The 121,896-nt window shown below is 38.3% G+C and overlaps 1 protein-coding gene across 4 annotated transcripts; it reads left to right on the top strand.

The window, feature by feature from the left end:
- The first annotated feature begins 19,477 nt into the window (after nt 1-19,477).
- Nucleotides 19,478-59,135, top strand: SLC35F5 (solute carrier family 35 member F5). 4 transcript variants are annotated; one of them, XM_019973712.2, is made up of 16 exons: nt 19,482-19,775; nt 20,631-20,721; nt 20,872-21,013; nt 25,544-25,687; nt 27,896-27,958; nt 30,709-30,790; nt 32,307-32,497; nt 38,096-38,177; nt 38,936-39,023; nt 41,306-41,370; nt 43,292-43,396; nt 46,796-46,955; nt 52,557-52,647; nt 55,293-55,447; nt 55,988-56,074; nt 58,828-59,135. In XM_019973712.2, exons 1-15 carry the CDS (start codon nt 19,736-19,738, stop codon nt 56,061-56,063), a joined length of 1,575 nt encoding a protein of 524 aa, XP_019829271.1. In that variant the 5' UTR covers nt 19,482-19,735; the 3' UTR covers nt 56,064-56,074; nt 58,828-59,135. The 4 variants fall into 4 exon arrangements, 3 of the variants coding, with proteins under 3 accessions (XP_019829271.1, XP_070624765.1, XP_070624767.1); XM_070768664.1 differs by lacking the exon at nt 19,482-19,775 and adding an exon at nt 20,357-20,390; XM_070768666.1 differs by lacking the exon at nt 19,482-19,775 and adding an exon at nt 20,372-20,395.
- The last annotated feature ends 62,761 nt before the right edge of the window (nt 59,136-121,896 follow it).

Below are 121,896 nucleotides of genomic sequence, written 5' to 3'. Positions count from 1 at the left end.
CCAAATACCTAAGTTCCTAGCTATAAAAGTAATTTATTTTGGTTTTCTCAATATTTAATATCAGTAAAGATACACCAAATGCATCATACAGAAATGTTTCTAGTGATGTTTTCTTTCTTTCGCTATTGCATAGCTTTCAGACAAAAGAAAACTTGAACTTTTAAAAATAACTTTTTTGTGAAATTCCCTGGCAGTCTAGTGGTTAGGACTATGTGCTTTCAATGCTGAGGACTCAGGTTTAATATCTGGCTGGGGAACTAAGATCCCACAAAGCCACAGGGTGTGGCCCAAAAAATAAAACAATTAAAAATCGGAGCTTCTCTGGTGGTCCAGTGGTTAAGATTCTGCTTTGCAATGCAAGGGACACCGGTTCAATCCCTGGTCCCAGAAGGTCCCACTTGTCTTGGAACAACTAAGCCCAGGCTCCTCACTACTGAGGCCTGCATGCCTAGAGCCCATGCTCCACAAGAGAAGCCACTGCAATGAGAAGCCTGCGCACTGCAACTAAGAGTAGCCTGGCAACTAGGGAAAGCCCTTGGGCAGCAATGAAAACCCACCACAGCCAAATAAATAAATAAATCTTTAAAATTTTTTATTTAAAAAATGCTGTTAAAAAACTTTTTATGGGAAATTTCAAACATATATGAAAATAAAATAATACAGTGAACCCCACATAGCTATCATCCAGCTCCAGTAATATTCATGACGTCCTGTTTCATCAACACCCTTATCCCCTCCTCACCCCAATCATTTTGAAGTAAAGCTCAGGCAGCATACTTTTCATCTGTAAACCCTTTGATATATATGTCTAAAAATAAAGCTTATTCTTTTGAAAACATAACTTCTATGGTAGATTATAGTTGACCCCACATTTTTACCACTCCCTCCATTGAGAGGTGGAATCTAACTCCCTGTACCTTGCATTTCAGCCATAGTGACTAGCTTGACCAGTAGAATATGGCAGAAATATCAGACTAGCATTTTCAAGGTTAGCCCTTATCTGGATCTCTTGGGGTTTGAGCTGCCAAGTAAAGTCTGACAACCTTGAAACCACCACACCGAACAGGTCACACGTAGGTGCTCTGGTCAGAAGTTTCAAGAATCCAGTCTTTCTTTCTTGAAAATTAAAGGAAAAAAAATTTGGCCCACCACACAGCATGCAGGATCTTAGTTCCTTGACCATGCTCCCTGCAGTGGACCACCTGAAAATTACCAACTTAATTTTTAATGTATCTAGACTTTGTTTATAATTGAGAGATTAAGTGCTTTTGTTACTAGAATGAGTTATGTAAAAAGCATGCTTTAAACATTTATATTACTTAATATGGGTTTCCCAGGTGGCGCAGTGGTAAAGTGGTTAAGAATTTGCCTACCAAGGCAGGAGAGGTAGGAGGCACGGGTTCCATCCCTGGATCGGGAAGATCCCCTGGAGGAGGAAATGGCAACCCACTCCAGTATTGCCTGGAGAATCCCATGGACAAAGGAGCCTGGTGGGCTACAGTCCACTGGGTCGCAAACAGGTGGACATGACTGAGCATGCATGCAATTACATAATACGGTGATGAGACTGTTTTCCTTATATTTCAGAAAAAGAAGCTAAGCTATATTTGGTGAGGACTGACTTCAGGAGAATAAGGTAGAAAGAGCACCATCATGTCTTATGTAGCTTCATCCTCTCTTCTGTCTTGCAACAGGGACCTAAGATGGGATGTCTTGCTTATTATTAATGCCAAGACCTGGAACTTATCTTTGGCTTTATCCAAACTGTTTTAGAGAGCAGGTATATTTCTCCGGTCACAAATGTATTTAATTCGTACTCCATGTAATTCAGCAAGTACTAATTGATCTCTGCTGCTGCTGCTGCTAACTTGCTTCAGTCATGTCTGACTCTGTGCGACCCCAGAGACAGCAGCCCACCAGGCTCTGCCGTCCCTGGGATTCTCCAGGCAAGAACACTGGAGCCATTTCCCTCTCCAATGCATGAAAGTGAAAAGTGAAAGTGAAGTCGCTCAGTCCCGTCCGACTCTTCTCGACCCCATTAACTGCAGCCCACCAGGCTCCTCTGCCCATGCGATTTTCCAGGCAAGAGTACTGGAGTGGGGTGCTATTGCCTTCTCCGAATTGATCTCTAGTATTATGCAAAAGCAACCAGCTGGGCTCTGTGTGAAATTTAGAGGAAATACAGAAGAAAAATAAAATATATATATTCCCTGCTCATACAATCAAACTGGAGAGACAAAATAAATTTCAGGAAGATTATGTTCCAGGGTAATATGTAATTTTATGTTCAAACAAGTGGTACCAACACTTATTATTATTAGATTTCAGAGGCAAGCTAGATTAATTAGTGTGGTCTGAGATGTTCTTTGATCCAAACCCTGAAGAATGAGTGTTATTTCCATGGGCTGAAGAAGGCAGGGGGTAGAGGAACAAATAAGCAGTTATAAAGGTGAGAATAAAAATGACACAGAGGACATGGGAAGGCCAGCCACCTCACTATGGAGGGAAGGTGGGCGGGCATTAATACATTTGGAACACATGGGCCAGAATAAGTTCTCTGGCAAGTCTGAGTGGGAGGCTGAAGAGATTAGATTTCAGAAAACTGTCTGTGCCCTTCATTTCAGATGCCAAGGTCTTTGCTGTTAACCAGCATATATATTTCTGGAAAAAATCCAGGTGTATAATTAAAGATGGAAAAGAACTATCAGAGTTTGAAGTGGTAGAGGAGAGACATGCATAATAGAGACTTAAGTGCATGGCAAGGAAAATGAGGTGGTAAACTCAAGGAGGAAAGTCTGTATTTATTCAACAAATATTTATTGAATATATACACATGCAAGTCATGCGTTAGGCACAGAGGAGAGAGAAGAACATTAGTCATTAAGAATTTGTTCGTTGTCTGAAAAATTGAAGAAGAATCAGCGCTTTGATGTTGATGACTTGATAATTTAATCCTTAACAGTAGAATTTCAGGGTATATAATAGTCCAGTAGAGAAGGTATTTTTTGTCACAGTTGCTATTCCTATCACCTCAGTAGATGGGCATCTATCTACTTTACCACCAATGTGTAATGTCAAACTTGAAAAGTAAATGGATCTTTTCCAAATTGTTACTCTCTTTTTTCCCTCTTCTTGAACCTGTGGCCTTTATGAGCTCCAAGGATTGTAAATCAATCATACTCCAATAAACAACAACAACCAGTTCCCAGGAGAACAAGTGAACAGTTAACAGCAAGAGTTCTGAGGACAGTGGTTCTGAAAACATTAACTGTAGGCTAACTACTCTGGAGTAGGGAGCTTTGTTTAGAAAATTTGTCGGAAAGTATTAGTCATGAATTAATTCCATCAGTCAATATTAATTTAGCTCCTTATAAGCTTTAGGCCCTCATCTAGAGGTGGGGCATGCAGTGGTGAACAAAACAGAAAAAGTTCCTGCACTCCTGGAGTTGATATTCTGATGGAAAACAAAAAAATGCATAAATATATACTGTATTTCCAGTTGGTGATAATTGCTACGAAAAAAAAAAAAAGTATATAACAGAGTAGGAAAATGAAAAGTGATGATGGTGTGGGATGGGGTGGGGGGGAATAACTGTAGATTGCGTGGGTTGTGGAAAATCTCTGAGGAGATGACCTGGAACACTTCAGGAGTGGTGTTGCAGGGGAAAGCAATGGCCAGTGCAAAGGCCCTGTGGCAGGAAGGGCTAGGGGTGATGGAAGAACAATCATCATAGAAGGTAGTGTGGTTGGAATCTTGTGAGCTAGGTGGTAAATGATAGGAGAGATAGTAGGAATGCCTTTGGTTGTCAAGGTGAGAGGTGATAGTGGGTTTGGATGAGGGTGTGAGAAGTAGCTGGACTTGCATTTTGAAAGTGGAACTGGTAGAACTTGATATCCTTGGGATGAAAAAAAAGAGGTGAACAAGATTAACACTGCTCCACAGAGAATGAGGCTGGGAGAGGAGGAGGTTTGGCACTCAAATATTTGTTGAATGATCCAATAACTCAATCAATGATGTTCCAAACTTACGGTGATGAGAAAGAGAAGTTGTTTACTTCTTTGCTGTTAGGAGATGTAAGAGTACATAATTGTCTGGAATCACTCTAGACTGTGATAGAGTTTTTGGAGTTTCAGGTATTGGTGGTATAGATATCTTTGAAGAAATACAGAGTATTTAGAAATGCCATGACAGAAAAAAATTAAACTAGTAGTCTAAAAGAATTAGCCCTGGACTGGAGTCAGAATATTTTCAGTGCTTGAGGTGAGGGATGGAAAAAAAAAAAAAAAGCAACAGGCCTCTAATTACTTTTACCATGCATGCATGCTAAGTCGCTTCAGTTGTGTCCGACTCTTTGCAACCCCATGGTGTAGCCTGTCAGCCTCCTCTGTCCATGGGATTCTCCAGGCAAGAATACTGGAGTGGGTTGCCATTTCCTCCTCCAGGGCACTTTGACCATGTTCTTCCACTAATCTACCATTTTAGAGGTTCAAGGAAGAATACAAAAACACATTTTTTTCTTGAGAGTATAGGAATAAGCATTTGGACACTGCCCTTTCAGCTGGAATAGGGAACTATAGAGTCTCTCCATCCAAATTTTATAGGCTCTCGTCCAGCTGTAGATTTGGCAGATGTTGCCTAATCAGAAAAGCATGACACTTCCTAATTGGCTAAATTCCATCTCACACTTGAACCTTGCTGTTTCCACTGTAGCCACATAAGTAATTCATGCTTATAGCAGATGGCAAAGGTATAACTTTCAGGAAAGTATCTTTCAATCTTCTTTGCTCTATGGCATTCAGGCAACTACCAAGCCGCAGTTAATATTTCTCAGAATATTATACATATGTAGATTGTAAGTCTTTATTTTGAAAACTTTATAGGAGAATTGCAAAGCAGAATACAATAAATAGTCAGACACTCTTCCTCTAGAGTCTCTAATTGTTAACATTCCACCATATTTGCTTTATCACCAACTTTTTATATCTATCCATACATACAAGTGCACATATATGTGTATTATTATTACTACTATTTGTGTTGTTGAATTTTTAATAGTAAGCTGCAGATATCTTAACCCTTTACCCTTTCCTAGTATATCTCCTATGAACAAGGACATTCTCATACATAACCACAGGATGATGACCAAACGTGGTCAGTTTAACTTTGACACCATAATACTATCTAATGGTCAATCTGTATTCAAATTGCACCAGCTGGCCCAATAATAGTCTTTCTAGGGTTTTCCCTTTCTGATCCACTGCATTGTGCTTAGTTGTCATCTTATGACATATTTGATACTCTCCTTCTCCTCCTATCTCTGTATTTGGAGCTTTTATGAGTCTTTCTTTCATCTATTTAAGTCATTAAGCACCAATTGTTTAGCACTTGTTAAATGGTTAGCATTACATTAGGCCAAAGGAGGACCAAAAGAAGATGAGATGAAATTTCATATTGTATCATCTCTTGGAAAGACAATATTTCCATTCATAAAATGATTAGACTATAGCTTCAAAGCTTTATGTAGTAAAGTGTGAAGTAGATTGTACTTAACTGCTCAAGGAATTTAGAGGAGAAAGACAGAAAGGAAAAGAAGGAAAGAAAGTTTAAATATCCCTATAAGGTTTACTGAACTGTCTCCACTACAGTTTTTCCCTGTGGGTAGGATCTGAGATAGCCCTCAACTCTGTGTTAGGTTTCACATTTCCCTACTGTATACCTAGTAGAGGTACAAACTGGTCACCAGAAGTTTCTAAAACTCTCTTTGGAATTCTACATCAGTCCTTAGGTTGAGAATCATTGTACTAGAATCGGAAAACATCACAGTGAGCAAAACCTCCTATATATTCTTATACTTTCTTCTGATGTAGGCTGGACTTATTTCTGTTTGTAAGTTTGAGATGTCTATATAAATCCCAAACACTTCATTCTAAGTGATGATTTCCTGCTGGGAATCCTCCACAGAGGATTTAGTTTACTGTTCAGTAAATCTGTAATATATTTCCATTCATTAGACCAAAGCGTCTCAACCTCAGCACTATTGACATTTGGGGCAGTGGCTATTTGGGGGCACCATTGGCATTATTATGGAGCTGTCCTGTGTATTAGAGGTGTTGAGAAGCCTTTCTTGCCTCTACCTACTAGAGGTTAGTAGTGCCTTTCTGTTGTAACAACCAAAAATTGTGTCTAGATGTTGCCAATTGTTCTTGGGTTGGGGGGGTGGGAGGGGAGGTAGATAAAATTAGCCCACTGAGAACAAGCACCTTAGATGGAGCTCTGCAAGAATGGGGGCCATTGCTGATTTATTTACTATTATGTGGCAAGCACCACACCTGGCACAAAGTAAGTACAGGATAAAGAGCAAGGTAATGAATCAAAGCACTAGATTCCTGCTAATTTGTTTAATTAATCCCACTTTGTTTGTACTGAATTGTCTCCACAATAGTTTTTTTTCCAAGGACTGTGTGAGAAAGGGTTGGGTCGAATCCAAGTAATCTTTCTCTTTTCATTTTACTAATTTTTTATTGGAGTATAGTTGCTTTACAATGTTTTGTTAGTTTTTGCTGTATGGCAAAGTGAATCAGCTGTAAGTATATCCACTTTTTAAATTTCCTTCCCATTTAGGTCACCACAGAGAACTGAGTAGGGTTCCCTGTGCTATACAGTAAGTTCTCATTAGTTATCTATTTTATACATAGTGTGTGTGTGTGTATATATATATATATTTGGAGAAGGAAATGGCAACCCACTCCAGTATTCTTGCCTGGAGAATCCCAGGGACGGGTGAGCCTGGTGGGCTGCCGTCTGGGGTCGCACAGAGGCGGACACTACTGAAGCGACTTAGCAGCAGCAGCAGCAGTATATATATGTCAATCCCAATCTCCTAAATCAGTCCACCCACCCCTTCTCCCCCTTGGTTTCCATACATTTATTCTCTACATCTGTGTCTCAGTTTCTGCTTTGCAAATAAATTAATCTGTACCATTTTTCTAGATTCCATATATAAATGATATCATACAATCTTTGTTTTTCTCTTTCTGAATTACTTTACCCTATGATGGTACATTTTGATTAAAGTTCAAGGCTTTAGTTGACCAATAAGGCACAGGCAGATACATCCAGCATGGTATGCGATTAGTTTCAGAAAATGTATTCCTTTCACTTATTTAAGGAAAAAAGACCATTGACAGTGTAAGTCTGGCTGGGAAGGTGGGGGAATGAAGGCAGCTGATATATCCTACTGATAACAGGAAAGTCTGTGAAATAGCATAGGAGCTGCTTTAGCGACCAAGGGGCAGTGATTGACTTGGTCTATGAGGAAAATCGAAGGGTAATCATGATGAAATATCAGAGACTTATCTTAGCTGCAATAAATGCATTTGTGAAAAACAAATCTTCACTTGTTTATCTTTGTCAGACAAGAAAGGCATGAAAAATTGTGTTCATGTAGAATTTAAAATACTGTTGATCTGTTTAGGGATGTTGGTAGAGGGGAGAAGTTGAGTTGGAAGGATTACAGAGAAATTCTTTGTATTTTCTACTTAATCTGATTGTGAAAATAAAACTGCTCTAAAAAAGAAAAAAATTAACCTTTGCTAAGATGTTAATGCTAAATGTAGTGGACGCTAACCACATTTTTCAAATTTTCCTAGTTTATGTGTCCTTCTCATACCTAATGACCTCAAAAGTCTATTTCAGTGACAACAGCTGCTTCAAGGAGCCATTAATGAGGCAAATTCCTGGCAGGGGGAGAATCTGAAGTTAAGGTCATTCTAAGATGAGGATTTTCTGAGAATTTTGGCTGCCTGGTCTTCTCACCACCCACAAATTCTTGATTTTAAAAGTAACTATTTTATATCTTAATGCATAACTGAACTGCAATTAACAATTCTGGAAATCACAATACAGAGGACTTGGGAAGGTGAAGCGGGACTGTGGGTAATTTAGATTTTGCAAGGTTTAACTTTTAAAATCTAACCTAACAATATCCATGAAAGCAAACTGCTCAGTGCATAAAAAATTTCAACCTAGAGATTCTTTTAGAAGGCAAATTAAGGACATCTTCTACAGGATTTACATTCCCTACCTCTTGCAAGGCATGTCTTGGTTGCTGTGTATGTGTGCCCTCAGTCACTCAGTTGTGTCCGACTCTTTGTGACCTGGAAGTTTTCCAGGCAAGAATGCTGGAGTGGGTTGCCACTTCCTCCTCCGTGGGATCTTCCAGACCCAGAGATCAAAACCGTGTCTCCTGTGTCTCTGCATTGCAGGAGGATTCTTTACCCGATGAGCCATAGGGACTCCTTATCAAATCCAAGACTGTCATCTTCCTCAGAACTCGGAAAATAATCTTTTAATTTCTCCCTTTTCCCTGTATCCACCCTCCTATTCATTCTTCATATGGCAGCCAGAGTTTTTTTTTTTTTTTTTTAATTTTGTGTTGGCCAGTGCTTACCAGTTAACCCATCTTATACCTCTTCTTGGGAGAAGGCAATGGTCCAGTACTCTTGCCTGGAAAATCCCATGGACGAAGGGGCCTGGTGGGCTGCCGTCTATGGGGTCGCACAGAGTCAGACACGACTGAAGCGACTTAGCAGCAGCAGCAGCAGCATACCTCATCTTGCCCACTGAGGCCTCAGCCACACCTGGTCTTACTTCTTAAACCACCTGTTATTTCCTCCATTGATTGCTCTCCCCACAGCTATTCACATTTATGGTTCAATCTCAGTCTTCTGAACACAAGTCACCTCTTTAGACAGGCCTTCCCTAACAGGTCCACTGGAAACTGGTCTCTTCTACTTACTATCACATCTCCATCTTTATTTTCTTCAGAGCACTTATCACGGTCTGTGTTTACTTGTTTTTGGTTTTGTTTATTTATTGTCTACTCCCCACCTTTAGAAAATAAATTCCAGAATATAAGGGCTTTATTTATTTATTTTTAAATATTTATTTATTTATTGCTTGACTGATTTGGCTGTGCTGGTCTTAGTAGGGCCATGTGGGATCTACTTTTCTGACCAGGGACTGAACTTGGGCCCTTGGTGTTGTAAGCACAGAGTCCTAGCCACTGTACTACCAGGGAAGTTCCCAGGGGTTTATTTTATTTACTGTTAGGTCTCCAGTGCTTTGAAGTTAAGGTCATTTTCAGATAGTCTATTGTCTTGAATAGAGGGTGGAATATAACAGGCTCTCAATAAATATTTGTGAGTCAATGAATATATTCCCCACATTGTCTAGCAATGGTCATAAAAGAGAGCATTAATAAATAATTTTTGATCAATGGCCATATGAGGACCTGTGGTAGGAAACAGTATCTTTTCAGACTTACAATATGTTTTAAATTATAATTCTAGAATATTTTCTTCCTTACCAAGAATTATAGTGTTATAAACTTATGGTGTAAAATATTTAGTATAGTAAATAATATATTTATACATACTTGTATTGCACACTTTCTAAAGGATATTCTGTGCATAAAAAGGTACTCTTAAATATTTAAAAATGTTAAAAATTTAAAAATCAAACCCCTTCTTGGATCACAGCCTTGTCATGGTGAAGAGGCCTGTGTATCTGAATGAAGCAATGAGCCATGCTGTGCAGGGCCACCCAAGATGGATGGATCATGGTGGAAAGTTCTGACAAAACATAGTCCACTGGAGGAGGGAATGGTAAACCACTTAAGTATTCTTGCTGCAAGAACTCCATGAACAGTATGAAAAGGCAAAAAGATATGACACCAGAAGATGAGGCCCTCAGGTCAGAAGGTGTCCAATATGCTACTGGAAAAGAGCATATTACTAATAGCAATTAGCTCCAGAGAGAATGGCAGCTGGGCCAAAGTAGAAACAGCCCTCAGTTGTGGATGCATCTGGTGGTGAAAGTCCAATGCTATAAAGAACAATATTGTCTATGAACCTGGAATGTTAGGTACATGAATCAAGGTAAACTGGATGTGGTCAAGCAGGAGATGGCAAGAGTGTAACATTGACATTTTAGGTATCAGTGACCTAAAATGGATGGGAACGGGCAAATTTAATTCAGATGACCATTATATCCTACTGTGAGCAAGAATCCCTTAATAAAAATGGAATAGCCCTCATAGTCAACAAAAGAGTCCTGCAATGCAGTACTTGGGTGCAATCTCAAAAACAATAGAATGATCTCGAATAACTGACCAGTTCCAAATTGGGAAAGGAGTACAGCAAGGCTGTATATTGTTATCCTGTTTCTGAAGCCTCCATGGATAAAGGATAAGGCAGAGCAAGGGTACCAGGGAAGGGACAGAAAAGGTCTTGGCTGTAATATGACATCTGTGACTTCTGAGAATAGTACAGTGACGCATGCTGAAGTTTGCCTATGTCATGTCTCAAGCACTAATTGTTCAGTTATTAGGAATTTTGTATGGTTGTTAAATCCAGTCATCATTAAAAACTAAATTATGGACTTCCCTGGTTTTTCAGTGGTTAAGAATCCACCTGCCAATGCAGGAGACGTGGGTTAGATCCTTGGTCCAGGAGGATTCCACATGCCATGGTGCAATTAAGCCCATGCACCACAGCTATTGAGCCTGCACTCTAGAGACTATAATCCACAACTACTGAAGCTGCTACAATGAGAAGCCTCTGCACAACAATTAGAGAGTAATCCCTGCTTGCTGCAACTAGAGAAAGCGTGTGTTCAGCATTGACGACTCATCACAGCCAACAATAAATAAAATGAAAGACTTTAAAAAAACTAAATTATACATAATGTGCTTAGCCGTTCAGTCATGTCCAACTCTTTGTGACCCCATGGACTGTAGCCTGTCAGGCTCCTCTGTCCATGGGATTTTCCAGTCAAGAATTCTAGAGTGGATTGCCATTTCCTACTCCATTTATATATATATATATATACTTACAGTTAAATAATTTTTTAAAAATCAGGGATAATATGCAATAACTCCTAGCTACTTGATTACATTTTTCTATTATGTCTGGGGCTTCCCCAGTGGCTTGGTGATAAAGAGTCTGCCTGCGATGCCGAAGATGCAAGTTCAATCCTTAGGTCAGGAAGATCCCTTGGAGGATGGCTTGGCAACCCACTCCAGTATTCTTGCCTGGACAATGCCATGGACAGAGGAGCCTGGCAGGCTACAGTTCATGTGGTCACAAAGAGCTAGCTGGACATGACTGAGCAACTGAGCACACACTTTATCTCTGTTCTTGTCTTGAGTTTATTTACATCTACTGTATCTGCATGGTAAAGACACTTTATAATGGTGTCCTACCATGCAACTTTCCCACATAAGTTGACTGTGGCAGGAGACAGGAGCCAACCAATCACACCATGGAAGGCAGAAATGCTACAAATCTGGACTCTTCCTGGAGATCAGGTGGTAAACCTTTACTGGAACACCACTGGCATGGTATACTCCAAATGCAGATCTTGATCTCATGGAATGCTTCTGCTGGGAAATATTTTCCTTTTGTTCCCTAGGCACAATCCTGTTTCATTTACACGACCGCTTACAATTCCCCCAACCCCCCAAGTAATTCTTTGTTACAGACCTCATCTCTCTAGGCAGACCTAGTTGGTAGAGTCACCCTTAAGAAGCCCAGTATGCAATAAAAACTCATTTCCTGCTGTTGATAATATATTAAAAAAATAAGTAATAGGGATGTGATGTAACAACATGATAAATACAATTAACATGGCTGAATGTTATATATGAAAATTGTTGAGAGCAAATCCTTAGTCCTCATCACAAGGAAGAAACTGTTTTTCTGTTTCTTTAATGTTCTTTCTATGTGAGACAACAGATGTTCACGAAACTTATTGTGGTAATAATTTTATGATGTATGTAAATCAAATCATTATGCTTAAACTTATACAGTGTCATATGTCAATTATACGCCAATAAAACTGAAAGAAAAAGAGAAGAAAAAGAAACCCAGTATGTTTCCTTCCTATGTGGTCCACTTTTGGCCCAGGAGAAGTTCATCTTAATTTTTGTGCCTGGAAATATAGGCCATTCCCATCAGAATTCTCTTTCCTTGTCCTGCAGACCAAGCAGCAAGGCTCCTACAGGCCCTAGTTACATCCTCTTGTCCCTGAACTTTGGCACCATACTTTGTGTTCCTTAAATTAAGAGAACGTGTGCCAAGACTCTGGAATACTCTCTTGAAGTGCCTGCCTCCTCCCTTGCTTTTCTTGAGATGGGGAGAAACACACCTCCCAAATCTATACAGGGATGCTGATGGGAATATTCAGATCATGTGGCAAACCTCTTGAAACAAATGCATATTTTCCCATCTTTAGATCCTTCTCATGGATTCATAGTGTACACATACAGCCTGGATACAAGCGGTGTGCTGACAGTAAAACTGGGTTAGGACACCCTCTTTGCAGTCTAATATCTCACCTTAGAACATGACTGTCTCTGCTACTTATTTTTATTCTGTGTTTTGGGGCCTCTGCTCAAAGCAGGAGACAATACAAAGAGTCACATCTAAGAACCTATTATATATATCACAGCCTTAGTTTGCTTTTTATAAATTTTCTCATTTGAACATTGACAGAACCTGGGCTATTCAGGGGCCACATGGGCTGTGAAAGTGTTCCAGGTACTGTGAGGCACAGGCTGTTTGGTTTGCTTATGGCCTGGCAGCAGATGGGAGTGCAGGTGTCGGTGAAATGATAAGAAAGACCCAAGGTTATACTGGTAGAGTGGTATCAGATATCAAGTTGTTGATATCAAGTATCAGAATCAGAGCATAAGACCAAAATGGGAGAAGAAGAGAGAAAAGCTGAGGAGGTCAGGATCATGTTGGGAAGTGGATGCAGCTGTCAACGAGCTCCTCATTACTATGCTCTAACCTGCTGCTGAGGCTTCCCTGGTGGCTCAGACGGTAAAGAATCTGCCTGCAGTGCTGGAGACTCAGGTTCAATCTCTGAGTTGGGAAGATCCCCTGGAGAAGGGAATGGCTACCCACTCCAGTATTCTTGGAATTCCACGGACCAAGGAGCCTGGTGGGCTACAGTCCATGGGGTCACAGAGTCAGGCATGACTGAGTGACTAACAACCACACCCACAACCTGCTGGCATGGGCGACTCAGTTGGCAGGAAGCTGATCAGCTGGCTGAAAGCACAGGGTGAGCATGCACAGTGCCACATTAGATTCCTCAGCACCAGTCAGACGGGGCCCTTATTTCCTTATCTACATCCTTACCAAGTATGCCTTCAACAGTAAGATATAAAATGAAGTCATACTCAAGTGAGACCGTTTTCAGAAAAAGAGCATCAGTGTCAATCTGGTGTCTGGCATGGTGCAGAGTGCTAAGAGGATACTAGACATATATGTTTAGATTCAGTATTTTCTAGCTTAGCAAATACCTGCCTTAATTTGATAATCAGTTTTGTCTATAACATGGTTTCCTCAAGTGTGATGTCTTATGTAGTGCTCTCTTATTTAAAAGCTCTTAGTTTCTCAAAGTCCAAACTCTCTGAATTAGTTTCTGCAGCTAGTAGAACCTTGCCATGATATCTGCAACCTTGACAAAATTTTAATTCCTATTGCTTCTCTACATACATGCTGTGTTCTGCCAAGTGTTTTAGTTTTTATTTGGCTGTGCCAGGTGTGTGTGTGTGTGTGTGTGTGTGTGTGTGCGCGCGCGTGCGCCAGGTCTTAATTGTGGCACATGAGATCCTTAGTTGCAACATGTGAACTTGCAGTTGTGGCATGTGGGATCTAGTTCCCTTCAGTTCAGTTCAGTTCAGTCACTCAGTCGTGTCCGACTCTTTGCGACCCCATGAATTGCAACACACCAGGCCTCCCTGTCCATCACCAACTCCCGGAGCTCACTCAAACTCACGTCCATCGAGTCGGTGATGCCATCCAGCCATTTTATCCTCTGTCGTCCCCTTTTCCTCCTGTCCCCAATCCCTCCCAGCATCAGAGTCTTTTCCAATGAGTCAACTCTTCACATAAGTTCCCTTACCACAGATCAAACTGGGGCCACCTGCATTGTGAGTGCAGAGTCTTAGCTACTGGCCCACCAGGCAAGTTCCCAGCCAAGTTTTATAAGTTGCCTCTGGACATGTCTTTTTCTCTTGCTCATGTTGAGGACCAGAATATGTCACTTTGATATAAGGAATATGTTAAGGGCTTCCCTGGTGGCTCAGATGGTAAAGCATCTGCCTGTAATGTGGGAGACCTGGGTTTGATCCCTGGGTCAGGAAGATCCCCTGGAGAAGGAAATGGCAACCCACTCCAGTACTCTTGCCTGGAAAATTCTATGGAGGGAGGAGCCTGGTACATGACAGTCCATGGGCTTGCAAAGAATCAGACACGACTGAGCAGCTTCACTGGTTCACTGCATTGTGAATGCAGAGTCTTAGCCACTGGCCCACCATGCAAGTTCCCTGCCAAGTGTTTTATAAGTTGCCTCTGGACACGTCTTTTTCTCTTGCTCATGTTGAGAACAAGACTACGTCACTTTGGCATAAGTAATATTTTAAGTGAAAGTGAAGTCTCTCAGTCGTGTCCGGCCCTCAGCGACCCCATGGACTGCAGCCTACCAGGCTCCTCCGCCCATGGGATTTTCCAGGCAAGAGTACTGGAGTGGGGTGCCATTGCCTTCTCCATTCATCTCCATAAGCAACCGCTTTTCCCAAAACTCGAGTCTTTGAGTCGGGAGTCAGCGTTTGTCCCGAGATATACATCACATCCTTCCAAGTGAGGTCATAAAGCAGAGTAACACCTTTAAAAGCTCTAATATATTTTTCTGGGTCCTCTAAATAGTCTCCCAGATCCTCCTTGATTCTTTGTATTTCTTGATAAGAAAAAGGCTTATTAACTCTCACAGACTGATTATTTCTCCGGGTGGGTGTTTCATAAAGAGGCAACAGCTTGTGTGGCTGTTCCTCAGTCTCTGGCTGCTCTGCGCATATGATCCCAGGGATAGATTGGAGAAACCTGTTTTTCTTCTTCTCTTTGTCTCCTGTCCTCCATCTCAGCTCTTACTTCAATGGTCTGAGTTTCTACTGAAACCAGAGTAGTCTGAGGTTGTACTGAGACAGGAGTTGTTTGGACCTCCACGTGGGCAGTTTGAATCTCAGTTTGGATTTCCACTGAGACCAAGGCAACCCTTCTGAGGGGGGTTCTCTGGCTTTCAGTTTGCTCAGCTTGGAGTCCCAGGTACGGGGGCAAAGTAAGAGGACAGGAGGGAGCTGAAGGTTTCACCCCCAAATCTACATCCTTAGGACATAAGTCTGGCATATTTCGCAGAGAGAAAAAGGGCAACACATATGCTACTTCTACCCATTTCCCTTGTTCCTTACGAAACCAGTCTAATTGTGGAACAGTATTATACTTAAGAGACCCTCCAACTGGCCACTGTTCGCCATCCTCCAGTGGGTACCGTGGCCATGCAGTAAGGAATATTTTAAGTTGGAGGCAAATTAAAATCAATAGATGCGGACTAAGTTCCTGACTAAAAGCAGAAACTTCTGAAAAGGACTGCCATACATACATTCCCTCTCCTTGGTAAGTTTAAAAAAAAAAATTAATTTTTTTGCTACGGTGGGTCTTCATCGCTGCTCAAGAGGGCTTTCTCTAGCTGCAGCGAGTGGGGGCTACTTTCTAGTTGAGGTACACGGGCTTCTCATTGTTGTGGTTTCTCTTGTTGCGGAGCACAGGCTCCGGGCATGCGGGCTTCAGTAGTTGTGGCTCATGGGCTCGAGTGCGAGCTCAGCAGTTGTGGCACATAGACTTAGTTGCTCCACAGCACGTGGGATCTTCCCAGACCAGGGATGGAATGGGGGAAGCCCTCCTTGGGAAGTTTTACAGCCATGAAGATGACAGAAAGCCAAGATGGAGCTGCACAAACAAACCTTATTCTATTAGCAGCCCCACATATTAATATTTACCTTCCCATGGTTTGCCACTCCTGAAAGTCTGAAACTCTTTTTCTTTATCACATCTCTACGAATTATTCTTGTTTTGTTAAAGATGCTGTATTAGCCCACCTTCTGACCACCAATTTGAGTTACTCTTCTTTTAGATTCCTCCCCAGTGATATGCCCGCTATGCGTTAATAAACTGCTTGTTTTTCCCTTGTTCACGTGGCTTTTGTCAGTCTAATTTTGTAGGACCCCAGCTGGAAAACCAGGAGGGTAAAAGGAAAAAAGAACTTTTCCTCCCCTACACTCATATTCTTTTATTCTTAGGAAAAAAAAAAATTCCTCTATTCCATCCCCATCAAAATTCTACCCATTATTAAAATGAAGTTCAGATCCACCTGTTTTCTAAAGCTTTCTTTATATTTACCTGAAGAGATTATGCCTGCAGAACTCTGGTCCATACCCTCAAGGGCATGGCAATGAGTGGCCATGAATCAAGCATTGTCTTAAGATGCCTATTTTATGGGTGTTTAGAACTTTTATTCAATTCTCTGTTGATATTTTGCTCTTCCAAACTGCCTGTAAACCCTTGAAAATGTAGGACTTGATTGTACACAATAAACCCTTAGGACCTTAGATTTAAATCTCAGAACCTCTCAAGGTTCTGACTTACCCCGTAAAATGCAGTAATTCAAATTCAAAAGCAGTCTCTTGTGTACAGTAATGAAAACTAAATCGTGAACGCCAATCCATTAGACCATGTGTTAGATACAAATCAAATCAATTATTTATTGAGCTTTTGTGCCCAGCATTCTAGTAGAAAATATGATGAAATATAAGAGACAAGAGTAGACTGTTGGTCAGCACTTGATCAATAACTGCCAGCTTCCTAAGTTTCTGTCTTGTTTCCAACTTAGAACCAGAGCAAGGTAAATATGTATCCCTCCAACCACAAAGGATGCCTTGTTTCTGGTTAGCTTTCCTTGTTTCCCCATGCCAACCGTCAGGGTATACCTGAAGCCTATCCCTGTTTCTACTGGAAAACTTTTACACTTCCCCGTCTTTGAATCTCTGCCAAATGCAAGTGATGTGGGCTGACTGCCTTGCTATAGCAAGCTCTGAATAAATGTTTTCTGCTTGTTCTCATTTGAGTGTTCTTTATTTCCAAGCTTGGAATTCACAGAACTATTATAAGTGGTTTCAACTATTAACTGGAAGCTCCAAAGACTCATGACATAGCCATTTGTGATTTTACTAAGGCTTGAATTTGAAATGTAATCTTTGATACTGGTGTACAGGAGTGAACTACTGACTGCCCTGTACACTCACACATGATCTTACCTTCATATTCATATTGTGACACATGTAATTACTGAGGAAATTATATTCTCTGTATTTCAGGTAACTTTTTTTTAAGATATCGGACTTAATAACATGAATTTTAAGGGTCTACTACTGAGAGATTTCAAAAGGACTTAAAGAGTGATCAACTTTGAAGAGTAAAAAGGAATTTAATAAAAATGAAAAATCAATCTTTTAAGACTGTGAGACTACAAAAATAGTGGTACCAACAAAAATGAAGATATGAGGAAGAAAATAGGCTTTAAAATGTCAAGAGACAGCGACATGTTCCAGTTCATTCAAGACATTGACCACTCTTCTGTGTTGGGCCCTAGTCTAGATGCTGAGGGTATAGTGGAGGATAATAAAGGCAAAAATTCTTGTGGAATTTATATTTGAAAATGTAGACAGTTGGGATTTTGTAGGGAGGGAAATGTAAAGTTCTTACATCTAAGAATTAATCACAGAAATAAGAGTGAAAGTTATACCAGAAAGCAGCTTTCTAAGACTTCGAAGTTACTAAGGGCTTGGCCTTGGATAAGATGTGGGGACACAAGAAAGAAATGCCTGAGTTCAGAATGCCACACCACAGAAATCACACCAGGGTCTGTTGACTCAGAGTAGTCCAGTGGAATTTTCCTCAGAGTGTGCTGGGAAAACATGTTAATGGAAGATTAACCTAGGACTAGAGGCACTGTCCTTTAACAGATGCTCTGGAAATAAGTGGTAATAATGGTAATTTATATACATTTACAAAGTACTTACATTTGCATTATTTATTTAAGAAATAGGTAACAGTATCAGCATATTTCTAATGAATTGAGGTAGAGAGAATAATAGTCCTCAAGATCACAGAATAAAGAGTGGTCAGACACGATACTGGATGCTTGGGGCTGGTGCACTGGGATGACCCAGAGGGATGGTATGGGGAGGGAGGAGGGAGGAGGGTTCAGGATGGGGAACACATGTATACCTGTGGCAGATTCATTTCGATATTTGGCAAAACTAATACAATATTGTAAAGTTTAAAAATAAAATAAAATTAAAAAAAAAACCTCAAAACAGAAAAAAAAAAAAGTACAACCTAATTTTCCTGGTTCTTAGATCCTGGAAGGTATTCATAATGCTATTATTTTTTTTCAGTCTACTATGGGTCTGCCACTCTAAAGAAACAAGAATAAAGCATCTACTGGAATAATTTGATCAATGTCTGCAAACAAATTTCCCCTAAGTAATTTAAATGGTTAAGATTTTTTTATTCTGCATGATACCTTTCTAAATATTTATTAGAGGAGCTTAATGCTGATAGTTTATTAGAAATTGACGGGGTCAACAAAAAATGTTCAATGGTATTGCTTTACTAGTTAACGGAACAAATTCAATATATTCAATTTCTATAAAACAGGAGAAATTTAGAAGGTAAGAAATGCACTACATTGTGATTACAAAAGAAAACTTAAATTTCTTCACACCACCTCATAAAGATGTTACAAATGCGCTGGTAGTAGACAACTCCAGTGAAGAAACTTCTGGTCTCATTTTCGTTTTCTAAATACATATCAGGACGCTGGTCAAGGCTTTTTCTTATGGGCTATTCAAAAGCTAATTTAAAAAATCTGTATAATTTAATAATTATTAACATTTGTGTTCTACCTGTATGAACTATCTAAACCCTTCACATTTGTATGCTCAAGTAATCCTAGCATATATACAAATTAATAGACGAGGCAGGTACTATTATTATGCCTAATTTTCAGTAATCTGAGGGCCAGGGAGGTGAAATAGTTTGGCCTTACTGACAGAACTTCTAATTCCCGAACCTGGGATCTATTTTACATACAAGTTTCCAAAGAGCAAAAGTTCTCCCAGGCCATTCTGCTCTTCCGTCCTCTTCTCGAGAAAGAACTACTGAGAGTTTCCTGACCGAATTTTGTAACAAATGCAGTTGTTAGCTCTTGTTTTGGTGCGGGACCATCTGGAGGCTCAGGCACCACCCTCGTCCTTCGCTCCAGTTCAACCACCCACGCCTTCTTCCCTCTTCTCATTCCACCGCGCCCTGCTTCCCTTCTTCCCATCTCCTCTCTGCCGTCCCAGCGGCGTCTTCTCGCTCTGTGCCCAGCGCCCGTCAATAGACAAACCAACCTAGACGTACACCCTCCTGCCGCCTGCAGTCGCGCAGTCGTGACGAAACCCGTGCGCCACCGCCCTTGCGCCGGAGAGAGGGGCGGGGCCGCAGGCCGGGCTGGCAGGCTGGCCGGCCGGGGGCGGGGCCGGGGCCAGGGTCCAGCTCAGGGCCTCCGCGGCCATCGCTGCCTGCGCGGTTCCTTACCTTCGCCCGCCCCCAGCCCTCCCGAACCGAGTGGAGCCGGTTGGCGTCGGCAGTGTCGCCCCGAGGCCCACCGCGGCTTCAGGGGCTAGGCCTGCGCGCAGCGCAATGACAGGCGGTGCGAGAGCTCTGTGAGTCCGAGGCCGCGGCCGTGGCCCTGGGCGGCGGCGGGTCCGGGCCGGGTCCGCTCATGGTGCCGCCACGACACCATCCCGGGGCAGGAAGGCCAGGTAAGTAGGCACAGGATGGCCGCGAAATCACTCGGAACCGAAGCCGGGGACCGAGGGCTCCGAACAGCCCCACTCTTGAGCCTCTGGTAGCAGCCGAGGTGCTCTGACAGAAATGGCCACAGTGTCTGGGGACCTATTGAGGGGGAGGCTGACAGGGGCGCGCGAGCCCAGTCTAGACTCTGGTAGTTGAGGAAGCTTCCCGGCGCCGCCGCCTCAGGGCTTTAATCTCTTTCTCCGGGGAGACGTCACTGCCTTAACTTTCTTTTTTTCCCTCCTCGAAAAAAGGAAGATTCCCTTGAACAGCTGTTTCCCCACCCACCTCCTGAATGACTATTTCGGATCGAAATAGTAGACACACTGAAGGGTGGGTGGGGGAAGCGTGGAGGATCCTTTCCCTTGACCATGTGAGGTGCTTGGAAACGTGCCCTCAATACACAAAACAAATCGCTTCCTCTCAAATCTGCCAAGTCCACTCAAGATCTGGGACGGAGAAGACACTTAGAAACAGGCGCGTGTCTAGACACTGTCCGGGGGTTGGGTGCCTCTGAAGAGAGTAGCAAGAGCGGCGAATCCAGTTCTGTCTTTATGAAACTATTATGAAGCTGTTCTTCACTAGTGAAGTATTCTTAAATATGCTGATTGTTGAATTTTGCTTTTTTTCTTTGTATCGTATTTGAGTATAATTTGAAATGTATAGTAGATAACAGAAGTGTAGAGAAAAATGTCAGTTATATTTCACATACTCGATATTCTTTCATTTGCTTTCATTTTAAAGGTGAAGAGTGAAAAAGAGCTTATGAGTCTTATTTTGAGTGGTTGATGTTTTCACAAGCATTATTCTGTGGTGATTTTTAGGTGCACTGAGTTCTTCACCTCCGTTTAGACTCAGATCTTCTAAGTTTTCAGGCATTGCTCTTCAAGATCTCAGAAAGGCCTTTAAAATAAGGTAAATTCAACACTTTAAAAAAACAAAAACTGTGTGACTTTGAACATTAGCTTAACAAATGTCATACTTCTGTTGTACTTATATTCTCATTTTTATATGGTTATTTTTTAAAGATCCTTTCTAATGTAATCTGTGTTTTTCTAAAAACAGACTGCAAATGGTGTGTGTGTTTATCATGAACCGAATGAATTCCCAGAGCAGTGGTTTCACTCAGCGGAAGCGAATGGCTCTTGGGATTGTTATTCTCCTACTTGTTGATGTGATATGGGTTGCATCCTCAGAACTTACTTCGGTATGTAAGCCTTATCTAGGAATGATGCTGTGTTATTGAAATATCGTTATATTTATCTCTAGCCATTACTGTCTCTCATGCCCACTTAAGTGGTATTTTGAATATTGTTAAATTTTCTTTTATAACGAACGAGTATCAATTCAAGTTGAAGCTGAAAGGATACTGTTTTTATTGTTTCATTCAGTTTTCTTAAATCCCTAGAAGGAGGTTATGTAGAAAATGAGATACATGCCTATTTTCTTAATATTTGTGGGTTTTTGGTGTTTTTTTTTTTTTCTCTAAATTTATTTCTTTTTTTATAAATACTGTTTTCTAGTGGAACAGCCATACAGGAGTCACCATTTAGTAGAAAGTGAAAATACTTTTGGACAAATGATTGACAGTGATCCGAGTTTTCATGTATGGTCACTATTGTACACATACATTGGTGCATGGACATTTATGTGTTTGCTGATTTAAACGTTCTTGTGAAATACATGTATAGGGTGATTGCCTTTAATTAAATTTTATTTTGTTTTTATTGATGACCTGTTGGTAGTAATGTGGTATTTTGAGTTCACAAGCTAGTTTTTCTTTCAACTTGTATAGGTACTTAATTCACTTTAGTTAACGATCCCTGCAAAAATTCATTTTCAGAAATTACTGTTTCAATTTACATGTTGCTATATTAAGGCAAAAGGAAGACTAGCATTTATAAAATGAATTTAAATGTCAAAGGAAGCAGTGCGATACTGCTGGTCATCCCACGTGGTAGCTAAGTAAATAGTTGACATTGGCATTGTATCTGATGAATAAATTTTTAGCCTTTTTGGAGTTAGACTCTGGAATACATTAGGCCATTGATTTTTCACTCTTCTACAAACTTTTTTTTTTTTTTAAGATTAGCATTCTGTAGTTTAACTACAAAGAAATCTGTTTAATGTTGATAGGGAAATACGCTTATCTTTAAAATTTTATTTTAGTTTCAAATAGTTTAGTTTTTATTTATTGTGTTGGTTACTTCCTTTGACATCATAGCATGAGGCTGGTAATGGCTACAAGTCTTACTTTGAATGATGCCAATTTGAGCACTGTAAGTTCCTCATCAGTCTTTATGTAGTTGTTGAATATCCATATGATTATTGTCCAGATAGAGTATTTCACTGCTGCTGCTGCTACTGCTGCTAAGTTGCTTCAGTCGTATCTGACCCTGTGTGACCCCATAGATGGCAGCCCACCGGGCTCCCCCGTCCCTGGGATTCTCCAGGCAAGAACACTGGAGTGGGTTGCCATTTCCTTCTCCAGTGCGTGAAAGTGAAAGTGAGGTCGCTCAGTCGTGTCCGACTCCTAGCGACCCCACGGACTGCCTACCAGGCTCCTCTGTCCATGGGATTTTCCAGGCAAGAGTACTGGAGAGAGTATTTCACTAGAGGTTATAAAATGTTGATTTTTCTAAGGATCATTCCTTCTGCATTTATTAGTTGAAATTCTTTAAGGAGAACTTTTCTGCAACTACTGTTTGGTTATCCTGAAACATGGTTCATATGGGAAAGTTTGGATACATCTTTATTCCTTTTCTTTATTCATTTTAAATTAATGTTACCTAGCAACTTCCAGAAATAATCATTGAGCATTTTTTGTATATCATTATACATTTAGGGATTTTTGTATGTTTGATGTGTTTTAAACAATTGTGGTTATTAATTATTTTATGTAAAATTAGATAGCCAATGGAAATTTGCTGTATTTGCTATATGACACAGGGAGCTCAAATCCACTGCTTTGTGACAACTTAATGGATTGGATGGGGTGAGAGGTGGGAGGGAGGCTCAAGGGGGTGGGTACATACATATGTACCTATGGCTGATTCATGTTAATATATGGCAGAAACCATTACAATATTGTAAAGCAATTATCCTCCAATTAAAAATAAATAAATTTAAATTTTAAAAAAGAAATAGGATTGTGCTTATTATCCCTTTGATGCTTAAACTGCCCTATCTTTGGCCAGTGAGAGCACCTTTAAATTGTCTCTAGTGTCTTTTTTCAGTAGGACCCCATCCTGTTTGCCTTTTGACACAAAATGTCCTAGACTTATGTCATACATTCCTGCCTTGGATTTGACCCTTTCTTCAAGGATCAATGGTTTTTTTGTTTTCAAAGTGGTGCAGATTATCATCTGGATTCTTGTGGTGCTCATTCCTTATGGGTTATTTTTTTCTAGGGCTTTCAATGCACATAACTAGGATTTTTTTTTGTCCATTTGTTTTTATTCCTTTGTTTTATTTTTTAACTTTACAATATTGTATTGGTTTTGCCATATACCAGCATGAATCCGCCACAGGTATACATGTGTTCACCATCCTGAACCCTCCTCCCTCCTCCCTCCCCGTACCATCCCTCTGGGTCGTCCCAGTGCACCAGCCCCAAGCATCCAGTATCATGCATCGAACCTGGACTGGTGACTTGTTTCATATATGATATTATACATGTTTCAGTGCCATTCTCCCAAATCATCCCACCCTCTCCCTCTCCCACAGAGTCCAAAAGACTTCTATACATCAGTGTCTCTTTTGCTGTCTTGTATACAGGGTTATTGTTACCATCTTTCTAAATTCCATATATATGCATTAGTATACTGTATTGGTGTTTTTCTTTCTGGCTTACTTCACTCTGTATAATCAGCTCCAGTTTCATCCACCTCATTAGAACTGATTCAAATGTATTCTTTTTAATGGCTGACTAATACTCCATTGTGTATATGTACCACAGCTTTCTTATCCATTCATCTGCTGATGGATATCTAGGTTGCTTCCATGTCCTGGCTATTATAAACAGTGCTGCGATGAACAGTGGGGTACACGTGTCTCTTTCCCTTCTGGTTTCCTCAGTGTGTATGCCCAGCAGTGGGATTGTTCGGTCATAAGGCAGTTCTATTTCCGGTTTTTTAAGGAATCTCCACACTGTTTTCCATAGTGGCCATACTAGTTTGCATTCCCACCAACAGTGTAAGAGGGTTCCCTTTTCTCCACACCCTCTCCAGCATTTATTGCTTGTAGACTTTTGGATTGCAGCCATTCTGACTGGCGTGAAATGGTACCTCATTGTGGTTTTGATTTGCATTTCTCTGATAATGAGTGATGTTGAGCATCTTTTCATGTGTTTGTTAGCCATCTGTATGTCTTCTTTGGAGAAATGTCTATTTAGTTCTTTGGCCCATTTTTTGATTGGGTCATTTATTTTTCTGGAATTGAGCTGCAGGAGTTGCTTGTATATTTTTGAGAAAAGTTGTTTGTCAGTTGCTTCATTTGCTATTATTTTCTCCCAGTCTGAAGGCTGTCTTTTCTCCTTGCTTATAGTTTCCTTTGTTGTGGAGAAGCTTTTAAGTTTAATTAGGTCCCATTTGTTTATTTTTGCTTTTATTTCCAATATTCTGGGAGGTGGGTCATAGGGGATCCTGCTGTGATGTATGTTGGAGAGTGTTTTGTCTATGTTTTCCTCTAGGAGTTTTATAGTTTCTGGTCTTATGTTTAGATCTTTACTCCATTTTGAGTTTATTTTTGTGTATGGTGTTAGAAAGTGTTCTAGTTTCATTCTTTTACAAGTGGTTGACCCGTTTTCCTAGCACCACTTGTTAAAGAGATTGTCTTTAAGATTTTTTTTTTGAAATAAAAATTATGAGTTCTTGCTGATATTTTCAATTTAAATGATGATAACAAGGATATCCTATGTAGTGCAGGGAACTATATTCAATACCATGTAATAACTTAAAATGGAAAAGAATCTGAAAAAATAGGTAGTTTATACATAGACACACACACACACACACACACACACACACACACACACACACACACACACACACACACACACACAACTGAATCGTCTTGCTGTACACCTGAAACTAAGACAGCATTGTAAATCAACTATACTTTTAAAAAAATCAAACAAAAATGATAATTGCAGGGTTTTTTTTTTTATAACTTCCTAATAATTTTAAACTTCATGCAGTTTTCTTAATAGCCCATACTTTTTCATTGGCTTTCTTTGTGCTATTTCCTCTGTTTGGGCTATTATTTAGCCTTTCAGATATGGATCAAGAATAGCTTCTTTTGGAAAATTTCTGTAACCTTCAGAATGATCTTTCTTTGGTATTCCCTTGGTACCCTGTACCCCACTGTCATGGTATTAGCATATTACACTGTGTATTCTTCTTATCTATATCTATCTATATATAAAATCTGGATCTTTTTATCTCCTCTCAGGAAAGCCTGTCTTACTTTGCCTTAGTCCCTAATATAGATACTGTTGCATAGTAGGTTTTCAGTGCAAACTAAAAACTTTTTTTTGCAAGTTGTTTAGAAATATTATGCTTGGCATATAAGAAAAAGACAATATTCAGAAATGAATTAAAAATATTTTTGTAGTCTCTTTTGATCTTTCCAAAAGTTAAAAATCTTTCCAAAGAGTTAAAAATCATGTAATAATCTTATTTTATTGGAAATGAGTAATGAGGTTTGTCTCAGTTTGTGTAACTGTTTTCCTCCACAGTATGTTTTTACTCAGTACAACAAACCATTCTTCAGCACCTTTGCAAAAACGTCTATGTTCGTTCTGTACCTTTTGGGCTTTATAGTTTGGAAGCCTTGGAGACAACAGTGCACAAGAGGATTTCGAGGAAAGCATGCTACTTTTGTAAGTTTTAAATTTCAAGTGTTTGTTGGAGAGGGGTTTTCAATTTTTCAAAGTACCAGTTTCTTGAAAGATGTCAGATTTTAAGTTGTTCAGTTAAATGAATGAAAATAGTATGATATATGAAAAACCTACTTTTGTTGATACTTTAAAATTTTTTCTAATCAGCTTGGCATCAGAATATTTTGTGAAAGATCAAAGGTACATAATCAGTTTCTTTCGCTTACCTTGTGATATCCTCTGAGTTGTTAAATATTATTTCAGTTCAGTTCAGAACATGTGGAGAAAATAATGGAAGAGAAGGGATAAGAAAAGTATCTAGAGTTTTGGTCATTTGCAGACCAGATGAATATCATCTAATTAGTTGATTATAGAAGAAAATAATTCAAAGTTTGTATGTTAAAATGAAAATAACATATTTCAGAGCATTTTTCAGATGTTTGGCTAATCAAATTATATTCTTTCATTAATGTGACATACATGCTTCTTTTTAAGTGTTGGGAAAAAATGACAGTTTATATAGTGATATATCTTCCTTGTAGTGGAAACTCAATTTTTGATAATAAAGAATATAAAACTATCTCTTACATTAATTCTTTTCTTTTTCTTTTGTTTTTAGATTCTCTATCCCTCTCTTTCTTTTTAAAATTTTGGTAACATATACATAACATCATATTTACCATTTTAATCATTTTTTTCTTTTACCCTATTTTTATTGTATTCAAATATATATAACATAAAATTTACTATTTTAACCATTTTAAAATGTGTAGTTCAGTGGAATTAAGTACATTTGTTTTTCTGTATAACCATTACCACTATCCATCTCCAGAACTTTTTTGTCATCCCAAGCAGAAACTCTGCTTGAATGCCCATTCTTTCCTTCCCCCAGCTTCTGGTAACCTATGTTTTATTTTCTGTTTCCATAAATCCTTTTCTTTTATGTGTACTACTTTTTGTGAATTAAAACAATATTATTTCTTGTCTTAGCTAATGAATGCATGCCTGAGAAATGAAGTTTTTAGATTTTTATCGGGCTTTTCAGTAATTTTTGAGGTAAAGACTGGAAATTATACTCCTGTGCACAAAAACTTACCAAAATTATGAATATGAGTAGTTTTTACTTTGTAAAAGTTAAGATGTATGCATTATAGAAATGCACATTCATTGTAGTATTACATGTAGGAATATGTTACATGTGTATTAATACATGTACATTGTTGAAAATTTTAAAGATATAGAGGAACAAAACAAAGAAAATAATAAATTCTACCATTCAAGGAATAATCTCTAACACTATTTTGGCATATGTACTACCATTCTTTTACATGTGTGTATTTTTGTTTCACTTTTTATAAGAATGAAATTATTCTGTTACATCCTGTTTTATTACTTGCTTTTTGTGCTTGATAGTATATCACAAACAACTTTTTATGAAACTTAACATTGTTGGAACATTTTTCAGTGTTAAGTATTTTTTAATTGCAGTAAAGTTCATTGTTGGAGACAAATTATGTTAACAGGAAGAATAAGAATAATCTATTCGTACTCTTACCATTCTAAGACCACTATAAATATTTGATACTATCCGTAGATATCTATTTATATGTATATATATTAAAAAAGATTTATAGCAGAAATAGGTTTGGTCTATATATATTGCTTTCTAACCTGACTTGATTTTTCATTTACCATATCGTGAATATTTTTCCAGACAAATAAACATTTGTTATCATTGTTTCCTATTTTATTTAACTAACAATTTTTAGAGTGTTTTCACCTTCTCTTTTGTTGTGAATAAATAGGAATGCCTTTGTATTCATATGTAGTTATTTAGTTAGGCTGAATTCCTAAAAGCATAATTGCTGGGTAAAACACCAGTGTCATTTTATGGCTTTTGATTCCTTTCACTAAATTAGCATCTGTAGTAGTTTCACCTGATTGATGTCTGTTAGCAGTGTGTAAGATTGAACTGTCAGCAGAACCCTAATCATTTGCCAGTAGGGTAGGTAGGCAGTGGTATCTTGTTTAATTTGCGTGTTTTTGGTTACTTTTTTCATGTATTTGTTGCATAGTAGAATTTTTCTGTGAGTTGTCCATATCTTGTCCATTTTTCTACATTGACTCTTCCTTACTGATTTGAGCTGTGACTCACATCAGTTCTAGTTTGTAACATGAGTTTAATCGAATTTTATGTCTCATAATTTGTAGTTTGCAGATGCTGAAGGGTACTTTGCTGCTTGCACAACAGATACAACTATGAATAGTTCTTTGGTAAGTGTTTCTTTTCTCGTCAGGGAGAGACTGGGTGGAGTTGACCGTGGTGGGAAGGACTGAAATAACTTTGATAGCACCACAGCTATGTTAAGATAGTTGTATCTCCATGTTAGGTGCTCTCCACAAGAGTTGTAATTTGGTACTTTCTTTTTTTTTTTTTTTTTTTTGGTACTTTCTTTCCTTAGCGGTACCTGGGGCCTAGAAGCAAGCAATTCAGCCACCTCTAAGGGGAGAAGGGAAGAGGAAATTAGTTAAAGAGTGAAAAGAGAAAAGGAAGTCCTTTGTTTCTTACCAGCTTTGTCACATCATGTTTGTTATATTTTATCACTTAGAAGCAAATGCATTTACTTGAAACAGACTCTATAAGCAGATTGTGTATTCATTTCACAAATTTTTAAGAGCACTTAATATATTAAATACTTCTTCTAGACTCTTGAAATATAGCTTATGCTCCAGTGTGTGTTTGAGGAAGGAAGAGAGACAGATAATAAACAAGCTTACAAAGGAATTAACATAGTCACTCTATTTAATCTTGTTGGAGACAGTATGTAAGAATACTCTTTTTAGATCATTACTAAGTTATGTATTTAAAATGTATCATTCCAAGTGTGGTATTCTATTTGAGAAAGATTTTAAAGTTACTCTAAAATTTAGTACCAATTAATGAAGCACTATAGGTGACCTTATTGACTGTTTTTTAGTTCATCTGGCTCTTAGAACTACGGTTGCTTGCAAGATAGGTTATTCGGCACAGTGTAGGCTTTGTTAAACTTAGAGAAAGTGTCATGTCTTTTCTCTCTCGGATCTTTAGTGTCAACAAGACTAGTCATTGGGAATTCCCTGATGGTCGAGTGGTTAGGATCCTGTGCTTTTACTTACTGAGGGTATGTGTTTGATCCATGATCAGGGAACTAAGATATCACAAAGCTGTGCAGCGCAGCAAAAAACAAAACAAAACACAAAATAACAGCAAAAAGAAAACTAGGGGAAGAAAACACAAGACTAGTATCAGTTGTCTCTGTCAGTGTAGAAGACAAGAGTTGAAATGGCAACCTACTCTTCTACTGCTGCTGTGCTGTGCTCAGTCACATCTGACTCTTGGGACCCCATGAACTATAGGACCCATGAATTGTAGAGCCCTCCAGGCTCCTCTGTCCATGGGATTTTCCAGGCAAGAATACTGGAGTGAATTGGTCTTCCCGACCAAGGGATCAAACCCCGTCTCTTGCGTCTCTTGCATTGCAATATTGCAGATGAATTCTTTACCACTGTGCCACCTGGGAAGCCCTACTATTTTGCTAAGTTTTGCTGTTATCTGTAAGATGTACATGTCAAATTGTTTTAGGTCAAATGCTGTAATGCAACAAAGAGACTCTATTTCCAAATCCTGTTATCTCTTCATTTACTGAATAGTTTTAATTGACAGAATCTGTATCAGGAGTTAAATAAAAAAAAAAAATATTTTATGTTGATTTAAGAAACTGTCTTTGGAGAATTGTACCTTGAATACAGATCATCTGAGAAACATTTGCAAAAACAGTTGAGGTGTTTAGAACCACTTAAAATGTAGAAAGAAAGCTGAGTGCTGAAGAATTGATGCTTTTGAACTGTGGTGTTGGAGAGGACTCTTGAGAGTCCCTTGGACTGCAAGGAGATCCAACCAGTCCATCCTAAAGGAGATCAGTCCTGGGTGTTCATTGGAAGGACTGATGTTGAAGCTGAGACTCCAATCCTTTGGCCACCTGATGCGAAGAGCTGACTCATTGGAAAAGACCCTGATGCTGGGAGGTATTGGGGGCAGGAGCAGAAGGGGACGACAGAGGATGAGATGGTTGGATGGCATCACCGACTCAATGGACATGAGTTTGGGTGAACTCTGGGAGTTGGTGATGGACAGGGAGGCCTGGCCTGCTGCAATTCATGGGGTCGCAATGAGTCGGATACGACTGAGCGACTGAATTGAACTGAACTGAAAAATGTAGATCTTTAGAGCATGGTTAGACAAACCTGAATTTAATTCTGTTGTCTACCACTCAGTTATTTTATATCTCAACTTCTAGAAAAGTTCCTTTAAAATTCCATTTTATAAAGTTGTTGTGAGGACTAATGAGAAATGTAAGTTTACCTGCTCTGGACATGAGAAGTAAGAACTGATAAGAGGAAGCTATTTTTCTATCTGTTAATCTAGTTCAGATTTTTAGGAATTTTTGGTTTTAGGTGACTCAAGTAGTAAGGGGAAGCAATTTGGCAAATTTGTATACATATTATACATGTGATTATTTGTTCATTGTCTGCCTTCCCCATTAGACTGACTGATCATTGAGAACAGAGATTTTGTTTCTATTCACTGTTACATCCCCAGGACCTAGAACAGTACCTGACATAGTAGACACTCAATATATATATCTTAAAAGAATGAATGAAAAGGAATGGGAGATAATCTATTAGCTGAGAGAGGTCTGTTTTTATGATTTTTAAATGTTAAATATCATAATGTGCCAGTGCTGTTCGATTACATTTCTAAACTTTAAACTTATTCTTTCTGTCTTTGTACCTGAGTGGATCATTTGAGTTTCCTTTTTAAGTCTTGAAAATGCATTTTGGGAAAATTATGCTGTATAAGCATGGTGGTGAAAGGCTCTCTTTTGGGTGGTATCTGTGTCTATAAACCATTCACTTAAATTTAGCCAGTGTATCAGATATTATACTTGCTGTTTATATTTGTTTCTGTTTTTGCTGCATTCCAGAGTGAGCCTCTATATGTTCCTGTGAAATTTCATGATCTTCCAAGTGAAAAACCTGAGAACACAAACATTGATACTGAAAAAAGTAAGCAAAACTTAGAATTTCATGACTTAGAAATGGATGAAAATTTTAGCTTTTCATTCAAGCCATTCCAAAATTAAGTGGTTCTGTGGGTTGCCTATTCCATGTGGTATTGGTTCAACCTGTAGTTGTCTGGTAGTTTGACTGGAAGTTTTCATTAATTCAATGGAAATAGCTTCCAAATACCAGAAATCTCTATGGTGTTACTGTAAACATAGATTCATTTTTTAATCAACAATGTTTTCTGCAACCAGGCCATCAAAGACGTTGATAGCGAATTTCAGGAGTTTTGCCAGTTGTGAATGTGATAAGGAAAGCCAGCTTCAGTGTAAAGTGAAGAACTTATCTATGATATTCTCTTGCAAGTAGTGGAACTGTAGAAGAATGTTCTGCATGCTTGACTAGGAAAATAATTCTCATAAATTGAATATCTATGAGAAAAAATCCAAATAAGCTTTTACTATAAATGCCGGGCTGGATGAGTTACAAGCTGAAATCAAGATTGCTGGGAGAAATAACAAACTCAGATATGCAGATGATACCACTCCAATGGCAGAAAGCGAAGAGGAACTGAAGAACCTCTTGGTGAGGGTGAAAGAGGAGAGTGAAAAAGCTGGTTTAAAACTCAGTATTAAAAATGTTAAGATCATGGCATCTTGTCCCATCACTTCATGGCAAATAGAAGGGGAAAAGATGGAAGCAGTGACAGATTTCCTTTTTTTTTGAGCTCTAAACTCATTACTTTACTGACAAAGGTCCTAGTCAAAGCTATGTTTTTTCCAGTAGTCATGTATGGATGTGAGAGTTGGGCCAAAAAGAAGGCTGCGTGTGAAAGAATTGAAGCTTTTGAACTGTGGTGTTGGAGAAGACTCTTGAGAATCCTTTGGACTGCAAGGAGATCAAACCAGTTAATCCTAAAGGGAATCAGTCCTGAGTATTCATTGGAAGGACTGATGATGAAGCTGAAACTCCAATACTCTGGCCACCTGATGTGAAGAACCAACTCATTGGAAAAGACCTTGATGCTGGGCAAGGTTGAAGGCAGGAGGAGAGGGCCACAGAGGACAAGATGGTTGGATGGCATCACCGATTCACTGGACATGAACTTGAGCAAACTCTGGGAGATGGTGAGGAACAGGCAGGCCTGGCATGCTGCAGTCCATGGGGTTGCACAGAATTGGACATGACTTTGTGACTGAACAATATAAATGCTAAAATAATATTCATACTATATCCTGAATCAGGCAGTTGTGCATGTATACAGTTGAAGAAACTTTATTTGAATATTGGTCTCATTTTAAAATCATCAAAATGTTTCATAAATGGAAACATTTTTTCTTGCAAACTCTTTTCCATAAGCAGAGCTGTCCCATATAATAATGTAACTGTTTTTTTTTTTGACTATTCAAACATGATCATAGATAAATTATATGCATTTATCATTATATTAAAACTTTTAACTTTTGTTGGGTGTGAGGGGAAATGTTTAATGATTTTGTACTATATTTTTCCTTTTAAGTTCCCAAAAAGTCTCGTGTAAGATTTAGTAATATTATGGAGATTCGACAACTTCCATCAAGCCATGCATTGGAAGCTAAGTTGTCTCGCATGTCATATCCTACTGTGAAAGAACAAGAATCCTTACTCAAAACTGTGGGGAAACTTACGGCAACTCAAGTAGCAAAAATTAGCTTTTTTTTTTGCTTTGTGGTAAGTCTTCTCTTTATTATATGTTTGGAATTTGAATTTTAAGACAGTATACATACCAACAATATACTATGGAAGTGTAAGACAATTTAGGTTGCTTAATCATGACTCTAAACTCTGTTATCTGTCATCAGAGGGAAATTAGAGTATTAAAGTTAATAATTACTAGTCATATGTGAAAGAATGTAATAAATACTGTACACTACAACTACTCATATATATTTAGAATTTGGATAATAAATAGTTATTTTATACTATGATATATATTAATACAAATGCTAGTAAATATACAGATAAGAGTTTGCATTGACTGCATTGATTTCTTCAAATAATTGCTTTTGTAGTTTTACTTAAAATTCGTATGTGTGCTGTCATGTCAGTTGTGTCTGATTCTTTGCGAACTTATGGACTATAGCCCACCAGGCTCCTCTGTCCATGGGATTCTCCAGGCAAGAATACTGGAGTGGGTTGCTATTTCCTCCTCCAGGGGATCTTCCCAACCCAGGATTGAACCCGGGTCTTTTATATCTACCGCATTGACAGGCAGGTTCTTTACCACTAGTGTCACCTGGGAAGCCATATAAATGTGGTCAAAATATTACTAGTATTTATAGTAAACATTTTTTCAGAATATTTTATTATAGCTTCTCAATTATTTTGATTTAGAAACCAAAAAATATGCTTAGTGTTTCACATAAAAAATTCATTTAGCAAATAAAATATTATTTTAGGCTAATCTTGGATTAGACAACTTGTCTGAGTAAGTAAAAACTCTGATTTACAATTTAAAAATGAATTTTAATACTCAACCTATTCCAAGGTTGTTTTGTATGAACCTTTAGGATTTAAATATATACTGAGCACTTAAAAAAATTAGGTAATGATGCAGTGCTAATGTCAATATTATTAGCCTGATTATTAGATTTTTTTTTTTACATTACAGTTTTGCTTCATATATACGGCATAGCCAATTTTTCACCATCCTCTGCCTGAATAACCTCTGTTTTAGTGATACCTTGATTAATATATTCAGGAATGAAAATCAAAGAATCTTTGGGAGTTGTAATATGGTAACTACATATGTAATAAGGTTAATTTAAAGGCTCATGTATTTAGATTATGCTATTATGATTTCCATTACCTTGTTTTAAATGTGTAAAGCAAGACTAAAATTAATTAATTTTATCTCTTTAACTTTTAAAGGAGACATGAGGTGAAACGCAAAGAATCTATATAGTAAAAGTTTAAAAGGAGGCGAGAGATAAGAACCAGATTAAACATATAATGTCTGTATAGGGGGCAAACTGACTGTGGAATGCGTTGATTATGTCAGGAACTTCCACTAAAAGAAAGCACACAATTTATCTCTAGGCAGTTTGACAGGAAGGAAAGGTGGAGACCTTTCTGATTTACGTAGCTTGTTGTCTATTAAAAAGAAGTACTTCTCTTTATTGATAAAGTTAACTTTTCCCAACTCAAAACTGAGAGAATAAATTTCATAGGCAGTAAGACATTGTTCGAGAAGGCAATAGGACCCCACTCCAGACTTTTGCCTGGAAAATCCCATGGACAGAGGAGCCTGGTGGGCTGCCGTCTACAGGGTGACACAGAGTCGGACATGATTGAGCGACTTCACTTTCACTTTCCACTTTCATGCATTGGAGAAGGAAATGGTAACCCACTCCAGTGTTCTTGCCTGGAGAATCCCAGGGACGGGGGAGCCTGGTGGGCTGCCGTCTATGGGGTTGCACAGAGTCGGACACGACTGAAGCGACTTAGCAGCAGCAGCAAGATATTGTTCTGTATAGCAGATTTACAGGTAGATATGTGCAGATAATAACCTTTTAGAAAGATTGAAGTAAAATATACATATCACAAAGCTTACTGTTTTAATTATTTTTAAGTGTACAAGTCAGTGGCATTAAATACATTCACACTGTTTTGCAAACATCTCCAGTGCCTGTCAGGAGAACTTTTTTCATGTTACAAAACTGAAACTCTATACCCATTAAATGATAATTTCCCTTTCCCACCTGCCTTAGCTGCTGACAGCTACCATTTTATTTTTTGTCTCTGTGAGCTTAACTGCTCTGAGTACTTTATTTAGATAGAATTATACAACATTTTTCCTCTTGTGACTGACTTATTTCACTTCATAATTTAATAAATTATTCTTGTTCTTCAGGGTTTATATTTGTATCATGTTCAGAATATTTTTCTTTTTAAGGCTGTATAATAGTCCATTCTGTGTATATACCACATTTTGTTTATCTGTTCATCCATTGATATACACTTGGATTGCTTCCACTTTTAATAGTCTTTGAAACATGTAAAATATCATGTATGAAATGAGAAACCAGTCCAGGTTCGATGCACGATACTGGATGCTTGGGGCTAGTGCAGTGGGATGACCCAGAGGGATGGTATGGGGAGGGAGGAGGGAGTAGGGTTTAGGATGGGGAACACATGTATACCTGTGGCGGATTCATTTTGATATTAGGCAAAACTAATACAATTATGTAAAGTTTAAAAATAAAATAAAATTAAAAAAAAAAAAGAAAAATCAGTATTAAGTACATTATTAATATAAGAGCAGGGAGCTATGTTAATCTTTAGTAAAGGCATTTCTATAGGAAGTCAGAGTAGTACAGTCCAGGAATTCAACTTTTTAGAAACCTGACTCAATAGAGTGATAAGCTTAGTTGAGGTCTAGAGCAGTGCTATTCAGTAGAAATATAATGTGAGCCTCAAATATAGGTCATATATGTATTTTTAAATTTTCTAGTAGCCACATTAAAAAAAGAGACAAGTTATTTTTTTTCTTGTGTCTTTATTTGAGAATTATTTGAAAATTTAGCTGTTTTAGAATTTTGCCAACCATAAATGAGTTTTTGTATTCCATCAACTGCAGGGCCCATAATGAGGCTTTGTACTTAGTATGATGTCTTTCATCTTTGGCCTTTGAAACGCTTTATAGGCTTTAATTAATTCTTTGTTTTTCTTTTTTTGGAGTATAATTATTTTACAACATTGTGTTAGTTTCTGCTGTGCAGAGTGAATCAGGTATATGTATACATATATCCCTTCTCTCTTGAGCCTCCCTCCCACCCGCTCCATCCCACTTCTTTAGGTCATCACAGCACTGAGCTGAGATCCGTGTACTATATAGCAACTTCCCACTAGCTATGTTTTCCACATGGTAGTGTATGTATGTCAATCCTAACCTCCCACTTCGTCCCACTCTCCCCTCCCCACTGTGTCCTCAGGTCCTCTCTCTAAGTCTGCATCTCAGTTTCTACCCTGCAAATAGGTTCATTGGTACCATTTTTCTAAATTCCATATATATTCGTTAATATATGATACTTCTTTTTCTCTTTGTGAGTTACTTCACTCTGTGTGACAGACTCTAGGTCCATCCATACCACATAAGTAAAATTAATTTTAATACTATATTTTTATTTAATCCACTTTATGTATATAAAACACTTGAACATACTCTTGATATAAAGATGATTGATGAGATAGTTTGCATTCTTTTTTTTGTACTAAAATCTTCTAAACATTTCAGTTTTTAAATATTTTTTTCTATTTCATTTCATTTTCTGTTTTTATTTCAATTTCTAAACATTTCAATTCAAGCTAGCCATATTTCATTTGCTTAATAGTGACATGTGGCTAGTGGCTAGTGTATTGGACATTGCAGTTCAAAAGGAGTTAATAATTACTGTATTTGCCAGCCCTCCTTTAATTATTTTGTCTCATTAGGGCTTATGGTGTTACAGTTTTTTTCTGTAAAGTACAATTTAGGTCTCACAGGCTTTTACGCTAGTTTTAAAATCAATTACCACTCATGAAATAATGAAGTATTATATAAATTATTTGTGATAGCTCAATTATTAGTAAGTGGTTGTCCTCAACTCTGAAATAATGAAGAGAAACATTGTAAAAATAATTTTTACTGAGGGTAATTGAGATGGTCTGACTTTGTGATGAGGCTGCCTTGAGTTTGAGAGCCAGAGAATGGAATTTGGGGAGAACTGGAGAGTGGGAAGATTTTTCTGGAAAGAGTTCATAGCTAATGATGAGTAGTTAGAATCTTTGCATTCCTACCATCTAAATGGTCTTATTTTATTTCTTTATCTTGCATTAGCAGAGAGCAGTGAGATTGTTTGGAAAGTGAGCACAGTATTTAAGTTTTAAAATGGTAAGGAAAGTAGGTCAAGAAAGCTAATTATCACCTGATAAGCATTACCTATTCTTGCAGAAAATCTCCAAAAGATAATTAAAGGGCAGAATCTTCTGCTTCCTGCTTCTTGTTTAGTGCATCAACTGCAAGCAGTTGTGGCTCCTATTGCAATATATATTTGATATTGCTCATCCTGCCATTTGCTAACCTCATTTTTTATTTAGATAGTCAAGTGAAATTAGGATGTCAGAAGACTACAGATGGAATCAGAGTCTCTGCTGTGCTTTCAGTCTGGCTTTAGCTTACAGTGTAGACTGAATGGAGACTTCTAGGCTCTCAACCATCTGCTGCTTCCTAGCAGTGTGCTAAAATCATGTGTCTATACTGCTTCTTTGAAATATAAACGCTGATAATCATACCACTCACTTAACTAAAAGTTCTGAAAGAGATCAGGAGATGTCCCTCCCTTAACAGAGACAAATCATTCTCCAGCAGAACATGATTATCCAGTCCATCTGTTTAAGCAACAGAAAACAGGTAGACAAGCAGTTAATTTACTTAGACCAACAATCTGCTTCTTAATGTATGCTACATTAGGGACACTCATGCACATGTGTCCCAGGAGGCATATGCTAAAATGTTCTTGGTAGCATTGTTTGGAATAGTCAAAAAAATGTCCACCAACAGAAAATAGATAAGTTGTTGTAAATTGCATTAGAATATCTGATGGCAGTGAAAATAACTTTGTATGCACATACACACAAACATCAGGCTTCGTCAAAAGAGGCCTTATTTCTTATTCTCTAAATCAAAGTGGGCCCAGGGTTGGGAATATAAAGATACCCTAGCTTAGATGAGCAAAAGGGAAGAAAGAAGGGGAAAAAAATTCCCATAACTGGAAAACCTCCAGTTTTGGTGTTATGTCTCAAAACTGAGAATCACAGAAACAATCACAGTTAGCCAGTAAATTCACAGTATTCTTGGACATTCTAAAATTTCCAAAGTGAATACAGCCTTTGTCTGTATCAGTCTGGCCAGTTCCATCTCCTTAAGCATCACCTGTTCAATTGATTTCTCTTAAATTTGATTTAGATAAATTTAATACTATCAGTGCTTAGATAAATCAAATTTCAATGTTGATTTGATATTAAATTTATCCTAATTTTTAAAAAGAAGCCTGAAGAGTGCTAATTTTTAACCAATTTGTTCATTTCTTAAGAAAATTGGATAGCAAAGATTTTTGGTCTGATATAAATGTGTGTCTTCTTTTTAGGCCTGTGATTTTTCAATGCAAAACAAAATTTAAAACTTCTTATAATAGTATTTAGCAGGAGAAAAGAAGGAGGGAACTATAAATTATAATAACAAATACAAATAAGTAATTTATTAGGTTTCATTATTTTCTGTTTCTTCAGTGGTTTTTGGCAAATTTCTCATATCAAGAAGCACTTTCAGACACACAAGTTGCTATAGTTAATATTTTGTCCTCAACTTCTGGTAAGAAATTTGTCTTATCTGTATTATAACTTGAGGCCTATTTCTGATATATATGTGTACATATAAATATTTTTATCTTGTTATAAATTATTTCATTCTTTTTAACATATATTAATGTATTATAACTATTACTTAATCTTAAAGTTTAGTACCATAGCCTTGTACTGTTTATATTCCTTCTAATGCTTTACAGTATTTTCTATGCAACAAAAATACATTGTATATAAAGTTTTATAGGCTGACCCTTTGTATTGTAGCTGTCTTTCCTTTCACATATTCTTTCTAAGGATATTTTTTTCGACCCTTTGGCTAAATGTGGTTGCTTATTTCAGATCTATAATTTGCTCTATGAAAGGTGTTTTATTTTTAAAATTGAATCAACTTCCAGGTCTAGAAGATAAAAAAAGTATTTTTGAGCTGTAAAAATAACTATAGCACACATACTTGATTATGATGAGGTCAGAATATTACTGTGAATGCTGAGATTAACTCTCTTAGTAGTTTTAAAATAAATAGGACTGTACTTGATCTGTATTGGTGAGATAAACAGTTTAATTTGGAGACTGTTTCCTTGTATGGTCTTTGAACATTTCAGCCTAGGTAACTGTAGTCGTATTCTTAGTCATTTAAAAATGACAAGATTTAAAAGTTAGGTAATAAGTAATTTACTTATTTAAACAATCAAGTTGATAATAAATAATTTTAACAGTATTTATTTAAGCGAATGTATCTTTCTTTAAATCTTTTTCTTTCCACAGGACTTTTTACCTTAATCCTTGCTGCAATGTTTCCAAGTAACAGTGGAGATAGATTCACTCTTTCTAAACTTTTAGCTGTAATCTTAAGGTAAGAATATAGTATAATAGCTAGTTTGTTCTTCTTAAAAATGCAGTGTTTAAAGCATTTCTGGTAGTGATAGAGGAGGGTTTATATTATAATATCATATATAGGCAGAGAAAGAGGAAGATAAAAGAAGGTTTTAAATGAACATCAGCTCTGCATCACATCCTTGGCTAGTTTTAGTTTTTAAAACCTTCCTAGGGAGCATAACTGAAGGGAGGATCTTTGGTTCCCATTCATGAGACTGTGAACTTAACTAAGTATTGTACTGACATTCACATGCAGTTGTCTCTGATTGTCTCAGCCTTAATCTTTTAGTTATTTTCTGTATAAGCCATCTGGCAATTTTGTATTACTATTTGTAATATAATACATAAGTACCATTAGTAACTAATTTAAATCTTTTATTTTTATTTAGCTTTGTATTTATTTGTCTTGTCTTCCCTAGGAGATTTTAAACCATTGAAGACTAAATCCTTGTTTTCTGCTTCTTTGTGTTATCAAAGGCCTAGCATAGGGCTTTGCTTACAGTCAGTATTCAAATAGATATATTGATTTGATGAAACTCTTGTTTTTGTAAGAGAAAATCAGAAATCAGAGAAGGTACCAGAATAATTTACCAGAAAGATTAGTGTTTTTGAGCTATCAGAGCTGGCTTTGAATCAGAGCTCTGTTTGCCCCTGGCCATTTCCCCGTAACTCTCTGAGAGGATTTCCTTGATGGCAAAATGATGATAGTATCATCTAATTTACAGTTTTGTTTTAAAGTTTGGAAGGATGTATAGGAAAAGTGATTATAATAGACACTGGTTCTTGGCAGTCACAAAGTGGTGTTTCTCTCTTTTAGATACAAGGGTAGATTGACAGTGGTAGTTTTCATGGGCAGTCTGGTTGAGCCAACTGATTTACCATTTAGACTTCATGGATGCTAGGAATTTATTCTTTTACATGACTGGCCCATGATTTAGCCAGACGAATTTTTACACTAGGAAAATACAGTATATTTATATTAGGGAAGTAATGAGGTTTATCCAGCTTTGTTCACAATTCATGCCTATTTCTAACTGTTCTTTGTGTTGTCTTAATAAAAGTAGAAAGATGCACAGAAATAGAAAGACAATATAAGGCTCCGTGAGGATGGGAATCACATCTCTCTTGTTCATTGCTTAACCCAAACTATTGCTCAATAAGCAACAGTTGAATGAAGAAATAACCTCTGATTTCTCTGCCTCCTTTATTTGGTCTTATTTTATCCATTAAAATGATGGAATTATTTATTTAAATATTTAAGAATAATTTTACTGTTAATTTTGATTTTACCTGGTGGGTTAGTGATAAAGAACCTACCTGCCAATGCAGGAGATGCAGGTTTGATCCCTGGGTAAGGAAGATCCCCTAGAGTAAGAAAGAGCAACCCACTCCAATATTCTTGCCTAGGAAATACCATGGACAGAGGAGCCTGGTGGGCTGCAATCCATGGGGTTGTACAGTCAGACAACTTAGTGACTAAACAACCATAACAATATCAAGAGTTATTACTAGTTTATATGGGTTTAATACATGTACATTTCAAAAAAAAGATTGAAGGAGGGATGACAAATTGACTTTTTCCTAATTGAAAGGCAGAAGATAAGCATAGCAAGTTAAGAACACTAGACTCCGGAAGTAGACTGCCTGTGTTTCAATCCCAGCTATGTGATTTTGGTCAAGTTACTTCATTTTTTTGTGCGTTAGTTTTCTCATGTGTAAAATGGGAATGGTAATGATTAATAATACCTTCCTTATAAGGTAATGTCAGTCATTTTATGTGGATTAAATGAATTAATACAAATACAGCACTTATAGTATACTGATATTGCTGCTGCTAAGTCGCTTCAGTCGTGTCCAACTCTGTGCGACCCCACAGACAGCAGCCCACCAGGCTCCCCCATCCCTGGGATTCTCCAGGCAAGAACACTGGAGTGGGTTGCCATTTCCTTCTCCAATGCATAAAAGTGAAAAGTGAAAGTGAAATCGCTCAGTCATGTCCGACTCTTCACGACCCCGTGGACTGCAGCCCACCAGGCTCCTCCGTCCATGGGATTTTCCAGGCAAGAGTACTGGAGTGGGGTGCCATTGCCTTCTCCGATACTGATATTATTCAGTATTAATTAAATCATGAATTCTTTGATGGTTTGACCTAAAGTTAAGATTAGTCTTTATTACTTGTAAATAACTTTGATCTTTATGATTAGTCTTTTAAAGGAATTTATTATGTTACTCATCAGTAATGACGGTTATTTCTCATAGCATTGGAGGTGTTGTGCTGGTAAATCTGTCAGGATCTGAAAAGTCTCCTGGAAGAAACACAATAGGTAAGTATCTGACTCTGAATTCTTCCTGTTAGAGTATACAAGAAAGACCTGTGCATATCATTGTGCGTGTGCACATACACACACGTGCATGCATATGCACACATGTGCACACAGATATACACGCAGAGGGTGGGCACTAATAAGGCTTTTATTAAAAAAGTTTTTCCTTTGGAAATAATGTAAGAAAATTAAAAAATAGAACACAGAACTCTCATATAACCTTCACCCAGATTCTCTTAACTGTTTATAACATACATAACTACAGTATAGGTTTAAAAATCAGGAATTAACAGCGATTACAGTCATTTTTATTTAGTCTGTAGGTTCTTTTCAAATTTCACCATTTTTCCCCACTAATGTTCTTCTTCTGGTCCAAGATCATTTGTTGTGTTTAGGTATCATGTCTCCTTGGTTTTCTTTAATCTGTGACTATCCCGCTGTCATTTTTTGTCTTTCATAACTTTAATATTTTTGGAGAATACTGTCTGCTTTTTTTTGTAGAATGTCCTTCAATTTATTTTTCTGGTATTTCTTTATGGTTAAATGAATATTGTGCGTTTTTGGCAAGAATACCATGGAAGTGATACTGTGTCCTGACAAATCCATCATATCAAGAAGGCTCATGATATTTATTTGTTCTATTACTAATGACATTAATTTTAAAGTGATGTCTGTCAGGTTGCTCCAGTGTAGCTCCTAGTTTTTCCCTTTGTAAGTGATAAGCATCTTGTTAGAGATATGGAGACTATACATATATCCTGCCCATCATGCTTGCAGCCACTAATTTTGTTATTCTCTTCTGATTCTTACCTGAAACAATTACTACTATGGTAAACATTTAGTTTTTGATCCATTGTTTAGATTTAACAGAAGAATCCAGTTTCCTTGGTTTCCTTCTGTATACTTTCTTTAGATATTTAAAGTCCATTGAATAGAATAATGCTTTCTAAGCTATTCCTGGATAGTGCCCAGGGAGCTGTGTCTCTTGAACTGTCTTAGCTTCTTCTCACCTAGAGCAGCTCTGTATGTTTAAAACAATATATGTGTTTTGTGTGTGAGATTTTGTTGACAGGCTATCCTTTAATAGCAATAATAAATAAATGAAACGTTGAACTTTTGGATAATTGATTTAAAGTATTGAATGTGGTCACTTGGCAAATAGCACCTTATTATAGCTGTTTTTAAAGGCTTACTTAAATGTTTTTGAGAGTGAGTTAATATATTAAAGAGAATCAATATTCATTACGCAGGAAGGAACTGCTAGTGCTACATTATGTTAGGTATTTTAGAACATGAAAAAGTATAAATTATGTGTTTGCAGTTGTCAAGAAGTTTTTTCTTTTAATCAATATATATGATTGACAAAATGAAACTCCTAGAGAATAAAATCATACTAGATTCAACTGTAGTAAGTATTAAATTGTCTAAAATAGAAGACAAGTAGGATGGAAGTTTAGTGGAGTAGAAAGAGGATGCTTGGTGACAGTGTGGGACTTTAAAACAGTCTTGAAAATGGTGGTAGAATGTGTATTAAAATGATACATGGCGGGGGGTGCGGAACAATATAAATAGCCTAGAGTGGGAAGAAAACATTGTTAAGTTGGCTATGTCAGGTCTCAAAATTGTTTATGTACGGGAAGATAGGAAGTATGCACTTCAAAATTAAATACCAAAGTGTTGGTATTATAACATGTATAACTGATTGGTTAAATCATCAAGGTGAATGATTTTGTATTTGTTGGTTTACACTTTAAAGTCCTTCCTATATTCCTGGAGGACATGGAAAAGGTGGGTTATACTTTATCTTTTCACATTTGAATAGTACTCATTTCTTGAAATAGGACCTGACTGTGTCAGATTTTAATTAAGTATGTGTTGAATGAGTTCATGAACAAATACTTTATTATATTGACTTTTACAGGTTCCATTTGGTCTCTTGTTGGAGCCATGCTCTATGCTGTTTATATTGTTATGATTAAGAGAAAAGTAGACAGAGAAGATAAGTTGGATATTCCAATGTTCTTTGGTAAGAATATGTTTAACTTGTTGAGACTATGTACTCTGAATGATTAACTTAGGGTTTTGTTTTTGTTTTTTGGAGGGAGTAGGAACGGTTCCCTTCCCACTCCCCCATGTAATTCTTTAAAATCATTAGACTTTAAAGATTATGAAGTCCACTCTCAGTGTTTTTCTCTTATCTTGTTCTGCATAATTGTGGACCTGGAGGAAATGTTCACTCTCTCAATGTGAGGTAAAAGAAATTCTAACATACCTTTTTCAAATTAATATCTTTAACCTGGAAATCAGATATTTTCCTCATTGATATCACTGGTTATGCTGTTATAAGCATGTGAGGGTTTACCTGTTGTATTATACATTTTGCCATTTTTGAATTGTTAGAAGCATAGAATTGGGGAAACTGCCCCAAAATGATGTCTAATACTATTTCTGTCTATGAGCTAATTTTTACTAAAAATTGTAGGTCATTTGCACTGTAAGACTCAGACTCTTTTATGACATAGATTTTTTAAATTACCCAATTACAGTTTCAGGCATCAATTCTTAATTTTGGTAAATGCCTAATATAATTTATAAATTCTTATTTGCCTGAAATGAGCTCAGTAAAGAAGTCTGATATCTAGGATTACAAAAGAAGAGTACATTGACATGATATGTTCCACACGATATCTGAATATCAATAGATAATGGAGCCTAGGGATGAGAATTCAAAGTACTCTAGCTGTTGTAACTTCTTTTATCTCATAGTCATCTGAAAATGAGATTAGACTAGGTTAGTAGCTGATTTATTAAGGATCCTGGGAAGATTGGAAGGAAGTGGAGTTGAATGTGTGAGTTTGGTTCCCAGACTGCTCTGCTGCTTCTACTGAAGCAATTCTGCTTTGTTGTTTTTTTTAGCATTATAAATTAATTTGTAGAAATGATTTTTCTACTAAAAGTAGTTTGAATATCTGCACCTAATGATTAACAAAAATAAAATCTTTGAAAACCCACCAGACTGGGTGATCACTCAAGTTGCTTTCAAGTAGAGAATTCCTAAGTATACCTTAAATATGAAGATAATTTTAATGACGTCTTATTTTGAAGTCATAGCAAAGTCCATCTGGAATGGATTGAAATGTTAATATTTTGCAGTTTTTTTTTTTTTTTTTTTTTTTTTTAAGATTGGCAGCTTTGAAGAAAAATTGCTTCTTTACTCTTGCTGGAGAGTATGTGTAGACATATGCCATGATATGTAAAGCAATATGAATTTGACCTGGGCTTTAGAATAGACAGAATTAGAGAAGAAGTAGTTAGAATTGAGATGTGGAAAGTTCTTTGGGCATCACGGTGTGAGCAGAGCATAGCAGGAAACAGTGAGTAGATCCAGTGTGCTGGAGCATTCAGTTGAGGAAAGAGGAGAAGCATATGAGGCGTATGAGAATCTGCAGAACCAGTGAAGTGATTTGAACCTTTCATCTCTAGATCCAAAGGTTGTCACTTCATGTGGAATTTCACAGGCTTCAAGTTCAGGGAACAAAAAGAGATCTGCTTCCTGATAATGTCAAAGTGAAAGTGAAAGTGAAGTCACTCAGTCGTGTCTGACTCTTAGTGACCCCATGGACTGTAGCCTACAAGGCTCCTCCATCCATGGGATTCTCCAGGCAAGAATATTGGAGTGGGTTGCCATTTCCTTCTCCAGGGGATCTTCCCAACCCAGGGATCAAACTCTGGTCTCCCGCATTGCAGGCAGATGCTTTACCCCAAAGTTTGGTGTTTTAAGTACAATGATTTTTTAATGTTATACAAGCCTTTTGTGTGTGTTGTTTGTTTTTATTTTTATCACTAGGTATCTTAAGTTGGTTTTCCTAGAAGCAGAATATGAGACAGTAATTTGGTGTGCGAGATTCATGGAAGGGGTGCTCTGCAGGAAAGACTGACAAGCGAGTGAGATAAGCAGAATAGAGAAGAGGCAAGAACCATGTGATCTCTGGTGCAGCTGAGGCTTGGCCAGCTTGTTATAGGTCCCTGGGCAGGGAGCATAGGGAGAGCAGAGGCAGTCCTCAGAATTGTCCTAGCCTAGAGCCGTTAGGATTTGGCTGCAGAGGGTGTGGAGTGGGGAGAGGGTGGGATCTTTTTGGGAAAGACAGACTTGGTCACTCACTCTCCAAGACAGTTCTTCAGAGAAGGCAGGTACTGTAAGTCTTAGTGGCAGATAGAGAGTGGGCATTCCCTCCCTATTACAATTTAACTAGGCATCCTAAATACAAGTTTATTATTTAGCAGCAAATATAAAATATATATCTACTGTAATTTTCTTTTAGGAAAGCTCTATAATTACCTTTGGATCTCACAGTGAAATTGTGATGTTAAACTGTATGCTAAGTCACTTTAGTCATGTCCGACTCTGTGTGACCCCATAGACGGTAGCCCACCAGGCTCCCCCGTCCCTGGGATTCTCCAGGCAAGAACACTGGAGTGGGTTGCCATTTCCTTCTCCAGTTAAACTGTATAGAAAGTCCAATAAAAACTACTATAAAATTATAACATTTGTGTCTTTACATTTTCATGTGTGTAGTCATATATAAGCTCACATTTCTATATTTAAAATAACAGCATTTGTTAACTGTTTATTCATGCCATGTACTGTGTTGTATTTTTTTCTAATCTTCCTAGTAACCTAATTAAATGTTATTTTATACTTACAGATTGGAAAACCGAGGTTTGCAAGAGGTTAGCATGTTGCCTAAAGATTATAGTAGTAGTGAATGGTAGAGTGGGATTGGATCCCAGGGCAGTCAGACTGCACTTACCCACTAAATGTTATACCCATCCTTTACACATAGTCCATGTTTAGTTCATATTTACATAGCTATCTGTATAAGTATGTAATCTCACAGACTAGCTTATGAGCTCTAGGAAGGCAGGAAACAAGAATTTTATCTTTTTTTGGAACCTTCCTCCATTATCCCTAGCATAGCATGGGTGCTTTAAGCATAAATACAGATTGAATCAGAGAGTAAACAGTGTATGTAGTTCATCGTAATAATTTGCGCTGAACACGTGCACACATAGATATGCACGAGTTATTCCTTTTACGTTCCAGGACACTGTATTATCATAATCTGATGTTGACAGCCAATCTTTTTGAATCATTGTAAATGTTTTTTCTTCAGTAGTTGCTCTATGCAGTAGGGATAGTTGAACCTTGAAGACTCTGTGATCCCCAGTCGCTTGATAAAGTTTTTGCTTGTGTTCATCTCTCCATAGGACTTACTTAAAAACAAAAGTAACAGAACTTTCAGTTAAGGAAACCTAATGAAGCTCATTATAGGAAACCTAATGTTTTCTGATTGTAGAGTTGCAATTTTGAAAGATTGAAATAAATCACAGTTACTAACTTTTTGTCTCTTTTATACGTGTTTAGGTTTTGTAGGTCTCTTTAATCTGCTGCTCTTATGGCCAGGTTTCTTTTTACTTCATTATACTGGATTTGAGGACTTTGAGTTCCCCAATAAAGTAGTGTTAATGTGCATTGTCATTAATGGCCTTATTGGAACAGTGCTCTCAGAGTTCCTGTGGTTGTGGTATGTACTGTTTATTACCCTGTGATTTATTAGTTATGAATTTATTGACTTTTGGCTAGTTTAAGCATTTCTATATTTTCTGTCTTCTGATGGCCCTTCCTATGTACTTTCTCAGCTTATATACTTACAACGTAATACAGTAACTCCATTAGAGCAGGAACTGTTTTAATTTTTTTAAATTTCTGTGTTCCCATTGCATAGACTAGTGGCTTGCATATAGAAGTTCATAAATCTTTGTTGAATGATTAGATGAATATGAATGACCTATATTTATAGAACTGTTTTATAAAGTAGAGTGTTACACAGATTAATGGTATCATTTTCTAATGGACACTCACACTTAGGAGATGTGTATCCCAGGTATGCATACGTGAGTTCTAAGTGAGAATCTGGGAACTTTGCTTATTCAGGAGTCTTTGAAATGTCTGTTTGATTGTTCAGATTTTTGTTTATTCTCAGGACTTTTCATATGAGTGAGGCAGATATATAAACCCTAATCTTTAGGGTTTGATTAATTTGAGGTTTTAACATACTTTGATGTAGTATCAACTATGTTGATATGTGGTAATAATCTTAAAATATTTTGAAGATAATATCTTATATAGTGTTTAAGAAAACCTTCAAATATAGAGTTTAACACTTAGTTCTATTCCCATCTAATAGAAACTTAGAAACACAAATTGTACTTAAGCTCCTGACTGAATTTTATTGCATACCATTTAAACTACTGATTAGTTTTCCCTTGCAAAAGACTGCAACAAAAATAGCCTTTTCCATGAAGTCTTGCTTAATATGCTACCTGCACTTGTCTCCCCTCTCCAATTAAGGAAGTATCTTTTTCCTTGATGTCCTCCACTCTCACTCCTTTTTATGTAGTACTTAAAGGTTTAGTTTATATTGTAGTAATTCATGTAGTTGGGTTTTCCTGGTAGCTCAGACAATAAAGAATCTGTCTGCAGTGCAGGAGACCCAAGTTCAATTCCAGGGTCAGGAAGATCCCCTGGAGAAGGGAGTGGTTACCCAGTCCAGTAGTCTTGCCTGGAGAATTCCAGAGACAAAGGAGCCTGGCAGGATACAGTCCGTGGGGTTGCCAAGACTGAGCATGAGGTCGTTAGACTGAGTAATACACACGCACACAATGTATGTAATTATCTTAAATTCCTTTGTTGATCTAGAACCCTTTGGTATCAAAATCTATTTCCTCATTTTGTACAAATTATTTTAGGTGCTTTTTTTTTTTTTTTTTAAACCAAAAGGACTTACCTTTTTTGTGTATTAATATGTATCATATGTCTTGTTCTTTTATCCTGTCACTTCTTTTGTTATATCGTTTCTCCTGCCTCCTTCCACTCTTGGTTCTGAGCTGATGAAACTACTTACTGGTGATGTTTTGAGTGTTCTTGGTTGAACCATAGAGAATTGTTGATTTTCAGCCATTTTTGATGGCTGTTTGAGAGGGTTCAATGCAGTGAACCCTATGCTTTAAATGATTATTCACTCACTGTATTTTAATAGAAGTTTATATTCTGTACTATTCTAAGTTTAGTTTAAATTAGAAAATTTCAAAGCAAAGAGTTCTTACATATTTGAAAGAAATAATTTAAAAAATTTTGGATATTGGACTAGAGAAAGGTTTAGCATGGTTCGTATTACATTAAGACTTAGAGTAAACATGGACAGTGCCACTTTCAAATGTTAAAATACTCATTCCTTATTGAGAGTTTTATTTTTAATAAATATATAGGATAGAGTTTCATTATGCCAGCAGATTTTAATGTAGGCTTTGAGGATGAATAAATACAAGTTGTGACATATGTAAGCTCTCTAATGTGAGCATTCTAAGTTTGCACCCTTGGAAAATTTTACTCAAATAATAAAATAACATGTTTTGAAGTATTCTTTTTTATATTTAACTTTTTTAAAATTTAAAAAATGTACAAAATGGATTATAATGAAAAAATAATCTTTGTCTTCTACCCCAAATTTTCATTTCTTTTTCTCAAAGGCAACCACTGTTAATTTATTAGCCTTCTACCATACAAAATTATCTGTACATACAGAAGTGTGTATCAATCTCTTGATCTCCCCCCTCCAATTTGTTTTATTTTTAACATGAAAACTATGGATATCATTCTTTACTTTTCTTTGTTCCCACAAATTGTTGTCATGTAAATCCTTACATATCAGCCACTAGATTCATTTTTTTAAAGCCTGTGTAGTATTCTAATCTGTTATGCTCCAATCTGTTATGTAACATAATGCATAGAACATAATGTGTTTTACCAGTTCCTTCTTGAGAGATGTTTTTGCTTGTAGTCTCTTGCTTTGAAAGTTATATGGTATTAAGCATCCTTATATTTTTGCATATACACGTAATTATTCTATAGGATAAATACTGAAAAAAACTGAATCAAACACATGGACTTCTGATTCTGATAAAGAGTTACAAAATATCCTCCACAGAAGGAACACAGTTTATATTCCCAACTGTGTATTTGAATCTTTGTTGTTGAAAAAACTGAACACTCAAAGTCATATATTATGATCAAAGCTACCTGGGCTGGATTTTTCAGGACTTCAAAAAAGTTTTATTTTTCAGATATACTTCTATACTCAAGCACTTAAGAATACTTTTAGTAACAATTCAATAGCAGTAAGTTAATCTGTAGTGGAACAAATTTCATGTCCCTTAAATTCTAGGTGTTATTGTAACTCAAAACAACTATAAGAAGCATATCTATATGTTTTATATAATTTTATATGTTAAAAATAATTAAATCAGAAGTCATAATCTACATGTATGATGATTTTTTTCTTTTAGGAAGGCAAGATTATGTTAACTATAAATAGACAACTAACTTTAGCATATATATAATCATGTACGGAGTAGCATACTAAAGATTTAAAAGTGCAGTTGTAAATTTTTTTGGAAATTAGAGATGTGTACTTGTCACTCATTGTTTATTTAAAAAAATTTTTCAAGTGCACCATTAGCTCCATATACTGTACTTCTAGTGTAGATGTGAGGTTATCCACCTAGTCCTCTGTCTCAGCATTTCCTGAAGTGTCCTGAATGGATAATAGATCAAATGAATTCAGCCATCAGCTAAATTGGGAAACCTGCTATAAGTCAAATGGGTTTTTTAATACTTCATCTCAGACTCAGTCTGATGTTACTTTGCATTATGAATTTCTAAGAACAAATGTATTTTAAAAACCCAGGATTTCCCTGGTGGTCCAACAGTTAAGAATCTACCTTCCAATGCAGGCAGTGCGTGTTTAGGATCCCTGGTCAGCAAACTAAGATCCCAAATGTTGTGGGGCAACTAACCCCACATGCCACATCTAAAGACCAGCCCACGTGCTGCAACGAAGAGCCTTCGAGCCACAAAGAAAGATCCCACATGCCACAACTAAGACCTGACACAACCAAATAAATAATTAAAAAAAAAAAACCTCAGGGAATTCCCTGGTGATACAGTGGCTAGAACTCAGTGCTTTCACTGCCAGTCCCAGGCCTTGCTTCTGGTTAGGGAACTAAGATGCTGTAAGTTGTGCGGCCAAAAAAGAAAAGACCAATAATAATTTTTTAAACCCAATATTTGATCCCCAAATACTCTTTTCACAGAGAAGCTTATGAATTGCGGGCTATCCCTTGAATTCTCTTTACCACATTGATAAGAACTAATTGTCCAGCCTCTGTTGAACACTTAAAGTGACATACTTTATCAAGAGTTCAGTTCAGTTGCTCAGTCGTGTCCGACTCTTTGCGACCCCATGAATCGCAGCATGCCAGGCCTCCTGTCCATCACCAGCTCCCAGAGTTCACTCAAACTCACGTCCATCGAGTTGGTGATGCCATCCAGCCATCTCATCCTCTGTTGTCCCCTTCTCCTCCTGCTCCCAATCCCTCCCAGCATCGGAGTCTTTTCCAATGAGTCAACTTTTCGCATGAGGTGGCCAAAGTACTGGAGTTTCAGCTTTAGCGTCATTCCTTCCAAAGAAATCCCAGGGCTGATCTCCTTCAGAATGGACTGGTTGGATCTCCTTGCAGTCCAAGGGATTCTCAAGAGTCTTCTCCAACACCACAGTTCAAAAGCATCAATTCTTCAGCGCTCAGCTTTCTTCACAGTCCAACTAACTCTCATCCATACATGACCACGGAAAAAACCATAGCCTTGACTAGACAGACCTTTGTTGCCAAAGTAATGTCTCTGCTTTTGAATATGCTATCTAAGTTGGTCATAACTTTCCTTCCAAGGAGTAAGCGTCTTTTAATTTCATGGCTGCAGTCACCATCTGCAGTGATTTTGGAGCCCCCAAAAATAAAGTCTGACACTGTTTCCACTGTTTCCCCATCTATTTCCCATGAAGTGATGGAACCAGATGCCATGATCTTGATTTTCTGAATGTTGAGCTTTAAGCCCACCTTTTCACTCTCCTCTTTCACTTTCATCAAGAGACTTTTTAGTTCCTCTTCACTTTCTGCCATAAGGGTGGTGTCATCTGCATATCTGAGGTTATTGATATTATCAAGAGTTAGCCTCTTTTATTTCAGGACAATATTGTTAACCCTAACAGCTAGAATTTACTTACCTATAATTTCCATAGTTCTATAGTCCTAACTGTATATATATTACAGCTTTATAATTAATTTTTATACACTCAATATCTATTCAATACAATGCTTTTCTTCATTTTTTTCATTCAGTTATATAAAATTATATGCAGTTGGTATGTCAGAATTTGATACTAACATTGATAATTCAATGTGAAAATAAAATGAAGAGCTTATATTTTGGTTACATCAATTACTAGAAAAATGAAAAACAGCAAGGAAAGATCCTTGAAAAATACTCATTTTTTTTTTTTTTCTGATACTAAGCCAAACCAAAAGAGCAACAAACATCTAAAGAGTACTTAATTTTTAATGAGGGCAAGATATTTTTGCTTTAATGACAGACTCACCTGTTGGTTATCACTTTCTTACTGTTATAAGTTATTGTCCTGAACTTTTATTATAGCTGTTTCCTTTGTTATCTAAGTGTCATTATCACAAAACTAAGAATTCTTCTGACAGTTTTATAAAAAGTGTTAACAAAATATAAGTTACACATCCAAAGTTGAATATCATCTGTAAGCAGATTTAGAAAATAATATAAAATCTTTTGAAATTTGTATATTTATATATTGGATTTTTAATATTTAAAGATGAATTTTGAGAATTATCTTAGTAACTGTATTTTTTATTATGTTAATCCGTCGTAAGCTTTTATCCTGATCTCTCTTGCCTATATGGTAGGGTAATTTTTATTTTTTAAGATTTTTGGATGTGAACCATTTTTAAAATCTTTATTGAATTTGTTACAATATTGCTTCTGTTTTATGCTTTGGATTTTTGTACACAAGGCATGTGGGATTTTAGCTCCCCAACCAGAAATCAAACCTGCACCGCTTGCATTGGAAAGTGAGGTCTTAACCAGTGGACCATCAGGGAAGTCCCCCCCACGAGGATAGATAATTTGGGGTCATTGTTTTTTGTTGGTTCTTTTGTTGTTTCAGTATGGCAACGTATATTTTCTTTCTTTGCTTTTTTTTTAGGGGCTGCTTTCTTACCTCATCATTGATAGGCACACTTGCACTAAGCCTTACAATACCTCTATCCATAATAGCTGACATGTGTATGCAAAAGGTAAGGCAAACTATTTACTATATATTTTAAGTATATTATTAAATCAGAGCTAATAATGAAAGTTAAGGGACTGTGACTAAATTATAAAGATGACCATGAATAATACTTGGTGCCTTCTCTTCCAAGCTGTTTTACTACATAGAGATATAAAAAGTACCAAAGAAATGGTCATCTTTGTAATTTAGTCACATTTAGTTTTTTATTTAAAAAACAATTCTTTGTTATTTAATTTTGTTTTCTGATTCAGTATATTATTTATTTACTGTGGTTAAGAATGGAAATCTCTGTAATTGAGAATTAATTATGCTTCATATACCATGATTTTCAAATAATGTGAATATTATTAAATATATATAACACTAAAATCATACATCATATAATATCCAGGCCTTTCTACATCTTCAGGTCATAATCTTGAATATCAACCAAAATTAGTGAAACTAGGGAAATGATGCTTATCAGACAGACGATTTTGGTAGCTGCTGTGTAAATGAACTTTACCATACTGATATTTTGAAAAATCAGCTTTTTTGCAGATTTGAAAAATAAAAATTGAAGTTTAATTTTATTTTTGGATTTTTAAGAAGACCTGTAATAGCGAATTTAATTTTAGTAAATGATACTGTAATTTGTTCAAATATTTTAAGATGGAGGCAAAACAGAAGGGAAAATATATGTATATATAATTGATTAGAAAAACACACCGACAGTCACTTCTTGATTGCACATCAGGCATTTAGTTAAATGAGTAGGCTGCGCCTTTGGTGGGAATTAAGGGCAGAAGAAACATTCTGGAAAAAGTAGCAGGGTGTGTCCCAGAACTGCAATAGAAACATAGTGGGAGTAACTTACTTTCTTAGGTTTTTTTTTATTCTAATAGTGAAAGGTATTTATAGATATCAATAGTTTCTGAAAAATTTTGCATTCATTAACTTTATTTACTGTGCTTAAGATACATTTTGTTTTGTTTTGTTTTTAACTTATTGCTATTTGATATAATAGGAAGCATCCCTGATTGCATTCAGACTTATATTCAGATATATTCAGAAATTAGACTTTTTTTGTTTAGTTGGGCAGTTTTCATTGTTAATAAATGTCTTCATTTAAAAAAAAAAAATTGTCCTCATAGCTTGCTGGAATTCAAATTAGAAGTTTTTTATTATTTGGCAACATAAAAATAACTGCATTGTTAAAAGTGAACTTTGCCTGTAAAAGTCATCTAGAGTTTCACCTACCTTTATGAAGTTTGGTTTTTTCAGTAGGATTTTTTTAGGTGAATAGTCATGATATCATTCTGTCAACTATATTTGCGTTTTTAGCTCTAATTAGTCATAAGTTTTTTTATGCTGTATTTTTTCTGTTCTTGGGTCATTTAAATTCATCATGTTTTTTCTAGATGATTAAATATCCTGCAAATATTCCAAGAATATGCTACACCAATAGTTTGATAACCATGTGAAGACTTTTTAGTACTGCCTGCTAGGTGTTAGGCTGACTCAGCCTGTGTATATGTACCATATGAGAAGAATGTGCATGCTGAAATTTATTAGTGGTTTTCCTTGTGTTATGCATTATGAGTCCTTCATAAATAAATAATTATTTTCACAAATACTTTACTCTGACTAAAGCTAATATGAAAAGGAATAGTATATGTTTCCCACAAGAGGGAGTCTTGCCTTTGTTTCTATACCTCATTTCTTTAATACTTAGAAAGGGTAAGCAGTTTTTCTTCCCTATTTTAAAGATAGGAGTTACTGTTTTCATCATTATTTTGAAAGCAAACTACCAGTGTGTTGCAGCTGAGTCTCAATAATTAATCAGTGTAGGCTTTTTTGGTAATTGTTTTTGATCCTAAGTTGAATCTAGGTGGTAAAGGAAATAATTTTTTTTTTTTGGTAACTTTATGGGATCTCATTATTTTTAATTTTCTTGATGATCCAGGTAAAATGATGGTTTGAAGGGTCAGGATTAGCAATCTGAGAGCTCCTCACCTTTGAGGCTTTGCCTGTCTCCTTTGGCTCACATTTCCTAGTAAAAGTATTTCTCTTTGTAGTCTTTACTTGTGATTTCCTTTGGAATCTTTTTCTTTTTAAGCTGTATTTCATCAGTAAATTGTTTGCCAAAGTTTCACTTAAGAGTTTCATCTGTTTTCAGTACTGTCATAAGAAAAGACCCATAACATAACACAATATCACAGCTATAGCATAACTTAGTTTTTTATAAGTGGGAATTTAAAAAAAAATGACTTCAGAAACTAGAGGAGAAGAATCAACTTGAGAATAGTCAGTAATCAGTAAAGAACAAATGGGCAGTGTGATATGTAAGACAGATGCTTAAAAATTCATAATTCTATTTCTGGTGTACTCTGCCTAATAACTGAAAAGCATGGTTTCCTGCCTTTCCTTTAGGATATTTTCTAAGTAAGTAGTTATTTTTTTGGTAATTGAAGCAAGTGATTAGTATAAGTAAATCCTTATATTTAATAATAACATTCTTAATATATTGTCAGTGCTTAGTATTATTTTCTTGGTGTTTTAATTTATTTGTCCACGTTATCACAAATGTAAAAGTTGTGTTTAAGGGAAAATTGTCTTAATGATAATTGTGGGTTTTTTTTTTTCTTTTTTCCTATCTCTTATTTTTAGGTGCAGTTTTCTTGGTTATTTTTTGCAGGCGCTATCCCTGTATTTTTTTCATTTTTTATTGCAACTCTCCTGTGCCATTACAATAATTGGGATCCTGTGATGGTGGGAATCAGAAGAATTTTTGCCTTTATATGCAGAAAACATCGAATTCAGAAGTAGGTTAAGTTCCAATATAAATTTTTCAAATGTTTGCCAAGTATGGGAATCATACCATGCTGACCTAGCTTTTAGAGATTCTATGAAGAATTTTTAAAAGATTATAATATTATATATACAATGCCAGATAAAAGAATCTGTTCACATCTATGGGTGATAGGATAGTTTCTTCAAAACTGCTGTTTTTTAAAAAATGTTTTAATTAACAGGTGAAATCAAAGTGCTTACAGTTTTGCTGTAACAAATTTAAGTGTAGAAAAAATTTATTGATGTGAACAAAATTCATAATAAAATATGGTAACATTGCCTCATTTTCTTTTTCATTTTTTTTTTCAAGAGAGAAAGCATTTTATATTCTCTAAAACATTACATTACAGAATGTAAAGAACTTCTTACATTCTGTAAAGAACTTGGGACAGTTTGTTGAGCAGTCTTGCTCTAGTCCTAGGTCTGACCTCAGGCATTAGCCAGTGGAATAGATCATTTGTGAAAGTTCCTTTCAGGTCTAAAGCTTTCCTAACTATTGTCTTTTTTTTAAGGGTTCCAGAAGACAGTGAACAGTGTGAGAGTCTCATTCCTATGCACGGTGTTTCTCAGGAGGATGGCGCTAGTTAGCTATATTCCAGGTTTGTATGTTAGTGGGCATTAGTATTGAATAAGGTTCTTATTCTTTTAAAATGTTTACTTATTTTTATTTTTGGCTGTGCTGGGTCTTCTTTGCTGCGCTGGCTCTTCTTTAGTTGTGAGTGGGGGCTACTTGGTTGCCATATGCAGGATTCTCATCACAGTGGCTTCTCTTGTTGCAGAACACAGGCTCTAGAGCACACAGCCTTCAGTAGTTGCAGCATCTGGGCTCCTTAGTTGCAGCACCTGAGCTCTAGAGCAGTCTCAATAGTTGTGGCCCACAGGCTTAGTTGCTCCACAGCATGTGGGATCTTCCCGGATCAGGAATCGAACTCGTGTCCCCTGCATTGACAGGCAGATTCTTTACCACTGAACCACTGGGGAAGCCCAGGTTCTTATTCTCGTATTGCTCAAATACAGAATCAATTTCCTATAATTAATTTTTTTGAGAGTTGATACAGCTTAGAGGCTGAGAAAATCCAACTCTAGAGTCAAACTGCCTGGGATCCGATTCCAGCTTCTGTGTGTACTAGCTGTGTGACGTTATGCAAGGTTCGTAACCTCATTGTGCCTGTTTTCTTCTCTGTGAAGTGGGGTTGCAGAAGAACCTCCCTCACAAAGTTGTTAGAAGTATTGAATACTTGGTAAGTTTAAAACACATTAAATATGGTACCTGACCCAAATAAGTGATTACCAAGTATATCCAGTCCTTTCTCTATGCATGTGTGTGTTTACCATAACTGGCATGATTCATCCAACATATCCTGATTCTCTGACTATGCTTTTCTCTTAACAGTGTTTCAAGAACAGTTTGTTTGTTTGTTTGTTTGTTTTAATTTTAAGAAATAGTATCTTTTATATTTCTTACATGACAGAAAGAGTTTTATTGTGTTTTGGCTGCTGTGTCTTCACTGCTATGTGTGGGCTTTCTCTAGTAGCCACAAGTGGGGGCTACTCTAGTTGTGATGCATGGGATTCTTGTTGTGGTGGCTTCTCTTGTTATGGAGCACAGAACTCTTAGGCCTACGGGTTTAGTAGTTGTGACACATGGGCTTAGTTGTTCTATGGCATGTAGGATCTTCCAAGACCAGGGATCAAACCTGTGTCCCCTGCATTGACAGGCGGATTCCTAAGCACTGGACCACCAGGGAACCCCTGATTGGTCCCTTTTTCTTCTAGTTTTTACTCTTAGGATGGCTATGCATGCAATAGTGTGAAGAGTTAGAGTTCTATAAGACTTCTTGTTCAGTGCAGCTGTCTCCTGCCCTGCCTATATTGTTCTCACTTTTTTTCCCACCCTGAGGAGTCCCTTTAAACTCCTCATTGATTATTTCTGTATTTTACTCTCCATCTAAGTACCATGCTTATACTTCTATTTCTTGATTTTTCAGTTTCAGGCATCTTCAGTTGATTTTCCCACTATGGCAGTATAAGATAGGTTACTTTCAGCTTCCCCGTCCTCTGCTCCCACTCCACTTGCCTGCCTTCCAACCCTGTATCCTTCCTTCATCCTCATCATCCAGGATAGTTACGGTGTGGTTTGGATAGATATGTTATCAGTGTTTACCAAGTTATGACCATATAAATGTTATTTTTCCTGAACTATGTAGGATTGTGCCTGGCATTTAGAGAATTAACCTCAGATCTTCTCCTGGGATAGAGAAGAGGCACTTGACTAGCTGTGAAAAGTGAAGGGACGGCATCTGAGTATCTAATTGCCTTTTTCTATAAACTTTGTACCAATTTTAGTACGTTTTTAGTTGTACATTTTTTTAGTTTTTTAGTTGTACGTTTGTAGTCTACCTATTTTTAGTTGTTTCTTTTACCTCTCCCTACAGAGATACCTGGTTGTATTTCTTCATTGCTAACTAAGAATTAGCTGCTATATTCTTGTCTCTGTTCTTTGTCCATGTGGTTTAAACCTTAAAAAATCCCTTTATTGTCTTTCTCCTGAGGTTTTGGAGACAGTAGAACTAAATATGTATTTTGCCGTATTTAAATTTTTTAAAAATGCAAATAGTTATATAAAGCTTTTTTAGAACATACTTTATTTATTTATTTCACTATGTTGGGTCTTAGTTGCTACACATGGAATCTATCATCGAGGCATTTGTGCTTCTCTCTAGATACGGTGCCTGGGCTCTGGAGTGCACAGGCTCTCTAGTTGCAGGGCACAGGCTTAGTTGCCCCACAGCATGGGGGATCTTAGTTCCTTGACCAGGAGTTGAACCTGCATCCCCTGCATTGGAAGGTGGATTCTTAACCACTGAAGCATCAGGGAAGTCCCTCTTTAAATCTTTTTAATGCTTTAATTTATGCATTTTCCCTCCCTGGTATGCTGTGCATCATTTTCATATTCACATTCATACCCACTCTCACCCAGAAATTTTTGGAAGTGAGAGTAGGATAAAAGGAAGATAGTGAAGACTAAAGAAGATAGACTATAATAGAGTAGAATAAGGTAGACTGGGTTAGGCAGGAGTCTTTATCTCCACAGGGATAATGATAGGATGTATTATGAATAAAACTGTTATTTTGTGATCTTAAAATAGCTTCAGATGTCAGTCAACACGTAGAACTCACATACATCAGTTCTTAGTACTCACCTCAAGTTCTGGTATCCAGTTATTTAAGTATATAGACTGTTTGATATGTATTTCAATGTTAAGATAATTTGCCTTTTAAAATATAAATTAGAAAATTAAAAATGACAGTTGTAATCTAATGATGATTATGTGTTTGTTTTTATTTTTAGCTTGATGATGGAGTAGTATACAGCGAAGAGACAATCTCTGGCAAGTTTTTGTAGAAAAATGTTTCAGTGCCTAGTCTGAAAAATAACAGTTTCAGTTCTTTGGAACTCTAAAACATATTTTCCTCATATCTTTTGTCTTCATTTTCATAATGAAGTACTTTGCTATGTAGCTGTGTACATACCACTACAGTTATAGGAAGTTTCGGTCTACAGTCCATCTAAAGGACCAACCTGCCTTATACATCTCAAGGAATTCAACTGATGAAATAATTTGAACTAATCAAAGAATAAAATTTTAATGTTCTGAAGACTTTATTTTCACTTATTATTTGTTAAATGCTGGACTATATTAGGAAAATGTTTTCAGAAATCATTTTAAGTACATAGATCAGTGTTTCTTACAGGTAAAATGCTAAAATAAGCTGCCTATAATAGGTACGAATTATATTTTTGAGTTTTGTAGAATATTACAAATTAACAAAACAAAAAGTGTTTAATTTATGCAACAAATATGTTCACACAAATTTGGTAGGACTTTAAAAGAATCAATGTTTGACAGATCTGTTTCATTTACACTGCATATACTGTATTATCTTTCATAGCATTAGGTGCCTTGTACTTTAAATCTGTGACAAACCATGACGAATTTTTAAAGGGGAAGTATTACTGTAAAATGAAGAATTATGTATTTCTAAAGGCTGTAATGCTGTAAATTTAATTGATAAAGCTCTGCTTATTTAGAGTTTTGAAGAAATATCCTCTCTTCAATTGAACATTTTCATAATGGAATGATGTAAATTGAAGTGATGAAGTATTATTAAAATAAAATGTTTATATATATGTGTGTGTGTATTACAGATCTACCAATTGGTTTCTGATTTTTTCATATATAAATATGCAAAATTGTTCTAGAACTGGATGCCTCTTTTTAAAATAATTTTAGTTTTCCTAAATAAATTTTTATGATTAAAAACCAAAGAAGGGAGGCAAGAAGAAATTCTACTTTAAAAATTACAGTTGTACTTTTCCTCTACCAAGATTAAATTAAGTATAAAATACTCCTGATTTAACTCTTAGACTTACATCCTTATTGTGCAGCTGCTCCTGGACTTTACTCACTGTAGACCTCAGAGGATTAATGTATGTCCCAGAATCCATTCAGTCTTTTGATTAATCAGAACCCATTTCCTTCTCAAGTTTTGTGAGACTAGTTCATTTCTCTTTAGAATTTCTAAAGAATTGAATTATGATTCAGTTCAAAGAATTATGATTTTTAAGAATTCCCTTTGTAATGCTTAGCTTCAGTTTGTCTTATTCACAATCTTAAAATTTCTTTGGTGTTACTATAAGTCTAAAGTGAAGTTTAGTTTGTCCTGAGAATTTTTATATTACATTAATTTAGAAGATTATTTCTTGCTAACATTAAATTTTAAAAAATAGACATCTGTTCTCCTATTTGGTGCCACCAATAAATCTTATGCTGAAAATCATAATTGATTTTGTTAGCTTGGCACAGGTTAAAGGCGTGTAAAGAATGTGGACTTCTAAGAAATTTTATCCTGGGAAGAACTACTGAAGTAACATTTCAGTTACTCAAAGACTAAGTTTGGTTGAAATTTATTATCTGTATACCTCTCTACTTTCTATTTTTGCTGTTTTGACCATTGCCAGTACTTCTTGGCAATTACAGGATGAAATAGTTGAAACAGTGATAGTGAAATTAAAACTTTAAATTATTCTCTAAATATGGTAGGAAAAGAAGTTGAAGTCAGAAGTTTTTAGTTGTCCATGTGCTCTGTGTTCATATGCCATACAGATCATGTGTTGTCACTCAGGATTCCAGAAGTAGTAAGCCTTGTTAATATATTGGAAAAATCTTGAGGAGGTCTTCTTCCATTTGGCTATTATGCTTTTTATCAATGAACAGCCTCTTTAGAAGGAAGCAGTATTATTGCTTCCCTGAAAGTATGAATTACTACTGCTTTGCAGTATTATCTTCTCTCCTAGTTATATCTATGTCAATGTTTTTTATATTTGAATACTGTAACCAGTGCAAATGAGCAGTTGAGGACTTCCTTCCTGCATCTTTGTAGTTGAGGGTTCATCTTCTCAAGAAATAGTTATGGTAGATTACTTCCATGCTGTGATTACCTAGAAATCTAGCTAACAGGGCTCTGTCAGAATGTGACAGCAGTCACATTGTGGACCTTTGGAACTATTGGGAGAGGCTACATTGAAGTATTTGCTAACGTCCTTCATCTCTTGGAACAGTGTTGGCCTGTGATTATATTTTTCTGAATCTAAAGACCCAAATAGAGATTTCTAATATCTTGTTTCAGTCTTCTACTTTTCTTCCCATACATAATTTAAATCCCATTATTGTATAATGTTTCAAATTATGACCTTGATGAAAGGGAGTCTGCTGTTTTGTACTATGTGTTAAACGAACATCAGAATCTCTACTAAAACAAAACCAAAAAGCGAGGCAGCCTTAAAAGCTTAGGTGAACACTTTGAAGCTTAAAAAAGCCATTAGGGGTACATAAGATACCTATAATTATTCCTGTAAATAAATTTTGATTTAAAAAAATGATTTTTTTAATTGACTTCTATCAGCCTGATTAACCCCTTAAACTGATTTTTCCACTGGCAAGGAACAAATAAAATTCATTTTTTCTATAGAATTGAGCTCACAAGGTAAAATGAATGTTCTCAGAATTATACAGTCTTATTTCAGAAAGAATGCTAATGCTTTATAGTCAGTCGTGCAGAGCCAATTTGGGGTTGCAAGGTATGACTGCTATGGAATCCAAGGTTTTTCGTCAGGCACTTTGGTAAGATCTGTAACACTAATTCTCAGTGTGCTGGCTGAAGAAGCAAAATGTCCTTAAGGAAGGATAAAGTAGGAATTAATTTTAACATATATTTCCCAGAATCGTATTAGCAAATAAATGAAATGTTATTTTTATATCAAGCAATTCTAGTTGTAATCCTGCATCATTTCTGCCTACTTTCTTTTTGAAATAGTTATTACTAAATAATATTATAGGAAGAGTGAAAAAAAAACAGAAATGACTGTTAGCTGTGACATCTGCAGATTTATATGGCTAGCATAATTGTGTGCTGACTTTTCTTCAGTAGTGACAAGGCATACATGCAGAATTTGAAGGTAGGGTTCTACTTTATTAGTATGTCATGTACCAAAGATTCCATTTAGATAAATTGAGGTACTTTTTTTACATAGACTTGCAGGTTTTAGACCCACCCCATTTCCTTTTTAATACTATTAGTTTCATTCATCTGTGGAAAAATTAAGTATTTCATAGTTCATACTCTATATATACTCCATAGGAGATTTCCTTTTAAATATTGGGAACCTTTAAAAAACTGGAGATAGAAAAGGGGTTCATTATAAATTTGAAGCAAATAATGACCACCGAGAATTTATTGTTATATTAACATGAAACTTTTTTATTTTTGCCATCAGGCACCAAGAGTACATGATAATTGAAATCTCTATTTTAATTTTAACTCATTTTAATGATTACCTTATTTTCATTGTGATTTTTTTGTTTGTTTTCTAAGAAAAAATTGTGCTTTATGTATCTTAGAAACTAAGCATCTTTTAATGTCATTGCATTTATAAAACAATGCTTTCCTATAAAATTTCCTATATGAAATATATATATTAGAATGACAGCTAATGAAATCATTGACATATATTTAAGGGAAAATTGCATATGAAAAGAAATTAGTATTCTTTGGTTAGGCGTATTTGCCAAAATGCTAAAGTGAAATGGCAAAATCTCCAATGAGAACATTTTGAATTTTTGTAACAAATGATTTTATTTTTCATATGGGGGTTTGGAGTGGAGAAGTACTCAGATGATGACATGATTTCCTTCATGATACTAATATTTTAAAGGTGGAAAAGAAAACCCTCCAAATTGAAACTTTGAACAAGGTAATTCACTAAATTCCTACTTGGTTTTCCTATACCTAGTTTTAATTATGGCAAATAATAATAAAGTCAGGCATTGGTATTTGTTAACTTCAGTGGATCTTTGTAAGACAGGCAGAGATTTTTGTTTCAAGAATCTTATTTATTTTGGACATAAGGTGAAAACAGCCTCAGAATCTTACTGCCAGTATTTGTTTATTCAGAATAGCTCTCAATTTTCTTTTTTTTCTCAACAAAAAAATTCAGTGTCAATCAGTTAGATCATGTAACATCCAAAGCAAAATTTTGTGGAAGGCTATCTGTGTCATGATATTCTGGTATAAAGGGTAATACACTAAGTTCTTTTGACCTCTGCAGTAGTTTAGTGCAAAATTATATGTATTTTAATATATGTGTTCCAAGTAGAGTTTTTGAGAGACAATGTACTAAAAGACCAGTGGCTCTAAAACTTGAGGATTTCACCAGCATCTCTTGCGGGGCTTGCTGGTCCCCACTCCACAGTTTCTGATTGAGAAGTGTTAGAGATGGCCTGGGAATTTGCATGTCTAACAGTTTCCAGGTAATGCTCCTGCTGCTGGTCCTAGGAATCATTTGTGAATCATTACCCTGAGGAAACAGTCTTGTTCTGATAGGTGGGGCCATGCTCAGTAAATCTTTAATCCAATTTTCTGTCTCCCATGGGTGGGGCTGTGTTCCCTCCCTGTTGTTTGACCTGAGGCCAAGCTCTGGTGGAAGTAATGAAGATAATGGCAACCTCCTTCAAAAAGAGTATTAAAGATTTACTGAACATGACTCTTCTGCAAAGAGAATGCACTGGTCATAGCAAACACCCTCTTCCAACAACATAAGAGAAGACTGTACACATGGACATCACCAGATGGTCAATACCAAATTCAGATGGATTATATTCTTTGCAGCCAAAGATGGAGATGCTGTATACAGTCAGCAAAAACAAGACTGGGAACTGACTGTGGCTCAGATCATGAACTCCTTATTGCCAAATTCAGACTTAAATTGAAGAAAGTAGGGAAAACCATTAGACCATTCAGGTATGACCTAAATCAAATCCCTTATGATTATACAGTGGAAGTGAGAAGTAGATTTAAGGGACTAGATCTGATAGAGTGCCTGACGAACTATGAGCATAGGTTCCTGACATTGTACAGAAGACAGGGATCAAGACCATCCCCAAGAAAAAGAAATGCAAAAAGGCAAAATGGTTGTCTGAGGAGGCTTCTCAAATAGCTGTGAAAAGAAGCCAAAAGCAAAGGAGAAAAGGAAGGATATACCCATTTGAATCTAGAGTTCCAAAGAATAGCAAGGAGAGATAAGAAAGCCTTCCTCAGTGATCAGTGCAAAGAAATAGAGGAAAACAATAGAATGGAAAAAAAACTATAGATCTCTTCAAGAAAATTAGAGATACCAAGGGAACATTTCATGCAAAGATGGGCTCAATAAAGGACAGAAATGGTGTGGGCCTAACAGAAGCAGAAGACATTAAGAAGAGGTGGCAAGAATACACAGAAGAGCTATGCAAAGATATTCATGACACAGATAAGCATGTAGGTGTGATCATTCACCTAGAGCCAGACATCCTGGAATGTGAAGTCAAGTGGGCCTTTTGAAGCATCACTAGGAACAAAGCTAGTGGAGGTGATGAAATTCCAGTTGAGCTATTTCAAATCCTAAAAGATGATGCTATTAAAATACTGCACTCAGTATTCCAGCAAATTTGGAAAACTCAGCAGTGGCCACAGGACTGCAAAAGGTCAATTTTCATTCCAATCCCTAAGAAAGGCAATGCCAAAGAATGCTTAAACTACCATACAATTGCACTCATCTCACACGCTAGCAAAGTAATGCTCAAAATTCTCCAAGCCAGGCTTCAACAGTACTGAACCGTGAACTTCAGATATTCAAGCTGGTTTTAGACAAGGCAGAGGAACCAGAGATCAAATTCCCAAAATCCACTGGATCATAGAAAAAGCAAGAGAGTTCTAGAAAAAACATCTATTTCTGCTTTATTGACTGTGCCAAAGCCTTTGACTGTGTAGATCACATAAACTGTGGAAAATTCTGAAAGAGATGGTAATAGCAGGCCACCTGACCTGCCTCTTGAGAAATCTGTATGCAGGTCAGGAAGCAACAGTTAGAACTGGACATGGAACAACAGACTGGTTCCAAATAGGAAAAGGAGCACACCAAGGCTGTATTTTGTCACCATGCTTATTTAACTTACATGCAGAGTACATCATGAGACATGCTGGGCTGGAAGAAGCACAAGCTAGAATCAAGATTGCTGGGAGAAATATCAGTAACCTCAGATGTGCAGATGACACCACCATTATAGCAGAAAATGAAGAAGAGCTAAAGAACCTCTTGATGAAAGCGAAAGCAGAGACTGAAAAAGTTGGCTTAAAGTTCAACATTCAGAAAACTAAGATCATGGCATCTGGTCCCATCACTTCATGGCAAATAAATGTGAAACAGTGGGCTCCAAAATCACTGCAGATGGTGACTGCAGCCATGAAATAAAAAGACACTCCTTGGAAGAAAAGTTATGACCAACCTAGACAGCATACTAAAAAGCAAAGATATTAGCAACAAAGGTCCATCTAGTCAAGGCTGTGGTTTTTCCAGTAGTTATGTTAGATGTGAGTTGGACTATAAAGAAAGCTGAGCATTGAAGAATTGATGCTTTTGAACTGTGATGTTGGAGAAGACTCTTGAAAGTCCCTTGGACTGCAAGAACATCCAACCAGTCCATCCTAGAGGAAATAAGTCCTGAATGTTCATGGAAGGACTGATGTTGAAGCTGAAACTCCAATACTTTGCCCACTTGATGCGAAGAACTGACTCATTTGAAAAGACCCTGATGCTAGGAAAGATTGAAGGCAGGAAGAGAATGGAATGACAGAGGATGAGATGGTTGGATGGCATCACCAACTCAATTGACATGAGTTTGAGTAAACTCCAGGAGTTGGTGATGGACAGGGAGGCATGGCGTGCTGCAGTCCATGGGGTTGCAAAGAGCTGGACATGAATAAGCAATTGAACTGAACTGAGCTTTGCCCAGGACCCAGAGATTCCTCAGAGACTGTGACATAATTGTGTTTGAGTGTCTCCTGTGGAGATATGGGTCAGTGGTGGTCTGCTGCAGGGGCAAGGGCTCTGGGTGCAGTAGACCGGTGTGTCGCATAAGCCCTCTTGGAGGCCATTGCCATTAATTCCACCATAGTGCTGCCAGAACATACCCAGGACTGGGGAAACAGACTCTTGGTGGTTATAAACAAAACATTGTGTGCACCAGGACCCAGGAGAAAGGAGCAGTGACCCCACAAGAGACTGACCCTGACTTGCCCAGGAGTATCCAGGAGTCTCTGGCAGAGTGTGGGTTGTTGGCGGTGGCCTGCTGCAATACTGGGGGCACTGAATGCAGCAGTGCTTGCATGGTACCTTTTAAAGGAGGTCACAATTATCTTTATTATCTCCACCATAGTTTGGCCCCAGGTAAATAACAGGGAGGAACACAGCACCACCCATCAAGAGAAAATTGGATTCAAGGTTTACTGCCCATTCATGGCTCTGCCCATCAGAACAAGACCAAGTTTCCCACTCAGTCAGACTCTCCCATCAGGAAGATTCCATAAGCCTTTTATCCTTCTCCATCAGAGGGCAGACAAACTGATAACCACAATCACAGAAAACTAACCAATCTGATCACATGGACCACAGCCTTGTCCAATTCAATGAAACTATGAGCCATGCCATGTAGGGCCACCCAAGACAGACAGGTCATGGTGGAGAGTTCTGACAAAACATCTTACACTGGAGAAGGGAATGGCAAACCACTTCAGTATTTTTGCCTTGAGAGCCCCATGAACAGTATGAAAAGGCAAAAAGATAGGACACTGAAAGATAAATTCCCCAGGTTGGTAGGTGCCCCATATGCTACTGGAGATCAGTGGAGAAATAACCAGAAAGAATGAAGAGATGGAGCCAAAGCAAAAACAATACCAAAAAAAAAAAAAAAAAAAACAGTTCTGAATGTGACTGGTGATGGAAGTAGAGTCTGATGCTGTAAAGAGCAATATAGCATAGGAGTCTGGAATGTTAGGTCCATGAATCAAGGCAAATTGGAAGTGGTCAAACAGGAAATGGCAAGAGTGAACATCAACTTTTTAGGAATCAGCAAACTAAAATGGACTGGAATGGGTGAATTTTAACTCAGATGACTATTATATCTGCTACTGTGGGCAGTAATCCCTTAGAAGAAATGGAGTAGCCCTCATAGTCAACAAAAGAGTCCAAAATGCAGCACTTGGATGCAATCTCAAAAATGACAGAATGATCTTTGCTAGTTTACAAGGAAAATCATTCAATATCACAGTAATCCAACTCTATGCTCTGACCAGTAATGCTGAACAAGCTGAAGTTGAATGGTTCTATGAAGACCTACAAGGCCTTCTAGAACTAACACCCAAGAAAGTTGTCCTTTTCATTATAGTGGACTGGGACGCAAAACTAGGAAGGCAAGAAATACCTGGAGTAACAGGCAAATTTGGCCTTGGAGTACAGAATGAAGCAGGGCAAAGGCTAATAGAGTTTTTACAGGAGAATTCACTGGTTATAGCAAACACCCTCTTCCAACAACACAAGAGAAGACCCTACTACACATGGACATCACCAGATGGTCAATATCAAAATCAGATTGATTAATACTCTTTGCAGCCGAAGATGGAGAAGCTCTAAACAGTTAGCAAAAACAAGACTGGGAGCTGACTATGGCTCAGATCATGAACTCCTTATTGCCAAATTCAGACTTAAATTGAAGAAAGTACGGAAAACTGCTAGACCTTTCAGGTAGGATCTAAATCAAATCCCTTATGATACAGTGGAAGTGACAAATAGATTCAAGGGATTAGATCTGAAAGAGTGCCTGAAGAACTATGGACAGAAGTTTGTGACATAGTACAGGAGGCAGCGATCAAGACCATCCCCAAGAAAAAGAAATGCAAAAAGGCAAAATGGTTGTCTGAGGAGGCCTTAGAAACAGCTGAGAAAAGAAAAGAAGTGAAAGGCAAAGGAGAAAAGGAAAGATACACCCATTTGAATGCAGAGTTCCAAAGAATAGCAAAGAGAGATAAGAAAGCCTTCCTCAGTGATCAGTGCAAAGAAATAGAGGAAAACAATGGAATGGGAAGGACCAGATATCTCTTCAAGAAAATTAGAGATACCAAGGGAACATTTCATGCAAAGATGGGCACAATTCATTGTGAGCAGAAATGGTAGTGACCTAACAGAAGCAGAAGACATTAAGAAGAGGTGGCAAGAATACACAGAAGAACTATACAAAAAAGATCTTTAAGACCCAGATAACCACAATGGTGTGATCACTCACCTAGAGCCAGATATCCTGGAATGTGAAGTCAGGTGGACGTTAGGAAGCATCACTAGGAACAAAGCTAGTGGAGGTGATGAAATTCCAGTCAAGCTATTTCAAATGCCGAAAGATGATGCTGTGAAAGTGCTGCACTCAGTATTCCAGGAAATGTGGAAAACTCAGCAGTGGCCACCGGACTGGAAAAGGTCAGTTTCATTCCAATTTCTAAGAAAGGCAATGCCAAGGAATGCTCAAAGGACCACACAGTTGCACTCATCTCACACACTAGCAAAGTAATGCTCAAAATTCTCCAAGCCAGGCTTCCACGTGGACCATGAACTACCAGATGTTCAAGATAGATTTAGAAAAGTCAGAGGAACCAGAGATCAAATTGCCAAAAACCACTGGATCATCGAAAAAACAAGAGAGTTCCAGAAAAACATCTACTTCTGCTTTATTGACTATGCCAAAGCTTTTGACTGTGTAGATCACAATAAACTGTGGAAAATTCTGAAAGAGATGGAAATAGCAGACCACCTGACCTGCCTCTTCAAAAATCTGTTTGCAGGTCAGGAAGCCACAGTTAGAACTGGACATGGAACAGACTGGTTCTAAATAGGAAAAGGAGTACGTCAAGGCTGCATATTGTCACCCTGCTTATTTAACTTATATGCAGAGTACATCATGAGAAACACTGGGCTGGAAGAAGCACAAGCTGGAATCAAGATTGCCGGGAGAAATATTAATAACCTCAGATAATGCAGATGATACCACCCTTATGGCAGAAAGTGAAGAGGAACTAAAAAGCCTCTTGATGAAGGTGAAAGAGGAGAGTGAAAAAGTTGGCTTAAAGCTCAACATTCATAAAATGAATATCATGACATCTGGTCCCATCACTTCATGGCAAAATAGATGGGGAAACAGTGGAAACAGTGGGGCTCCAAAATCACTGCAGATGGTGATTGCAGCCATGAAATTAAAAGACGCTTACTCCTTGAAAGGAAAGTTATGACCAACCTAGATAGCATATTAAAAAGTAGAGACATTACTTTGGCAACAAAGGTCTGTCTAGTCAAGGCCACGGTTTTTCCAGTGGTCATGCATGGATATGAGAATTGGACTGTGAAGAAAGCTGAGCACTGAAGAATTGATGCTTTTGAACTGTGGTGTTGGAGAAGACTCTTGAGAGTCCCTTGGACTGCAAGGAGGTCCAATCAGTCCATTCTAAAGGAGATCAGTCCTGGGTGTTCATTGGAAGGACTGATGCTAAAGCTGAAACTCCAATACTTTGGCCACCTCATGTGAAGAGTTGACTCATTGGAAAAGACCCTGATGCTGCGAGGTATTGGGGGCAGGAGGAGAAGGGGACAACAGAGGATGAGATGGCTGATGGCATCACCGGCTTGATGGACATGAGTTTAAATAGACTCCAGGAGTTGGTGATGGACAGGGAGGCCTGGCGTGCTGTAATTCACGGGGTCGCAAAGAGTCGGACACAACTGAGCAACTGAACTGAATTGAACTGAACTGAACATCACACAAAATGCCAGGCTGGATGAAGCACAAGCTGGAATTGAGATTGCCGGGAGAAATATCAATAACCTTAGATATGCAGGTGACGCCACTCTTATGGCAGAAAGAGAAGAGGAACTAAAGAGCCTCTTGATGAAAATGAAAGAGGAGAGTGAAAAAGCTGGCTTAAACTCAACATTCAGAAAACAAAGATCATGGCATCTGATCCCATCACTTCATGGCAAATAGATTGGGAAACAGTGAAAACAGTGAGAGACTATTTCTTGGCTCCAAAATCACTGCAGATGGTAACTGTAGCCATGAAATTAAAAGACACTTGCCCCTTAGAAGAAAAGCTATGACAAATCCAGATAGCATATTAAAAAGCAGAGACTACTTTGCCAACAAAGGTCCATCTAGTCAAAGCTATTGTTTTTCCAATAGTCATGTATGGATGTGACAGTTGGACTATAAAGAAAACTGAGTGCGAATGAATTGATGCTTTTGAACTGTGGTGTTTGAGAAGACTCTTAAGAATCCCTTGGACTGCAAGGAGATCCCACCAGTCCATCCTAAAGTAAATCATCCTGAATATTCATTGGAAGGGCTGATGCTGAAGCTGAAACTCCAATACTTTGCCCACCTGATGTGAAGAACTGACTCATTGGAATAAGACCGTGATGCTGGGAAAGACTGAAGGCAGGAGACGAAGGGGATGACAGAGGATGATATGGTTTGATGGAATCACTGACTCAATGGACTTGAGTTTGAGCAAGCTCCAGGTATTGGTGATGGACAGGGAAGCCTGGTGTGCTTCAGTCCTTGGTGTTGCAAAGAGTTGGACACGACTGAACTGAACTGAACTGACCCTGAAGAAAGAGAAGTAATTTTAAAGATAGAATCCCCTTGTTCTCCATTAGTGGATTTATTGGGGGGCATTTAATCCAGATAGGTCTGCATTTCCTTAGCTGTAAAATGGAGATTAATGCTACTTACTTGGGACTGTAGGAAATGAGATAGCCAAGTTGGAAATGCCCCATCCGACATGCCTGAGACTCGATAAATGCTGATTCCTTTGGTTCATTCTTCCTTTACTATTCTCAGGTGGAAAGTAAGAATTAAACTTAGCATCTTCTAAATTCCTCTCAACTCTCATATTCTATGTGCCTGGAAGTTCTCTGGTTTAAGAGACAATGCCAAACAGTGTTTTGGTGCTTTATAGAGTTGTGTGGTGGTAACATTGCGTAGACCATAGTTTTGTTTTTTGCCTTTGTTACAGCTTAGCATAGACTCTTTAAGTTTTCCGTCAGATTTCTAAAGCAGCATTGAAGAAGTTGTATCTGAACTTGTGATGATTTCTGGATGCTGAGGGTATCAGATAAATAGGTACACTTTTCTAAGTAACTGGCCTTGTTAGAGTCTCCACTATGTTGCCTCCTATAAGGCATTCTCAAATATCTAGTTTTCATTACCTTCTTCATTTTCAGACAGTGTTAAATAAGCTACAAAACAAATTCAAGCTAAAACTATAAGCATATAATTTTTACAGCATGAAATTGTTCAATATTTTAAAAATAATCACTAGTGTATTATTCACTGTTGTGAATTTATAATCTGAAAACTTGGGGATGCTCAAAGTACTGGGCTAAAATACTATTAGATGTGTTGTGCTGTTTAATTCCACCTTAATAAAGACAATAATCACAGCTAGGGTCCTTTTGCCCCCCCCTCATCCACCATCTAAATCTATAGAGTAAATATGGGGATGAGTACAGATAAAACAAAAAGCATACACGGCTAATTGGTTGGAGTTTGGAGACATGTGTGGAACTTGAATAAAGCATTTGGATCCATCCAGAATGGTCTCCTTAAACTGCAGACTGCTGGGGGCCTGCAAGATGAGCATTGGAGACTCGGGTGGAAGAGTTTTCCCCTTATGTTGTAGGCTCCAACTGCATATGAAATACTATTTTTAAAAACCTGAGCAGAAAGAGGCTAGTAAGAATGCAGATAGGACATTGAGAATGCTAATTCCCTTGGTTAGTATAACATGAAATATCTGATAGTGGCAAAACAAAAAAGTCAAATGTCAGGATGCAATGTAAGATAAAACTTCATCTAGTATAATCTAAAGTAGGTCTTAATATTCAGATTAGTGTTAAGAGATTAAGTAGCAGTATTTTTGCGGGACCAAGAATATGTATTTATTTTGTATTTCTTTGTAGTCACCCTGGTACATTCTTGTGAAAGTTTGTTTTGCACCCAAGATACTTTCTATGCAGTTGACTCTTGAACAGTATAGGGGTTCATCTGAGTATAATTTATCATTGCCTTCTGTATCCATGGTCCCACCACATCTGTATATTAACCAGCCACAGACCTTATAGTCCTGTGTTGTGCTGTGCTTAGTTGCTTCAGTCATGTCTGACTCTGCGACCCTATGGACTGTAGCCTGCCAGACTCCTCTGTCCATGGCATTCTCCTGGCAAGAATACTGGAGTGGGTTGCCATTTCCCCCTCCAGAGTATCTTCCCAACCCAGGGATAGAACCCATCTCTTAAGAACCACCATCTGTTAAGTTTCTTGCATTGGTAGGAGGGTTCTTTACCACTAGCACCACTGGGAAGCCCTTATAATCCTGTAGTATTTAGTGTTGAACAAAATCCACGTATTAGTGAAGCTGTCCAGTTCAGACCTGAACAGTTGTTCAAGGGTCAACTGTATTAAAATTTTGTAGTATATTCTTAATCCCCTTTGACTAGGAAACTAACGCTGAAATTGTGTGTCAGCAAACTATGATTTGTATTTTTACACTAGACAAGAATGCATCGTTCTGGTCAAGTTGCCACATTTTAATTTTATCTGATAGTTCTGTATTGAGTGATCAGCAGCTAAGTGCAAATACTCCCATCCCTGTAGTAGAGATTATTTTATATAAAAGTCACCTTAATTACTAGACCCAGAAGGCCAGAGGTAATGAAAAGTACTTTAGAAAGATGAAATGTTAATGATAAATTAAAGGGAATAATCTTAGATAGATTTTCTTAAGTGTAATTTAGTGCAGATTTTGGTCTCAGATTTGTTATTAAACTTGATAATTTTATTCTTCCATCTGTTGAATAAAACGAATATTTTCAGATTTTCAGAACTTGGCATATTTAAAATTTAAATATAATTATAAAAATTAATTCTAATTATTATGTTATAAATTCTGTTATAATACAAGGTCAGAAGTATCCCAGTTTTGGAGGCAGTTTGAAACTGCTTATTTTTATACTATATGATTTAAGAAAAATTGTTTTATAGACTGAATAACCTAATGTAAAATATGTATGATTTATTTTAATGCATTTGTATAAAATCATTTGTATATTCTTACAGTTTGCAGTTTCTGTTTCAGTAAAAATATGTGAAAAGTTCAGATATATCCTTGTGCAAACCACTATTTGATTCCTAAAGTTTCCTTTTATTGAAACATTTGCATTTATTCTTTCATGCCTGAATCTCCAAGATATATCTCCTGTGATAAAGTAGATCTTCCTGTAGAACAATGTGGTTCAGCTTTAAGAGACCAAACATTAAGCACAATGAGATGCACATTATACTTATCAAGGTCTAAACCCCGGTGGCGCAGATGATAAAGAATCTGCCTGCAATGTGGGAGACCTAGGTTTGATCCCTGGGTTGGGAAGATCCCCTGAAGGAGGGCATGGCAACCCATCCCAGTATTCTTGCCTGGAGAATCCCATGGACAGAGGAGCCTGGCGGCCTACAGTCTATGGGGTTGCAAAGAGTTGGATACAACTGAAGTGACTAAGCACAGCACAGCACAAAGCCAACTCACAAGGTGACGTTTTTGAATAATAACTCTTGGGAAGGTTCTCTGTAGGAGAACCACGTTCTATCTCACAGTAAGGCCCTTCCAGTGAGTTTTCCTCCAGATGGAACAACTCACTATTTTACTGAGTATTATAATAACCATTTCCACCCAGAAAACAAAAGCTACTCAATTATTTTAAACAGGGAATTTAAAACAGGATTGATGCTCTTTAGTTAAAAGAGCTGAGAGAACCAGTAAAAGACTGAAGCAGCTTGGAAATAAGCATCAGCAGGAAGCCAGTCCTCTCTCTAGGTTGGTGGGACAAAGCCCACAGCCAGGTCTGCAGGAGAAAGGTGAACCTCAACAGAGAAGAGCAGGAGCTGTTCATGTGATACAGCTAGAAACAAGACAAAGACTCTGCTTTCCCTTTTCTTTCTGCCACTGACTCCCACTGCAGGACTTGCCTGGGAGCCAGCTGCCGCAAGAGCTTGGAAATTGGAGCCTTTGGATGTCAACTTGTCTGAGTTACAGAGCAGAGGTCATGCAGGCCAGAGTTGGCACAAGCACTAAGTAGCTGGCTTGCACTTGGAGGCCCAATTGTGTGGAAAACATATATCTTTAAAAAACAGAATTACAGTATGTGAAGATGTCATGTACTGCGACAGGAGTACAAGAAACACTCTGAAACCAGGATTGGTTTTGTTCATCTCAAGTCCACTCCAAAAAGAGGAATTGGGGGAAAATACCTTCCCTGGACATCTGTCATCATTCCCATCCCTCCTCCTCCACTTCTCACTGCCATCGTTTCCTCTCTTCCTCAAAAACTGGCTGCTTTAAAACCAAACATAAATATAAAACATGAAAAACATTTTTTAGTGACTGAGAGTTTAAGAACTAGAGAATTCAGGATAGTGCATTCATGGAATTGTTGGAAAGAGGAACTAAAACAATTTCTTAATTTCTTGAAAGACTCTTGAAAGACTGAAAATAGAATCTTAAGGAGATAGTGTTTTCAAAACTTCGCTCTATTTAAAACTCTTCATCTTAATTTTTTGAAAACCCATTAAGCACTTGTCAGTTCTCACCATTACAGATAAATGTTTTGAACTGAACTGGTTTACTAACCATAGGATCATTGTTTTATAGTTGGAAGTTTCTCTACAGAATATCTAATGATAGAATTGGGGTGACCATATATCCCAGTTTGTAGAGGACAGTCCTGGTTTATATCTGTTGTCCTAGTATAATCATTAAGAAGGCTCCAATGAAGAATATAATTTATATTCAATTAATGATATGCTGGGCTTCCCTGGTGGCTCAGTGGTAAAGAATCTACTTGTCAATGCAGGAAACACAGGTTCTGTCCCTGAGCTGGGAAGATCCCCTAGAGAAGGAAATGGCAACCCACTCTAGTATTCTTGCCTGGGAAATCCCATGGACAGAGAAGGCTGGTGGACTGTAGTTCATGGGGTCAAAAAAGAGTCAGACACAACTTAGTGACTAGACAACAACAACAGCAATTATATGGCTGCCCTAATGTACTCTATATGTTTCCTGACAAGTAGGCTACTGACAGATTTCACATTCTCTGACTCCCAGTCTAGTGTTCATTACTCTAGATCTGTGTGCTTGCGTGAAAGAAGCCATATTGATCAACGATCTTGGGTCTTTTGATCAGGAAGATAACTCCTGTCTTGAAGCAGTTTTCCTCTTTGAGAAGAATGCTAGGATACTTCATGGAGGTAAGTGAAGAACCTGATTATCTGCTTGTGCTATTGGCCCAAATTGTTCTTTCTAGGGCCATAAACCAGTTATTAAATTAACAAGCAAACTTTTATTTTTCAAGTTGATTGAGATATAATTGAAAAACTAAGTTGTAGTATGTTTAAAGTGTGAGGATTTGATCCATGTATACATTGTGAAAGGATTTCTACTATAAAGTTAATTAACACGTCCGTTACCTCTCATAGTTATTTATTTTTTGGTGAGAAAGCTTGAGATCTATTCTCAGCAAACTTCAGTTATACCATAAAGTGTTATCAACCATAGTCACCAAGCAGTACATTAGATCCTTAGAACTTAACTCATTTTATAACTGAAAGTTTGTACGCTTTACCAACTTCACCCCATCTCCCTCAACTCCCAGCCCTTGGAAACTACTGTTCGACTCTTTGTTGTTGTGGTTTTCTTTTTAGATTCTACATATGAGTGATACCATGCAGTATCTGTCTTTCTTCTGTCTGGATTATTTCAATTATCATAATGCCTTCCAGGTTCATCTGTGTTGCAAAGGGTAGGATTTCCTTCTTGTCAAGGTCTGAATAATATTGCATGTATATATTATACACACACACACATATATATACAGACATTTGAGTTTACCTCAGCTATTGTGAATAATGCTGCAACGAACATGGGAATACAGATATTGCTTTGAGATAGTGATTTTGTTTTCTTAGGATATATATCTAGAAGTGGAATTGTTGGGTCATATGGTAGTTCTGTTTTTTAATTAATTTATTTTTTTAAAATTTTTATTTATTTTTTAATTTATTTTGAAACTGCTTTAATATTTTCCATAGTGGCTGTTGTACCATTTTACATTTCTGCTAACAGTGTACAAGTCCTTTTTTCTATATATTTACCAACTTCTATTATCTTGTCTTTTTTTTTATAAAAGCCATCAGGCTGTGAAAGTGCTGCACTCAATATGCCAGCAAATTTGGAAAACTCAGCAGTGGCCACCGGACTGGAAAAGGTCAGTTTTCATTCCAATCTCAAAGAAAGGCAATGCCAAAGAATGCTCAAACTACTGCACAATTGCACTCATCTCACACGCTAGTAAAGTAATGCTCAAAATTCTCCAAGCCAGGCTTCAGCAATATGTGAACTGTGAACTTCCTGATGTTCAAGCTGGTTTTAGAAAAGGCAGAGGAAGCAGAGATCAAATTGCCAACATCCACTGGATCATGGAAAAAGCAAGAGAGTTCCAGAAAAACATCTATTTCTGCTTTATTGACTATGCCAAAGCCTTTGACTGTGTGGATCACAATAAACTGTGGAAAATTCTGAAAGAGATGGGAATACCAGACCACCCGATCTGCCTCTTGAGAAATTTGTATGCAGGTCAGGAAGCAACAGTTAGAACTGGACATGGAACAACAGACTGGTTCCAAATAGGAAAAGGAGTTCGTCAAGGCTGTATATTGTCACCCTGTTTATTTAACTTATATGCAGAGTACATCATGAGAAACGCTGGACTGGAAGAAACACAAGCTGGAATCAAGATTGCTGGGAGAAATATCAATAACCTCAGATATGCAGATGACACCACCCTTATGGCAGAAAGTGAAGAGGAACTAAAAAACCTCTTGATGAAAATGAAAGCAGAGAGTGACAAAGTTGGCTTAAAGCTCAACATTCAGAAAACAAAGATCATGGCATCCGGTCCCACCACTTCATGGGAAATAGATGGGGAAACAGTGGAAACAGTGTCAGACTTTATTTTTCTGGGCTCCAAAATCACTACAAATGGTGACTGCAGCCATGAAATTAAAAGATGCTTACTCCTTGGAAGGAAAGTTATGACCAACCTAGATAGCATATTGAAAAGCAGAGACATTACCTTGCCAACAAAGGTCCGGCTAGTCAAGGCTATGGTTTTTCCAGTGGTCATGTATGGATGTGAGAGTTGGACTGTGAAGAAGGCTGAGCGCCGAAGAATTGATGCTTCTGAACTGTGGTGTTGGAGAAGACTCTTGAGAGTCCCTTGGACTGCAAGGAGATCCAACCAGTCCATTCTGAAGGAGATCAGCCCTGGGATTTCTTTGGAAGGAATGATGCTAAAGCTGAAACTCCAGTACTTTGGCCACCTCATGCAAAGAGTTGACTCATTGGAAAAGTCTCTGATGCTGGGAGGGATTGGGGGCAGGAGGAGAAGGGGACGACAGAGGATGAGATGGCTGGATGGCATCACTGACTCAATGGACGTGAGTCTGAGTGAACTCCAGGAGTTGGTGATGGATAGGGAGGCCTGGCGTGCTGCGATTCTTGGGGTCGCAAAGAGTCGGACACGACTGAGCGACTGATCTGATCTGATCTGATCTGATCAGGCTGTGAGGTGATATCTTATTGTGGTTTTGATTTGTATTTCTCTGATGATTAGTGATGCTGAGTTTCTTTCCATATACCAATTGAACACTTGTATGTCTTCTTTGGAAAAATGTCTCTTCAGGTCCTTTGCCCATTTTAAAATTAAATTATTTGATTTCTTTTGCTATTGAGATATATGAGTTCCTTTTATGTTTTTTATATTTAAAAAGCCATTTTGACAACCCCACAGCTGACTGCATGCTCAACAGTGAAAAGCTAAAGGTTTTTCTTCTAAGATAAGGATGCCTATTCTTACCACTTCTTTTTAATATAATACCAGAAGTCCTAGTCAGAGCAATTAGTGAAGAAAGAGACATGGCATCCAAATCAGAAAGGGAAGAATTAAAATTGCCTCTGTTTGCAGATGACATGGTCTCATATATTGAAAAAAACCCTAAATATTCCATAAAAACTGTTAGAATTGATAAATGCTTTCAGTAAACCTGCTGAGTACAAAAATTTATATGTAAAAATCAATGTTACTAATTAGCATCCTTTTGTTTCAGCTTGAAGAACTCCCTTAAACATTTCTTGTAAGGCCAATCTAGTGGTAATGAGCTCCTTCAGCTTTTGTCTCTGAAATCTTTATCTCTTCTTTAATTCTAAGGGATCAGTTTGCTGGGTAAAATATTCTTGGTTGGCAGCATTTTCAATATATCATCCCAGTCTCTCCTGGTCTACAAAGTTTCTGCTGAAAAATCCACTGATAGTTGTATGGAGGTACTTGATACTCCTTGATAGTCCTCATGTGTGTAGGCAGCAGCTAGAAAAGTTAGGACTTTAGCTATGCAGTCTAGGCCCTATCAGGAAAAAACCAAGAGCTGGGTGGCTTTGCTTACTCTGTGCTAAGTCATATGGAAAAGTCACTGAAAGAGCTTGTGCACCCATATAGAACTGCCTACTTGTTTTGTGTGATCTTGGGGACCTGGTGACTACTGAGCCCTGTCAGTTCCCAGAACCAGGTGACTTGGGAGCCAGTTCCTCAAGCAGTCATAACAATTGGATGCTAGATGTGTGGACAAACTCCTTCCAGAAAGAAGCTAGAGACTTGGTTTTACTGGAGAATGAGCCAGGGGAGATGCTGTGGGATGTACCTGCTACTCTCTCCGACTCCTGGGAGGATCCTAGTTGACTTCATGCAGGCTGAATAGAAGAAGCTGGACCCTCAGACAGCATGTGGCTGGGAAAGTATGCAGTCAAATTCCTTTCAAGGAGACACTGAAAGATGAGTATTCTTGTCTGCTCCCTCCATACTGAGCCTGGAGAGGATAACTGTGGAAAATGCTTGCTGCCCATTCAAAAACTGCTGTTTTGTTTTGCTTTATATAGTCCTGTGAGACTCATGGATGATGAGTTCCACTGACTTTCAGAGCTAGATGATTTGAGGCACCGTCTCAGCAGACATAAAAAAAAAGTTTTAGCTCTAGAGGTATGTACAAGCTCCTTCTGGGGAGAAGCTGGCAACTTGGTTTTATTGTCTGAGCAAGTCAGAGGGAGAAGTGTGTGTGTGGGAAGTGTCCCCTGGCACTGATAGGCTCCTGGGAGGATACCCGCCAGCACTAAGATGTAGCAACAGCTGGAATAGCATGCAGTCAGGCTCCTTCCATGGAGAGAGTGGGAGATGGGAATTTTTGCCTGACCTCTCTGTGTTAAGTCTGGGGGTCTAGCCACCGGAAGTGCTCACATGCCTATTTAAAACTGCTGCTTTGTTTACCATGGTCCTGTGGGACTTGTGAATGCCATGTTTGGTCAGCTTTTAGAAATAGGTAATTTAAGGACCTGTCCTGGTATGGCAGCTGTAAAAGTCGGGGCACTGGATATGGGTCTAAACCCTTCTCTCTTCATGGAGAAGCTGGTAGTTGAGGGTCCTCTCCTGATTGTAAGGCATTGTGCCAGGGGTGGGCTTTATGGCAAGAGTGTGTTTCAAACTTTCCTATCCATTTTGTTGTATTAGTCTCCCAGTGTGTTGTAGTCACTCACCTAGTTTCTGCGTTTCTCTTGGGGGGAATTAATCCATGTGTAGCTGTATGTTTGTTGCATCCATGGGAGGAGGGAAAGTTATGAGCCTCTTACCTAGCCTTCTTGGTGATATCCACAGTGTGACATTCTTAAGGGGCCTTTGAGCTGCTCAGACATTTCTCTTGTCTGAGCATCTCCACTTGAATCTTGCCACACACATTTAGTTTTAAATTGGCTTTGAGGAGAAGCATCTAGAATGAAATCTAACTACATAGACCCAAATCACCCCAAGAACTGAAGGAATCTAAAACATACAACAGGTACTGCTTTCATACAGAGTAAGAGAGAGAAAAAAAAGTCTTAACAAGTAAGTAACAACTCTCAAACCAAAAGCAGGTAATCATGCTTTTGTTAAATGATAGACTACTACATCATCTCTAAGTGTCTTACAGTATTCCAGAATGACCTGGACCATAATCCAGGTGATGAGTTCTTAAAATATATATATGACTTTGGTGAGTGCATTTAAAACTTGCTTTAATAAGGGAGCAGTTAACATTTCCTAGACCAGGAGACATTTCTGGTATATACCCCCAAAGAATGCAGATAGTTAAGCCTGATACAGAATGACAAACTCCATGAGCCTATGTAGGCTTAGAGTCTTACAAGTAATGTATTTCATGAACAGTGTGGAGAATGTGATCAGGTACTTTAAAAAACATCAGTTATTAAACTTTTATAAATATGACACAGAGAAAAAAACACTGGTCTTGACCATGAGCATTGGTCTGAGCTGCACTAAACCCAATCTGAGAAAAATCCCAGGAGTTTAATCAAGACTGTATTGAAATATTTCAACAATCAAATTAAGGACACAACTATGAGACCTTTTCTTTTGGGTACATTTAATTCAGAACTATTAACCCTGTTTTTCTGGATAGTGTTGAGAAACCACTCAATCTTGAATGTGCTTGTATAAACCTGAATTTCCAATTCAGATCTTTTTCTTTCTTAACACTTTAGATAGATTACTTAAACATACCCTCATGAAACTATTTCTTAGCTCAAGTCCTGCTGAATACCAGTGTCCTATGAGATTAATTCAGTGAGTCTTCTGAAACAAAACAAAGCATAAAACCAAAAGCTGATTCCAGCTTTTGGTTTGAATAAACTGGGTGAATAAACTGGGAAATGTGCTTACATGTTCCTGCCTCATGCAGGATCATATGAAAGATTTAACATCCTATGTAAATAAAGACTTCCTGAAGGAGTTGAGGTCCAATTTGCAGTTTTCTTCAAACTTATTTGATCACTGATTCCCCCCACCCCCCACCCCATAAACACTTGCTCTTTTTGGCTAAACATCTATCCCTTTATACAGAGACACTTCCTTTCTACAGAATATGGTTTAGGAATTGCTGATATTGAAGATAGCAAATGACTGATGGGAAGTCAGGAATCTTTATGTATTTTTGTGTTGTTTGAGTTTTTGAGTAGAAATGTTTTCCTCTTGTGTTAATGAAGGGACTGAATGCACAGCATATTTTCCTAGCACAGATGGCCAATTTGAGGTGCTCTGGCAAACAACTCTGTGTCCCTAATAAGCACAAAGTATTTTTACCCTCAGCTTATAGTCAAACCTCACACAGCATGAAATTGATAAGCAGTTCAAAAATAATGTCTCCTATCCTTTTAAAATTAGATTTATAAAAACCTGAGGACCCATTGCAATTACTGCCAAAATGTTTCAGAGGGCACCAGGTTAATAGAACCTGGAGAGAAGTGGAAAGGAGATAAATGCTCATCACCAAGGATAGGACTCTATTTGCTATGAGGATTTATAGGGGCAGCACTTTGTTATTGGGTATTCATTTTGAAATTGGAATTGTATTTGTTAAATTTTAATCATAAGCACGAAAATACATCTTCCTGAGTGTAAGAAAACATATTAGCTAATTTGGGCCATAAATGTAAAAGTTGCCATTACCATGTGGCATGCAATCATAGGAACACTAACTTTATGATACATTATTTTCCTTTGGTGAAATTTTGCTTTAAAACCTTGGGTTTAGCAAGAGACAGGAAGGGGATGAATGTCAAGACCTGGTCGTTTTGCAGATGATTACAAGATACACATAGACAAACGTGCACACCAATTCATTAAACTTTAACCTGTATTTCATTCAGCAGGAATGTTTGCTATTATAAATAATTCTACTTGCATCTTAATCTTGCTTCCTCAATGAGTATGTTAAGTGTTTTGTAAAGTGTACCTTTAAAAACATCATAAATATATTAAACAGCAGTTCTGTAGTTGAAAGTGCTCATTTAATTCAACGAATACTTGTGTGGATTCCTACTGTTGGCAAAGCTTCAGTGAACACAGTATGAGTAAGATCGTCTTTAATCTCAAGGAATTTATGATGTTTTGAAGGGAGATGATAAGAAAAGTACCAACAGCAACAAAATAGGTTACAGTAGTAGTTATGTAGGATTGAAAGGAAGCCCATCAAGTGATAAGAAAAAGCTTTATACAGAAAGTGGCTCTTGAGATGGACATTAAAGGTTGAAGTCAGTCTTTGAGAGGTATGATTGGTAGGCAGAAGATAACAAATGGTGCATAGAATTGGAATAATTTGTGAATGAGGAAAAGCCAATCACCAAGTTTAGCAAGCATTGCATGGAATAAGTGTTGAAAAGTAATGGGAAATAGAGCTAGGAAAGCAAACTGTGAAGTATTTATATCAGTCAGCTTGTGTGTGTATGTGCTCAGTCCTGTCCGACTCTTTGCAGCCTCATGGACTGTAGCCCACCCGGCTCTGACCATGGGATTTTCAAGGCAAGAAATACTGGAGTCGGTTGCCATTTCCTACTCCAGGGGATCTTCCCAATTCAGTGATTGAACCTGTGTTTCTTGTGTCTCCTGCATTGGGAGGTGGATTCTTTATCAGTGAGCTTAGCAAAGTTAGACTGTGGTAACAAAGGACTCCAAATCACAGCAATGAAGCAAGCTTATTTTTCATTTACATCAGTCTTCCATTGTGGGTTGCCCATAGCTCTGCTCCTTGCATCTTTGTGCTGGGTCCCAGCTGAGAAAGCAGCCCTTATATGGAGTATATTGGTTCTAGCTGAGGGAAAGAGAATATGGCCGAACTCTGAAACAGTGCGCCCAGTGCCTGTCTGAAAGAGGCGTGTGTTACTTCATATGTTCATTGGCCAAAGCACAGCATATGGCTAAGCCTCCCATCACTGGGGCAGGGACATATAATCCACTTACAGAAAGGGACAGCAGATATTTTGAACAATTTACCAAAGGCTTAAAAGTCAAGAATGGGTTTTTTAGACTTAATTCTTTAAATGTTTAGGAGGTCTGGCAAATTTCTGGATAAGAATGTATAGTTTGATTTTTAAAAAATCAGGGCATTTTATGTATTGCTCTCACATGTATGTGTGTACGTGTGTGTGTGTGTGTATACACATAAAAATTCATTCTCTGGATACTTACTTGTTATAAAGGTGGGTTCCAGGATTCCAGAAGGTCTGATTCAGAGGGCCAGTAATCTGCATTTCTCATTAATCTTTAGTTATTATTCTTATTTTTAAATTTTTGATTGGAGAAGACTCTTGAGAGTCTCCTGGACAGCAAGGAGATCAAACAAGTCAATCCTAAAGGAAAGCAACCCTGAATATTCACTGGAAGGACTGATGCTGAAGCTCCAATACTTTGGCCACCTGATGTGAAGAGCCAACTCACTAGGAAAGACCCTGATGCTGGGAAAGATTGAGGGCAGGAGGAGAAGGGGACGACAGAGGATGAGATGGTTGGATGGCATCACCAACTTAACAGACATGAGTTTGAGCAATCTCCAGGAGACAGTGCCATTCCCAGGACAAGGAAGCCTGGTGTGCTGCAGTCCATGGGGTTGCAAACTATCAGATGCGACTGAACAACAATAGGTGCTTTACAAGGTTGTGTCAGTTTCTGTTGCACAGCAAAGTGAATCAGTTATACATATATCCCTGCTTTTTTGGATTTCCTTCCCATTTAGATCATCATGGAGCACTGAGTAGAGTTGAGTAGGGTTTCCTGTGCTATAGAGTAAATTCTCATTGTGTGCGTGCTCAGTTGTGTCCGACTCTTTGCTACCTCATGGACTGTAGCCCACCAGCCTCCTCTGGCCATGGAGTTTTCCAGGCAAGAATACTGGAGTTGGTTGCCATTTCCTACTCCAGGGGATCTTCCTGGCCCAATGATTGAAACTTTATTTCCTGTGTCTCCTGCATTGGCAGGTGAATTCTTTATCACTGAGTCACCTGGGAAGCCCCCAGTTTCTCTTTAGTTATCTATTTTGTAATATTAGTGTATATATGTCAGTCCCACTTGCCCGATTCATCCCACCTTCCCTTTCCCCCCTTGTTATTCATATATTTACTCTCTACATCTGTGTCTCTATTCTACTGTATAAATAAGATCATCTATACCAATTTTTTTCAGATTCCACACAACCATCTGAGCCACCAGGGAAGCAGCTATATGCATTAGTATATAGTATTTGTTTTTCTCTTTCTGACTTACTTCACTCTGAATCTGTATCTTAAGCAAGTTATCTGGGAAATAGTACGTAGATGGACCTTGTAAGAAACCTGGGACTGAGAAATGAGTGGGGAGGGCACAAGTGCAGATGAAGTGGATCAGTGAGCAAGAGGATGTCAGGTTGTCTGTGGGCGCAAGGCCATGATGCACTTATGGTACACACTGTAAGTGGCCAGTACAGAGGCAGATAGACACACTAAAAGAACTAGAGCTAGAACTACCCAAGAGGAAATAGGAAAGAGTCATGAAAGGAACAAATCTCCTTAGGGGGTGAGATATCAAGGGATTTAGCTCTTCGCTGAGAAAAAGTGAAGCCCGTCTGATGCAAGAAAGAGTTGCAAGCTAGAGGAAGGCAGAGGTAATAATCTGGAAGTCACAGGAAATGTCCTGTTTTTAAAGAAGCTGTTGAAGAAAAATGTCTACTAAAACCTTCCACATAAATTTGTTTTTGCATTAGGCCAGCAGGGGTCACTATGGTAGCACATATTTTGATACTAATAGTTGGGCTCAGCTTTCTAGACTCCCCCTCCACCCCCCACCCTGCCCCGCAACACCAGTTCTTACTGGATAGAATTCTTTTTAAATTTCTTTTTATTTTATATTAGGGTATAGCCAATTAACAGTGTTGTGCTAGTTTCTGGTGACAGCGAAGGGAGTCAGTCATACATATACATGTTTCCATTCTCCCCTTAGTTCCCCTTCCCTTGAATAAGATTCTTAGCCCGACCTATAGTGCAGTCTTTTGGGAGCTTCATTTATTACTTTTATAGCTATGAACCTTCATAGAAGGAACTTTTAAGGTTTCTCTTTAATTATTAAGGCATCTAGGGTGTATGTGTGTGTGTGTGTGTGTTTAAGCTGCCAATTCTCATAGTCAAAAAGAAATTAATTCTGTGGAGCTTAAGGGAATTATTATTCATTTATTGACTTCACTTGAGGCATAGAGTGGAGATTAGAAGAGAGAGGAGAAAAGACAAAGGAAAGAGAAAAGTGCATCTGTAGCATGACTCCTAGAAGGGGAATCTTTGGGTTACAGGATTCTTTATACTTTTTGTTAGATGATGTCTGATTGCCTTCCAGGGACTGTGCCAAATTTGTTTTTTTCACTAATAGTGCAAGGATCTTATTTCTTAATATCTCTGAAAACCTGCTGTATAAATAAGATTTTTAATATTTGCCACTCTGACAGAGGAAATTTGAAGTGTAGGGGTAGTTTTAAGATTCATTTTTCTTTTGTGGGAGGAGAGATTTTTCACATTTTAATCTTATTTTTACATTTTTTAAATGCACTGTATTTTCATGTCTTGTCCCCAGTGTATTACTGTTCTTCCACTTACTGATTTGTAGAAACTCTTTTTATGAGATAAAAAGATTTAGTTGACAGTAAAATAAATAGTGCTTTTCCATAAATAATGATGAATGATTTTCAAGGCATTCCCTGCCCCTGCCTGCTTACTTGATTAACTAATCACATAACTTGTTAACAAAACAAATTGTGTGTCTAAGACTACTGTGTTTTAATTTCTGGCTGCATCATACAGGCAGGCCCTCAGTAGTGAAAGCATGGAGTACTAACCACTGGACTGATGGGGAGTCCTAAAACTACTGTTTTAAAGCACCTTTGGGTAAGTCTGTAGAATTGTTTTCCTAAAGACCGGCCCATTTCTTTCATTTTATAGTTCATTTTAATATGGAGAAAAGCCAAGAGTTAAATGGTGACAAATTAGATGAAAATGCTGGTTGGCACATTTTTTCTGATTGAACATTTCCCAGTGGCTGGTGGTGGTCTCAGATTCCCAGTGCTTCAAATGGAGCGTTTTCAGGAAATGTCTTGGATGTGCTGGACCCATGGTGATGACTGTCAAGATTCAGCAGGCCCTCCAGTAGATAATCATGAAAGCCTGGCTTTTGCTATCCTGCCATGTTAGGTAACTAGATTCCTTCGTAATTAGATTATGTTATTTTATAGCATCTTGAGATATAATTCATATGCCACCCAATCTACTCATTTGAGGTCCACAATTCACAGAGTGGTTTTTATTCACAAAGCTGTGCAACCATCACCATAATCAATTTTAGAATTTTTCATCCATCCCTTTGATGTTACCCTCCCATTCCCCTGACCTCCCTATCCTAATCAACCACAAATCCACTTTCTATCTTTATATGTTTGCCTATTCAGAGTATTTCATATAAATGGAATCATAATATGTGGTGTGACTGGCTTCTTTCACTTCAAACAATAGTTTCAAGATTCATCTCTGGCATGGTGTGTATCTGTACTTCATTCTTTCTTTGGCCAAATGACATTCCATTGTATAGAAATGCTACATTGTGTTTATCTGTTAAGCAATTGATGGACATTTGGGTTGTTTCCATCTTTTGGTTATTATGAATAACACTACTATGAATATTCGTGCATAAGTTTTAGTGTGGACATAGGTTTTCATTTCTCTTGGGTATATTCCTAAAAAGTAGAATTGTTGAGTCAAGTGGTGACTCTGTGTTTAATGTTTGAGGACCTGCCTGACTGTTTTCTACTGTGGCTGCACCATTTTACATTTTGACCAGAATGTGTAAGTGTTTCAATTTCTCTACATCCACAACAGCGTTTATTTTCCTTCCTCCCCTCCTGTCCATTATAGCCATGTTACTAGGTTGAACTGCTATCTTATTGTGAGGCATTTTTGTTGTTTTTAGGGTCTATGCTTTAATTTTTTTTTTATTGTGGCAAAACATATATAAGATAAAATTTACCATCAACCATTTGCAGTGTACATTTCAGGGCCATAAAGTGTATTCAGTTATTGTGCATGATTGTGGCTTTGATTTGCATTTCCCTAATGACAATGATGTTGAGCATCTTTCCCTGTGCTTGTCGGTCATTTGTATATTTTCTTCAGAGAACTGCCTATATAAGTTTTTTACTCATTCTTAAATTGTGTTATTTCTTTTGTTGCTGAATTGTAACTATTCTTTCTATATTTTGCATAATGGGTTTTTATCAGATATGAGTGCTAAGTTGCTTCAGTTATGTCCTACTCTGTGACCCCATGGACTGTAGTCAGCCAGGCTCCTCTGTCCATGGGATTTCCCCGGGAGTGGGTTGCCATTTCCTTCTCCAGAGGATCTTCCCAACCCATGGATCCAAGCTACCTCTCTTACACCTCCTGCATTGGCAGGTGGGTTCTTTACCACTACCGCCACCTGGGAAGCCCCCCAAGTGGTTGGCAAATATTGTCTCCCATTCTGTGAGTTTTCTTGTAACCTTTATGATAGTTTTCTCTGATGCAGAAGAGTTTTAAATTTCAATGAAGTTTGATTTATCTATTTTTTTTTTTTTTTTTGCGGCTTGTATTTATAGTATCATATCTAGGAATTCACTGCCAAATCTAAGGTCATGAAGATTTACCCCATGTATTCTTCTAAGAGTTCTATAGTTTGGTTCTTATGTTCAGGTCTTTATTACATTTTGAGTTAATTTTTTTAAAGATTTATTTCTTTATGGCTGTGCTGGTCTTTGCTGAGCCCTGGCTTTCTCTAGTTGTAGTGAGCAGGGGTTACTCTTTGTTGCGTGTGAGGGCTTCTTATTGTGGTGGTTTCTCTTGTTGCAGAGCACAGGCTCTAACATTTGAGTTAATTTTTTTTTGTATAGTGTGACATGAGGACATATACTTTTTAAAAATTCCATGTTATATATTAAAGAAATAAGGCTGCTGCTGCTAAGTCGCTTCGGTCGTGTCCGACTCTGTGCGACCCCATAGACAGCAGCCTACCAGGCTCCCCCGTCCCTGGGATTCTCCAGGCAAGAACACTGGAGTGGGTTTCCATTTCCTTCTCCAATGTATGAAAGTGAAAAGTGAAAGTGAAGTCGCTCAGTTGTGTCCGACTCTTTGCAACCCCATGGACTGCAGCCTACCAGGCTCCTCCATCCATGGGATTTTCCAGGCAAGAGTACTGGAGTGGGGTGCCATCGTCTTCTCTGAAAGAAATAAGGCAATTCCTATGAAAAGCAATTTGGCAATGTCTATTACAAATGCATATCCTTCCCACTTCTACTTCTAGGAATTTATCCTACAGAAATACCTGAAGGATATGTGTATAAGGTTATTCATTGAACCTTTTTAAAACTATGCAAAGCCTCATGACTAACCCAAATGTCCAACAACAGAGACTGTTATATAAATTGTGGAACAAATAGAATATTATGAGGCCATGAAAGAATGAAGGAAGCTCTTTATTGACAATTTGGAAGGTTCTCCGAAAAAAATAGTATTCATTGAGAAAAGGCAAGGTTTAGAACGGAATATCTTGTGTGTGTAAAAAATTGGGATAAGTATCTATATGCATATTCCTAATATACATAGAAAGAAACTCTGAAAGTTTTTATAAAAATAAAAAATAGTAGATTCCTGCAGTCAAGGTGGACATTGGGTCCATAGGCAAGTGAGGGAGACTTATTCCTATTACATTGGATTTACTGTTGAAAAATGGAAATGTATTGCCAGGCGATTGGATAAATATAAGTAAATATATATTTATTTACATATAAGTATATAGAAAGCACCTTCTGAAGAAAAGGGAGATGGGGTGAGAAAGCCACATTGTCGTAAGTATTGCATATAGTTTCCTGTAGTTGAAACACAGGCATTTTCTAACCTGGTTTTTTTGTGACTACTTACATATTAAATACAGTCAAACTGTTGCTGATTAAGGTAAGAGTTGTGGTCTGTGGCCATGAAACGAGCAGCATACTGGTCCCCAAGATACTGAACTAAAAACTGACCTCATTTACCCAGTAATGAGCCAACATCACAGAAAAGGTTTGCACATCGACAATTCCAAAGAGAAAAGCTGTCTGGAACCTCTGTCACTGAAAGAACACAAACCTATATGAATACACAGCATCATTGTTTTACCAGTAAGGCCCTTGACACTAAACTACTTACATTCATGTCACCAGGCAATGGGTGGTAGGTGCCCTTGAAAAGCATAACCCTCCCTACCACATTCATGTCTATCCTTTAGCCTGGAGAAATCAGAGATAAAAACCTCATCCCTGAAGTTCCAGCCATGAAATTAAAAAACCATTGCTCCTTGGAAAAAAAGCTATGGCCAACCTAGACAGCATATTAAAAAACAGAGACATTACTTTAACAACAAAGGTCCATCTAGTCAAAGCTATGGTTTTTCCAGTAGTCATGTATGGATGTGAGAGTTGGCCTATAGAGAAAACTGAGCGCTAAAGAGATGATGCTTTTGAACTGTGGTGTTGGAGAAGACTCTTGAGAGTCCCTTGGCCTGCAAGGAGACGAAACCAGTCAATCCTAAAGGGAATCAGTCCTGAATATTCATTGGAAGGACTGATGCTAAAGCTGAGACTCCAATACTTTGGCCACCAGATATGAAGAACTGACTCATGGAAAAGACCCTGATGCTGGGAAAGATTGAAGGCAGGAGAAGGGGACGACAGAGGATGAGATGGTTGGATGGAATCACGGACTTGATGGACATGAGTTTGAGCAAGCTCCAGGAATTGGTGATGGACAGGGAAGCCTGGCGTGCTGCAGTCCATGGGGTCGCAAAGAGTCTGACATGACTGAGAGACTGAACTGAACTGAACTGAATTGAGGTTCTACCCAGATTGATTCTAATGGCAATTTTGAAGGACTTGCTCTTTAAAAAAAGAAAATTATTTTATATTGGGGTATACCTGATTACTGGAGAAAGCAATGGCACCACACTCCAGTACTCTTGCCTGGAAAATCCCATGGGTGGAGGAGCCATGTAGGCTGCAGTCCATGAGGTCGCTAAGAGTCGGGTACAACTGAGTGACTTCACTTTGACTTTTTACTTTCATGCATCGGAAAAGGAAATGGCAACCCACTCCAGTATTCTTGCCTGGAGAATCCCAGGGATGGGGGAGCCTGGTGGGCTGCCGTCTATGGGGTCGCACAGAGTCAGACACGACTGAAGCGACTTAGCAGCAGCAGCAGCATACCTGATTACCTGATAAACAAACAATATTGTGACAATTTCAGGTGAACAGTGAAGGGACACAGCCATTTATACACATATATCCATTCTCCCCCAAACTCCCCTTCCATCCAGGCCACCACACAACTCTGAGCAGAACTCCATGTGTTGAACAATAAGTCCTTGTTGGTTATACCTTTTAAACATAGCAGTGTGTATATGTTATGTATATGTATATGTTTTTATATCCCAAACTCCCCAACTATCTCTCTCACCCACCTCCCCCAGCAACCATAAATTCATTGGAGGGCTTGCTCTTGTCTTTAAACATTTCTAAAATTGTCTCCTGGCAATTTTTTCTCAGCTCTTTGAAAAACAGTTGTGGTCATATTCTGTTTTTGTTGAAAGAGTGCTCTCCTCTTCAATGTGGAATTCTCCATTGAAAATACATTTCCCCTTTGTGACTCTTGTGGTTAGTACTGCAACAGGAGCAAAACTGCTCTCAGACACATGAACTTGAGGCAGGAGACCTCAGAACACACAGTGGTGCCCATGTGCTTTTTAATTCTTTCAATGTGTAGTAGACCAGACTGCCTGTGGTCTCATGTGATTGTGAGAGATTCTGAAAACTGGATTGGCATTCTGGGAACAGATATCATACATGCAAAAGTTGGAAGTGCATAGTATAAAGAAGGGGTGAGCCAAATTCCTTCCATTTTTATTCTCCTTTGAGTATGAACCAAAAATGTTAAGTGGGAAATGATGAACAATCACAGTCCTCAGAGAAGTGGTTGGGGAAAAGGGGGGCAGATCTGTAAAATAAAATCAAACTTGAGAAAGCAAAATAACTCCAGCAAAATGAAAGAAACTGATCTTAGAGCTATAATAAAAATATACTATAAATATAAAATATTATATTTATAATAAAATACCACACAGTTCTTTTCTAACTCTGGATAGAGAGACATCTTTAAAGAGACAAACTCCAGAATAAACCTGAGTCATCAGGAAAGCTCTCTACAAGTGAATGGCTTCTATCAAAGACCTAGGATGAGTGAGCTCAACTGTAACCAGCAACTGAGAGGAAAGCTGTCTAGCTAAGTGCAAAGATGCAGACCTTTTCATGCTGGAAGTTCTAGGTACTGTTCATCCCTGCTCAGGTGGCAGCGAGGTGAAAGGACTAGTGGGAGACTTTGAAGTCTTGGCTTGCTATTACTAGAAGTCCCTTTTCTTCTCCAATGTTGCAAGAACTATGAAGAGAAAGAGACCCGCTGTGAAACAGCTGGCAGTTGGGAGGTCCCATCTAAAAATCAGGAGTGAGCTTTAGACGGAAACAAAGCATGTAACCCCACTGTGTTGTTGCCATCTTATGGTTGACTTAAGACCCCACAGGCATCACTTCTACTTCAACTGGACATAAGAGTTAGACTTTTACTTTATTGTTTAAAAAAGGGTCATTCATTATACTTTCAGATTGGTATCATTTTACTAACTGCATTTCAACCTTTGTGTTTGAAACTTGGAGGCAATTGAAAACATTTTGTCACCTCCTATCTCCATGGGTGTGTGCTTAGTCTCTCAGTCATGTCTGACTCTGCGACCCCATGGACTGTAGCCCACCAGGGTTCTCCATCCATGGATTTCCTAGATAAGAATACTGGAGTGGGTTGCCATTTCCTTCTCCAGGGTATCTTCCCAACCCAGGGACTGAAGCAGTATCTCCTGTGTCTCTTGCATTGCTGGTGTATTCTTTACCCTCTGAGCCACTGAGTAAGCCCCCATCTCCATAAGTCACTAAAATGTAGCCAGTTTTATCTTGGTGGAGTTAGGCCTTTATTTTTATCTATGCAGAGGACTTACGAGGGAAATGGAAGGACTCTTGTTTAACCTGCTCAGTGCAGGCTTCTTCTTATGTTTCATAAGTAAACCACTAGACTCTTTCTAAAAATCTCCAGAGATGTGAGCTCACCTCTGCCAGAGGAAGTCCAGTTCATTGTTGGGTAACTCTGGTTCAATGCATTTCCTTGCATTTCACTGATATTTGCTTCCTTGGTGTTGCCCCACTGAGCAAGGCCAGTTGCTTCTTCTCATGATGGCCCTTCAGATAGGAAAGACAGTTCTCATCTTTTGAACACCCTGTGAGCTATTTATAGCCTAGGCAAGTGGTCCTTTTCTCGAGATTGTGGCCCCATCTGCCATGCTGGTCTTCAAGTTGTCAGTCTTAACTGCAGTTAAAGTCTTGCACTTTGCTTCTGGGCTTCCCTGGTAGCTCAGCTGGTAAAGAATCCACTTACTTCTAGATTTATCCAAAAGCAGCTTTACTTTTATCAATCACTTGTTGAAAAATAAGCACAGGGTCCCTGTTCTATTAAAACCAATTTCAAGCCAAGGTTTTTTTTCCCAGCCAGCCCTCATTTGTCTATAAAACCTCTTGACTCTGTCTCTCAACAAGGTTATTCTGCTCTGGTGAGGCCAACCTGAGTAGTGGTTCCCCAACTCTGCCATCTGTGCTTCTGACCTGAGCTTCCTGGTGGTCCGTTATCCAGCAAGCTTCGAATTGGCTTCTCTCAGATGAGCGACTGAACTGAACTGAACTGAACTGAGATCATAATTCTGTGTGACCTTAAGGTTTTACCTTTTCCATAAACCCCATCCTGGACAACACTGGTTTACAATTGTGACATGTATTTTGAATTGTTTCTTGTAAGTGAACATCTCAGATAAGGTCCTGTGGGAAACAAACTTTTAAATGGAGATTTGTGTATAGGAAGTTTATGGGGAATATTCTCAGACTGGGAGGAAGTAAGGGGAGAAAGATCAGACAGAGGGAAAAGTTGAACTGTGATGCAGTGTCAACAGAGGCTTCAGCCAAATCATGGAGCTGGGGTGGGCCTGCCCCCCTTCCAAGGCATGGGCAACCTTTTTTTCCCTGTCTGGACCAGTCACTGAATGTAAACTGTCCCAGGAAGAATCATAAGCCAAGCAGACAGGTTCATTCTGCTGAGAACAATTTCTGGGAAGCGATTTCTGAGTCCTCAAGAAGCAACACTCCAGGAACTGGGAAATGAGTGCCCCAGCCCTGAGGCAGAATTTAGGTGACAATCCATAGCATCTCTGCAATGTACAATTAATAACATCCTAGTTTGCACTTGCCCAGATACACATGAGTTGAGGTGACTGCAAAGCACCCCCTGGTAAGAACTACTGTTTAGCTCTTTGGAGGTGGCTCTTGGGGCCGAGGATTGGGATATTCATTATAATTTAACATAGCAGCGCCTACTGAGAGGGGACTGGCAGATATGGGTCATAACAGCTAAAGAGAGTTAAAAATATCATTAATATTGTATGCAGTGTGGATGAACTTTTTGCCTTAAAAATTAGGAAATTTCTATAACTTGATTGTAAGAAAAAAATGTGTGAATAAAATTCAATAGATTCCAAACTTTGGAGAGTTAATGCATCTAATTTTATTGATAGTATTACTGTGTATATTTATTGACAAACTACATACAAAAAAATACACAGATCCTAAGGGCACAGCTTGATAAACTTGAGTGAATGCGCTCCTCTATCCACTCCAGTATTCTTGCCTGGGAAATTCCACAGACAGAGGAGCCTGGTGAACTACAGTCCGTGTGTGCATGTTAAGTAGCTTCAGTTGTGTCCGACTCTTTTCAACCCTATAGACTGTACCATGCCAGGCTCCTCTGTCCATAGATTCTCCAGGTAAGAATACTGAAGTGGGTTGCCAGCTCTCCTCCAGGGGATCTTCCTGACCCAGGGATTAAACCTGCATCTCCTGTGGCTCCTGCATAGCAGGCAGAATCTTTGCCACAGAGCCACCAGGGAAGCCCAAACCACAGTCCATGGGGTCACAAAAAAGAGTTGGACATGACTTAGCAACTAAACAATCCAGTACCATATCATGAAAGACACGTTTACCATTGCCCAGAAGTCCCCAGGTGACCCCTGTAGTCCCCATCCACTGAGAAGGAGAACCTCTATCAACCTCACCATGGTTAGTAAACTTGCTCTCGATGCATTTGTAAATGGATTGTATAGCCTGTAATCTCCAGTGGCTGGCTTTGTTTTCTCTATGTTATGTTTGTGAGAGTCATCTGTGTAGTTGAGATCCGTTCATTCTTACTATTGTATAGTATTCCATTATAAATATACCACAGTTTGTTACCAACCAGGGTTCTTGGACTCTTTAATCCATAGGAATTGATAAGAAGCCAGACAAGAAATTTAGGCAAGGCTTTACTGGAACTGGTGCTGAACCAGAGGGGAGGAAATACAAGTAACAGTTACCCTTGTTCACTCCCTGAGTTGGGGAAAGAGGTCAGCTGGTCCCTTACATGGGATGTGGGTAGGGGTGTGTTCAGGGATTGGGCTAGAGGGGTGGCTTAGGTGGTTCACTCACCCCTTTGGTGGTATTGTATGCAGGGGGCATGTGCAGTACCCTGCTTTTGCTCCTGACTCCTTAGAAGTAGCAATTGGATTTTTGGTCTTTTTTATAGCTTGTTCGTAATTTGCCCCAGCTGGGCATGCATGCATGTTTTTTGTCCTTTACAGTCTCTTTGTATCCTGGTACTCAAGGAGATGTTTGTGAAGGTGCCAGCACTGCAACAATGGGTCCCATCTATTCTACAATACCTGGACATTTGGTTGTTTCCAGTTTGGGCTTCTTTTGAATAATGAAGCTATGCACATTCTTGTACCTATGTTTCAGTGAAGAAGTACATACACTTCTGGCCCTTTATCTAGGAATAGAACTACTGAACTCTAGGTGTACATATGATTGGTTTTCATAGATATTGCCAGTTGTGCAAAGTGGTTGTATCAATTTGTAACCGACCAGCAGTGTATGTGAGTTCTAATTGCTTCACATCCTTGCCACCATGTACTTCTATCCGTTTCTTTCATTTTGGTTATTCTGATGGGTGGTCATGGTTTTAATGCAAATTTTCCTGCTAACTAATGAAGCTGAAGCATTCCTTTAATCTTTATTGGGCATTGCACCCAAAAGATTGCTGAAGTCTTCTGCCCTCTTTTTTTATTGGGTTGTCTGGGCAAAGAATTCTTTGTGGTGTGACATCGAGAATATATAGTTATTAACCTGTAAAGATGCCCATGATAGAGTAAGAGGAAAGCAAGGATTATAATGGTTATAATGCAGCTGGTTTAGTAAATCATATTTTTAATTTGGGCTTCTCAAGTGGCACAGTGGTAAAGAATCCACCTGCTAACACAGGAGATGCAGGAAACATGGGTTCAATCCCTGGGTCGGGAAGAGCCCCTGGAGGAGGAAATAGCAGCCCACTCCAGTACTCTTGCTGAGGAAATCCCATGGACAGAGGAGAATATTGAGCTACAGTCCATGGGGTTGCAAAGAGTTGGACATGACTAAGCACACACACATTTTAAACTTATAATTATATAAAGTTGAAGGATAATACACTAAATTATAAACCACAGCTCACTCTGATTGGGAAGATTATAGATAATTTTAAGTCTCTACAGCTACCCTTATTTGTTATTGTCTAAATTTGTTTCAATAACAAACATGGATTACTTGTATTATCTGGGAAAAACAACAAAGCTATTTTCATTGGGAAACAAACAATCAAACCCAAAGAGGAAACAAAAGATTGTCAGCATGTGCTGGTTGGCTTAGCCATCAAACCTCTTTCCATCTGGGACATTTAGAAGCACTGAGGGAAAGTGTCCTTTCTGAGCATGCTTTGAAAGTTTGGATTAGAAGAAGAGAGTGTAAAAGTGAAGGATAGTTTTCCCTGCCTAATAGCCATGTGCTCCCTGGCCCCCGCTGAGCCCAGGAGATGATCCTGCCATAAAGACTGGCTAATTACTTAAATTGCCTTTCTTAGTGGGAGTGAACCTTTCCAGCACCAGTGACTAATCGTATTTGGTCTGATTGCTGGAGTCCCTGCTGTTAGTTGGGATGAGGAAAGCACATTATTACACAGTTTAAGGGTAATGTCTTTGTTTACATTTTGCAAAGCAAACAGGGTTACTTCCAGTCTTTCCATCCAGAGTTCTAGAAAAACCAGGAAGGGAAACATGCTATTCTGCCTCCCTCCCTGTCTTGTCCATTTCATTATGTTTGGTCCTGCTAACCCATAAACCAAAAATGTAATGTCAAACCAACCCACCCACTAATACACAGCTTTAAAAAAATTCTGAAGCAATTTCAAATTTATAAAAAAGCTACAGGACTTACCTGGTGGTCCAGTGGTTGAGCATCTGCCTTCCAATGCAGGGGATGTGGGTTCAGTCCCTGGTGGGGGAACTATGATCCCACATGCTGTGGAACAACGAAGCCCATGCATCACAACTAGAGAAAGCCTTCATGCCACCACAAAGACCTAGCAAAGATAACAACAACAACAAATCGCAAGTGTAGTACAATTTTTTTTTCATTTTTTCCTCTCAACAATTTTAGAATAAGTCACCCACAAGATTCTCCATCATTCCAAATATTTTAGTGAATGCCGAGAAGGGCCTCCTCCCACATAACCATGATACACACATTAAAACTGGGAAATTAACACTGACATCTTACCACCATCCAAATTCAGGTTTTTTCAGTTGTTCCAATAATGTCCTTTATAGCCAAAAGCTGTGGTTAGAGAGGTACACGTTAGATTTACCACTGGGTTTCTGAGGACTGTGTTGAAAACCTGCACCTCTTTAAGAGCTGAGCAGCTATTGCCCAGGTCTCTCTCCCCTTCCTCTGCCGCCCACCCCTCTCCCCTCCTCCCAGGAGGGAGGCCACAGGCTAAACACTGGACGCTTGCTCTGGAGGGGTGAAGATACAAGAGGAGGACCATGTTGCTGTCCCAGCAAACAAGGTCAGGCTCTGCATGGGAACTGGGGTCGAGACAGGGATGAGGTGTCAGAGAATTCTCCTGGGGCAGGGAATGTGCCCCAACACCCAGCGAATGTCAGCTTGCTGCTGCTGCTGCTCCTAAATCGATTCAGTCAGCTTAGCCCCACATAAAATTCCCCATCTCCACTGCTTTCTCTTCTCCAAACACTGTAGTTCCCCCTTATCCACAGGAGATAGTTCTAAGACCCCCAGTGGATGCTGGAAACCACGGATAGGGCTGAACCCTACATATGCTATGTTTTTTCCTATAGTAACAGGCAGGTAGCGTTTACACCCTCTGTTCGAGGGACAAAAATTCGCCTCCAGCTGGGACACCACAGGACTGTAGGAGACTTCATTACATTACTCAGAAGAGCGCCATACTTTAAAACCTCTGGATTGTTTGTTTCTGGAATTTTCTCTGTAATGTTGACTGCAGGTAACTGGAACTGCAGAAAGCTTAAGCACAGATGAGGATGGACTACCGGCTTCTACTGTTGTCTCTCCTTCCCCTGACCCCTCTACTTGGTTCACCCCTGCTTTTTATTTTTACAGACTTTCCCGCCATTTTACTAAATTCCTCTGTTTCTTTGAAACTTTCTTCCCTAAGAAAACCTGGGAACTCTTAAAAGTTGTCTATGGAAAGGTGGGAAGGTGAGGAACAAAGTTTGCTCTCTATGGCTTTTTAAAATATAGTCTTTATTTTTTAAAGTTATATTGATATCTTGCCTGCATGCTCAGTCACTCAATCATGTCTGACTCTTTGTGACCATGAACTGTAGCACTCTAGGTTCCTCTGTCCATGGGATTCTCCAGGCAAGAATACTGGAGTGGGTTGCCATTTCCTTCTCCAGTGGATCTTCCTGACCCAGGGATCAAATCTGTATCTCCTGCATTGGCAGGTGGATTCTTTACCACTGAACCACCTGGGAATCCCAATTAATATATGACAATATATAATAACAACCAAACTACTAAAACCAGACATCCTACCTGTTAATAAGCCTACTTTAAAGAGTGAATAAAAAGGGCAAAATCTATCATGTTTTCTATCTTTATTTTATAAAAATACTGCAGTCTTGATGGATTTGTTGCCCGTGTTTCTTTGAGAGTTGACCACCACTGCATCTTTCTGGGGAGAAGACAATGGCACCCCACTCCAGTACTCTTGCCTGGAAAATCCCATGGATGGAGGAGCCTGGTAGGCTGCAGTCCATGGGGTCGCTAAGAGTCAGACATGACTGAGCAACTTCACTTTCACTTTTCACTTTCATGCATTGGAGAAGGAAATGGCAAACCACTTCAGTGTTCTTGCCTGGAGAGTCCCAGGGACGGGGGAGCCTGGTGGGCTGCTGTCTATGGGACCGCACAGAGTCGGACACGACTGAAGTGACTTAGCAGTAGCAGCAGCATCTTTCTGGCAGGTGAGTCTTATGAAAGCATAGAAAAGATTTCTCTCTCTCTTTTTTTAAACTATGCCAGGCAGTATGTGTTATCTTAGCTCCCTGATCAAGGATGGAACCCATGCCCTCTGCTTTGGAAGCACAGAGTCTAACCACTGGACCACCAGAAAAATCTCCTATTTTTTTCTTTTAAATTCCTTCTAACTCTTCCTCTTCAGGCTCCTTGGGGATGGGTGTTCTATACAAAGTTCTGTCCTGTCCTACTTGCTGTTAATTTTCTTATGATCTCATTCAATCCCATGACTTCAACCCTGTGCATGATTTCCAAATCTACATCCTTAAAACTGACATCTCTCTGAGCTCAGGGTTACACTTCTAATTGCCTGTCAAACTCAACCAAACTTCCTAGTGATGTTTTATACCCTGAGAACAACTCAGCCTACCAACTTCTGATACGTTATTTTATTTTTATCTTTCTGCATTCATTCCCACATCACTTCTTTCTTCAGCATTTAATAAACATACATTACTTTTTCTGTTTCTATCCTAGTGCATTAAAAAAATTTTTAATTCATTGTAAGGTTTTCTTGAGATACAGTTCACATGCAAAAAATTCAACCAGGTATACTGTTCAATTATTTTTGCAAATGGAGAGAGTCATGCAACTATCTAGTTTTAAGACATTTCCATCAACTCGAAAAGTTCCCTTGTATCCATTTGCAGTTATTTCTCACTCTAACCTCAGACTCAGGCAAGCAGTGATCTGCTTTAGTTCTATAGATTTGCCTTTTCTAGAAATGTCATGTAAATGGAACCATACAATATGTTGTCTTTTGTGTCTGGATGTTTCCATTTAGGATAATGACTTTGAGGTTAATCCATGTTGCAGTATCAGTAGATTGTTCTTTTTTAGTGCTAACTAGCATTTCAGTATACAGATAGACCACACTTAGTGTATCTATTTGCCAGTTGATGGACATTTGGGTTATTTCCGGTTTTTGCTTGTTATGAATAATGCTACTTTGAATAGTCACATGTAAGTCTTCCTGTAGACATATGCCTGCCTTTGTTCCTTTTCAGTAGATATTTAGAAATACAACTGCTATATTATTTATAAGGTGTATCTTCAACTTTTTAAGAACTTTTCCAACCATTCCCCTAAGTGTACCATTTTAGAATCTTGCCAACACTTGATATTGTCAGTCTCTTGACTGTAGTTGTTGTCATAAGTGGGTAGTAGTAGTATCTTATTGTGATTTTAATTTGCATTTTCCTAATGAGTAATGATACTGAGCCATTCATATGTTTTCTTGGGTGATACGTCTACTAAAGTGATTTGCATATTTTAAAATTGCCTTCTAATTATTCAACTGTAAGAACTTTTTGCTTAATCTGGATACAGATCCTTTATCAGATACATGATTTACAAATATTCTTCCTGTGGTTTATCTTTTTGTTTTCTTGTTGATACCTTTTGAAGAGTGAAAGCTTTAAATTTTGTTCAAGTGCAACTTGTCAGTATTTTCTTTTATGAATCATGTTTTGGTGTCAATTCTAAGAGTTTTATGCATAACCCAAGACCACAAAAATTTTATCCTGTGCTTTCTTTTAGACATTTTATGCTTTGACCTCTACACTGAAGCCTATGATCTATTAATTCCTGTGTCCCCTGTGAGGTAAGGACGAAATTTACTATTTATAATTGTACATGCCTATGCATTATTTAGCACTGTTTGTTGAGAAAAGCTATCTCTTCTACAGCAAATTGTCTTGGCATCTTTCTTTTTTGAAACTAAATTGTAGGGTGATATTTCTGTACTCTTTATTCTGTTTCATTGATTAATATATCTATCTTTATCCAATACTATTTGATTAGTACATTTCATAAAGTTTTGATATGAGGTAATATGAATCTTTTAATTTTGCTTTTCTTATTCAAACTTCTATTGGCATGTCTAGATCCTTAAATTTTCATATACAGTTTAGGATCAACTTACTAGTTTCTATAAAAACAGCCCTGGTCTATTTGGATAAGGATTGCATTTGAACATACAAATCAATTTGGGCAGAACTGCCATCTTAAAAATACTGTTTTCCAACCTGTGAATATGATATGTGTTTCCATTTATTGAAACCTTTTAAAAGCATTATTGTTTTGAAGTTCTCAGTGTATAGGTCTTACCCTTATTTTGTTAGTATTTTGCAAAGTGTTTTATTCTTTCTATGACTGTTACAACTGGAATTTTTCCTTTTTCATTTTTAGATTGTTGATTGTATTCTTCAACTTTAGTAAACTTACTACTTTTAGTAGGTTTATTGTACATTCTATCAAAATTTTGACATACATATTTTATGAAGAAGGACACTTTTACTTTTCCCTTTCCAATCTGGTTGCCTTTTATTCCTTGCTCAAACCTATTCCTGGGTAAAGGCTTCAGCAGCTTTTTAAATAGAAGTGGTAAGAACAGACATCCTTGTCTTGTTCCTGATCTTGGGGAGGGGAGGCAGGAAGACTTCAGTCTTTCACCATTAAGTATAACACAGTAGTAGGATTTTTTAGAAACTCTGTCAGATTTAAGAAGTTCTAGATTCTGTCTACTTTGTGGAAATTTCTTTTTGTTTGCTTGTATTTTAATCATGAATGGGTGTTAAATTTTGCCAAATGTTTTTCCTATAGCTTCTGAGATGATGTGCTTTTTTTTTTTTTTTTTTTTTGGTCCTTCAATTCTATTAATCTGCTATATAATATTAATTGATTTTTAGATGTTAAACCAACCTTATTCTCTTGAGGTAATTCCCACTTGGTCATGTGTGTAATTAAAATATATATATTTATGTATTTAGTTTCCTAATACTCTTTTCATAACTTTTGTATCAATTTTCATGAGGGGTTTTGGTCTTTAGTTTTCTCTGCTTCTGATATTTTTGTGTTTGATATCTTGATGATAACACTGGACTCAGAATGAGTTGTGAAGTATTCATTCTTCATTCATTGCTATAGGTTGAGTGTGTCCCTTCCTCAAATTCATGTACTGAAGTACCAATCACTAATACTTCAGATTATGACCTGATTTGGAGATAGGGTCTTCACAGAGGTAATCAGTGAGATTATTAGAAAGAAGGTGTTTGTCCTTCAGTCTTGCTGACTCTTTGCGACCTGTGGACTGTAGCCCACCAGACTCCTCAGTCCATGGCATTCTCTAGGCAAGAATACTGGAGATTATTAGGGTGGACCCTTATCTAGTATGATTGGTGTCCTTATAAGAAGGGGAAATTTGGACAGAGGGAAGACAGATGGTGACTCCTGCCATGAAATTAAAGGACATTTGCTCCTTGGAAGAAAAGTTATAACCAAGCTAGACAGCATATTAAAAAACAGAGACATTACTTTGCCAACAAAGGTCCATCTAGTCAAAGCTATGGTTTTTCCAGTCATGTATGGATGTGAGAGTTGGACTATAAAGAAAGCTGAGCGCTTAAGAATTGATGCTTTTGAACTGTGGTATTGGAGAAGACTCTTGAGAGTCCCTTGGACTACAAGGAGATCCAACCAGGCAATCCTAAAGGAGATCAGTCCTGAATATTCATTGGAAGGACTGATGCTGAAGCTGAAACTCCAATACTTTGGCCACCTTATGTGAAGAGTTGACTCATTGGAAAAGACCCTGGTGCTGGGAAAGATTGAAGGCAGGAGGAGAAGGGGATGACAGAGGATGAGATGGTTGGATGGCATCACTGTCTCAATAGACGTGAGTTTGAATAAACTCCGGGAGTTGGTGATGGACAGGGAGCCCTGGCATGCTGCAGTCTATGGGGTTGTGAAGAGTTGGACATGACTGAGCAACTGAACTGAAGACAGTGTGAAGACACAGGCTGTAAACCAGCCATGTGAAAGCTAAGGAGAGAGGCCAGAAACAGACTCTTCCCTCAGCCTCGAAAGGAATGAGCCCTGCTGAGATCTTGATCTTAGACTTCCAGTCTCCAGACTGTGAAACAAGATATTTCTGTTGTTTAAGCCATTCAGTTTGGGATACTTTGTTATAGAAGCCCTAGCAAACTAATATATATTTTCTGAAAGAGTTTGTATAGGGTTGGTATTATTTCTTCTTTAAAGATGTGATAAAATTTACCAGTAATATCACCCAAACCTGGGCTTTTCTTGTGGGAGGATTTTAAATTACTAATTCATTTTTAATTTGTTATTGATATTTTCATATTTTTAGTTTCTTATTGGGTCAGTTTTAGTAATTTTGTCTTTCTAGGAATTTATCCATTTCATTGACATTGTATAATTTGCTGGCATTCAGATGTTCATAATATTCTCTTATAATTCTTTTAATTTCTGTTAATCAGAAGTTATATCCCTCTTTGAGCCTTGATTTTAGTAATATGCATTTTATCTTTTTTCTTTGTCAGTCTAGTGAAAGTTTTCACTTTTATTCATGTTTTCAAAGAATCAACTTGATTTTGTTTTTCTATTTTTATTTTATTTATTTCTATTCTGATCTTATTGTTTCCTTCCATGCAATTACTTTAAGATTGATATACTCTTCTTTTTGCACCTTAGATTATTGATTATAGATCTTCTAATTTAAGCATTCAACAGTATAAATTTTGTTCTAAGCATTGCATTGCTGCACTCATACATTTTAGTATGTTTGGTTTTGTTTGAAATATTTCCTAATTAACCTTGTGATTTCTTCTCTGACTCATGGGTTATTTAGAAATATATTTTTCAAAGTTCTGAAGGTTTCCCAAATTTCTGTTGCTGATTTTCAAGTTAGCTCTATCATGGTTGAAGAATGTATTTTGTATGATTTTAATCCTTTTAACTTTCTTGAAATTTTATAATTTAACATATAATTTACCCTGGAAAATGTTCCATGTGGATTGAAACCATTGTGTAATCTTCTATATTTGTTACTTGGGTACAGTTGGATGATAGTTATTTACATCTTCTATATCATCATTCATTTTATTTCTAGTTTAATTGCTGAGAAAAAGGATTTGAAATCTCTAACTATAATTAACAAATTATTTATTTACATTCTGTCAATATTTGTTTCATGTATTCAGCACTCTTATTAGGTACCTATATGTTTAGAATTCTTATAGATTCCTGGTGATTTGATCCTTTTCTCATTATGTTATATACATCTTTATCTCTAGTAGTATTTTTTGTCTTAAATTCTATTTTTTCTGATATTAATGATGGTATTTGCAATAACTTTGCATAGTATATTGTTTTTCCCATTCTTTTTCTTTCAATATATTTGTGTCTTTGAATCTAAAGTTCTTGAAGACAGTGTGTAGTTGGAACTTGCTTTTTTTAAGCCATGTTGTTGATGATTGCCTTTTGGTTAAAAGTGTTTAATTCATGCACACTTAATATAATGTTTGATACACTCAGATTTTTATATGCTATTTTGCTTTCTGTTTGTCTTATATATATTTTGTTCTTCTGTTCCTCTTTGGCTGCATTCTTCTGTGTTAAATATTTTTAGCGTGTCATTTAACTCCTGTGTTTTATTAACCATTTGAAAAATTAATTTTCTTAGTGGTGCTCTAGGTTACAGTATGTTTGTAAATGTATTACAACCTGCTTCAGTTTAGTGACCGTTTTGGTACAACACAACAACCTGCTTCCAACATAGCTTGATTTCGTTGTTCCTCTTTTGTGCTATTATTGCCAGGTATATATGATACATATATATGTGTGTGTGTGTATATATAAATCCAGCAGTACAGAATTATAATTATTGCTTTATACAATCACTTTTTAAAGGAAATTCAGGGAGAGAGAATAATACCTGTTTATACAGTCTTTTATGTTTACGCAATATTTATAATTTCCAATGCTCTTCATTTCTTTCTGTGAATTCAAGTTACAATCTGACATCAATTTTTTTTTTAGCCTGAAAATCTTCCTTTAGTATTTCTTAGGAGAAAGTTCTGATAGCTATAAATTCTCAGTTTTTGTTTATCTTTGAGTGACTTTATTTTGCCTTTAATTTTGAAAGGTACTTTTGCTGGATATATCAGTTCAGAGTCTTTCTTTCAGCATCTTGAATATGTCATTCTCCTGCCTTGTGGCCTCCATTTTTTCTGGTGAAAACTCAGCTGATGTACATGTTGTTCTCCTATATGTGATAGTCATTTTTCTCTTACTGAACTCAAGATTTTCTCATTGTCTTTGGCTTTCAGCTATTTGACTATAATATGTGCATCTCTGTGTTTATCTTACTTAAGTTTGTTGGATTCCTTGAACCTGCCAATCAATGATTTTCAGCAAGTTTGGGAAGTTTTCAATAATTATTACTTTAAATTACTTTTTACCTCTTTTTCTCTCTCCTCTCTTTCAGGACTCCTAATTCATATATGTTGGAGTTCTTTCTGTTGTCCTAAGGGTTTTTATGCTGCTGCTGCTGCTGCTAAGTCGCTTCAGTCATGTTCGACTCTTAGCGACCCCATGGACTGAAGCCTACCAGGCTCCTCCGTCCATGGGAGTTTCCAGGCAAGAGTACTGGAGTGGGTTGCCATTGCCTTCTCCGAGGGTTTTTATGAGTCTGTTCATTTTCCTTCAATCTTTCTTCTCTGTGTTGTTCTCAAAAGATAATTTCTATTAACCTATCTTAAAATTTATGAATTTTTCCTTTTGTCATCTCACATCTACTCTCAAGCTCATTTTTCATTTTGTTAAACTTTTTAACTCTTAATTTTCATTTGGTTCTTTTTATAGTTTATATTTCTCTTTTAAGATTTTCTATTATCAGTTATAATTATATTTTCCTTTAATTCTTTTAACATAATTCTTTTCCCTTTAATTCTTTGTGCATAGTTTTAATACCTGCCTTGATGTCTTTGTCTGGTATTTTAAATATCTGGGCACAGTCAGAATTAATTTGTATTGACTGCTTTTATTCCTGACCATGATCACACTTTTCTATTACTTTGTTTCATAATTTTTGTTGAGATCTGACATCTTAGGTAATACATTGATTTTTCCCCCTGAGGTTTCTGATTATCACCCATGAGATTCTCTTTTCTTTTTTTTTTTTCGTATTTTTCCTGTAAATGGTAGTCTCTCTTTGTGGAATGTGGCCACTAATGTCCTTTTTTTTTTTTAATTTAATTTTTTTGGCCTGGCTTCCTTGGGGTCACCACAGTGTCTGCTTAGTGATCAACCAAAGATGTAGGCAGAAGTTGTGCTCACCTATCTTGAGTCTGTAAATGTTCTATCTCTGCTAATCAATCTGTTTGTGGGTTGGAGAGTACATTCAAAGCTAAGCCAGTTTTCAAGTCTGCCTTGCCTTTCACTTTGCATTAAGCTCTCTCAAGTCTCCCCTGCTCACGTGTAGTTCCCTAGTTAGTCAAACATATGTGGAGCATTTACTTAGCCCTCTTAAAGCTTTCTCATTTCTGCTGCTGCTAAGTCACTTCAGTCATGTCTGACTCTGTGCGACCCCATAGATGGCAGCCCACCAGGCTTCTCTGTCCCTGGGATTCTCCAGGCAAGAACACTGGAGTGGGTTGCCATTGCCTTCTCCAATGCATGAAAGTGAAAAGTGAAAGTGAAGTCGCTCAGTTGTGTCCGACTCTTAGCGACCCCATGGACTGCAGCCTATCAGGCTCCTCCGTCCATGGGATTTTCCAGGCAAGAGTACTGGAGTGGGGTGCCATCGCCTTCTCTGTTCTCATTTCTGGGATCTTCCAATAAACTCTTTGGCTGGCCTGACACTTGCCCTAAATGAAACCACAAGTGCAGACTAGCAAATCTGTAAGTTTTCTCCATTCTGTCTTTCTTTTTTCTTTTTCTTATCATTTCACTACTTTAGCTAACAATACTACTAGTGAGGAGGCATCCCCAATGGCTCAGCGGGTAAAGAAGTGTGAATGGGAAAGTGAAAGTGTCAGTCCTTCAGTCGTGTCCAACTCTTTGTGATCCCATGAACTATAGCCTGCCAGGCTCCTCTGTCCATTGAATTCTCCAGGCAAGAATACTGGAGTGGGTAGACATACCCTTCTTCAGGGGACCTTCCAGCCCAGGAATTGAGCCCAGGTTTCCTACATTTGAGGCAAATTCTTTACCATCTGAACCACCAGCAAGCCCACAGGTAAAGAATCCACCTGCAATTCAGGAGATACCATTTCCATTCCTGGATTGGGAAGATCCCCTGGAGAAGGAAATGGCAGCCCACTCCAGTATTCTTGCCTGAAAAATCCCTTGGACAGAGGAGCCTAGTTTGGAACAACTGAGAACTAAGTATGCACTACTAATAAGAGTTTTTACTCTCTGCCCCAAATCAAGTCTTCCCGCCTGCAGCAAGGCTATATACTTTCTCACCCAGCAGTGCCCTGGTAGTAAAACCTACTGTTACTGCCATGTGAGCTCAGTAGGGGATCAGAGCTCCTCCAGCAAGAAGCCTCAGATTCCTGCTGTTACTATCTATGTTTGAGTAGGTTTTCATGAATAAACACTTTTCAGTTTCTTGGGGGAGAGTCTTTCAACCTTTCCAGGCCACATAGCTAGATGTATCATCTGTAGTATGTTTATAGTTTTTTTTGTTTGTTTGTTTAAACGTTAATCCTCCTGGAATTTTAATTTTGTTTATAGCTTGAGACAGAGGTCTTAGTTCATTGTTTCCCCCCAGATGAATAGACAATTTTCCAAACAACTTTTGGTGATTAAACCCAGACCCACTCTCATTTGGTTATTTTGTAATTTTTGAATGAGACTAATGTTTTTTGAGTTTGTGTGTGTTGGTGTAATTGTGGAAGAAAATGGCACGTAAGTCCTCAAACTGAGTCAACTCAATATGTAAAAGATAAAAGAATCTGTATATGATAAATGAAAGTAATCTGCAGAAAACTTCCCAGAAATAACTACTGTTTAGACTAGATTTGGAGCTGTGTCATGTCTGAATTTGGTCCATTTATGACTCTACTGATTTGGATTTTAGACATTGTCTACATCTTTTCCGGCATAGAACTTCAGTCCAACATTTTGATTTGAGCTTTTCTATTATCTGGGTATACTTTTGACAACAATGCAGGGTCCTTAGCATGAGAAACCAGCAGCTCCTTCTCAGCTATCTAGCTATGAGTTATTGGCTCAAGAAGAGGAATGAGATGGAGTCTATTTTTTTTTAATTTATTGAAGAGCATGGTTGATTTGCATTGTTGTGTTAATTTGTCTTGTACAGCAAAGCAATTCAGTTATATGTATATATATATACATATGATACAATTCAGTTATATATATATATATATATATATTCACACAATGCAAAACAATGTGATCCATGGTTTATCACGGGACATTGACTGTAGTTCCCTGTGATATACAGTAGGAACTGTATGGTTGTTTATTCATTTTATATATAATAGTTTACATCTGCTAACCTCAAACTCCCAACCCATCTTCCCCTATCTCCCCATCCCTCTTAGCAATCACAGGTCTGTTCTCTATGTCTGTGAGCCTGTTTCTGTTTTGTAGATAAGTGCATTTGTTCATATTTTAGGTTCCCCATATAAGGATATCATATGGTACTTGTCTTTTTCTTTCTGATTTACTTCACTTAGTATGATAATCTCTAGGTCCATCTGTGTTGCTACAAATGGCATCATTCTTTTTAATGGCTGAGTAGTATAGTATTCCATTGTGTGTACATATATCACATCTTTATCCATTCATCTGTCAGTGGACATTTAAGTTGTTTCCATATTTTGGATTTTGTAAATAGTGTTGCACTGAACATTGGGGTGCATGTATCTTTTCGAGCTACAATTTTTTATGGATGTATGCCCGGGAGTGGGATTGCAGGATCATATAGTATTTCTATTTTTAGTTTTCTGAGGAACCTCCATACTGTTTTCCATAATGGCAGTACAAATTTACAATCCCACCAACAGGGTGGGATGGTGATGGAACCTATTCCTGATGCTCATTGAATCTTCTCTTTGGTCATCATGTTATATGTCTCCATGTATATATTAATAGGAAATATTTCAATAGAGCCAGTACTTGGAAATATTTTTTTTCTCTTGAGGGGATAGGAGGATGGACTTACACTGGAGGCTTCAGTCTTCTGTATTTAGCCATCTTTTAGGACCAATGGTTTCTACTTGATTCCTTGAAAATTCTTATGGTCATGATCTTGCCTTACAGAGAGATCCAGAAGAGACCAAAGGCTGAAAAAGAGTGAGTAGCTTTGGAGACACTTCCCAAATAAGTTCCTGTCTCTAATACTTTGAATGACTTGTATCTCTCTTGGCCTAACACAGTTTCATTCCAAAAATACCACGACAGGGGCTTTCTTGGAGGTCTAGTGGTTGGGAGTCCATCTGCCAATGCAGGGGACACAGGTTCCATCCCTGGTTGGGGAGGAGCTAACATGCTGCAGAGCATCTGGTCCTGTGCATTGCAACTATTGAAGCTCTTGGGCCCCAGAGCCTGTGCTCTGCAACAAAAGAAGCAATGGCGATGAGAAGCCTTCATACTGCAATGAAAAGTAGCCCCTGTGCAGCAACAAAGATCTAGCACAGTTAAAAATGAATAAAATAAATCTTAAAAAAAAGAAATACCAGGACAAAAAAAATGTCAAAATCAAGTCCCAGTAGAAGACTGCCTAACTGCTTAAGTCTTCCCAGGAATAACAATATTGTGATGAGATTTGTAAAAATGTAGCTACAGATGACACAAATTTCTCAAAATCTTACCAGATTATTACCTTAGACATCATAATACACATTTTTGTCATTAAATGATTAATGACATTTTATAATTATTTAGATTTAGTCAATATTTGAGTACTGATTATCATATCACCAGTTCTGATTTTAGACTAAGTTTGTCAAATTCTTACAAATTTTTAAAAAGATGTATTTATTTTTGTCTGTGCTGGGTCTTCACGTGGGCTTTCTCTAGTTGTGGCGCGCGGGAGCTGCTCTGTAGTTGTGGTGCGCAGGCTCCTAATTGAGTGTGTGGGCTTCAGTAGTTGTAGCATGTAGGCTCAGTATTTGTGGCTCATGGGCTCTAGAACGTGGACTCAGTAGTTGGGCACATGGTCTTACTTGCTCCTCAGCATGTGGGATCTTCAGGACCAGGGATCGAACCCATGTCCTCTGTATTGGCAGGCAGATTCTTAGCCAGTGGACCATCAGGGAAGCTCTTTATATTAATACTTATGTAAGGAAAAATCAACTTTTGGCAATGATCTTTCATTAAAAACCCTCCCCTCCTTCTGTGGCAATTCTTTGTTCATATTTATAAGGATACACTTAAGCACCATGACTCAACATGAGAATGTGTCCTGGGGGGGAAATTGGGTTTGTCTCTTAGGCAGATAAGTCTATCTCCATGATAACTAGGGACAATGGACTTTTTTGTTGTTGTTTAGTCACTCAGTTGCGTTTGACTCTCTTGCGATACCAGGTAATGTAGCCAGCCAGGCTCCTCTGTTCATGAGATTTCCCAGGCAAGAATACTGGAGTCGGCTGCCATTTCCTTCTGCAGGGGATCTGCCTGACCCAGGGATCAAAGCTGTGTCTCCTGCATTGATAGGCAGATTCTTTACCACTGAGCCACCAGGGAAGCCTGACAATGACATGAAGCATATTATATAACATATACTCAGTAAATGATATTATCAATATTATTGTTATAATAATTATTATGTGATTATTATTTTGTGATGTTACTAATGTGAATTTGCTTCAAGGACACAAGCCATCTCTAAATGAAATGGTAGGGTCAGGCTTTTGATTTTGTCAGCTAAGGCCCAGGTAGACCATAATACAAGGTCACCGCATGTGGCACCACTACACTAGGGTGCTTGGCCCCTACCTGGAAGCCCCAGCCAACTTGACTAGTTACACTGTTATTGTTATTGTAGTCGAGTACCTAATGCTGAGAGATGTGTGGGATAAAATAGGCCTTTCAGGGGGAGATTTACATCCAGCGCCATGATTCCCTAGCTTTGTGAACTTAGCAATTAGCTTCATCTCTCAGAGAAATAAGTCTCATCTGTAAAACAAGGATGATGATACCTTGCAGAATTTTTGTTAAAATCTGAGATAATATATATAGGAAGTACGTGGTTTACTGTAAGTGCTACATACTGGCATTATTTAAACACTTTAGTGTTTAGTTTAATGACCCCTATCTCGGCGGTTTTATGGGAGGATTTAAAGAAAAATATAATTGTAAAGTATTTGGTACATAATATACCCTTAACAGGGCTTTCAGTAAAGAATTTGGTGGCTCAGCAGTAAAGAATTTGCCTGTGATATAGAAGACACAGGAGACGTGAGTTGGTTCCCTGAGTCAGGAAGATCCCCTGGAGGAGAACATGGCAACACACTCCAGTATTCTTGGAGAATCTCATGGACAGAGGAGACTCGTAGGCTACAGTCCATAGGGTCACAGAGTCAGACACGACTAAAGCAACTGAGCATGCACAGACCCTTAACAATAGGTAGACTCTTGTGTAAATTACTAGGAATACAATTATTTAATGGGCTCCTTTAAGTGTAACTCAGTTTGGAGTTAAGAGACTTGTTTTAGTCTTGGCACTGGGACTCATTCAGTCAGTTCAGTCGCTCAGTTGTGTCCAACACTTTGCGACCCCATGAATCACAGCACACCAGGCCTCCCTGTCCATCACCAACTCCCGGAGTTCACTCAAGCTCATGTCCATCAAGTCGGTGATGCCATCTAGCCATCTCATCCTCTGTCGTCCCCTTCTCCTCCTGCCCCCAATCCCTCCCAGCATCAGGGTCTTTTCCAGTGAGTCAACTCTTCACATGAGGTAGCCAAAGTACTGGAGTTTCAGCTTCAGCATCAGTCCTTCCAATGAACACCCAGGATGGATCTCCTTTAGGATGGACTTATTGGATTTCCTTGCAGTCCAAGGGACTCTCAAGAGTCTTCTCCAACACCACAGTTCAAAAGCATCAATTCTTCAGCGCTCAGCTCTCTTTCACAGTCCAACTCTCACATCCATACATGACCACTGAAAAAACCACAGCCTTGACTAGATGGACCTTTGTTGGCAAAGTAATGTCTCTGCTTTTCAATATGCTATCTAGGTTGGTCGTAACTTTCCTTCCAAGGAATAAGCGTCTTTTAATTTCATGGCTGCAGTCACCATCTGCAGTGATTTTGGAGCCCAGAAAAATAAAGTCTGACACTGTTTCCACTGTTTGGCTATGTGCTTTTGAGCAAAACACTCTGGGCCTCAGTTTCCTCACTCAAAAATGAGATACTTGGGTAAATAAGAAACTAAAATGTCACTTTTTATACTAAAAAGAATACTTTCTAATGCCTTATAAGGAAGGAGCTTTGGGATCCTGGGGAACGTTCCAGAAGCCCAGCTAACACTAACACGTTAGGGTCATTAACTTTGCCACATGAATGAATTTGTTACAAATGAAAGTGGAAGCAAAATGGTTTATGCTCAGCCAGGTTAATTCACTGAGATATATTTTCTGTGCTCCTGAGTCCTGGAAAAAATTTCATTCGGCTCTTCTGAGCTCTTCCAAAAGAGATTTTTAATGGAGTATTACATGTTTTGCTTCCTTCTCACATCAAAACATTCAGCATACTTTAAATTTAGAAGCAGCCTTTCTTCCTGGTGTTAAGAAAGCAGTGAACACATCACCTCAACCTTCTTTCTATCTATTAAAGAGCAGTCTGAACCCACCTGCTGTTTTCATTAAAAAATATATATATATTTATGGGAAACACCTTTTTGCTGGTCAGAAGATCAAGTTTACCTTAAAAGCATCTTTCCTTTTAATTAAAAAGCTGATAATGACATGCTCTTCAAAGCATTTCTTTGAATTAAATATCAGTTGAAATGAGTTGGTGGTGAATGAGAAAGCTTTCCGGTTTTGGGAATTTTGAAATAAATGCTATTAATGGATTACTCAGATGCCTTAGCTGACAGAGACATTTTTTATGATTCACTTATTTGTTTTGGTATGCTCAGTGCCTGGCACTTAGTAGCTCTTGAAATGTTTGTTGATCAAATAAAGGAATAAAATATCTTCTCATGATCTCCAATGAGAATAGCATAAACTGTCCTCAGTGTGTTAATGGTAGATTCTGTTTTTGATACAGATTAACTAGGCAGACCACCTGGGCTTGGGAAATTGGGTGTGGGGGTAGTTAGGTTGGGATGACACTGGCTTGACCTCTGCATAGGCCTCTTCCTTCAGAAGGAGAACAGGATGGGATAGTGTGGAGGAGAGCTTATCAACCCATTTTTGTGGAATTTAGCATTAAGTCTTCAGTCCAAATAAGGCCTGTTGGTCACTTCTCGTGGTTTGGTACTAGGTGGCTATGTTTGGTATTAGTTTTGGTTAGGGAGCTGTGTGGGATTGGAAAGAAGTGGAAGTCACAAAAGGGAAAAATATGAGATTTAAAATGCTTCTATATGTGGGATGGAGCAAATGAATGATCCTTGACCTCTCATTTGGAACTTGATGCTGTTCTTTATACTGGTCACTTTTCCTCTTGAAGATGCCCCTTTGTTACCGAGTCCAATATTGCTCGCCATACAACAAGCCAATAAATCAAAAGACGAGGTGAGGTGTTGGGGCAAGGAAGAGCGACTTTATTCAGAAAGCCCACAGACCAACAAGATGGTGGGCTAGTGTCCTAAAGAACCATCTTACTCATGTTAAAATTCAGGGTTCTTTTATACTAAAAGGGAGGGGGTGTGGCTGGTGTTTGCAAACTTCTTGGTCCCTGAATCCTTTGTTCTTACAGCTGCCCACCTAAGTCCAGTCACAATGTTTCTGTAAACCTCCAAATAAGACAGATGTTAGCCTCTGCTCTGCAACTTTTTGTCTCTATATGAATAGAACAGTGTTATACCTTTAATGGTCAGAGCCTTGAGTATGGACTGTCTTGTATATTTCATGCTGTAGGCCACATTCTTTAACAAGAGGTACAGAACCAGCATGACTAAGCACAGGCAACAGAGAACGAGGGTTATAGCCAAAGAACAGACCCAATATGGAGTCAGGTTTGTTTTCCTGTTGGAGAAGACTCTTGAGAGTCCCTTAGACTGCAAGGAGATCCAACCAGTCCATCCTAAAGGAGGTCAGTCCTGGGTGTTCATTGGAAGGACTGATGTTGAAGCTGAAACTCCAATACTTTGGCCACCCCATGTGAAGAGCTGACTCATTTGAAAAGACCCTGATGCTGGGAGATATTGAGGGCAGAAGGAGAAGGGGACAACAGAGGATGAGATGGTTGTATGGCATCACCGACTCAATGGACACAAGTTTGGGTAAACTCCGGGAGTTGGTGATGGACAGGGAGGCCTGGTGTGCTGCAGTTCATGGGGTCTCAAAGAGTTGGACAAGACTGAGCAACTGAAATGACTGACTGACTTGTTTTCCTGTTATACCTTCTATTATAGAAGATCAAGAATGTCACTTTATCCTTAGCAGTGGGTATTGCTCTTGGTAGCACAAGGGAACCAGGGTCTGGATGGTATGAAGTAGAGGGAAGAGTATTAAACTAGAAGTCATGGCTCAGCTGGGAAGCTGTGTGGCTTTGGGAAAATTGTTTAAGCTCTCTGGGTCTCTGTGACAACATCTGTAAGGAGAGAAGTTTGAGTAGGTTATCTTTTTTTTTTTTTTTTTTTTTGAACAAGTGTTTTATTTTTTAATTTTTTTTACTTTTTAATTTATCAACATATATTCTTCTGGGTGCCAGGCACTAGGCCAGCATGGGATCCCAAGTTGAGTCAAACACATTCCTGGCTCTCATTCTTGCTGCTAAGGGCTGTAAGTAGAGTTGATAAAAAATACCAACAGGTAAAGAGAAGGAAATGACTACTTCTGTTTGCTAAGGCTAGGGAGATGACATTTTAAGAGTAGAAATTTACAGGACATTTATTAATTCTGTCATCATTGATTTATTCCAGAAATGTTGACTGGGTGCCTACTGTATACAAAGGGTGGGGAAACAGCCTTTTTAAAAGTAAATAAGCTCTTAACCTCATTCAGCTTAATCTTAAACTGGGAGTAGTAGGGGCTACTCATAGGTAACATTTAGTTAGCGTTTTGTATTGTCTCATTTAATGCTGCCCAGCATACCCATAGTGTAGCTTGTATCCCTGTCACACAGTGAGAAAACTGAGGCCCACAGGAATGAAACCATTTGCCAAGCTCACACTAATAAAGACTCAAAACCCATCTCCATCTGTCTTCAGAGTTCCAGCATTTAACTGTGATACAATTTTGAGGGAGGGAAGCCTTTGCTGGCCACAAAGTGGTCACTTGTTTTGCAAGCACAGGATACTTTTTTGAGGAACAGCAGATCTCTTTTTAGGAGATCTAACCCCACCCATTGTCAGCCCATGTGTCTACTGTACAATCCACATCCCTCCCGCCACGGGCTTCAGGGAGGAGGTCCTGACTCAGACGTGGGCTATCAGAGCATGTGTCCTGGGCTCAGTGATTGGCTTAGGGACTGGTTTGTGACAAACCTGTACCAACTGGAATCAGTGCCTGGGCTTTTGCTGGAAATGCTTAAAAAAAAAAAAAAGGTCTTGCTGTTTTCCTTGGGATCCTTAGACTGTGGACTGTAAGCCCAGAGCAAGGAGGCGATGGCCTGCTTCACCACCGAGGTGGGAGGGTGCCTGCCAGAGAACACAGTGGACAGACAGGAAAGCAGGGCAGAGCAGCATTTCCAGACAACTTCATTTGAACCCTTGGATTTCGTTTTGCTTGAAATGGAAACTATTCCTGTACTTTTCAGTTCTTTGAACTAAGAAGTTCCTTTTCTCCTCAGATCATCTGGGTTGCTGTTAGTTGCAACCATGAGTCTTGAATAATATAGCTTCCCAGAGTGTGTGAAGAACATTTCTTTCTTTCTCCTTTTCTCTATCAACCTCACCTAAACTTTTGTTCCCAAGAGCTAAGAGAGTGTACTCTTTCCACTGAGTCTTTTGCAGGGTGCTGTGTCTCAGAAGTCTCCCCAGGACCATATATTTCTACACACTAAGTGATGCCAAGCTTCACACACCTGAAGATGGGCAGCTTCCCTGTTGAGCATAACCCAACATCTTTCCCTTTGTTCACCCCAGGACCTCTGCTTCTCAACTCTGATCCTTTTTCTCATCATGCTGGGACCCTGAACCTTGGGGTTTCATTGAGAGTCTCTATAATCTCACTGTTGGTAGCGGTGAAGATGGAGGTTGAAGATGACCAGGAGGAATAGCTTCTTCTCTAGTTGTAGTATCCAGGCTCTGAATCCTAGATCCCCACCCCTAGAGAGCCTGCCTAAAGCAGCCCTGGTCATTAGAGCCTGAAGGTCCAAGGAGGAGTCCTTCCTGCCTTCACCTGCACAGCTTGGACAGGGGTCTCAGCTGTGAAAGATACATTATTCTTACACTTGTTAAAATGGTAATATTCAAGATTATTGCAATGGAGTTCAACTCTGTTGCCACGGAAAAGAGAGACTGAGCTCAAGTCCAAACACAACAAGGACAAGTGGGGTTTAGAGTCAACAAGCAGAGTGAAAGTGCCAGTGGATGGGCAGTTCCTAAGAGGAGACATAAAGGGTAGGGAAATTCTTACTAAACTGAACTATCAGGATTCTTGCTAAAGACCGGCCAAGAATGTAGACACAAAGGTAGTTGATGAGAAACTTGATCAAATATTAAGGATGATCAGATACCAAGGGTGTGGGGATGATTTAGCATAATTCTTTACCAGGGCTGCCAAGGACAGGGCCCAACAACTAGACTTTGTAGAAAAGAGGGTTCAGAGGAGCCTAACTGAAATTCGGCCAGGGAGAGCATCTTCGTCACAGCCACGGCCTTGGACGGTTTGGTATCCTTCTTGCCATTACAAGGTCTCTCCCTCTTTCACTAGACTCGTTGGAATTATAGCCAGAGCTTCATAATGGGATGCTCAGAATGATCTGTTGGAGGCTCCTGTGTCTAGAGGTTTCTGTAACACAGTCACCAGCTGCATTATTTAATCAAAGACTTTGAACTCTACCTCTGTACATCTGAATTGCACAGCTCTGTGGTTCTTAGCACTCAGCAGATCTCAGGCATTCAGTCCCCATCAAAAAAGCCCCATTTAACTTGAGACCATTAGCAAGCCCACACATTGATCCTCTAAGATACTCTCTCCATCTTTCTGCCTTGGCCCCACCTCCCTTGCAGCATGTATTATGGTACCCCAGCCAGGGATGAAAGCCTTCCCATTTTTATGAAAGGAAACCCAGAGACGAGTCTCAGTTTTTGGCATGAAGGAGCTTCACAAAGCATTACTGATCACTACTCCACTGTCTACCAGATGATGTGAGTCTGAGCTCTGGGGGCATCTGCTGTAGCATTTGGGTTGGACCAAAACTTCCAATAAAGTCACTCTAGAAGCCTGACATCCCTTTCTAGAAATAAATCCATCCTTTTCAGAAATATTCTGTAAAGTCTAGCTTGCAGGTCAACATCCATGATGTCTCAGAGAAAGCTCTGATGGAAGCCCAGATTTAGGGATGGTGGGTGAGTCCTGGGAAGAAAGAACATAGCGTGGCAAACCCTATTCCAAGGATAGCACCCTGAGAGTCACCCTGAAACTAGCTATGGACGGAGAGCTACATGTGTCCTGAAGGTCCCATCATGTTGAACCCCACAATGTTTAGAGTGTTCTGCACCCTTCCTAAGTGATTTAGAAAAGATATGATCCCTGGGGTAGGGTTTCCCTCCCAACAGGCCCAGTTGAACTCTTCCAGTGACTGGCAGCTGCCCTGTGGGGAGAGAAAGAGCTGCAGAGGATGCATTGCTCAGGGACACAGGCTCATTGTGGAAACACCAGACTCACTCATTGCATGTGTAAGATGCACCCTAGGGGTTTCCAGGAATGTGTCAAGCAGGAGAGAAAAATTCTGCAAGAAGTGAAATTCTTGACTGCGCAACTTTTGCTTAAAGTTTAGGGAGATTCAGAGCTAGCTAATGCTAACGTGATCACATCAGCCACTCTGGGGTGGCTGCCAAGCCTAGGTCACCTTGTGGCTGGGGAGAGGGGCACTGGGGGTGTCCTGAGATATGTATTCATTCCTGGCACAGTGAGTCTAAGATGCAAACTGTTTCTCTCCATGCCCTTCTCCTTTGCATGTTTTCCATGCACTAGATCACGGAAGGATGGTGCCGGCATTGCAAGAGGACTGGGCTGAGCTGCGGTGCTCTTGGGAGGGGTGGAGGTGGTCACCTCCATATAACTCCATATCTGGACCCTTAAGGGGTTATAGCTGGACCCTTAAGAGGAGGTGGCCAGTGTGCCAGGTATGCCTGCAGGGGACACCACACAAAATGGTGAGGAAAGTGCTCAGAGCCACAGGTGACAAATGTCTTCTCCTGGAAATCCTTGAGAGCAGAACATGAATGGGACCAGCGAGGAAGAAGACCCTGTCTTGTAAATGTCAAGGGTAAAGGAAGCAACTGACAAACAACTAATCTCAAAAATAAACAAGCAGCTCCTACAGCTCAATTCCAGAAAAATAAATGACCCAATCAAAAAATGGGCCAAAGAACTAAATAGACATTTCTCCAAAGAAGACATACAGATGGCTAACAAACACATGAAAAGATGCTCAACATCACTCATTATCAGAGAAATGCAAATCAAAACCACAATGAGGTATCATTTCACGCCAGTCAGAATGGCTGTGATCCAGAAGTCTACAAGCAATAAATGCTGGAGAGGATGTGGAGAAAAGGGAACCCTCTTACACTGTTGGTGGGAATGCAAACTAGTACAGCCACTATGGAAAACAGTGTGGAGATTCCTTAAAAAACTGTAAACAGAACTGCCTTATGACCCAGCAATCCCACTGCTGGGCATACACACTGAGGAAACCAGAAGGGAAAGAGACACGTGTACCCCAATGTTCATTGCAGCACTGTTTATAATAGCCAGGACATGGAAGCAACCTAGATGTCCATCTGCAGATGAATGGATAAGAAAGCTGTGGTACATATACACAAAGGAGTATTACTCAGCCATTAAAAAGAATACATTTGAATCAGTTCTAGTGAGGTGGATGAAACTGGAGCCTATTATACAGAGTGAAGTAAGCCAGAAAGAAAAACACCAATACAGTATACTAACGCATATATATGGAATTTAGAAAGATGATAACAATAACCCTGTATATGAGACAGCAAAAGAGACACTGATGTATAGAACAGTCTTTTGGATCCTGTGGGAGAGGGAGAGGGTGGGATGATTTGGGAGAATGGCATTGAAACATGTGTAATATCATATATGAAACGAGTTGCCAGTCCAGGTTCGATGCACGATACTGGATGCTTGGGACTGGTGCACTGGGACGACCCAGAGGTATGGTATGGAGAGGGAGGAGGGAGGAGGGTCCAGGATGGGGAACACGTGTATACCTGTGGCGGATTCATGTTGATATTTGGCAAAACCAATACAATATTGTAAAGTTAAAAAATAAAATAAAATTTTTAAAAAAGGGTGTCCTAATTTATCTTTCTCACTGGTTTCTCAGGAAACCCTGAAACTTCTCCACCAAGGCCTAAAAGACCTCTATTAAAATGCAAATGAGATTTGCTGAGGACTTCCCAATGAGCCCTTACCAACAACTGGCTGCCCCTTGGCTGCCCCTCCTGTCCAAGGAGGGAATTAGCACTCTTAGAAGGGGATGGCAATGGCACCCCACTCCAGTACTCTTGCCTGGAAAATCCCATGGATGGACGAGCCTGGTGGGCTGCAGTCCATGGGGTCGCTGAGAGTCGGACACGACTGAGCGACTTCATTTTTACTTTTCATTTTCATGCACTGGAGAAGAAAATGGCAACCCACTCCAGTGTTCTTGCCTGGAGAATCCCAGGGACGGGGGAGCCTGGTGGGCTGCCAGACGTCTATGGGGTCGCACAGAGTCGGACACGACTGAAGCGTCTTAGCAGCAGCAGCAGCAGCAGCAGCAGAAGGGGATGGAGGCAGCTAGATTTGAATGGGAGCAGATGAGAAAATGGTCTCTGCCTGGGTGAAGCTGGGCATGTGGATAAGTTAGGGAAGCCAAAAGGAAATGGCATGGGTGACTTTTTAGGGACATAGAAAAGAGATGAAGAGAGAACTCAGACCAATTTCACCAGTTTTCGGATTCGCTTGGGGTGAAACTATTTGTGTTACTTAGCACCAGCCTTTCTGAACATGGTCTGATGCAGTCTGGAGTCAGTTTCCCTTCAGAAACATGGATTTTCGAGAGTCCAAGTTACACAGGATCAAGTGCAGTGTCCACACCCCGCTCCCTGCCCCGAGTCATCTGTCTTCTGGCCCTTTCTGATTAACAAGCTTTGTTCAGATGCATCCAAAGATGCATTTTGGCTGACCCAGACAATCTCCCTAACTGCATGATTGTAGTCTTGAACAGAAGGTTGTCTTTTTTTTTTTTTTTTGACTGTGCTCAGTCTCAGTTGCAGCATGCAGGATCTTTAGTTGCAGAATATAAATGCTTGGCTGAAGCATGTGGAATCTAGCTCCTTGACCAGGGATGGAACCTGAGCCCCCTACATTGGGAGCACAGAGTCTTAGCCACTGGACTACCAGAGATGTCCCGGAACAGAGGTCATCTGAAGACCCCTCATATAGAATGTCTGGTGTGCTAGCCAACTGCAGTAGGCCCTGTATTATAGACAAACCTTACTTTATATACAAGTAATATGTGAAGTGTTGATATTTCCACCAGCAATTATTTTCAGGCTCAAACTCAAATTACGTTTTTAAATTTAGACTGACTAAATTTAAACTGCCCCCCCACACACACCACCTAGTGGTGAGAAGTGAAACTGCAGGGTGTATTTTTGAAAACACTACTGTGTCAATGGTATGGTTTTTCTAAGTATCTGCTTTGGACAGTTAAGAAAAAGTAAGGTATGTTTTGAACATTCTAAATTGACATTTTCCCCCTAATTTCAGGACATCTAAATTGATCCTCCAATTGATTCTTAATTCCGCAAAGACAAATCAAATATTTAATGCTTAAAGTTGCATGTATGTTTTATTTTTATATCAAATTTACAACAGAGTTGTTATACTCTACAGCATTTTATAGAACATTGGAGCCCTTTGGATAGTCAATATGTTGCATTCATTTATGATAGATTTATAAGGATAGAAGCTTAATTTTGATCTTTTAATATTATAGACACTTATAGCTATTTCATTATATATTGCTGATTATATATAAAATTTAATTGATATCAATTTCTTGGCAAGCATGATACCCTCCAGCTCCCTCTCCTCCATATCAGACTCTCCTCCATCTAGCTAAATTCTGTTTTCTAGTGTTAGTGTTAGGATGAAATCAGGACTTCCTAGATAATCAGTCCAAATTGGGATCCCTTGAAATACATGAGAAGTAGTGCATTTTGAACAACAGAAACCAAGAAACTGATATTTTTGAGATAGTCTTAATATCACCAAAAATGGACAAATTCTTAAAATCCATCTCACATGAATTCCAAGGGCTCTCAGCCTTTGGAGTTCATCCTTACAGCCAGGAGTCTCAGGCCCGGAGAAAGCTGCGGCTATCTGGAGTGCCACCTTTGGGCATCTCCTGCCTTGCTGTCCCTAGGTTTCTTGTTTTTTATTTCTTTGGCTTGGCTTCCTCTATTGTTTTCCAAAGTACCTGGTGGGTGCATGCTTGCAAGAAAGAGAAAATAAGCAGGCTTGGCAAAAACCTTAAAATTGAAATGAACCCACCCCTGAATGTGGGCTGTTTTCTGTGTGGTCACCTTTGAGCTTTGCTTCTGTTAATACCCCAGTGGGGATCCATGTCATAAGACGAGGGCAGTTAGAATTCTTTGTTCATCCCAGAGACAGGATAGGTCTTGAAGATCCCTGGAAAAATGGATGTCATCATGTAACATGTTAGTCCTGAGGAATCAGGGCAGCTGTTGATAGATCTGAAATGGTGGAACCCTCTAGAGACTAAATTAGGGGCTGGTATTTAGCAGTGCAGAACAATACCAAAACATTATTTTTTCCCTTGAAGATTGGTTTGAAGTGGGAGAGATTTTTATGGGAATAGAAAGCACATGGTAGGCTGTAATTGAGCATAATTATTGCCCTGTGTGCAGCAAAGTGCTGGACTTGAGACATCCTACAGAATCCCATTAATTTCTTGATTGAGCTCTACAAAACAGTGCCCCCAACAGGGCCAGAAAGAGCTGCATTTAATCTGCCTGGTCTTTAAATGAAGGAATCACTGGCTGTCCAGTTGGTTGATGTTGCTTCCTCCTAACTCTGGGGCCTTGATCTGTAATCCAGGGCTGCATTGCCAACACACTTTATTGGTGTGTTTATCTGTGGTGGTATCTTCTTTGCTTTGGAATAATTCCACACAAGAAAACTGAAGTAGACAAT

Source organism: Bos indicus, chromosome 2, assembly GCF_029378745.1.
Source record: "Bos indicus isolate NIAB-ARS_2022 breed Sahiwal x Tharparkar chromosome 2, NIAB-ARS_B.indTharparkar_mat_pri_1.0, whole genome shotgun sequence".
Classification (NCBI taxonomy): domain Eukaryota; kingdom Metazoa; phylum Chordata; class Mammalia; order Artiodactyla; family Bovidae; genus Bos; species Bos indicus.
This window is presented reverse-complemented; position numbering and strand designations above follow the sequence as displayed.

Coding starts and splice junctions, on each gene's coding strand:
- SLC35F5 (XM_019973712.2), top strand. CDS start 19,736: ATGGTGCCGCCACGACACCATCCCGGGGCAGGAAGGCCAG. Junction 21,014..25,543: donor CATCCTCAGAACTTACTTCG/GTATGTAAGCCT, acceptor TTTCCTCCACAG/TATGTTTTTACTCAGTACAA. Junction 39,024..41,305: donor CTTTTAGCTGTAATCTTAAG/GTAAGAATATAG, acceptor TATTTCTCATAG/CATTGGAGGTGTTGTGCTGG.